At 41.4% G+C, this 142320-nt stretch overlaps 8 protein-coding genes, 1 long non-coding RNA gene and 1 pseudogene across 24 annotated transcripts; 7 read left to right on the top strand and 3 right to left on the bottom strand.

The window, feature by feature from the left end:
- The first annotated feature begins 30812 nt into the window (after positions 1-30812).
- Positions 30813-38952, top strand: setd7 (SET domain containing 7, histone lysine methyltransferase). Its single transcript, XM_029513130.1, has 8 exons — positions 30813-30916; positions 31525-31654; positions 35645-35846; positions 36054-36240; positions 36747-36828; positions 36909-37026; positions 37251-37408; positions 37939-38952. The coding sequence occupies exons 1-8, from the start codon at positions 30877-30879 to the stop codon at positions 38129-38131; spliced, it is 1110 nt and encodes a 369-aa protein (XP_029368990.1). The 5' UTR covers positions 30813-30876; the 3' UTR covers positions 38132-38952.
- A 2518-nt stretch (positions 38953-41470) lies between these two features.
- On the top strand, positions 41471-49031 carry LOC115050089 (uncharacterized). Of its 2 annotated transcripts, none has more exons than XM_029512823.1 (6): positions 41471-41851; positions 42045-42104; positions 42330-42461; positions 43163-43309; positions 47799-47856; positions 47963-49031. In XM_029512823.1, the coding sequence occupies exons 1-6, from the start codon at positions 41687-41689 to the stop codon at positions 48070-48072; spliced, it is 672 nt and encodes a 223-aa protein (XP_029368683.1). In that variant the 5' UTR covers positions 41471-41686; the 3' UTR covers positions 48073-49031. The 2 variants fall into 2 exon arrangements, with proteins under 2 accessions (XP_029368683.1, XP_029368682.1); XM_029512822.1 differs by having other exon boundaries at positions 47960-49031.
- Positions 48655-52789, bottom strand: rab33ba (RAB33B, member RAS oncogene family a). 2 transcript variants are annotated; one of them, XR_003841168.1, is made up of 3 exons: positions 52382-52789; positions 50679-51289; positions 48655-50594 (listed from the first exon to the last, which is right to left on the bottom strand). XR_003841168.1 is itself a non-coding variant. In XM_029512820.1 (2 exons), exons 1-2 carry the CDS (start codon positions 52607-52609, stop codon positions 50789-50791), a joined length of 729 nt encoding a protein of 242 aa, XP_029368680.1. In that variant the 5' UTR covers positions 52610-52789; the 3' UTR covers positions 48655-50788. The 2 variants fall into 2 exon arrangements, 1 of the variants encoding a protein (XP_029368680.1); XM_029512820.1 differs by having other exon boundaries at positions 48655-51289.
- Positions 52790-62274: 9485 nt separating this feature from the next.
- LOC115049624 (putative nuclease HARBI1) lies at positions 62275-65199 on the bottom strand (annotated as a pseudogene).
- A 2183-nt stretch (positions 65200-67382) lies between these two features.
- Positions 67383-73516, top strand: slbp (stem-loop histone mRNA binding protein). Of its 4 annotated transcripts, none has more exons than XM_029512456.1 (8): positions 67383-67561; positions 68902-69033; positions 69272-69385; positions 70211-70276; positions 70550-70672; positions 70758-70913; positions 72342-72444; positions 72976-73516. In XM_029512456.1, the coding sequence occupies exons 1-8, from the start codon at positions 67503-67505 to the stop codon at positions 73036-73038; spliced, it is 816 nt and encodes a 271-aa protein (XP_029368316.1). In that variant the 5' UTR covers positions 67383-67502; the 3' UTR covers positions 73039-73516. The 4 variants fall into 4 exon arrangements, with proteins under 4 accessions (XP_029368316.1, XP_029368315.1, XP_029368314.1 ...); XM_029512455.1 differs by having other exon boundaries at positions 70547-70672; XM_029512454.1 differs by having other exon boundaries at positions 70205-70276.
- Positions 73517-74048: 532 nt separating this feature from the next.
- Positions 74049-76806, top strand: LOC115050181 (uncharacterized). The gene is made up of 4 exons (XR_003841171.1): positions 74049-74120; positions 74728-74988; positions 75704-75802; positions 76223-76806. It is a non-coding gene; the product is annotated as an uncharacterized LOC115050181 (long non-coding RNA).
- Positions 76807-79581: 2775 nt separating this feature from the next.
- immt (inner membrane protein, mitochondrial (mitofilin)) lies at positions 79582-93232 on the top strand. 2 transcript variants are annotated; one of them, XM_029512955.1, is made up of 14 exons: positions 79582-79715; positions 80995-81062; positions 81163-81352; positions 81803-81938; positions 86173-86265; positions 87190-87336; positions 87470-87603; positions 88466-88569; positions 88693-88828; positions 89760-89889; positions 90752-90975; positions 91599-91730; positions 91948-92077; positions 92196-93232. In XM_029512955.1, exons 1-14 carry the CDS (start codon positions 79674-79676, stop codon positions 92801-92803), a joined length of 2274 nt encoding a protein of 757 aa, XP_029368815.1. In that variant the 5' UTR covers positions 79582-79673; the 3' UTR covers positions 92804-93232. The 2 variants fall into 2 exon arrangements, with proteins under 2 accessions (XP_029368815.1, XP_029368814.1); XM_029512954.1 differs by having other exon boundaries at positions 87187-87336.
- Positions 93233-94289: 1057 nt separating this feature from the next.
- LOC115049623 (fibroblast growth factor 4-like) lies at positions 94290-96886 on the bottom strand. The gene is made up of 3 exons (XM_029511993.1): positions 96595-96886; positions 95381-95484; positions 94290-94466 (listed from the first exon to the last, which is right to left on the bottom strand). Exons 1-3 carry the CDS (start codon positions 96884-96886, stop codon positions 94290-94292), a joined length of 573 nt encoding a protein of 190 aa, XP_029367853.1.
- Positions 96887-112188: 15302 nt separating this feature from the next.
- On the top strand, positions 112189-131153 carry ccdc142 (coiled-coil domain containing 142). 8 transcript variants are annotated; one of them, XM_029511911.1, is made up of 18 exons: positions 112189-112346; positions 112521-112607; positions 112828-112865; positions 113318-113351; positions 113624-113862; positions 113965-114183; positions 114602-115815; positions 118821-119113; positions 119231-119317; positions 119404-119568; positions 122001-122152; positions 122328-122504; positions 127774-127888; positions 128130-128307; positions 128387-128497; positions 128839-128939; positions 130100-130265; positions 130354-131153. In XM_029511911.1, the coding sequence occupies exons 2-18, from the start codon at positions 112535-112537 to the stop codon at positions 130460-130462; spliced, it is 3471 nt and encodes a 1156-aa protein (XP_029367771.1). In that variant the 5' UTR covers positions 112189-112346; positions 112521-112534; the 3' UTR covers positions 130463-131153. The 8 variants fall into 8 exon arrangements, with proteins under 8 accessions (XP_029367771.1, XP_029367776.1, XP_029367775.1 ...); XM_029511916.1 differs by having other exon boundaries at positions 112189-112607; positions 118821-118927; positions 119030-119113; XM_029511915.1 differs by having other exon boundaries at positions 112189-112607; positions 118821-118927; positions 119027-119113.
- A 3720-nt stretch (positions 131154-134873) lies between these two features.
- Positions 134874-138406, top strand: tmem129 (transmembrane protein 129, E3 ubiquitin protein ligase). 3 transcript variants are annotated; one of them, XM_029511919.1, is made up of 7 exons: positions 134874-135114; positions 135258-135316; positions 136106-136363; positions 136762-136922; positions 137006-137165; positions 137237-137309; positions 137505-138406. In XM_029511919.1, exons 1-7 carry the CDS (start codon positions 134910-134912, stop codon positions 137687-137689), a joined length of 1101 nt encoding a protein of 366 aa, XP_029367779.1. In that variant the 5' UTR covers positions 134874-134909; the 3' UTR covers positions 137690-138406. The 3 variants fall into 3 exon arrangements, with proteins under 3 accessions (XP_029367779.1, XP_029367781.1, XP_029367780.1); XM_029511921.1 differs by having other exon boundaries at positions 135258-135330; positions 136111-136363; positions 137523-138406; XM_029511920.1 differs by lacking the exon at positions 137237-137309.
- The last annotated feature ends 3914 nt before the right edge of the window (positions 138407-142320 follow it).

Here is a 142320-nt window from a genome sequence, read left to right as displayed (position 1 = left end):
CCCTTTCAGTAGAATAAACTGCAGAGGAACAGAGTGAAAACACCTGTGATACTAATTAAGTTTTAAAATCAGTTTAAAATGTGACTATGTTGGAATTCTCTATAATATATATCCATGTATCTTTTTTAGGGGTTCCAACAAATCTGTCCAGGACATTTTAAAACATATTTGCAAAACAACCAATAAATCCTTTCTTTTCATACTTTTATTGGTTTGCTCTTTCACATACTAAAGTCATACATGTATACATGAGAATCATTTCTTTTAGTCCAACCACTTTTCAGGAGGAATAAAGCAATGTTTCATTAAATTGTAAGGGTACCGGTAAATTTGTCCATTTCTACTGTGTATTGTTGCTGGCTATGGGGACATCACACCTGACTGTAGGCTTCAGAGAGAATTTTCTCTATCTCTAGATAGAGAAAATGTAAAGTGAAAATGAAAATGTAAGTTGTAAAAATACAACTGATGTGATGCCAATACAGTGATATGGCCCCCTGAAGGGTTTTCATATTTTACACTTCATAGCCTTTTATTGCACTTTATGTGGGTCTAAGGATACATACATATAATGCGAATTTACTTAAGTCTGATTTATTCTGTGTTTGATTACATGTATATGAGGGATCCCTTCCTTCATAATTGCACAGTGTTTCCTTAGTTACACAGTAACCACTTGGATAATTTTATCTTGCTGAGGTGTTACCTAGTCCATGGTTTGTGGGTGGAATCCTATAATCTACTGAAAACTCAGCTTCAGACAATCATCAGTCAACCTGAAAATTGAGAAATTTCCCATCCTTGAAGGCTGACTAATTTGAAGGTGTAGAGGGATTCATGTGGCCTGCAGTAATATGATAGCTGAGATAGGGAGGGAAAACAGTTGGCTGGTCTTATCTCTCTGGTCTGACAAACAGGTCTGAACACTGCAGCTCATGGTTTTCCACCTGACTGTTGCTGAAAGGGAAAATTCACAATGTTCCTCTGAACTCAGTTGTTCTCTGAGTGAGACTGAGGTGTTTCTGTTATCAATGAATAGTTTCAAGAGCTGAAAAATAAAATCTCAGTGTGTCCCAAAAAGAGCTTTTTTAGTGCTGAGGTACATCATGTTCCATATTTCAACTGATTAATATTTTTCCTAGATGTTATCTGACAGTGCTGAAGCTGTGATGTGTGTGAAGGAATGCAGCTTATCTCATGGCTCGTCCTGCTATGAGCGTAATGGGGTAACCACAGCGACCTCTCTGCTGCACTTGCAGTAAATCACGTAGATGAAGTAGAATTTGAGGATTCCCCTTTCAGTACTTCAGTAATCCAGGTGGGGGAGTCCCAGTGACCGAAGTCATACCAAGTACTGACCAAAAGACCAATATTGTTGAAAGCCACAAAGTATGTTCAGTGCAGTAAATAATTATGCTGGCTTTCATACATGCTGTGGTGATGTCACATCAAGTCACTTTGAGATAAAGATCTTCAGAAAACAAAATAGAATGAAATAACAAATAAAACAATAATCGATCGAACAAAGACACACATACACAAAGGTAGTCTGCATCTGTTCTGGCTGGTACTGACTCCAGTCCCCTTTGTCGTCATACTCACTTGTTCTACTCCCAGGCTCATATTTCAAATACATTCAGCTCAATTATCTCAGATTATGTCAGATGCCACTCTAATGCGCATGGCTCTATTCGATACCCAGATTACATGTAATTCAAAATTATTTGTATCTCTGCATTTTGTGTGTTTTGATAGTTCGCTAAAGAACTATCAAAACGACCACCTACAGTCCCAAAAGACTGTTGGTGGTTGTTTTGCATCTCTTTGTAGTGGCTTTATGTCTCTTTGTAGATGATTTATGTTTTGTGTCTGTTTTTGGTGGTGAGTGACTTACCAGCAAAACCCATTAGCAACATGCAGATGCACACCCAACTGGCTTCAGTAAAGAAGCATCAGGGTCTGACTCCTGAATGAGTCAGACCAAACTCATTAACATGGAAACCCCACACAGAAAGCCCTGAGCTAACTGAAGGCTTCCAATCCTGAGCCAGAACTGCTGGCCACAAGTGGCAGCCTGGGTCGACTGTAGTTAGCACTGTGGCTTCCTGACAGCAAGGTTCTGATCAATTTCTTCAAGTAAAAATACTGAGCTTTGGTTGAAATTGAAATCCACGTTATCCTAAACTCTGGAAATCAGGAAAAAAAAAAAAAAAAAAAAAAAAACACAGAAACATCATTCAATGAAAATATCAAAATTATTATAAATGATAGTTGAATCTGGGTAATTTTTTACACAGATGCAGTACAATGAGTGATTACCACGCTGTCCTTTGTTTGAAGTGAAAAATATCACTATTGCTTCATGTTAAAGAAATTGTATAGAACAACATACAGATCACATATTCAAGCAAATAGTCACAGTTAGAAGCTGAGAGGAGTGGATTGGGAGTGATTTCCAATCTTGAACTTGTGGTGGGGACAGGAAACAGGATGGTGATGATCACTGATGGTGATGCACGCTTGATGGGGTGTCTTGTGGGTTCAGGAACTTAGCTGGCATGGATCCAGGGGCTGCTTTTATAGAGACAGGCTTCAACTCTGGCTCATTTATAATACATAGTCAAACTTTTAAATTAATTTGTTTCACAGAGTAGTTTAGTCCATATTGTTTAAGTCCTCAACTATATAAAATAGGACTCAGACCCCACCAAGGTTAGTTGACCTCAGCAGAAAATGTATGTCTTTAATAGGAATCCTTTGGTAAAACAGTTAAAAGGTACGATCACGTTGGACGTTTATCAAAGATTATAACTATGCAGGAAATGTGATTTTGAAAAAAAAAAAAAAATGCAACAGCACTGAAAAATCAGAAGAAGCATAACAGATGTTCAAAAATAATTTAAAAAAATTATGCAAGACACAAAGAACAGTTCAGTAGAAAAAATACCAGAAACAGGACAAGGACCACAAGAAAAGCTTAAAAACACAACTGATATGGCTTTTTTGCTTTGGCCAGAAAGCACCGGATGGGAAATCAGGTTATCAAATCAAATCAAATCAGATTTATTTGTATAGCGCCAAATCATAACAAAGTTACATCAAGGCCCTTTACATAGAGAGCAGGTCTAGACCAAACTCTTTACAAAATTATTTAAAGAGACCCAACAGGTCCCCCGATGAGCAAGCACTTGGCGACAGTGACAAGGAAAAACTTCCTTTAAGAGGCAGAAACCTCGGGCAGAACCAGGCTTAGGGGGGGCAGCCATCTGCCTCGAACCGGTTGGGTTGAGAGTGGGAGAGAGACAGAGACTTTGGCAGAACATGGTTAGTAAATGCAGTATAAATGCTTAGAACTGGGTGAAACAGTGTTTTTTAAGAAGGATGGTTCTTATCAGCGCATGCAAGGGGGGAGGAGGGTGGGAGAGAGGGTGACAGGGAGAGACAGGGAGAGACAGAGAGAGAGAGAGAGAGAGAGAGAGAGAGAGAAGCTCAGTCCTTCCCCCAGCAGCCTAGGCCTACAGCAGCATAGCTAAAGAGTAGAGGACTTTAACTTTTTAACTATCAGCTCTGTCATACAAACAAGTTTTAAGTCTGGTTATGTGGGGACAGCTGCACTGCAACTGCACCCCATGCCAGAAAATGCTTTTGACTCTCTCTGCTGTCTCCATAATGATGTTAGCAAACCACGAATTGTGTGCCATGTTTTTGTCTTTTTTGTTTTTGAGTCAGCATGTGTTACTCATAGGTTGATGGTCCCAATTGTTTCCATGGTAACATGAACCATAAGCCTGAGTTATCCTGGGGATAAAGATTTTTGGATTTCTTTTAGTCAGCTTTTATTTTTGTGAGGCATACTAAAATTGCTATACACTAGTATAAGAGCAAATTTAGACTGAGCTAATACTACAGTTTCATAATCTTTGTGAAACCAGCCACATGTTGCCTTTTCTTCTATCCTAAAAACCCAAGAAATCACAGTGGAAAGGGAGGGAGAGACAGAAGGAGAGCAGGAGGGAAGACAGTACAATTGAAAAGGGGATTAATGACTAATACTACTAAAAGTACATCAGTAAAAATCAGCAGTAAGTTCAGATTACAGGGGATGCAATAACAGCGTTAATAATCACAAATTGAAATGCTACAAATATGAAAGTAGATATTTTCCTCATACAGGAAACCTATTTACTAGATTCAGAAGAAAATGTCTTATTCTGTTATGATAGTAGACAAAGAAGAGTCTTGATTTGGGTCCCTAGTAGATTATTCTTTAATAGTAGGGTAACAGACCCAGAAGGCCAATACATCATTAGACAGGCATCAATTTTTTAAGAATTATATACCATAGTGAATCTTTATGCTCCTAACAATGATGATCCACACAGTTTTCTTGCAATTATCTGACATATCAGCTACCCCAACATTGATCATTGGAGAGGACTTGGACTGTCCTGAAACATTCTATAAATTGTTCTCATTATTCAATGGAAAGCAAATAAATCGCAATCAGCTAAACTCTACAGGAACATAGAGATTACTTTGGACTTGGCAATGGCTGGAGACTCAAATATTCTACAAAGAGGGAATATATCTTCTTCTCCCCAGTGCATCGCTTTTTTTTCAAGAATTTACCTTATCCAATTCCATAGCACAGAAAAATCAAAACCAGCAAACACACACTCATTCAATAGTCATTGATCATACACCAGTGTCCCTAAAATAGAGTCCACCTTTAAACCGTTCCCCACTTGGTGCTTCAACAGCTCATTACTAAGGGATCCAGAATATGACAGGTTAATGAAGAAGGAATGGGCAAACTCTTTTGTAGAACAAAAATACTCACCAAATTGATCTCCATGTCTGAGAAGCTAGGAATGATGTAATCATAGGCAAATTTATATCTTAATCCTCCTACAAGAAAAAAGAGGAATGGCTAGGTGAGAAAAACATTGAGGATAAAATTAAAGAACAAACAGAACAATATGAAACAAATCTGAATTAACAATTATGGAGCCAACAGCGCAATGCAAAATTACAGCTCAAAAATATTATATAATTAAAAAAAAGTAACATAACATTATATGCTATAAAAACTCAGATACCAAAATTTTGACCACAACATCAAATCAGGCAAATTTCTTGCAAATCAATTTCACCACAACAAGGAAAAATCTCTCATCACTGCAATTGAAGACTCAAATGGCAAAAATGAACAATCACCCCAGTAGGTCAGCTATATCTTTTATAGCTTTCACCAAAACCTATATTTGACGACAAACAACCCAAACCTAGAATGCATTCAGGCCTTCCTCAAAAATCTAAATCTACTTCAACTAACTGAAGAACAAAGAAACATCTTATTGACCATTAATGAACGATTAACTGCATTAGAAAGTATGGTCACCTGCCTATATTTATGAAACCTTTCCGTCAGTTTTGGTGCCTCTATTCTTTAGGACAGTGAAAATGATAAAAATCACAAATGAATACAGGTGCAATTAAATTACCTCTAAAACCAGATAAAGATCTAACACTCCCTTCTAGCTACCACCCTTTGTCACTAATTAATACTGATATCAAAATCAGCTCTAAGGCGTTTTCTTCTAGATTAAAGACAATAATCTCATCAATAATTCACAATGTGAATCTGTGACCTCCCCTTCATTACCATGACTGTAATGGATCAGTCCACCTGTACATCCCTCCTACACTGTGAAGTGATCACAGTGTAGGAGGGATGTACAGGTGGTTAGGAAGAAGACCCAGGGGGCCTGGTTTATTTTTTTTTTTTTAAATCAGGGTCAGGCCAGGCAGGCAGTCCAAATCAGGCAGAGGTACAAACATGCTAGGCTAAAAGCAGACAACAAGGGATGAAAAGTGGATCAAAAACTCAGGAACTCACATGAAGAAATGCTAAATTTCTGACACAAGAGACTAGAGCTGATCAGTTTCATTTGGCTTAATTGACAAGTATAGCTGCGTATCATCAAATCAGATTTATTTGTATAGCGCCAAATCATAACAATGTTACATCAAGACACTTTACATATAGAGCAGGTCTAGACCAAACTCTTTATAAATTTATTTAAAGAGATCCAACAGATCCCCCGATGATCAAGCACTTGGTGACAGTGGCAAGGAAAAACTTCCTTTAAGAGGCAGAAACCTCGAGCAGAACAAGGCTCAGGGGGGGGCGGCCATCTGCCTCGACCAGTTGGGTTGAGAGAGGGGAGAGGGAGAGTGAGAGAGAGAGAGAGGGTGAGAGAGGCATGGGGGGGTGTTCTTCGAGATGATGCTGTAGTACTGAATTCATGGGGATAAGGGACCAGCAGGCGTTGCAGGAACATGGGATAGCGATGAGTCACCACCTGTAAGATGAGGACAGAGAGAGAGAGGAGAGGAGGTGGGAGTGACAGAGACTTCAGGAGAACATGGTTAGTAAATGCAGTACAAATGCTTAGAACTGGGAGAAACAGTGATTTTTAGCAAATGCAGGGGGGAGAGAGGGGGAGAGAGGGAGAGCGAGAGAGAGAGGGAGGGGGAGAGAGAGATACTCAGTCCTTCCCCCAGTAGCCTAGAGTAGGGGACTTTAACTTTTTAACTATAAGCTCTGTATCATCTGTATAACATTGATGCTGTGCTTTGGATAATTTTGTGTAAGGGAAACAGTTATGATAACCACTATGGCGGTGTAATTGTTAGTACTGTCAACATACAATAAGAAGGTCGCGGGTTCAGTTCTTGGCCTGGATCCTTTCTGTGCAGAGTTTGCATCTTCTCCTCATGTCTGCGTGGGTTTCTCCAGTTTACTCCCACTGTTCAAAGACATGCATGGTTGGGTCAATTTGGGTTAATTGGTGACTCTAAATTGTGCGTGAGTGGTTGTTTTTCTCTGTCTGTCTGTGTGTATCTGTGTGTTGGCCCTGTGATGGAACAATGACCTGTTCAGGGTGTAACCCCTCTTGCCTGGAACATTGGCTGGGATTGGCTCCAACACCCCCTGCGACCTGGAAATGGAAAAGTGGTAGAAGATGGATGGATGGAAACAGATACAGCGTGAAAATTATTGGTCCAAGTACAGAACCCTGTGACACTCCATGATTAACTAAAGTGTGCGAGGAAGAGCCATTGTTAACATGAACAAGTGATATCTTTCTGATAAATGTGATTTAAACCAGTATGGTTTGGCTCCTTTGATCCCAATTTGATGTTTCAGCTTTTGTAATAGAATATTATGGTCAATAGTGTCAAGAGCAGCACTAAGATCTAACAGGACAAGTACAGAGGCCAATATGTTGTCTGAAGCCATCAGAATGTAATTTCTAATGAGAGTTTTAATGACTTCACTTTTGAAAGGATGTCATACATGACCTAGAGATACATTCACATTAATCAGATCCAAAATGTTAGTGTTAATTAGTGGGAAAAAATATTTAAACAGCCTGGTAGATATTGGGTCTAAGAGACAAGTTGATGGTTTAGATCAGGGGTCTCAAACTCAACTTACCTGGGGGCTGCTGGAGGTAGAGTCTGTGTGAGGCTGGGCTACATCAAGTATTCAAGATTCAACATTCAAAGTGTTTATTGTCATGTACAGTAAACACAAAATACATTTCCCTGTACAATGAAATTCTTTTTTTGCTGTTCACAGTGAAGCCAAACATACATAGAAAATAGATCAATAGAACAAAAATATGACAATCTCAAAACAGCAGTAAAAATATAATCCAATATAGAGCACAATAGAAATAGATAAAACAAAACAAGCTGACATATATCAACTTTGTCTGCTTTTCTACTCACCTCCCTGAACTTGGCTTTGAGTGCAGAGCATTAGTTCAAGGTCAATGAGTTCCATTTGAAGCAGAGGAGGGGCATCCTAACCCTAACCCAATCCTGCAGATCGAAGGAGGTCAGCAAAAATTGGGCAACACTTTATAATAACTATCCATTATAACTAGTTAACGAGTTATAAATGACTTGTTAACTGTATGTTAATCATTTATAACTATACCTTATAAATTAGTAATGGCTCATGAACAAGCTATTAATAAATTACTTACTAGTTAATAGTTTATATACGTTAATGGGACGTTATTTTAAAATTTGGAATTATTCCTCATTTACTATCTGTTAGTAAATGAGGAATAGTTCCAATTTAAGAATAGCATCCCAATAACATATATAAGGTAATAATATAAGCGAATAACTAATATATTATCTCACAGTTTACAGACCACACTTTTCAGTTGTTAATCATCTATTAATACCAGTGAAACGTTGTAGAACAGCAAATGGATGGAACAAGTTCAAGGTATAAAAATTTATGTGATATAAAATATCAAATTTTTGTACCTCAACCTTGTTCCACCCATAGTCTTTTCTGTGTGCTGTATTATATCAAAGAAACGCCAGAGATGAAATGTTGAACATTGTGTTTAATGTAGAGAAACACACAAATACTAAGTCATCCCATGGCAGAACAGCAGTATACAGTGTACAGTATACAACAGCAACCCTCTCTATATGCTCTATATGCTGAGTATGTGCACCTGTTTGGGCAATGATATATGACACACTGTGATTGACAGTGAAATGAGTGTAACCAAGCTGAGGTAAAGCATTTTAATAAGCCCACCACTCATCACTTATTATTGTAAATCTCACTTTAACATGGTGAGTTATGTGGCACCAGATCTCTCCTTCTTCTACTCTCAACTAAGTGAAGAACAGGGTTTGTATGTGTTCTCCTTCTCTGGTTCACACCTAGCATCCCAAACACCCACGTTTTGTGGGATTTTCTACAGAGGTCTGTCGATACATTTGGCACTAATAATGCTGTAGGATATTTGTAAAATCCTATTTCTAATATTAATTGCCAGAGCCTATAGATCAAGAGAGCCAATTGCCATTGAGCTTCAAGAGGCATGGTCAGACCTTCATGTTGCTCCACCAGGTCTAATGCTGACCAACACAGCATCTCAAAAGTAACAGCAATTAAACATATTTTCATAATCAAACCATTAAGAATTCAAGCTGTAAATTACACCTTTTAGCAAAATAAATCACAAAAGTGAAATAACCCTAAGCACTTGTTATCATCATGAGTCTAGAGACGCTCCAGAACATAATAATCACAAGCTTTACTACATAGTCGCCAGTTATTGTTTATGACAGCATAGTTATATATTGTGTTTCTATTGAAAGAAACACTATTCATCATAGATACACAGACTTATCATATACCTATGCCATAGCTTACCTGTACACACAGTGCATCCAGTTGAAGAGGGAGACCTTTGACTTGCTGAATATAGATTTCTAATTGACCTCTTCCTCCCTCTATGGTTGTGGGGTTTGCAAACCCTGAAGGTACATACAAATAAAAATAAGAATGATACGGGCTGAGTGAGCAGTAGAGCAGTGATTCTCAAACATTTTCATGTCAAGGCCCCCCAAATTAATGTGTATTTGGCTATGGACCCCATCTGAAAATATTTTGTGCCAGGAACCCCCACAAAATGTGTGTTAAAAATGTTTTCAATATTTTTCTGAAAATAGCAGATCTATAAGCTCACAATGTTTCAATGATCTTGCAGATTAGTATTTCGTAGTGTAGTGTATTTCTAGAAATTAATGTTAACATGATTTAAGATATATTGGGCATGCTTTATAATTAAAAAGATTTCAATTTCACTTGAATTCTGCAGCAAAATACCCATTTATGTTGTCATTTCATGCAGTAGAAATAAACTCGCCATGCATAGTTATCCACACAAACTGATTCCTTGAGTTTCAACTTGTGTTTGCATTTTTGGCATCTCATCCGTCTCCTCAGGAGCCTTTTCTTCTGCATGCATTTGATCAATTCTTTGTGTCTTCTTTTAGATTTAGTTCTGTCTTCAGTAAAGCTCTCTCACATGACACAAGCTTCCTGTGTTTCTGTGACTGGCTCCCGCCAGATTACATGTTTGAATTGTATTATGGGTTGGGGGTGACGAGGGTGAAACAAGCCAGTCATAATTGTATTGACAGGCTGGACGAGGAGCCACCAGCTTTCCGAAAATAGAAGATTTGTCTGAGTTGTAAGACTTGTTGTAGGCCTACAGTTAGTAACCAGGACAACTAATATGCTATATAACAATATCAATATATCAATATAATGCATCCTGTGTTGCTCTCCAAAAACAAAATAAAAAAAACTTTATTTTATTATTAGTAAAGTGATGTTATTTTCTGAATTTACCAGACTGGTATAGCTGGTAAAACTTAGTCAAGAATAACTGAATTGGCTGCAAAATAATCAAACAAGAATCATCATACTGGTGTGATTGCATGCATCAAAACTTTAATTCAAGGCTGAGGCAAAATCTCAAGATATGTACTGTGACATAACCTAAAAATGTTGAGATGTTTCAAAAAGGCCATATCACCCAGCCCTATGTGTATATATGTATATAATGATAGTCTCTGTTGCGATAAGTGACTACAGGTTGCCTTAGTCGCAGAAAAGTGACGTCATGAGGTGATGCATGGGTGCACATCAGATGTATGTGAAGTATTATGCTGTTAGCAGTAGTAACTGAACGCTAGTAATAAATCAGCGCCTTTCTCAAAAAAAAAAGAAAAAAAAGATTCAGTTCATCTTTCTTCTACATCGACACATGACAGTCTCTACATATCCATTCATATATTGAGGGGTGATGGATGACAGTTATACAATTATGTTGACCCATTCAGAGATTCAGTGTAGATATCTAGAGCCAGCTGCTCATTATTTTGTTTTAACTTCACTTGGCTTTTATGATCAGAGTTTTTTTAATTCTCTATCCTATCATTCCAGATACTGAGGCAACTGTAGTTCCAACAACATCTTTATATATATAAGAACCAGCTTAAGCTCCATGAAGCCAAAAAGAAGCAGCACACAGTCACAGAAACAATCAGTGACCTGACCAAGGAGAGAGACTCCATCCGCCAACAAGTTGGTCAAAGTAAGTAGGCCTAACACTTTCTTGGGAAAACATGTTTGCACACCTGACAATGATGCTTGGGTGCTTTGTAAAATATATATTCAATTGAGTGGAGGGAAGACCAACATTTCCCAGTGAAAAGACTTTCATCAGAGCATGAGTGTGTTATTATCTAAACAATACCCATGTACAGTTAATACCTGGAAGATAATATCTGTAGCATCGATGGACAGCAGACACATCTATCCAACTGATGAGATCAAGATTTGATCAATCAGTGAAACTGAGTTGACTTGTATCATCATAGTTAGTAATGCATTTGGTATTGTATTTCCTATTATGTTGTGGATACAAATGACGGTGGCACAATTGACACATCTTCCTTGTCCAACTCGTCTCTGTCACACCATGGTGAGGCCGTCTTGTCCTGGTTTTGTTTTGTCCCGTCATTTTCTGTTTTATTTAGAAAGTTCTAACTCTCCTCTCGTTTCAGAACACTTGCCCCTCCTCATGTGTCACCTGTGTGTCTTCCCTGATTACCGATTGTCTCCACCTGTTCCCTATTTCCCTCCATGTGGTTAAATAGTCTGTGTTCTGCTTGTCTTGTGCCAGGTTGTCTTTGTCCGATGACCAGCAGCCAAGCCCCTTATCCATGCTAACTAACAGCTACAGAGAAATATCATGCCATGTAAAACTGTTGTACCTTGAGAAGAGTGATTTTTTTTTTTTTTTTGTGTGTGTTTATAATTTATGTACCTCAGTTTACATCTTTTTTCAGCTAAAGTGCATAGCCATTAGTTTTCCTCTTTGAGTGATTTTGATTTTGAGCAGCAAGTTTCATAGGTTACCTCAGATCCTCTGCCTTTATTTTTAGTTATTTTTTTATTAGGTCAGAATTTAGGTCAGTGTTTTGTGTTAGCCCTTTGATTATAGCCTTTTTACTCCTCCTGGAGTGATTTTATTTATTTGTTTCCTCTTTTAACTTCAAAATATAGAGCCTTCCTCTGTGAGTCAGGAAAGGACTAGTAATTTTATAGACATTGTTTTTGTCAATCTGTTTTGAGGTCACCGGTGTTACTAATAAAGTCTGTTATTTACAAGATCTCTGCATCTGAGTCCTTGACTGACAGTCTCCTGGTGCACCCTCTCTTCATCCTCCAGTTCATCTAACTCCTTCATCCAGCTCCTCATCCTCAAGTGATTCTTCTGATTCAGACAAGAAATCAAAGAAAAAGAACCACCACCGCCAGAGTCACAAGAGGAAGGAGAAGAGGGAAAAAAAAAAAGGGGGCAACATGGCAAACGGAGAGGTAAATGTAAAGAGAGGAGGGCAATTAGGCTGCTCCTTGTGTGTCAGGCATGTAAAGACCGTCATCTGTCTCATGTATATACATATATTATCTTGGAGCCCCCCCAATTGCTCTGTGCCCGTGTAATCTTCATTACTTTTTTTCCCCAACCACTTTGCATCAGTGTGTGTTTCCCTGTGTTTGTCGGTTTCGATGGCATCTTCAACTCTAAACACACAACTTGCAGCTCTTCTGATCGTGTGACTTGGATGGACCAGTTCAATGTGCTGCGGGCAGGGGGGGGGTTTGGCACAAAACACTGGAGTAAGTTACCTAAAAAATATTTGGCATATGCACTTTTATTTTGCATTTATTAATTACTAGTTGATATCAAAACGGGCGACATGCGGGATTTGATATATCAATACCATTGCATCAATCTGCCCATCACTACTCTCCATCAAGGGTAATTTCCTTGAGGTAACAAGTTTTGCACAGTTAGGTGTATGGAAAGAAAAAAAAAAAAAAAAAAGAAATGTACCATGAAGTAAAAGGACAGGAAACTGTGTCCTTTCTGTGACCCTGATTACAAAGTTTTAACTCCTCCTGAGCATTATTTTTGAAAAACCATGATATTCGCATACACACGGTTGGTAGAGACCATAAGTAAATCATACATCATACATCATTCTCTGCCAATATACACCGCTATGTCACTGGTCTTTCAACAATGATTTTTGTTCACACCAGCCCTGTCAGGGAAAGCTTGGATTTCCTCCCAATTAACCAAGAGTTCCAGGGGGCAGTGCAATCCACAATCAAAACAATGACTCCCTTCCCAGATTGTGTCTAATTTCAACCCACTTCCGTCTTTCCTGTAGTGTGACAAGGTACTCTTTTGCCCATCTTTTCCAAAACAAGTCTGAGATACACTGTGCTTGCTTCCATCTTCTCCTTGCATATTGGTCCTTGTAGTGAAGCAGCCCAGGAGGAAAAGCTGGTTTCCTTTTCTGAACGAAAATGAGATACTGGTCCTCTACAATATATGAAGCTACTGTCATAATGATTAGGATCTGGACCCAAGATGCAGAACAAAGGCTCAGGTTGATGGTAGCAAAAGACTATATTTATTATGGAAACAGAGATCAAGCAAAGGTGAATCCAGTGCAGGGAAGCCAGGAGAAGGGGGGGTCTAAGGGAGTCCAAACCAGAGTGTAGAGTAGGAGTTCAAAGAGTCCAAGGGGTAGTTGAGAGCAACAGAGGGGCGCTTAGGAGCTGGGACGGTGTGGAGTTTGCTGAGTGCCAGGACTGGAGCAGGATGGTAGCTGGAGACTGGGATTCTGTGTGCACAGAAAGGCAGGTGAGCAAAAACACAAAAACTTTCTTTGTAATCCACATAAGCCACAGGCCTATACTGCATGGGTAAACTGACAATCTGGCAAAGAGTGGAGTGCAAAACCAGTCCTAAATACTATGAGTGCAGGCTTGAAGATTGCTGGCAGGTGTGCAGCTGGCTGATTGGTAACAGGTGTGTGGACTGCTCAGAAGACACTCAGACTCCGCCTGGCTTGAGGCCCACCTCCAATGGGAACTAGAAAAACTTAAAAGATCTGCACCCCCAAAAGGGACATTGGACAATGAGGGAAAGCAAAAAAAGGAAAAGCAGGGACCCTGGCATCTACATATGGCACGAAAACAAGAGTCAGCATCCAATGAATGGGCTACTTCCAAATGGACTGCTCGACTAGCCACACATGCAAAAATGTCCCTGTTTGACTTCAAAGGGGCCAAAATAATCTACTTCTGAATGGAGGTCAATCTGGTGTTGTTCTTTCTTTGGGAAGATCTGCATTTTGTGCTCACACAATTTTGCTCTGTGACGTTTGCTAAACACCCAACTTGATATAATTTTCCTTGCAGCTGCATTAGCATGAGTGATCCAATACCTTTCACTGAGCTTGGAGAGGATATAATTTCTCCCACCATGTCCCGTTTGCTCATGGATGTGTCTGAAAATTAACAGATACATGTTGATCTTTTGACAGGATAGCTGGGCGCTTGCTTTGTTCTGGCATTGTTGTCCTGGGCAGCCTTCCACCCACTCTTAACACTCAATTTTTTTGAGTAGGGTTCAGATTGTATGTAGGACTATTCCTTTTCACAGGAATCCCAGCCATTAATGTCGAAATTGCCATATGCACCAGCTCACCTGAAAAGTTGAAAGCTCCTTCAGATCAGTTAACCACCTGATCCACTGTTGGTTTAGGATCCCAGGAATTTCCTCATCCCAGCCACAGTTTCTTCAGCACAAGTCCTGTAAAATTTGCTTTGCCGGAAGAGTTACTGCTGCAGGGTGATAGTAGGCTGACTTTGTTATTACCTTAATGTGTCTTTACAAATTTAGGTCCAATTTAGTCCATCACTACACCCAAATTTCTGGCCTGGTTGGTGGTTTTAAGGTGTATAGATAGAAGCTCTGTGGTGACCTGTCATTGTTACAATTACCTCAGTTTTGTTTTTGTTTAGCTGGAGAAAGTTGAGGAACATTCAGTTATTAATCTCCTCAATGCATTTACCAAGAGTCTGCACAGGGCCTCGGTCTCCTGGTGAAATTGTAATATATATCTGCGTGTCATCTGCATAGCTATGGTAGTTTATAATTAGTTTATGTTCTTTATGTGTGCCAGTGGGATCATGTAAATGTTAATCAGAAGAGGTCCCAGGATGGAATATTGGTGAACTCCACATGTGTTTCTTGTCTGCTCAGATGTAAAGTTACCTATTGACACAAAGTACTTCCTGTTCTCTAAGTATGTTTTGAATCAGTTTAGTACAGTTCTGGAAAGACCCACCCAGTTCTCCAGTCGTTTGAGTAATATATTGTGGTCAATTGTATTAAATGCAACACTGAGATCCAGTAAAACTAAGACTGACATTTTCCCACCTTCTGAAAAACTGCTTAAAAATGGGAGATTCGAGATGGGCCTGTAGTTGTTCATTTGTGTCTTATCAAGATTGTCCTTTTTCAGGTTTAATTGCGGCTGTTTTTAGTGGCTATGGAAACACACCTGACATTAAGGACAATCTGTAACAGATCTGACTCCAAAATCTTTGAGACCTTTTTGAAAAAACCTCTTGGTAGGATGTAAAAACAGCAAGAGGAGGAGTTCAGCTGACGCAAGATGTCCTCCGGGTGTGAAAGGAGGGTTTGTTAGCCTGTCTACTGTAGCCCAAGGCCCAAGCACTATGACTTTAGCATTAGGACTTTTCTACTGCATTCCTCAGTTGTAAATTATAAGAGTGAAGCTTCTCTTTATAGATGTCATAATGAGACCAGTTTTTTTCCATCTGTGCTCAGCTTTCAGACACTCTTTTCCATTTTTCACTAGTGTGGAATTTCGCCATGGAGACTTCTTGCTTCCAAAGATAACCTTCACCTTAGTGGGAGCAATAGTGTCCATAACATTTAAAATTTTAGCATTGAAGCTACTTATGAGCTCATTGGTTGAACCCCCGGACGGGGCAGGTGTTAAAGAGAAGACCTGGTTAAAAATCTCACTGCTGTTTTCAGTTACACTGTTTTGAGATCACTGCTGTTGAGAAATTTGTGTGCACTGTAATTGTACTCTCAAAGAAAACACAGGAATGATCAGACAGGCACACATCAGACACAGTAACCTTTGAGATGCTCAGATCTTTAGAGATAAGTAAGTCAAGTGAGTGTCCTCTATGTGTGGCCTCTGTTACATGCTGAGTCAGCCCAAAGTTGCCCAGAGTGTTACTCAGGTCTTTAGTCCTTTTTGTCCTGAGACTGGTCCACATGGATGTTAAAATCAACAACAATAATTATATGGTCCATATCAACACAGATCATAGACAGCAGTTCACTGATACTTGATCCGACAAGAGTTTGACCTGATGTTCCACAAAGCAAACAACATCATTGAAACATGGTCTGCGAAGTTGATTCTCACAGATGAGACACACATTGCATATGTGTCTAAATCTTTCTTTTAATTTCAAGGGACGTTTTGACAGAATGAGTTTGAGATTGGCAGACATGTCCAGTTCCCTCATGTCCTGTAGGTCAGCCATGGCACTATTGCATCCACAGAGGAACAAGGCATAATCCTGAAGTGCAGAAACATTTTTGGCTTTGACAACAGGCCAGTTGTGAACTTTGTCCATGTAGGCTGCTGTGATCTTTGTTTCATTCCCAAAATGTCCCTTTAAAAGATCTTTAGCTGTTTCAAACCCTCTTTCTGCAGTCATGTGTAAACAACTTTGCACAAGGTCTCTTGGACACCCTCTGGTGTACCTTCCCACATAGTGCATACAATCTCCTTTTGATGCAGTTTTATCCTCCACACAGTGTTTGAATGCATGCATGAAAAGACTACATTTCAAAGACAGGTATTTCTCTCGGTGGAAGTTGACTTGTTTTTTGTTGTATCAACAGTTTAGATATTTAATTTAGTTTAATTCAGAATCTGAAAAGTGGGATTATCATTAATTGCATGTAGAACTGTTTCAGTCCCTTGTCGCCTTGTGACAGATATGGTTTCAATTTGTCTTTGTGTGTTGGTACCATTAGGTTGTGCATCTGACTTTTGCTTCCTTACAGCAGGTAAGTGGTCAGGTTCCACAGAAATGACAGATGATTGCCTTACACCAGGAAGTTCAGTCCCTTCCTTTGTCCTTTCAAAATAAGATACTATACTGACCTGTTCTGCAAACGCTTGCAACACTGCTATTTCAAGACCTGAAGCCTCAATGTCTGTTTCAATTTGTATTTTCTCCAACCTTTGTGTAGTGTCTCCGCCTCTTTTTCCATGGCATGTTTCCTTTCCATTGCTGATACGCGTGCCAGAAGGGCAGCTCTCTTGGCTTCAGCTTTAGCTTGCACAGTCGTAATGGATTATTTGCTTGATCTTGAGCTGCTGTGGCTTTTTTTGTGGCTCGCAGCCAAGGCGTCTGTATACCACATGCTTGGAACGCGGGTGAAAAACAGCTGGGAGGCTGCTTTGTAGAGGGTTACACAGAGGTCGGAGGTGTGAGGTATGTATGGGAGTATTTGGGTTGTTTTTGTGCACGGTCGTCCTTTGTGTTTTCAGCCTCACGGGTGCGCTCTTGGCTCTTGCCCTGATGGGCAGAACTTTTGAAGAGTTCCACTCTAGCACAGTGAGGAGATTAAAGAGGTTACAGTCTGTGCACGGCGTAAAAGTTATTGTCATGAGGGAGCACAGGTGGGCGGAGATGAAAAAACCCACAAGGGGGAGAAGGATTTCCTCAGATGCTACAACGCCCCTTGACCTCTGTCACCCCGTAGAGTTGAGATACACTGACGAAACTGTCAGCTACATGGATGTGACTTCCCTGTATCCCTATGTGAACTGCAGTTACCCTTACCCTTTGGGTCACCCTAAATATCCTCAAAGATTTTGAACATCTTAGTGGCTACTTTGGGTGAATCAGAGCCGTAGTGTATCTCCCCAGAGGTTTATTTTTCCCTGTTTTAACTTATAGAATTCTCTCCAGTAAGCTGGTGTTCATGCTGCACAGAGATGTTTACGCTGCAACTGCACAGAGATGAATTTCCAACGGGGGTCGTGTACTGACGACGACGAGGCCAGAGCTTTAAAGGGGGTTTGGGTCACGCCTGAGTTTGACAAGGCTTTGGAGATGGGTTATCTATGTTGTATGTCTATACTATATTATTGGCTGAGATCACAGAAGTGTGGCATTTTGATCGCTGGGACAATTCTGTTTTTCTAAAGTACAGTGTTGCAAAAAAGTATTTGCCCCCTTCCTGATTTCTTACTTTTTTTGCATGTGTGTCACACTTAACTATTTGAGATCATCAAAGAAATTTAAATATTATACAAAGATAACCCAAGTAAACATAAAATGCTGTTTTTCTGTGATGATTTTATTTGTCATGAGAAAAATACTATCCAACCTATATGATCCTGTGTGAAAAAGTAATTGTCCCCCTTGTTAAATGATGAGGTAACTGTGATTAATCATCATATTGTGGAAAGCTGAGTTCAATTTCATAGCCATGTCCAGGCCTGATTGCTGCCAGACCTTTCAAATCAAGAGATCACTTAAATAGAACCTGTCTGACAAGTTGAAGTAGGCTATATTGAACCCAAAACATCATGCTGCGATCCAAAGAAATTCAGGAGCAGATAAGAAAAGTAATTGACATGTCTCAGTCTGGAAAAGGTTAAAAAGTCATTTCTAAATCTTTGGGACTCCAGCGAACTACGGTGGGAGTCATTATCCAGATATGGAGAAAACATGGTACAATGATGAACCTTCCCAGGAGTGGCCGGCCAACAAAAATTAACCCAAGAGGACAGTGACGACTGATCCAAGAGGTCCCAAAGGAACCCAGAACAACATCTAAACAACTGCAGGCCTCGCTTGCCTCAGTAAAGAACATAAAGGCTCGTCCCCCCAAAGCTTTTGGGAAAATATTCTGTGGACTGATGAAACAAAAGTTGAACTTTCTGGAAGGAGTGCATCCCATTACATCTGGCGTAAAATGAACTAAGCATTGGTTAAAAAGAACAGTGAAACATGGTGGTGGTAGTGTCATGGTTTGGGGCTGCTTTGCTGCTTCAGGACCTGGATGACTTACTGTGTTTGAAAGAACCATGAACTCTGCTCTCTACCAACAAATCCTGAAGAAGAATGTCCAGCCATCAGTTCGTGACTTCAAGCTGAAGTGCACTTGGGTTCTGCAGCAGGACAATGATCCAAAGCACACCAGCAAGTCCACTTCTGAATGGCTTTAGTTAATTGCCTAGCTTTCCAGTGTTTCTTGTACACGCCTGCCTGTCCGTCTGTGTCCTAAACCCTGCCTGTTTACCTGTCTCAGAGATTCTGCCCAGCCCCTTTGGATTATTCTGCTTGGTCTGCCTGCCCGCCCAGTTACCCGACCCCTGCCTGTCTCCCTGGTTTGACACTCCTGCTTAGCTCTCTGGATTTGTCTGCCTGTCATTTAGCCTAATTAAAGCCTGTTGGACTCAGCTCTTGTCTCTGCATTTGTGCTTTTGGGTTCCTCCGTTCTGAGTCCTGATATCATTTGTTAGCAGGCCCTACTAACACTAAACTTTGTCAAGTAGGGGTCACAAAATATCATCGGGCTGTGACCCCTGGTTTAGATGATTGACATTATAGAAACTCAATTGATTCAGAAGCTTCTTCATTTGATTGTAGACTACTGTCAAATGTAGGTAAGAAATAGTGAATTTTGGCTCCGATTGTTACAATTTTAGTAGTAGAAAAGCCCATAAAATTTCTGTGAAGTCTGCTTTAAGGCATGAATCAAATCAGATTTATTTAAACACCAAATCATCAGTTACATCAAGACACTACATATAGAGCAGGTCTAGACCAAACTTTTTATTGAAGTATTTAGAGACCCAACAGATTCTCTGATGAGCAAGAACCTGGCGAGAGTGGCAAGGAAAAACTTCCTTTTTAAGAGGCAGAAACTTTGGGCAGAACCAGGGGGGCGGCCATCTGCCTCGACCGGTGAGAGAGAGAGAGAGAGAGAGAGAGAGAGAGAGAGAGAGAGAGAGAGAGAGAGAGAGAGAGAGAGAGATTTTTTTTTATATATATTTATATTTTGTGGTCAAACAATTACAAAGAAATAGCTGTTACATTATAACAGTTACTAAGTAAGAATACCATACAATATGTGCTTGTTCAGTATCTGCCCAGTATTTTTTTCTTTATAAACAAATAAAAGTCTGCAGTCCAGCAACAACCTACAAATCAAGCCACACAGCCAGCACAGAACATAAATCCACAAAACAAACACAACACCCTAGGAAGTCTACATACATACAGTATACACATCTGGTACCTGAACCAAATAAATACAATTATGCTGAGGTAGGTAGTGTCAATCTTTCATATCCAGCAACTGAGCTAGGAAAGAGCCCCATGCTTCATTAAATAGTTTCCCTCCCAGCCACCTTATAGGTGACCTGCTCACAGCTTGCCGTTGAGCTTAGTACCTCAATCCATTACTTAAAACACAATGGACACGGTGGGAGATTTCCAGTGGCGTAAAGAATGTGAATACCAGACCAAATCCATTTATCCCAAAAGAAACTCTTCTTATGTATTAACAATTTCTTGTTATACCATATGGAGGATCTGCTTGATAAATATGGATAGGCTTTAGTTATTTGATGTACTATTCTCCAAGACTCTCTGGAAAAAGCCAGTACTGGGTCTTGGAAGGGAACCGGCCTGTCTCTTTGTGAGAGGAAGGCCCCCACAGAAAAAGGATATACTAGTTGCTCTTCTATCTTGACCCACAGAGGGACCCTTGTAGGGGGCAAGTGAATTTTAGATAGCTGAGATAAAGAAAATGGCAAATGATAAGTCTACTTGTGATAGTGCTAAATCCCCCTTGTCTTTCGCAGCATATAGTATGGTCTGATTAAACATGTTTTTTTTTTTTTTTTTACTGGCCAAATAAACTTATCTATCATCCTGTTATATTTTTTAAGTAGTGTGGGAGGAAGATTTAGCAGTAACATGCAAGTGATATAATTGATCTTGGGAGTTACAATCATTTTTACTAAGCCGGGTCTACCAATCAAGGAAATATACAATACAATACAATATACAAACGTCTTTGATAACGGTATGGCTTCTGATTTTGACCAGTTAACAGCATATCCAGATACCTCTGAAAACATTTATAACATTATCCACATACAAGAGAAGCTGGTGTTCTTCCTGTCCTGCCTACACACCCTGTATGTTGTAATTAGTTCGAAGGGCTATAGCCAAGGGTTCAAAAAATAAGGCAAAGATTAAAGGTGACAGAGGCGATCCTTCTCGTATGCCACAATTTAGCCTGACTTGAGATGACATAATCACATGGGTTAATGCTGTGGCTGTTGGATCAGTATGTATTAGTTCCACTCCTTTCCTAAATAATAGTCCGAATCCAAATTTTTCTAACATGTAAAACAAAAAGGGGTAATCCACTTTTCAGCGTCAAATGAAAACAGTTGGTGTGTCATAATTTCCTGTCCTCCAGATACCCTAACCCAGTCTTCACAGGTTGTCTGCAGAGCTCCTGTCCCGCATAAGCCCCACCTGATCCTGATGGATGAGTAATGGGCCCACATCTTCCAATCTGGTTGCTAAGATTTTTGCGAGAATTATTTAATCCACATTAATTAAAGATATAGGGTTAGGGTTAGCACAGTGCTGTGTATCTCCCCTTTTTATGCAGTAGCAAAATAACTGCTATCCTCATGACAGAAATCTACTGAAAACCCATCGTTCCCAGGGGCCTTTCCTTTCTTGAGGCCTCAGATTGCTTTTTTGATTTCTTCTAAGGATATACCGTCCTCTCCCATCCTGCATTAAAGTTGTGATTTCAATGGAGGAAAAAAAAACTTTCTAATTTGTTTCTATCCCACCCTGAGATGTATATAATTCTTGATAAAATGTCCTAAATGTGGTATTTATGTCTCTTTTGTTCATGATAAGATTATTGTCTTCATCAAAAATTGATGGAATAATGTTTTGGGATTGCATTTGTTTTACTCTGTGAACTTTTCCAGCTCTCTCTACCCGCTCGTAATATTTCTGCCTAGTACAGAACAAGGCAAATTCAGTTTTTCAGTACGTCATTTAATTTGCATTCAAGCTAGTTCAGTTTACCCCATGTATCTCAAATCAAATCAAATCAAATCAGATTTATTTGTATAGCGCCAAATCATAACAAAGTTACATCAAGACACTTTACATATAGAGCAGGTCTAGACCAAACTCTTTATAAAATTATTTAAAGAGACCCAACAGATCCCCCTATGAGTAAGCACTTGGCAACAGTGGCAAGGAAAAACTTCCTTTAAGAGGCAGAAACCTCGAGCAGAACCAGGCTCAGGGGGGGGCGGCCATCTGCCTCGACTGGTTGGGTTGAGAGTGGGAGAGAGAGAGAGAGAGAGAGAGAGAGAGAGACAGGCATTGGAGGGGGGGGGGGGGGGTGTAGGCAGGAACATGTTGTTGCATGAAGTTCATGGAGTTGAGTTGAATTCATGCTATATAGGACCAGCATGTGTTGCAGGAACATGGGATGGCAATGAGTCACCACCTGCAGGATGAGGACAGGGAGAGAGAGGAGAGGAACTGGGAGAGACAGAGACTTTGGCAGAACATGATTAGTAAATGCAGTATAAATGCTTAGAAGTGGGTGAAACTGTTGTTTTGTTTTGTTTTTTTTTAAGAAGGATGGTTTTTATCAGCGCATGCAAGGAGGGAGTTAGAGAGAAGGAGAGAGAGGGGGAGAGAGGGTGACAGGGAGAGACAGAGAGAGAGAGAGAGAGAGAGAGAGAGAGAGAGAGAGAGAAGCTCAGTCCTTCCCCCAGCAGCCTAGGCCAAAAGCAGCATACCTAAAGAGTAGAGGACTTTTTAACTGTACGGTCTTGAAAGTTACTAAAGAGTCCGCCCCCCGGACCGATGCCGGAAGTTGGTTCCATAGAAGAAGAGCCTGATAACTGAACGATCTGCCTCCAGATTTACTCTTGGAGACTCTAGGAACCACAAGTAAATCTCCATCTAGAGAGCAGAGTGGCCTACTTGGACAATAAGGAACTATGAGCTCTCTGAGATACGATGGAGCTTGGCCATTAAGAGCTTTATACGTTAAAAGAAGGATTTTGAATTCTACTCTATATTTTACTGGCAGCCAATGAAGAGCAGCTAACACAGGAGAGATATGATCTCTTTTCCTAGTTCCTGTTAATATTCATGCAGCAGCGTTCTGAATTAAGAGATGAATTACGAGATTTGTTTGGACATCCAGATAGTAATGAGTTACAGTAGTCCAGCCTAGAAGTTACAAATGCATGGACTAGTTTTTCTGCATCATCCTGAGAAAGGATGTTTCTGATTTTCCTAATGTTTCTCAGGTGGAAGAAAGCTGCCCGACTAACTTGTTTTATGTGAGGGACAAAGGACATGTCCTGGTCAAAAATTACTCCAAGGTTTCTTACAGTGGAGCTGGAAGCCAAAGTAATGCCGTCCAGACTGACAAGATGATTAGATAGTATTTTTCTGAGGTGCTTAGGACCGAGTACAATAACTGTTTTGTCAGAGTTGAGAAGTAAAAAATTTCCAGTCATCCAGACTTTTATGTCTTAAAGACATGCCTGCAGTCTGACTATCTGAGTGACTTCATTTGGCTTCATTGATAGGTACAGCTGAGTATCGTCTGCGTAGCAGTGGAAGTTGATGCTGTGTTTCCTGATAATGTTGCCTAGAGGAAGCAGATAAAGCATAAAGAGGATTGGTCCAAGTACCGAACCCTGCGGGACTCCATGACTGACTACAGTACATGAGGAGGAGCTGTTGTTTACATGAACAAACTGATGTCTATCTGATAAGTAGGATTTGAACCACTTTAGTGCAGTTCCTTTAATTCCAATTTCATGTTCCAGTTTCAGTAGTAAAATATTATGATCTATGGTGTCGAATGCAGCACTAAGATCTAGAAGGACAAGTATGGAGGCTGATCCATCGTCTGAGGCCATTAGAATGTCATTGGAGACTTTAACCAGCGCTGTTTCTGTGCTATGATGGGCTCTAAATCCTGACTGAAACTCTTCAATCAAACTGTTCCCATCCAGATGCTCGTGTAGTTGTTTTGCTACAGCTTTCTCAATGATTTTGTATCTGATTCTTGTTGCTTCATGTGTTGCTTTTCAAGCCTTTTGATATTGTGATCTAATTTAAGTATCTTTGACCCACTGTTTTTTAAGTGAGCTCCTTTCAATAATACACCCCCTCAGCAATGATTTAAAAGCATCCCACATTACCTTTTGGTCCTCTATAGAGCTTTCGTTATGCTCCCAGAATTCCTGCATTTCTGATTTAATAAAGGTGCAAATTTCTTCCTTGTTAAGCATACAGTTGTTAAAACACCATCTCAAACTTTTTTCTGTTTAATCTAGAGGATAGAGGACCACTGGTGCAAGGTCTGACAGTATTGTTTCCAATAGTAGAATTCAGCTGATAACCCTAAGCTTGAATGTGAATGTGAAAAGAAAGTAAAGTGTTTCTCCTATGGATGCATTCATTGCAATAATACGGGCAGTTTTAGCCAATATTAAATCCCTGACTAGATTAAAATCCACCCCTAAAATTTTATTATTGTTTCCCATAATTCTAATTAGATTACAGATTTTGTGAAAAGATTCTGGACGAACAAAATTAGGTAGATAATTATTGGCAATAGTCATTCTTTGACTCTCTAAAGTGACATCCAAAACAAACCACCTACCTACCTTTTGTGAGACATATTTATGTACCTGACAGTCTATATTTTTCCTTATCAGAATTCTCACTCCCCCTTTTCTCTAGGAAAATGTACTATGATTTTCCTGTGCAACCCATTCTCTTTTGAGTTTAGCAGCTTCCATATCATTAAGGTGGGTTTCTTGAATGAGGGCTATATCAGCCTTTTTTGTTTCTGATATATGAAGATTTTTTTCCTTTTGACCACATTATTGCACCCTGATGTATTCCAAGTTAGAATTTTAAACAGCTCCATACTGCTCTGCTAAGATATTATTCTACTACCATAACAATAAGTCGTGGTTGACCCTACTCTGATATTAGAATTTTTCAGAAACACAGGATTACGAATATTAATGCTAAATCTACATGAGAAACCTAGTGTTACACACCAAACAAATGAATAAAAAAATAGAAACACACTGCAACAGCAGCCTACAAACATATTACTTTCCAACATCAAACCTTCCGTAGCATACATGGTTCCCTCAGCTGCGCCTTCTAGACCAGCCCACTGTAATAAGTGATTTTGGAGAGTGGTAAATATAATCTATGCAAACGATATAAAATTTACTAGATTATTGTAGTCAGCCAAGAAATTACAAAGAAATGGGTAAATTATACATCTGCTACCTATCCGTTAACTCTCTCTCTCTCTCTAACTCTCTATCTCTCTTCAGGAGCTCAACCATACCATCCGTTGCTTTCCTTACAAATGGAGTGACAAAACAAACTGTCCACAACCTTTTGCCCCAAATTTCAAGTCACGAAAAGGAGGTAACGCACATAAAAACTGGTGTTTGTTGAGAATGATACCACTCATGATTGGTGACAAAGTCCCAGAACATGAGCCTGCTTGGGAGGTTTTGATGACCCTAAAAGATATTGTTGAGCTTGTCATGGCTCCTCTCCACACAGATGACACAATAGGGTACATGCAAAGTAAGATCTCAGAACACCGTTACAGATATTGTGAAGTATTCCCAGAGGAGAAAGTGAGACCAAAACATCACTTTCTCGAGCATTACCCTTTGCTTACAACTGTTTACGGGCCACTTGTACATTTCTGGACTATGCGGTTTGAAGCCAAACATCGATTCTTTAAAAGGATTGTGAGGCAGACAGGGTGTTTTAGAAACATACAACAAACTGACAATGGCAAGAAAACACCAGTCGATGATTGCGTATCATACCCACAGTTGCAACAACCAAAGGCCAGCACTGTCAGTGTCCCAGAAGACTCAAGTGGCAGTCGATGTACTAAAGGACAGCATTAAGGAGTCCTTTGCAAGGAAGTTCCCAGGGGAAGAGTTTGTGAACATGACAAATAAAGCAACCATTTTAGCTATAATATTGGCATGATGCTGCCATTTGGCTCAACAGGAGACCTACCTGACTTTGGAGAAATCCAGCAAATAATCATTGTTCACGAAACTCCTGTCTTTGTTCTGAAGTTGCTCAGTGGCTGGTACTATGAACACCTGAGGAGTTTCAAAGTAGAGCCAAGAGGAGAGACAGAAATCCTTAAACATTCTGAATTGAAAGAAACATACCCCTTAGCTGCTTACAATACAGCAGATGGCCGTATGGTTACCCTGAAACACTTCATTTGCACATCAGAGTAAGTGTAATGGGTTGATTATTTCTGTTATCATATCAAATGTGTGTGCACTTATATTTATGTTTATTATCAAAGATTATTAATTCAAATTTCCACTGAACTAAATCTCCAACTATTTATTTGGCAGAAAAATATTGAAACAAACCTATGAAAGTAAGCTCATCAACTATTAACAACATGTCTCAATTTATTTTCTTTGTCTCTCTCTCTCTCTACAGCTGAGGAAACACACAACAAACAACAATGGAGGTCCAGTTAAGAGTCATTTTAGAAGAACACAGCATTCAAAAGTTGACACTTCCAACAGGAATTCCCAATACGGTGGAAGAGCTTGTTTCCATAGTTACTTTCCAGTTGCATGGGGAAGTTGGACTACTCTACCAAGACAAAGACTTTGACAATCAGTTTTTTAGTCTCACCTCAACCGCTGACTTGTACAACAAGGCCACTGTTAAAGTGATCCTAAAAGAGCCGATCATCACCCTTGACCTACACCCAGTATATGAATCATCTACATTGAGCTCTCCGAGTTCATTGAGCACCTATCCTGCAAGTACTACTGAAACGGACATCTGCCCTGCAGATGACGATGCATCCTCACAGGTGTCCGACTGTGCATCATCAAGTTCCAGGGACACCATTATTCTCCCTGATTCATGTCGCACTGCTACATGGCCAGTGCCATTTCAAGTACCGGAGTTTTCCCAAGACATCGAACTAATCCTTGCAGAGGCAAACAACTCGTACCAAGCCACTGGAAGACACTTCATGGATGCCAGTGTTAAATCTGCAATAATGCAAGACCTTGCTAAAGTAATTTTTTCTTACACTGCATACCAAACCAGTCAGCAGGTCCTATCAGTGGCTGAAGCCTTAGTTTCCAAGTTTCCGTGTCTTAAGGAGCCGGGATCATTTGCGGGTTTATATGGCTGGCAGCAGCGAATAAAAAACAAGATGCACAATCACCGTGCCAAGCTACGATCTCGAAAATATTCATACCCAGAAATTGAAATCAACACCTTAAAAAGGAAGCATCCAGCTGACACAGTGCCATCAAAAAATGTAAAAAAGCCCAAAAAAGCAGAAGTCAATTTCCTCCCTCCGCACCCTGCTGGCCAAAGCCAAGAGGCCCTGGAAAAAGAGAGGCTTGAATTATTGAGTGAAATAACAAAGAAAAACAATGCCAAGATAATTGCAGATAAAATGAATAAAACCTTCTCAAGCAGAAGAGCTGAAGTGGTCAGCCTCAGTCCCTCTGTGGGAATGCTTACAGAAAGATGGCCTGCATTATTCACTGAGGCTCAGATGACAATATCTGATAATTTCTCCTTCCCACCGGGAAACATTCATGTGATTACTTTTAGATGTAGTCTGATCTAAAATTTCATTTTTTGTCCTTTTACTGACTAGATCAAGGAAGAGTTCAGACGTATCACAACAGTCTCCTTGGAGGAGACATTCATGCTGAAGCTTGACGAGTATACACCACGTCTTTTACATCTTATGCGGGCCAGAGGGTTAGGGTTGGCTCTAAAATACGCCCTCTGCTGGACACTGTAAATGACGTATGTTATTTTACTTTTTTCAAAAATATGTAATTATTGATATAAGTTAATTTAAAGTGAAATAATTTGTAAACAATTGCTTTGCACAAAGTTAAGCTCCTCGTCAACTTAACAAACTACAGTTTAACATCAATCTGTGAAATGTTAAAAAAATTTTATGTTTTTAAAGAATTTGATCTTAGTGTATGTAAATCACTCACCACTCCACTAAAAAAAATTTTTTTCACTAAATTGTATCTCCCTACAGACACAGAGCATTGAGAAAAAAAGGGATGCAGTTGTCTGCTGCCTCATTGACTACCTCGGTGAAAAAAAGGAAGATCTTTTCCAAGACTGCCAGGTATGTCATATTGATAAGAGATGATTGATTAACTCAAGGGATCCGCATGTCTTCCTCTCCTCACCTCTCCTCGCCTCTCCTCTCCTCTCTCTCCTCTCTTCTCCTCTCTCCCCTCTCTACTCTCTTCTCTTTTTCTCCTCTCTTCTCTGCTATCTCCTCTGTCCTCTCATCTCCTCTCCTCTCTCCCGTCTCTTCTCTTCTCCTCTCCTATCCCCTCTTCTCCCCTTCTCCTTTCATCTTCTGTCAACTTCCCTCTGCTCTCCTTTAATCTGCAAGATAAACTGAAATGTTTTGAAACAGAATCTTAAATAAAATAAAAAACGTGTATGCTCTTTGTTTTTGTTTTTTTATCATGTAGGAATGTGAGGACTACACTAACAAAACAATGAAGGTGATCGTCTCGCACAACATCATGGCTGAGGAGGACCCATCAGAAGTATCCATTGTAATTGACGGACACCAAGTGATAAAAGGATGTGGAAGCCAGACAAAGGCATGTGTACTGCTGATGGGACTGATATATGCCCTCAACCTGGAATATCCAAAGCAGCTGAAGTACCCATTTGAAGCTTTTCAAAAACTTTTTCTGGAACTGGACGGGGCAAAACTGCAAAAGAAGGTCCACAGCCTCAAAAATAAGCTCATCCAATACACCTAGATCTCTCCTTTTATCTTCCCCTCTCTTCTCCAGGTGCACACACACACACACTCATTTTAAGCATCCCTTATGCTTTCCTATTGTTTACCATAGATGTGTCTTACGGAGCTGTGTGTTATATTTTTAGATTTTATCTCCATACAAGCATTTCTAAAGTGCAGATTCCAGCTTCCAGCTTCTCCTCTCTGCTCTGCTCTTCGCTCTTCTCTCTTCTCTCTTCTCCTCTCTTCTCTTCTCTCCTCACTTCTCCTCACTTTTCCTCTCTGTTCTACTCTTCTCTCTTCTCCTCACTTCTCCTCTCTTCTCTTCTCTCCTCACTTATCCTCTATTCTCCTCTCTGCTGGATGTCCTAAAACATTGATATGTTTTAATAAAGAGTTCTAAAAAAGGTTCACTTTTAATTACTAAAATGTTGTTGCACTTTGCACTTTTTTGTTGATTTTATGCATGAAAAACGCTGAAATGACAAACCATCTGAAAGTCTTTTTTTGGGGGGTACATCTTACTTTCTCTGAATAAGTAATGGTTACTAACTGATATTAATTAACTTTGATTAGTAATTATCAGGTATTACATACTAGCAAGCAAGAGATAATTTTACCCAATTTCAATGAGTAAGTGACTGTTGAATAGATCCATAAATGTGAGGTAAATTTCACCCAATTTTAATGAGTAAGTGACTGTTGAATAGATACATAAATGTGAGGTAAATTTCACCCAATTTCATTGAGTAAGTGACTGTTGAATAGATACGTAAATGTGAGGTACATTTTACCCAATTTATTTAAGCATTTCATAGCTTTTTATTTAAGTTATTTTATACTCAATGTATGGAATTGAATCTACCCCAGCAAAGTCGATGCAAATTGTTACCTCCGATATATTGGGTAAATTCTATAGATTGCTTTTTACAGTGAACTCTCCCTTCCCCCGGGGTCTTTACGTATCACTTATATCCATTAACTGAACCATTACATAAAAATCCACAATAAATTTGCAACAATAACGTGAGTTAGCTTGAATTTGCATATTATTCAGTGACAGCTGTATGAGACAGATAACAAAGTAAAGAAATAAAAGGGTTCGCCCACGACTATATGTGCGCAGACCCTTGCATTGAGAAGAAGACCCAAATTATATATTTCACCAGAGACTCTGACACTGTGTCATATAGGTCTAATGATGATGCTTTTAAATTGTTCAATGATCTTCAATATTGCTAGTCATCCGTCCGTAAATAATATCTCCATTCCCATTAACAGCTTAAAGATCAGAGTACTGTCCTCAGTCCAGAAAATAAAAACTCTTCTCACGTTAACAGCCCGAAAGTCAGTATAAATCCAGAAAATAAAGTCTCTGTCCACGTTGACAAGTGCTCCTTGTTCCATCCAGTGCTTTTATTTATACCAGTATCCATGAGGTTAATTTAATCCCTTAAAACACACAATTTCTCTGTCCACATCCATATGACTGCTCACGTTCAGTTCAATCCTTTTAAGCATTTTTTCAGCATTATCCTAGTAGTCCTGTTTCATAATATATTTTCATTAGTGGCGCAGTCTTCTCCTCTGCCAGCCCTCGATCTCCCCACACCTCCAAGACGGAGGTTTAGGGTTAGGGTTAGGGTGAGAAAGGCTTTGATTTGGTTCTATACAAATAAATCTCACTTGATTTGGACTTCAAACATAGACATGTTTTTCTTAAAATTTGCCCAAGATATACATAAAAAAATTGCTTCAGAAACAAATGAAATGACATCTAATAGTAAGAATGTTAGTCGTGATCCACAAGTTCTGATGCACTTTTTACCAAAAAGCATATCTAATAATTATTTTTCAAGCAAAACCTCAAACAGACATTGAAATTATATGACGAAATAATTTAGTCGTTGTCTCATATGTAAAATTTGGTAGTAGTTGATTTTACGTATTTTTTAAATGTATATTTGTCTATATAAGTTTAAAACATGTATACATTGGTAGTGAATGTGAGCGGAGAAGTTGTCCCTGTGCCACAGCAACTCGTCGGCGGTCACATGCCATCAGTTACGCCCTGTGACTGTAGCGTGTAGCAGTGGCCTCCTCCTCCGGCGCCATGGATAGCGATGATGAAAGCACAGAGGAGGTCGTGGAAGGTTAGCAACATTTTATTTAAGTGTATGACTGTATAGACGATGTGAAACTTCAGAGTTAAGCTGTAGTGTCGCGTGCCGACGAGCCTGAGTCAGGCCCACTGTGCGCCAGCTCGCTAACTTGGAGCTCCACGGACTTTCTTTCAGCATGCAAACCGCTCGACAAGCGGTGGAGCGCGGCCCGGTCGGTGCAGTGCCCCGCTGCTGGCGTTGTTAAGTCCATAGCTTTTACAGCTGCCACATGTATACTCGATGCTTGTAGACCGAACACACGGACACATGAAACGGTGAGATAAGCTTGTACTCTGTGTTGTGAGCATAGGAACGTACTGTTGAGAGAGGAGCTGGGTCGGTGGAAAGTGCTGAGTAAGATCCTGAGAGCCTGTGCTTGGTCTGCTCAGATCCAGCCTCCAAGTGCCCCCCGTTCACAGCGCCTGTTGGTTTCTTTCTACAGAAACGATTCACAGTCAGGTCAAAGAAATGATGTCTGTTTTAATGTCTATCAATCCACAGTAAACGGAAGGCCACTGAGACTGATTCCCTTGACTCAAATCTGTTCTCGGTCTCTTTCTCTTGCTCTCTCTTTTTCTCACTCTGTTGTGTCTGCTCAGGTTCATTGGATGAAGACAATCAGCCACATGGTTTCTGCGTTGTAACCTACTCATCCTGTGACCGTTTTGAAGGACACTTTGCCCATGGAGAGAAGAATGGCAAGGGCAAGTTCTTCTTCTTTGATGGGAGGTACTGTAATTGTGCTCTAACCATATCAAAGAAGAACATTTATTGTGTGTACATTTATTGTTTGACTATGTGTACATTCATAAAGCATCTAAACATATTATGGTCTTAGCTTTCACATGTTAAACCACAACCTGAAAGCATCATAAATCCTGAATGTTAATGTTTAGGATGTTTTGTTGACTGAAATTATCTATTAGCTTTCACGAACATGATTCTTACGCCAGAAAGTGGCGGCAATGCACAAAACACAAAACAACAACTCTGAAGAATGAGGACTAGTTACACGGGTCCACCTTATGACTTGTATACAATAAGAATATAATCCATTTTCAAAAGATTTATCTATTTCAGGCAAATTGTAGTGAATTTATATCAATGGACCCAACCTGCCTTATGTCAGTGGTTCAGACTGGTGATAGATGAGTAATGATGTTTTCTTGGCTATAAATGGGCATTAATATGAGGGGTGTGTTTTTTGTTTTTTGTTTTTTTTTAAACAAAGAACAGTTTGAATTTAAAATTGCTTTTGTTTTAAAAATGGCAGTACATTGGTACACAGACCTCGGGATCTGCCTGAATATGGCATGAACTACCCGATAGACTCATTAAAAGTTATGAATCTGTTTCAAGTTGTTGTTGCACTGCTGACTCTTCCATATGTTCATTATCTGACCTCTCTCAGACACATGCCCATAAAATTCTTATGAGACTTGTCCTAGGAATGTCACAAAATATTCTGTTTGCAGGGCAAAGACAAAAATTTTCAACACAAGTCACAATGCAAAGTTAAGTTTGTTTTCATTATTAGAGAGGCTTTGTGAAGTTCTTATAATACAAATGTTACTAATAAATGTTTCTGAATTTATGTGTAAAAAGTAACAAAATACTTGGCCCCTGGTCTTTAAGAGAAGTCTATTTGAAAGTAAGAAATGCCACATTTATAGTGTTGACTTCTGTTAACTGATTATAAAATAATTGTCTACTTGAAACTGCTAATTATATTAGATTTATCATATTCCATCAAATTCTACTGAATCAAGTCAATCTTCCAATTTTAAAAATGTCTTGTCCCAGAAAAATCTCTTACCCCATGTCTCTCATCTTTTGTGGAGAGATGCACACCCCTAATACCAATTAGTGTTGGTCTAAATGCCTAAGTTTGATTATTGATGCTGACTATGATCATCTCTTCTTGGCCACAGTTCACCCTACTCTAGGAGCTAGAGCAGCTCAGAGAGTTACCCCCCCCCCCCCAAGCAGTTCCCGAACAGCCAGGATGTAGTTAGGGTGGGTGGGTGAGTGACTGTCCGAAACAAGAGGCATAGCTGTAGGCAGCAGCCCAAGGTTCACCACCGACCAGTTCACATTTGTAACAGGTTATACCCACTCAGCACCACACCCGCTGAGATCAGCAGCAATGATTTTATGGGCTTTTTAAAAATGGCAGTAATCTACTATCAAATGCAGCAGTTTCTGAATCAACTGTAATGTCTACTTTATATTTGGGCTCTATCTCAACTTTATCTCAACGATATCTCTGATAAAATCTCACCAGCTTGCATTTTAGACCTAGTGGTTAGCCTTGTTTCCTTACAACAAGAATGTGATGGGTTCGGATCCCAGGCCTGGGGCCTTTCTGTGCAATGTGTGCAACAGAACGGTTGGAAGAATCTAGTTTCTTCCCACCGTCCAAAGACATGCATGACATGCAAACAGTCCAGGGTGTACCCCGGCCTTGCTCAACGTGGGATTGACTCCAGCAACCCATAATTGGCTCCCCAACAATCTCTTGGTTATTCACCACCTCAAGATTATCAAGATTGCAGTTACTAAACCTCTCCTCACAAAACCTAATCTTGATTCAGATCTTTTGGCTAATTATAGAACCTTTCGTCTCTAAACTTTTTGAAAAAGCAGTTGTAAACCAATAATGTGCACATCTGCATAGGAATGGCTTGTGTAAAGAGTAAATCATAAATATCATAAGAAATCATAATCATAGCATGGAAACAGCACTGGTAAAAGTTACTAATGTCATTCTAATGGCTTCAGACAATGGATTGGCCTTCATACTTGTCTTGTTAGATCTTAGTGCTGCATTTGACACCATTGATCATAATATTCTATTACAAAGACTGAAACATGAAATTGGGATGAAAGGAATTGCACTCAGGTGGTTTAAATGATATTTGTCTGATAGATATCACTTGTATTCATGTGAACAATGGCTCTTCTTCACACACTTAAGTTAATCATAGAGTTCCACAAGGCTCTGTACTTGGACTAATCCGTGTTATCCTATATATGCTTCCCTTAGGTAATATTAACCAGAAACACAGCATCAATTTTCACTGTTAAGCAGATAATATTCAGTAATACAGACTTCAGGCATGTCTTATGGGCATAAAGGCCTGGATGACCTGGAACTTTTTACTTCAGAACTCAGTTGTACTTGGCCTTCAGAACATTAGTGAAGCATTATCTAATCATTTAACTATGGCATTACACCGGCCTTCAGCTCCACTGTTAAGAATCTTGGAGTAATTTTTGATCAGGACTTGTCCTTTGTACCTCATATAAAACGAGTCTAGAGGACAGCCTTCTTTCACCTACGCAATATTGCAAAGATCAGAAACATTCTGGCCCTACACACCTTCAAGAAGCATTATTTAATCGTGTAACCACCCTTGACGGGTGGACCTTGGCCCTTATCTCCACTGTTGGGAATCTTGGAGTCATTTTCCACCAGGAAATGGCAATTGTCCCTCATCTCCAACAAGTGTCTTCTTTTCATTGGCTCCCACTAATATTCAGTATATAATCCTTATCCTAATATACAAAGCTCTAAATGACGTAGCTCCGTTGTAACTCCTTCCTTATGTTCCCAGTGGGTCCCGGGGGTGGGGCAGGTCTCTGTCGCAGCTTTCAAGATCAGGTTGAAAACCTTCCTTTATGAAAAAGCCTACAGTTAAAAGGTTAAAGTATAATTACTGTTTCTCGAGTTATGTTGCTTTAGGCCTTGAATGCTGGGGAATGAACTGACCACCTCTTTCTCTCTGTCACTCCCCACGTGCACATATGTTACAACATCACGAGCCAGCCCCAATACACCCCCTACCCCTACTTTTTAGCCCTACCCTTAAATTTTGCACATTCCCATTAGGGTAGTCATGCTCCAATTCCTTTTTTCATGTAGGGGTAGTGGGCATAATGAGGGATAGGGGCTATGAATCTAGCCCTTCAGATTGGGGGTTTTCAGATGCTGACTTCCTGAGGAAGGGCCAGTGAAAATTTCTCAGAATGCTTCACATCAACATTTGCATATTGAATCAAACAACAATGGCGACCCCCAGAGAGCGAGAGGATGTGGAGAAGACGGAGGAGAAAAAAAAAAAAAAAAAACAACACAAAAATTTCACAAGAGACAACAGGCGAAGCATGATGAATGCTAAATAAAAAAAAAAAAAAAAAAAAAAAACGATCCCAACCATAGCCTCCATGTTGCTGCTGGGACTACACAGTCACTTGCGGGAAGATTACAAAGCCCTACCCCTTTTGGCTTCATTTCAAGGGTGAAGGGGTAGTGGGTGAGGGCTAGGGTTAGTGAGTAGGGGAACATTGGGATTGGCCCTTATATGTCACAAACTTTGTTTCTTTCTGTAGTTCTGTAGCGTGTTTTATCCCGCCTGTTCTCTGTCTTCCTGTCACCATCCTATAGGTGCTGAATCATCTGTGCTCTATGTTCCTGCTCAATACCTGCTGCGTTAGTTACCATTAATTATCATTACTCACTACTGCTCATTTCCCAATTGTTACTTCTTCTAAAACCCTACTAGTGCACATTTAGTGCTACCAGGCATCAATCACTATTTACATCTGTATGGTTTTATGGCATCTTCTCTCCTCATGTTCTTTTTCTCTCTCCATCCCTCTACACTCCCCTTGCAATGAAAATGCAACTGTTATTTTTTTTCTTCCCTCTGCCAACAGCACCCTGGAGGGTTTCTATGTAGATGATGCTCTGCAAGGCCAGGGGCTGTACACTTATGAAGACGGTGGAGTCCTCTATGGGACGTATGTGGATGGCGAGCTTAATGGACATGCCCAGGAATTTGATAGAGAGGGACGCCTGGTGTTCAAGGGCCAGTACAAAGACAATAACCGCTGTGGAGAGTGCTGGGTGTACTATCCTGTGAGTCACTGCAAATCACTGCCATAGTCGCACATGGAGACTTACCTCATATGAGTTCAAGCACTGTAGTTATCCCTCCTTGAGTAGGTCTGTCCTTCAGCCCCTTTTAAGGCAAGAATCAAGCAGCTTCACAGGTCGTAAAGTAAGTGAATGATCCCTGTTAACAGTGAGTGTTTTGCATGTTGGTGTGTTCTGTGGTGCATCTAGGATGGGGGCTGTGTGTTTGGGGAAGTGAATGAGGACGGGGAGCTGACTGGTGACTATGTAGCGTACATCTACCCTGATGGACGCACAGCTCTCTGTGGAACCTTTGTGGACGGGGAGCTGATCAAGGCTCGTCTTGCAACCCTGACCTCTGAGAGTGGACGGCCATGTTTCAAAGTCACACATAACAGTAAGCCTGCACAATGTCATCAGGGGTCAGTGCAAGTTTCCAGTGTCTGGTTTTGGTTCCAACTCAGAACTTAAGCTACTACAAACTGAGACCATAAGATCATTACAAAAATGTTTACTGAGCTAATAATTCAAGTGAGAAACAGGGCATTTCCATATAGTCTTCATTCACAATTTGATTTCTTTTACAACCAGTGGAGTTGCTCCCTGATAGTCATTGGATAGAATGCAAGTTTAGCACCGGCAACACTCTTCAGACCCAGAAATGACCTAACAGTAGATAAGGCATTCATGAATTTCTGTTTTCTTCCTCTTAAAAAGGGAATCACCAAACTGTTCAATTTGATGGACTGCTAGTCTCTGTAAATAATGTCATTAACAGAAGGTCTAAACCTGTGCTATATGTAGAGGTGCCTCAATGAATCTGTTGTGATTTGGTGCTGTTGAAGTAAAGGCTAACTTCACTTGAAACACCTGGACATTAACACGGCACACTCTGTCTTTAAGGTCCTGTTTACTTGTACGATAAGTCCACGTCCACATGTATTGCCACCCAGGCCCTGCTTCCTGACCCATATGAGAACCAAAGGTGAGCCAGCATTAAATATGTTCTCCTGGACCCCCTTCAGGATTGCTCATTATAGTGTCCTCTTACTCTCTGTTGGTCAGGGTGTTTGTTGCCGATTCTGCGATTAAAGGAGCAGGTCAGGGTTTGTTTGCCAAAGTAGATGCTGAAGCAGACACTGTGATGGCTTTTTATAACGGAGTGCGCCTCACTCACTCTGAGGTATGACACACACAAAGTGCAGAAATAGATCACTTTATGATTTAGATACCCCCAGAGGGTAGTCCTGCAGTTATGTGGAAAAACTCTATTGCCTAAATTAGAAAAAGGAAATATGTATATATCTGAAAATCTGAACATAATAAACCAGTGAATTAGAAAATCCAAACAATGGGCTCAAGTATAATGTATAATTAAATCCTGTGTCTGTCACATGGACTCCTCAGGTTGACAGCAGAGAATGGGCTCTGAATGGAAACACAATCTCACTGGACGAGGATACTGTGATTGATGTCCCTCAACCCTTTGACATCACAGACAGATACTGCGCTTCTCTGGCTCACAAGGCAAACCACTCCTTCACCCCAAACTGCAAATATGACCCGTGAGTACAGATAAACCGTATTCTAAATTTTCAAGTATGTTTCAAGGGTTTGAAATTGAACGTAATCCCTTGATCAGCTTTTCTGAGGCTTTTGTTGACACTGTCATCAGCAGATGATGTCATATCTGTATGGTTTCTTCCAACTTCCCCTGTTGAGGCTGAGAAAATGAGGACGCACGAAGCAGAATTTTAGCCAGCATGAGCTTCCATCAGCTTTCCATAGTTAATGGATACAGTACAGGCCAAAAGTTTGGACACACTTACCTATTCATTTGAATGATAAGGTGTGTCCAAAATTTGGCCTGTACTGTTTATTCCATGGCGTTTGCAAATATTCTATATATTCCATATCCAATACCTTTCTCTCAGCTAAGATATTAATTTAAGCTCATGTTGTTGACCCTCCCAAATACAGAGAACTCAATGGTCAGAGCACCACTGTGGTGATGAGGCGATGCAGCTAGTGTGTCTCCTGTCACAAGATCAGGAGTCTGCAATTATCCCAGTCTTAATGTCTTGTGTTTATACAGGTATGTCCATCCACGTTTTGGGCAAATCAAATGCATCCGAACACTGAGAGCCGTGCAGAAAGATGAGGAGCTAACAGTAGCCTATGGCTATGATCATGGGCTGACAGGAAAAAATGGCCCAGAAGCTCCTGACTGGTACAGGCAGGAACTGGAGGTGTTCCAGGAGAAACAGGAGGATCCCACTAGCCAATGAGAAAAGAGCTAAATACCTATGGACAATAAAATAACGTTTTACTTGCGCTAACATAGCGCAAGGCTCCCATAGCATCGTGGCAAGTAATATTCCCTGCAGCTGCAACCCACACTGTAGATATGTCAGAATTTGAAAAGACTCTTTCATTTGGAGTTCAAGTAGAGCAGTGACTGAAAAGTTCAGTGTGATTGGAGGCCTTGGAGGCCCATGCTGAAAGCAACACAACAACTATGCAAGAAAAAAGTCAAGGACACATGTCAGTAGAAGGATGAGCTTTCTGTCCAGTTTGACGATGGTTCTCCTCATCACGTTACTCATGGGAACTATTTACATGCTTATACATTTAGGCGTGGTTGACAAGTGACTTTCATATGCAATTTTCTTCATCAACTTTTCTGTCATTAGATTGGTGCTGCAGTTTGCTGGACTCCTCTGAAGGTGCTCAGTTTAACAGTGCTATTAAGTATTTACTCTAACTGTTTAACACTTCGTTTGGATTTACTCAACCTCCCCATTCTCTGCTGATTTCAGGTTTTGGTGTTGTCAAATGGATTAGACGAAACATTGATTTGAATCAGGTCTTTACTGCACCATGTGTGAATTTCATATAGAACAAAGTTCACATCTTTTAACAAGTGCCTGAAACCTTTGCACATAAGTGTCTATCCACAACTGTTAATCTAAAATATAATAGTGACTGATCACAATATAATACTGGAAATTATTATAATACAGTATTGGATGCTCTGTTACTGTTATAAACAATTACCTGTTTGACTTTTCTAACCCAATTACCTGATCACAATAAAAGCCTCTGATGAGAAAAATATATGCACTTGTGTCTTTTATTGTATCATGGAAATGGCCTCAAACTTTATGTAACAGATAGGTGTTATGCATCAGCACTATGTCATCTCATCTAGAAGGAGACCCCGGGGCAGTCCCAGGATCCCCTGGAGGGATTAAATCTCACTCACCAATTATTAACCACCAAATGCCTGATAGAGAATGTGCTGGACAAAATTGTTGGTACCCTTCTGTTAGAGAACAAAAAACCCACAATTGTCACTGAAACGACTTAAAACTGAAAAGAAGTAATGATAATGTATTGAAAATGTACTCATGAAAATGAGACATTGCTTTTGAATTGAGGTTCAAAAGAACTACTTGGTAAATGGCCTGGCCAAAAATGATTGTACCCCTAAAAAAAAAAAAAAAAAAAAAAAAAAATTGGCCATAAGGACAATTTAGTCAATTCAATTTAGGGGAAAATAACCATAGAGGACTTTTGAAAGCAAATCATTAAAAAGCAAGAAGAATTTGCCAAAATGCATTTTGACAAGCAGCATAGCTTCTGGGAGAATGTCCTTTGTACAATTGAGACCAAACCAGAGGTTTTTGACATTTCAAATCAGCTCCATGGTCACAGAAAAGATGAAGCATACAAAGAAAAGAACACTAACTTCTGTGAAACACGGAGGAGACTCAGTTATGCCCTGGGGCTGCATTGCTGCATCTGGCAATGGGTGTCTTGAATCTGTGCAGGATACAATGAAATCTCAAGCCTATCAAGGCATTCTCGAGCGAACTATGCTGCCCATTGTCAGAAAGCTTTGTCTCAGTCACAGGTCATAGGTCCTGCAACAGGACAATGATATACAGCTAAAAATACACAAGAACAGCTAAGGACAAAACACTAAACAAGCTTTCTATGACCCCTGATCTAAATCCTGTGGACATCTGTGGAAAGAGCTAAAACATGCAGTCTAGGGAAGGCACCCTTCAAACCTGGGACAGCTGGAGCAGTTTGTTCACAATGAGTGGGCCAATATACCTGTTGACAGGTGCAGAAGTCTCATTGAGAGTTAGAGAGATCCCTTGATTGCAGTGATTGCCTCAAAAGGTTGTACAACAAAATATTAAGTTAATGGTACCATAATTTTTGTCCAGGCCAGTTTCACTTGGAATTTTTTTTTTTCGTGTGATTGTTTATTTGTTTTTAATAACCCTGTTTTACCACAATACAAAAGCAATGTCTGATTTTCACTACTTAATTTGAATTTTTTTTTTTTAATTGTTTATTACTTTTGTCGGTTTTAAGTTTCAGTTCATTTCAGTGACCTTCGTGGGTGTTTTTTTTTTTCACGAGTGTATACATTACACAGACATGTATGGTATAAACGTACTTTTATGAAGCGACGTTTTGACATTAGTGTCAGGTCAGGCCTGTAAGCATAGGCGTTTCTAGCCCGTTTTGGGGGGTGCATCACCACTGGAATTGAAGAATTATTTATTTATTTATTTATTTTTTTTCACTTTATGTACATGTTTAATAAGCTGAAGAAATTTCAAAACCGTATACAGCATATGGTTTAAACGTCATATTTTAACAACAAAAATACAGCACACCCCCCTCATGTTTCGAAAATGGTTTGATCCACCCCATCCCTCCCACCTTTCCCTATCGCCGGCTCTGAGCGCTTTATCTGCAGAAAGAGTTAACAATCCCCTACGAGAGTGTGATGTGTTTTACCTGGCCTAAACCAGGATATGTGACACATTTCTTTACTTCTACCACTCAATACCAACACATTATTATCATCACCAGTCCTTATGTCTGCTGCATTGAGTCGTAGATCACTATTTAGGTCGTAAGGTAGGAGTTAGCTGATGTTTTTTCAAGCGCTTTTCTTTTTTTGAGATGTTGATTTTTATGTGTGTGTAATATAATACAGAGGAAGGTAAAAGGCAGAGGCAAACATTGAAAAAGTCCATTTCTGTTAATGTGTTTTACATGTTGTGCATTGCATTTCAAATAAAAGTCCAAAAACAAGACTAAGGTCCATTTTTGGTATTTTTGGTACCCACTATAGGGGGCTGTTTTACTTCAGAAACATACATATATACTGTTTATGTGTATGTGTATGTGTATATGTTGAGGAGCTGCTCTTTATCAAAATGAGTTGTCTTCTTCCAGAACTTAGTAAAGTCCATACATAGGTTCAGGGATATAGTGTCTCCTCTACCAAAAATGTGTTCTGCTTTTCATTCGCAAATGTAGGAATGATGGTCCAAAATTGCGTTAAAATGTACAAAACTGTAAATTTTATCTCGCCTAGCCGGTGCTCAGCACCCCTAAAGCTCTGATCCTAGAAACGCCCCTGCCTATAAGAACCTAATATATATAATTTAACCCTAATTCTGAAAGGGGTTGGTCACAAATCAAAATGCAAATTCTGTGAAAGCAAACTCCGCCCTCCTTTGCACTTGCTGCTGGTCATGTAGGTTAATGGATAAACTTGCTACCTGCTAATCTGAACTGGATCCCGGAACAGACTCAAATTGTGTTGTCCTGGAGGCGCCGTTCTCTGAGATGAAAAGCTAGTTTTCAGACACTTTGACCGCCGCTGTCGGCACGGAAACAGGCACTGATACATAAAAACCCAGAAAAGGCACCGACAGTGAGGCGACGCTGAAGTACTGGTCCCTGAAGTTGAAGAGAGACAGTAGAGCAAGGTGTTAACACCGGATCCTGAGGCCCGTTTAAACCTGGTCATGGACCGACACCGGTACTTTATCTTTAACCAGAGGAGCGTACTGATCCTCGGGATCCTCCAAATCGCCTGTGCTGGTGTTTGTGTGGTCTGTGGCTTCATGGACGCTGTTTTCCGGAAGGACACCCCGCTGAGCACCTCTAGGATGCCGGTGTGGGGGGGACTGGTGAGACATGGGTTCTTATTATAAACTGTTGTTGCCCTTACCGTTACTGATGCTATCTGGAGCAATCACGTCCGAAACTGACCTAAATTAGTTCCACCTCAGCGTGTCCAGCAGCATGTGGTCAATGGTTTACATGTTGAACATGGCTATTCTTCCCGCTTGCTGGTGTCACTTAACTGTCCATCTCTTGCAGATCATGGCGTTCCCGGCTATGTTGGCTCTGTTCGCCTCCCAGAGGAGAAACTCAGTGCTGGTAAGTTTTGAAGGAGAGTTGATCTTTCTCTGAGTTATTAAGACCAGAGACCAGGTTACCCTGACCCTCAGGCTGGGGTTAGGAGTTAACCCTAACTCTAACCCCAGCAAGCTGCAGAGCCATGAATGTGAAGTAATCAGTCACCCACTCCAGGTCAGTGTGATGCTGGAAGCAGCTGTCTGCTGCCCTCCCTGCCCATCTTACTGTCTCCTCCCCCCCACACAGGTGAGTTTGATGGTGGCAGCAGCTGTCCTCTCCTGTGTGACCGCTCTCATGGTATCTGGCTATGCTAGTTTGACACTTACATATGGGGAAGAGGATGAAGATATCTTCCACCACCATGCCAGGCCACAAGTGGTAACACTGCACTCAGATTTGTGTAGTCCTCCAAACCACATCTTTATCACAGATCACTGTTAGTTGTCTGTTACTCACATGAATGGAATATTAATGTCATAATAATATGCTCATCTTTTTATTGTAAAAATGCACCTTGATAAGCTTAATTGAGTTTCATTTATCAGTTTGGATTTGCGGCAGGGACAACGTGGAACCTCCATGTCCAGTACATCCCACAGCTGCGGCATTGCACAGAGATCCAGGGAACTTTGAGCCAACTCACACCCTGAACTGGTGGTTGCTCCTCAAGCAGTTGAACCACTGTTGCAGTGTAGCAGGGAGCATTGTCCGACTGAAAGAAACCACAGGCATTAGGATAGAATACCAGAGCAAGGATGCCACACTGTCACAATGGTTCATAAATGGTTTGAGAATCAATATCCAGCTCACTGCGTTAACTTGTATCAGAACTCTCCAGATCTAACCCAATACAGCACCTGTGGGACGAAGTCTGATCCATGGAGACAACACCTCACTATTTCAAAAACTTAAAGGATTTGTTGATAATGTCTTGGTCCAGATACCATAGCTCACTTTTCAAGTCTACAGTTTTAGGACTTTTTTTCTGTCCCAGAAAGCGACCTATACAATATTAGGCATGTGGTCGTAATAATATGGCTGATGAATGCTGCAGCGACTCACTGTGTGTGTCTGCTCAGACGTTTGTGCTTCATCGAATGGTGAAGGGGGCGAATGCCACCATCCTGCTGACCTGCACCATCAGCATTGGTCTCTCCTCTCTCATCACCTACATGGGCTGCCGCAGTCTGCCTCGCTGTGGCTGCTATGATACCAGAACTGGACTGGTAGGTCACCAAATTAAATGGCCTAAAATCGTACAATGTTGGGATGTCACAATACATTAAACTCATGATTCCTTAGAATTTCCCATACTAGGTTAGCAATATGATTTTATTTTATTTTATCCCCCCCCCCCACAATGAAATTGCAAAAAATAATGACTGAAAATTTTCATGTTTTTTTTTTTTTTTCCAAAACAAAAACAACATTAGTAAAGGATGGGTGCAACTGCGAAACACAAACTATGCAATGGATGCGTATTTAAATAAAATGCATTTAATTAGATTCATAAATATTTGGAAATTGACATAATATTCAGCATTTTGGCTCTCTACAGCACCATAGTGGATTTGAAAGGAAGCAATCCAGATGTGCTATCAGTATAGACTTTCATCTTTAATTTCAGGATATCTACATCCAAATCAGGTGAATGGTGCCGGAGTTCAAACACATTTTTAGATTTGCCCTCCACCTTTTCAAGGGACCAATTGGACAAACAAACATAATCTTAAATTATATTGTTACTTTTAATACTTGGTTGCAAATGCTTTGTAGTCAATGACTGCCTGTTGTATTGAGCCCTTAGATAAGACGCTGGGTTTCGTCCATGCTAATGCTCTGCCAGGCCGTGCAGCTGTCTTCAGTTCCCGCTTGTTCTTGGGGCACTTTCCCTTCAATTTTGTTTTCAGCAAGTGACTGCCCATTTGGATTCAGGTCATGTGATTGACTTTGCCATTGCAGAAATTTCCACTTCGGCATCTTAAAAAACTCTTTGTGTTGCTTTCACACTATGCTTTGGATCATTACCCATCTGCACTATGAAGTGTCGTCCACTGAGTTGTGAAGCATTTGGCTGAATATGCAAATGATGCATATTCCCCAAAACACTAGAATTCAACCTGCTTTCGTCAGCAGTTACATCTTCAATGAATATAAGAGGACCAGTTCAGTTGGCAGTCATTCATGCCCATGCCATTACATTACCACCATCATGCTTCACTGATGAGGTAGTATGCTCTGGATCTTCAGTAGTTCCTTCCCTTCTACATGCTGTCCTCTTCCCATCATTCTGGAACAAGTTCATCTTTGTCCATAGGATGTTGTTTTAGATGTTTCTTGGCAAACTAAAATCACGCATGCCTGTTTTTGAGGCTCACCAATTGTTTACACTTTGTGGCGAACCCTCTGTATTCATTTTAGTGAAGTCTTTTCTTCACTGTTGACTGGCACAGATTCATCTTCCTTCTGGAGAGTGTCATTGATTCCACCAACCTTTGCAAAAGGATTTTTTTTTTTTTTTTTACCAGGGAAAGGATTCTTCTGTCGTCAACCACACTTGTTTGCCATGGTTTTCTTGGATCTTTTGGCATTATCGAGCTCACCAGGACCAATCAGTTGATTTGGCTACATCTAATGTTTTTGCTATCTCTCTGATGGGTTTGGTTTGATTTTTCAGCCTAATGAAGACTTGCTTCACTGATAAGTACAGCTCTCTGGACTTCATATTGAGAGTTGACCTCTCCAGATTCCAAATGCAAATGCCACACTTGAAATTAACTATGACCTTCAACCTACTCCTTGTAAATGAAATAATGAGGAAATAACCCATACTTGGCCATGGAACAGCTGAGCAGCCAATTTTTAAAACTGAAAGTCTGCACTAAAAGCACATCTCGGTTGTTTCATTTCAAATCCTCTCTGGTGGTGTACACAGCCTAAATGCTGAAAATTGTGTCCTTTTTTTATTCATCTAAGGTAGGGTAGGATGTGTCCTCATCTTCAAAATGCAACTGAAATACTATTTTATCCTAGATAACAAAAATAAAGAAGAAATTGGATCGTTAAAACAGATCTCACATCAAAATAACTAAATGAATAATATATAATGGCCCTTGGCCCTTGCACTGGCTTTGATAAGTAGGGTTGCAAATCCACTTGTTTCCTCTATGGTGTCAGTGCATGCTGTGTCATGTTGGTTGTGCCATTTGTGTCAGTCACTACCCTCTTGAAATATTTGCATCCTGTATTTGTTTCCTTTGTGATCTTCTCACCCTTTTCATTTTTGAACACAGGGAAGCCAACATGCACTGTGCATCCTTAACTTCAAAATACCTAGCAACCACCACCATGACTCTCGTTCCACCTTAACCAATAAGTGACCATGACATACAACATCAGCATGTTGTAAAACAAATGTACTCAAAAAAGAGATTAGGCCCTTCTGGTGTGTAACGTGGACATGGCAATTATTTTTTTTATTGCTGCTGGTTATCACACTTTTCTATTGATTTTCAGTTGTCTGACATTTTTGCTTCCCTAGAAAGTATTTTCACTTTACCTATATTGTATTGAGTCTTCACATAACCATAGTCAGTGTTCCTAAATCTGTCTAGCTTTCTGTTATGCAGCCTCAGAGATAATGGCAGACTGAAACAGTTGACTTCAGCCTGAGGAGCCCCTTAGCAGTTTCAGTCCAGTCTTAACTGCAGCTCAGAGCATCCCTAGGGTCCTACTGAAATTATGAATCTGGAGTGGTGCTTTTAGCTGGGACCTGACACCACATTCTGATGTATTTTTACAGATGCATGAACTGCCTGGACTGTTGTGTCAGTGTTGCATCAATTCTTTGACACAATATGTTTTAAGCTTTCATGATGATTATCTGAGAGCACAGTGACTGATCATTGTGTATGTGTCATATCTGTCAGCTGTCTCACTGCTGTCACACTTAATGAGAACAACTCTGTTAATTCCACCAGGTTATTATTAAGACCAAGATTTGGTTCTGGGTCTACAGATCTATCTCACAATGATTAGAAATTCCTGGATCTACCCTTTAAACAAGATCATCACCATCATCCCTCAGCCATAACTGTGTTTGTACAGGACTTTGTGTGTAATCGTGCTAATACCACCTTGGCAGAAGTAATAAAAACCAGGACTGAGGCACTGAATCAAATCAAATCAAATCAATTTATATAGCGCCAAATCATAACAAAATTATATCAAGGCACTTACTAAGGCATCAAGACACATAGAGCAGGTCTCGACCAAACTCTTTATGGAGTTGGGAAATATATCCCTCCAAGAGCAAGCACTTAGTGACAGTGGCAAGGAATATCTTCATTTAAGAGACAGAAATCTCTGGCAGAACTACACTCAGGGAGGGCAGCCATCTGCCTCGACTGGTAGAGAAAGATGCAGTGAGAGTGAGCGTGAAGGATAGGAAGGGGGGTGGGCGGGGTTCGGTAGAGGAATGGAAAAAGAACAACAGCAGGAAGATAGCAGCATAACTTAAAAAAAAAAAAGGCAATTCAAACTTAAAGAACCCCTAAACCAAAAATTGAGTTTTTCAAATTATTAACATGTCTATATAGTGTTTGGGTTCTGCTACAAGACATTTCAGCTGCAACGTCTCTAGTGTGTGCCATAAATGAGCATTTTGGATTTTAAAATGCAGTTTCAAAACAAGATCTGAAAAAGTAGGATTCAGTTTTTCAGCTCCGCAGTTGGATTTCATACGTCACAAATCCTAGCAACCAATCCCGTGGATTTTCTTTCCCAGTTCGTTTACATAATATATTCAAAGACTGGAATGCGGGAGCAACGTAAAACAGACAGCGATGGCGAACGCTTGCTCTGTGTTTGGGTGTGGAGAGGCTAATCGTGATACCAGCCTTCATCTTTTTCCAAAGGATCATACCATGCTGGAGAAATGGTTGCAATTTATTTGGAATGATTATGTTTTATATGGGGGGCAAAGGATCAAGGATTAATCAAGGATAAAAAAATGACAACAAAATTAATGCATTCATATCTTTCTGAACTGGCTTAGTTTGGCTCATTTGATCCCAATTTCATGTTTCAGTCTTTGTGATAGAATATTATGGTCAATCTCAAATGCAGCACTAAGATCTAACAGGACAAGAATGACAGGACAAAAAAGATTCCAATCACAAAGCAGGCTTTAAGGTTCATTCAGAAGCAACTGCAGCAATATTACTAATAAATATGATACTAAAATAACAAATATAAAAATCATTGTAGCTGCAATTGTTGAGCAGAAAGATGTTGTAGAGATTATTTACATGTAGGACAGAGACAGGAGGAACAAACACAGACTACAGGAAAGGGAAGACACAAAATTAATGACATGTAGTAGTGTTCTATAAATGTGATGTATAAGCAAAGAATAGTGTGACGTGTTGAGGGCATGGTTCAGCAAGCTCCAGCTCATGGAGTTCTTGGCTATTAGGCCCTACCTTCTCAAAGTGATGTTTGATCAATATTGGGCCTAATGTGTCCCCCCTGATGGACAGATGAGACAGCATTTGGGGTCAGTCAGAATATAGACTGGATTCCCACAGATGCCCTATTCATACTGTGGGAGGAACCCCATTTTATTTTAATCTTTCCTCTCTAATATCAATGAATAATCCAAGATTTTCTGCAACTGACCTGACCATTGTGTGTGTGTATGTGTGTACACTACAGGAGACATTGGTCCCTCAGTGTGACCCTGGGGACACTGAGTTGGTGTGTACTTGGCAAGGTAAAACTTCTCTTGCTGTAGTGTCTGATCAGAAATGATCAGTGGCCCTTCAGGGCTTCTGTAAGGCTGCAATGAGTGACACACATAATTCTCCTGTGTCCAGCAGGTGTTGATGACAGTAGGCTCTTTAATGCTCCAGCTCAGCTGACTGACCAGGGCCCCCCTGAGGAGGAGGAGGGGCCCTCCAACCTGCTTCCCTACAGCAGACTGAAGTGACACAGGCAGGAGGAGGATGGAGACAGTGCATAGCTAAGAACTGGGGTTTGATCACGTCTTCTTGCTGATGGAGTGAGGAGCTATAGAAGAATTATGGATGGGAGCAGTTCTTTGACCAAAAAATTTTATTAGAGCTGAATACGTGTGGGCTGCATCAGAATGGCTCTCATCTAATTTCTTGACTAATTGACCTTTAGATCTTTCATGTGCTTAATAAATAAAATCTGGCTGATTTCTGAAGAGGCCACCAATGTAGCTTTCTTAGGGCTTTTTATTGCAACACAGCAAAAGGCCTTCAGCCATCTCCTCTGTCCCTGAAATTCACTTTGCACTGAGAGGTATAGTTCGGTCAGTCATGCTGTGGTGGATGGTGGCTGGAACAGCCCACTACCTGCTGACATGACAGACTCCAATTCACTCTTTCACTGCAACTGGTTCAGGGCCATTTAATTCAATGAAAATAGTTAAGTATTTGGCAGAGTAGGGACTGTTTCAAAACCTAGTACAATCTGAAGCAACAAGACATACCCACTATTCAGCTCAGCAACTCTACTAAGACCATGACTGAATAGTCAAAGCAGCTTCTGACAAGGAAACAAGTTTAACATTTGCAACAAAATAACTTTAACGTTTAATTTTAAACATTTAATAGTCTATATTACAGGTGTTTCATAATAAATGTATTTTATATTCAAGAGCTACATTTTATCTTCTCGAGGGTTGAAAGCGCTTACAGTTTAGTAGTCTAATTCAGACTACAATGGTCACTGGTTTCTAATATTTCAATCTTTGGGAAGGCTGTGAGATGTCTTCTTGATGACCTATGATTATGATTCTTTTTCTAATATATCTACCTTTTTAAAAGATTAATAAACTTTGGCTTTAGACTGTACAGTTGTTTGCCAGTGTTGTGTAACATGCTTAAGCAATACATCAGGTTCTTTGCGTCGGCCCGAAGAAAGCCCCTCAGCTGTGGTATGAGTGTATACCACGGCCTGGTATTGCTTTTATAAAACAGTTACCAATAATGGAAATATGAAAGAGGAAAAGACAATCTATTTTATGTAATTTTTAATTAATCATACATATTATCCAATGAAAAATAGTCCCACTTTTCTTGATGTTAGCTCTATATGTCGTCTTTTCCTCAGCTTTTTTTTTTTAAGGAGAAAGTCACTGTTCAATCCACTCCACCATTGTCAACCCTACCTGGGGGTGAAAATTACCCATTAACATATGAATTCAACTAATTTAGTCTATTTGTTACCTACCTACTGTAACGGTTGGTTGTTGTCATGGAAACATAGTTGCTTCTCTGACAATAATGACAATGCTGAAGAGGAATACACAACCAATGTAGTTTTACTAATAATAATAATAATAATAATAATAGTAGGGACTATTTTTTTACTATCAGGCCTCACTTTTCTCCGTCTCCGGATGTCAGCTCCGCGTCGGCTTTTTTAATTTTTTTAAATTTTTTTTTGGGGGAGGACGGGGGAGAGGCACTCCTCAAACCATCCATCGTTAGCCCTCTCCACAGATCAAACAGATAATGATAATGGTTGGTGTCATGGATACATTGTTGCTTCCCTGACGCGGAATGATATGCTGTTATAAGGCTTTAGAATAGTAACCAATCAGATTGCAGGATTTCACCTTTCCGTTTTATAAAATATATGTCAATATATCAGGAATATACATTACCAGATTCAAGGGAAACTGCTAACTAGAAAACTAAATGTTACAAATTAGGTTTCAAAAGTGCTTACAACCTGCTGTCATAATGTTTTCAAAGAAGAAGCTGTATTCAGTCTTTTAATTAATGGAAACACACTGTGCTTGTCCTTTGGGATAACAGGGATCCTTTACTGAGACATTACAATTAAAACCAAACTGACTCCAACCAGCCACTGATGATCATAAACAATAGTGACAATACAAATAAAGACCACCACGAACCCTTTCCATATGATTCAGTAGCACATCTTGTCCCGAAACAGTCAAAGACTGTGTTGTTGGCTGCATGAAGGGTGTATGCTGATGCTGCAGTAAAGCAATTGTGTATCTGACAAACTACTTCTCACAGGTGATGAGACATTCCTACTTGTGTCTGAGCTCCTCTTGGATAGCAACATGGCACTGAAAACTGTTTGGGTCAAAATTCACATTTTACATTTCCACTGATGTTACTACTACCACCCCCTTCAAAAAAAAAAAAAAATACATTCATTCATTCTTCTTCTATCGCTTATCTGTTTTGGGCTCGCATGGGGAGGAGGTGGAGCTGATCCCAGCTCACACAGGGGCCATCACATAGAAACAGACAGAGAGAAACAACCACTCACGCTCATACCTACAGGCAATATAGAATCACCAGTTAACCTAAACATGCATGTCTCTGACATGTCAGTGGGAGGAAACCCACACCCAGCCCCCAACTGATAGAACCAAATCAAATGTTTGTTGTGATCCCCAAATTCAGGAAATGATCCTGAAAATTTTGCCAATCCCACCATGTTCTGAAAAAAAAAAAGAAAAATATATGTATTATTTTAAAATATTTAGTGCTTTTCCAATTGCGATGCCATTTATGCTAAATATACCCATTTCTTTCTTGACCTCCATTCTTTCCTCAGGCCCCTCAGCTTCAATATAATTTGCCCTGTGCAGCCTGCAGCTGAAGTTGTCACCATCTTTTACACCATTTCCTCCCTTAGCAGCTGCTACAGCCCCAGCTCCCAGTCTCATCACCTTCATCATGCATCCCCTTGCTCAGGTTGATGGTGCCTCCTGATCCCCCAGACAGCTGGCCTAGAACCAGAGGTTTCTGAGATTTCAATTTGTGGGCCACTGTCATAAAAATTGCTTCAACATGGTCACTGTTTCCACCACCACATCCTCCATCTCCTTGGCTGTTTGGGTTTTTAGCTGATGTCTCAAACAGGGGCATGGAATGAGCATCTGCATACTGCTGCGCCACATCTGTGCCCACTTGGATGGAGTCTTGAAGGTCGCACTTGTTTCCAACCAGGATTCTGGGTACCTCTGTGCCCAAAGCATGCTGCTTGCACTCCTCAATCCAGGCAGGGAGGCTGCGAAAGCTCGTAGCATTGGTGATATCATACACAAAGACAACAGCATGTACATTGCGGTAGTAGTGCTGCACCATGGACTTCCTAAAGCGCTCCTGGCCTGCAGTGTCCCACAGCTGGATCTGTGGAGGACAGACATGAAATGGAACAAATCCCAGTAGAGCAGTGGGGTGGATTTGAGAGGTGTAGTATGTGGAAAATAGCAAAGAAACATAGGGGAACAAACTGTAAGAGATTTTCCATGAGGTCAGAGCTTTTACAGTAGCCAAGATTAACCCAAATGAGCATCCCTACCCACCTGATCAATGAAAGCACACAGTGGAGGGTCAGGGGCTACCACAGCATTCCACAGGCCTCCACTGTTCAATACACATTGATCAGCCATATCACAGTCAGATTTAGATTCTTGATTACATTTATTTTAACATTTGCTCAATGTAGAATGAGTATGTACCCCAACAGTCTGCATTCAAAAATATGGACATTTAAATAAAGGTTCACATTTGTCAGTTTGTAGTCTGTGGCACAACCTCAAAATAAAAGCAGCATTTTCCACACTGGCCTTTGTGAGCTTCATAGTGGTGAGGTGCTGTATGTTGAACTAAAATGATTGCAGCACAGAAAAGAAAGACGTAAAAAGGGATGCTTGCACAAGCATTGACCTGACAAGATTTTCTGTGCTACTCCAGCCCAGACACAACAACAAGCCTGTGACAGGATAAGTACCTGGGACTCTAAGTCAAAGCAGAAGTACAAATTAAACTGTTACAGAATCTGGGGTTTTGCAGTCAAATTCAAAACGCAAACAAGCTGAAACTTTGGAAATGTAGGATCCTGGTGCTTGGTCCAGACTTTGGACTGATATCTGGATATCTAAAACTTTTAACTGATTTCATCTTCGTGATTCTTCTGAAGGGGAAAATAAATTTCTGGAGGAGCCCTGTTAGGCTGTGACATATGTTGGTATTTGCACTTACTAGCATCATAATGGTTTTAGGATGATACTAGTAACTGGTTTTCACTTAGAGCCTCTGGTTATTGAGCCAGAAAAAGCATGTTGCCATCTGAGCGAATACGCGGAAGTTACCACAAACCCTTGAGCAAATCACTAGCCCTCCGTTGGGCCGCTCAGATACCCAGAGAGGACCATAGCACCAGCTCCCAACTCTACTGGATCTGTAGAGTGTCCAGTGGTCTATGACATCACTGCACACCTTTATTTTCTCGCCGTCAATCTCAACCAGCCTCTCCCTGAAGTCCACCCCGATTGTTGCCTCGGTCTTCTCGGGGAATTTGCCGGCGCAGAAGCGGTAGGTAAGGCACGTTTTTCCTACTCCCGAATCCCCAATCACGATAATCTTGAAGATGCGGGTCCTTGGCGGCGGAAGAGTGGAGCTCGTCAGAGACCTGGAGAGTTCAACCGACGACCCCCCCTCCGCCATATCAAACCTACGAGGTGGACTATCAACGGGCTGAGCTCTTCTCTGCAGCGGCTCCTGCTCCTGGAACGGTCACCACTTTGAGAATAAGTCCAGAAACGTATGCGATATTCCGGGTGTCTATTCGAAGCAGCGTTGCTCCCCGGGCGTCTTTCCCCACCTACTAGTGTTTCCAACAAACACTCCCAGCCCACAGCTGTCAAGCCACGTATGTTGTTGTCAAGGAAAGTCTCTTCTCGCGAGATACATCTTGCAGAGCGTTCAAGGACCGTATGAAATTAAGAAAAGTGGAGTTTCATTCAAAAGTCCGTTTAACTCGAAGCTGATGAATCCAGTTTCTCTTCAGTTTCAGATGATGAGCCACTGACAGAATCTTTTTGACCTCAGCTGGTGTTTTCACTAAAACAATGTTGTTTCGCGGTGGTGTACTGTAGTTGTGGGGAGTATTTTTATTTGAATTATTTTATTTTATGGCGACTTTCACTTTTACTTCGCTACATTTCCAAAATAAAATGCATACATTTACTAGACTATCTTCGTTATTCGTGACAATTATTTACTTTAAGACATTTTAAACCTGGCCCCGCTGTGGCTAGATGCTGGTGCTCTCCCCCTATCATAATTGACTCGACGGCATGGTCCCATAATTTGCGCATTGCTTCTTTGTTTTCAGCCAGCGCCAACCACCTCCTAAACGCATCCTATTCCATCCATTTGTCGTTAAATTTGCACGTCTCCATCTTTGCATGTTGAACCGCTCACTTCAGTGCGGCTATTAATCGTGGAGTCTCTCGTTTACTACACGGTCTTTGTACTAAGTTAATCAGACAAATAGCACACTACGTTTTACGGTCAACCACAGTGCTTTCCCATCGGCATTTAACGCACCACCTGAAAATGTAATCCCAATATAAATAAATTTATGCTGCTGAATTTAAGGCCTTCATTATTTTAATTTAAGACTTTTTAAGGACCCGCGGCGGTGACTGTCTAGTCGATGGCCAGTTGCATGTTATATGTTAATCGCTTTATGTCAAACATGCTTTCACAGGCCCACTGCTATTACTATTAAAAGATTAGAAAAAAAAAAAAAACAAAGCAGACATCTCGTCCATGTACTTTTGCAATCCGATACCCGCACCGTAAACATTAACGATACGTTAATACAGAGGTAAGGTGATGTGGCATCCTCCCCAAAACACTCTGAAATTGGCAAATGACAGTTTGCAGACTCCCTGTTAGTGATGAATGAGTTTAAATAATGTCTGAGGGCTTACGCTGAGAACAAAGTTTACTGTACTGTATAAAAAGAACATTAGCGGAGCCTTGATGGGCATCAGTGCTGTCAAGCCCCATGTGTACGATCTGTAACTGAGGAACATGTCTTGAGTTTACCTTAGTATTTACATTGCTTTGCATTTGGTTTCTCGATCATCTCATGGTTGCATGACCACGAGTTTTAAACCAAGTAACCGAGGTGAAGTTAGTTTTAAGTTGGATATTTGACAGACATTCACTCCGGATAAACCCTCCAAGGTAGTCACTGCAACATTTCAAACGCACCCATATAGTAGACTTTACATTAAACACAAGGAGACAAGACGGCAACAGCGTGTTCCAACTTTCTTTTTTCAAAATAAAAAATTGTAATTTAGAGAAAACACAAAACACTTGTGTGACCAAAAATGGACCAGACTCAGTGATTACCTTCCTAGTAACAAACTTTCGCCCTGCTCTACAGATAATATCCAACTAGGCCAGTGAGCAGTGATAGCTATCATGTCTTTGGGGTCATCAGGTGGGAACCTCCTTTCATCGGTGTTTCGTCTAGTTAGGCCCACAACACCTCCAGGAGGGTAAACAGTGATCACTGGCATCCCAGAGTCACCCCCCTAATGCCAGCCATCACCACTCCTCACACAAAGACACTATCTCAAACAGCACCACTGACAACTATTCTGACCTCTCACCAACTGAACCAGTGAAAGCGGGGTGGGGATACAGACCCTGGTTCAGGTGGGGGGCATGAAAGTATAGAGGGTGCAGGAGGTGGAGGACAAGCTACACTAGCAAGTTCAGCAACCAAACTCACCTGAACAGACCTATACTCAAACAAAATCAACACACCAACACAGGCCAACTTACCTGGGCTAACTGCATGGTGTCAAAGAGGCACAAACACAAAGACAACTATCTCAAGCAGCACCACTGTCAACTACTCTAACCTCTCACCAATTGCACCATATATACTACTGTGTTTAAAGGCAGAAAAAGCAGACAGTGTCAAAAAGAATCAATATGTTTCAACACAGGTTTTGTGTTGGAACATATTTCATGATATAGAAGCTATTGAGCTAAAATGCTAAAATGTAGATAAATAAAAATCATAAAAAATATTTACAGATCTAAAATGGAAAATCAAGAGGCTTATTTCATGCAGCCATTGGAGTGCTATCAGGAGTACTATCATCCCACACTGATTTTGAGTGAAATTATCATATGACCAGGAAGCTATTGAGCTAAAATACTAATGTTTACAGTAAAAAAATCATACAAAATATTTACAAATCTAAAATGGAAAACCAAGAGTCATATCTCATGCAGCCAGTGGAGTGCTATCATACCACACTGATTTCAAGTCATTTGATCACATGACCTGGACACTATCTAGCTAAAATGCTAATATTTACAGTAAAAAAAAAAAAAATCCTAAAAAAATATTTGGACCCAGGTCTATCTCATTCATGTTTTTTCAGTCATTTGGTCACATGCCTTGGGCAGTGTGTAATTGGAAATTGTCCCCAAATTTGTAGGACTGGTAATTTTTGTCCAGAGGATAAGATAAGATAGGGGGAGCTTATCAAGAGAGTCCATCACAAAGCCATCCTTCTTAACAAGTTTATCCAGCCTCCTTGCCTGCTTTCTTCCAACACTTCCTCCCCAGCAGACTGCAGCATAAAATAGAACTGTCACAGTTCTGCTCTGCTTAGCCAGACCCCTCATCAGCTAACTGCTTCCACCTGCTGCTGTCACCTTCTCACCATCTCTAATCAAGTCAGTATATATGCAGCTTCACTCCACTTACTCCTTGCCAGATTGTTCCTGGTCTCATGCCAGACTCTCCAGCATTTATTCCAGGACTGCTTACCTGGTATCCAACCTGCCTCCGACCTTTGCTTCACGTCTCTGTCCTGGTAAATCCACTAGCTTTCTGTCCCTGACTACGAGTATTGCCTGCCTGTTTTCTACGACTCGTCTGCCTGTGGCTGGGTGGCATTCAGCCTGTTTGTGCTCAGTCAAGCCTGTCCTGTGGTCCTACACTAACCTGCTTACCTGGCACCTGGGATACCTGGGTTTGAGTCCTGCTATAATTACCTGCTCTGCTTCTTCTGGTTGCTGTTTTCCAGCTAAGACTGAATTCCAAAGACCTGGTTCATTTGTGCTACAATTGGGTCCACTCTACACCCTTGACAAGAACACTTGCTGCCACAGACTGATAACACAACTGAAGCATCTTACTACAGATGATCAGAGATTTGACCTTCCTCTGGAAGAAAGGGCATCTGGGTTAAGGGACCATGCCAACTTGTTATCCACGTGTACTTCTAGCTCTTTGGAACCACCTCAGTGTCCCTCCACAAGAGTTCACAAAATAATTTTTTGTACTTGGAAAAAAAAAAATAGGAGTTTCAATGTGAGTCTATCAGTCTCACCCATCAGTAACCAGTTAGTTACGTGTATAGCTTTTCCCTGTGAACTGCGCACATTTCTTTTCACCTTATGCATTTTGGCTGTCAACACAGACTTCTATAGAATAACTTTTATTCTGAAATTGAGAAGCTCAGGTAGCCTTTCTGGACAGCACCAGAGGGCGGGGCTGTGATTAGAAGCAGGAGACTAGAGGCTGAGATTTGAGGCCACTGGTTATAGTAATACATTCTTCAGTAACAATTTGTTAACTGTGGGCTTGCTTATCGGGCGCTTCAAAAAAGGGCAGAGACAGAGGGCCGTAAACATATTGGGGTGGGGGGGAGGAGATAAATTTCACATCAGACATTTGGACATCAGTCACACTTATTGTGTTTAAAACCACCAAAAAAGAGTACACTAACTGGCTGTAAATCATCTGGAGTCCAGACAGCAGTGCTTAGTACAGGTAATAGCCTAGAACTTCAATTTGTTATTTTTGTTTATGTATTTATTGGGAGTTGGCAAGCTGTCGCAATCATGTTGTTTCCATATTTACATTTTACATGAGAAGCTGCAATGCCCCCCCCCCCCCCCCAAAAAAAAAAAATAAAAAAAAGAAAAATACAAAAACAAAACAACGTAAGGCCTGGGACACACAACCTGCATGCACCTGAAGAGTGCGTGTGCGTTGCGTGACAAACACATTGTCTTTTCCTCTGACAAGAAGTCATTTATTCATTCATTCAGTAAATAGTGATTATACGATCGTATAAGCTCGTTGTACTTTCCGACCACCACAATAAGTTTTGTGTCATCCATCTTTGAGTCCGAAAAGTGAAGCATTGAAGGAGAAAGCTGTCACGTGATTTTTTTTTTTTTATATTATTATTTTTTTATTGGCCTTCGTTCAACGATGGGGGGACAGAGAAAGAGACAGAGCACATCTGAAAAAGGCTGCCTTTACCCGTGCATTGTTACGTTATGTATTGCTATTTTTTTTTTACGAAAGCCAGCAGAATAAAGTAGGTTTCCACCATAGAGTAGTTTCAAGGCGCAATACACGCCCGTGTCAATATTTCATAAGTTATAAAATAAATTATTTTCTAATACGTGCCATTGAAACACACCTTATGGCATTTGACTACGACATCGACATATATTATTGATGACATAGTTTCTCTATGAGTTTGAACAGGTCGACTTCTACATGATTGCAGATCCCGGTGGGGATGGGGGGGGGTGTCTCCTCAGTCCCCCAATAAAAATACCGTAAAGTACTCAAAATTGGACAAATCACGTTTGCGTCCCTCTCAATCCTGACATTCGATCTGGATCTTTAAATGTGTTTTCAGCGTTTTCCCTAACCCTAACCCGGCTCGCGGGCGAGAGCCCGAATCTACAAATGATGCGTCTGCTCTGATTCGTTAACGTGAGCGCCGAAATGAAAAACAGCAGCAAGCGCAGGCAGTGTGTCCCAGGCCTAAGACAGCAGCAGGTAGCAGTGAAGATGGACGTAATTGTTTCTCTCTCCTCTTAGCCATGGCTGCTGCGCTCAAGGGAAATTACAATCTCTGGAGACTTTACATAATATTTTATAGGTTATTGGCTAATAATTCATATATAATATTATTATATTCTTATATTTAAGCAACAGCCAGTCAGGTCGTGATATAGGCTCACAGGGGTGACTGGGATAATTATTCGGGGTCATCAATTTTTATTTTACCAGTTAACACAAAGTACAAACAAGCCAACCTGTTTTATCATAAGCAAACGTTTATTTTCATTGTAGATGAGACACAAAAAGGAAGGAGAAGGAGGATGAAGAGGAGGAAAGTTACACTGGAGACACAGAAGAGATAGCAGCTGTAGGACGATGTGACAGTCCAGTGGATGATGAACGTACACAGGATGAAGAGACTGACTACCGACATTGCAAACCAGGACAAGAAAAATTCAAAATTTTTGACACCTTATATCATGAGTTTCTGGAAGAGAATCAATGTTGTACACTTGTGTCTAAGTACCAGCATGTCAAAAAAAGGAATAGCCACAAAAAGGGTTGTCACTATTTCAGTGCTAATGCAAAATACACTTTTGATGAGTGTTCTCTAAGAGAAACAAGCCAAAATCAACAGGTACAAAATTGGGTATTCAAGTGATTCGCGTAGGTGCGGTTACACATGCAAAAAACATAAAGATTTCAACCAGTGAAGTACCCGTGCAGAGGGAAAATAGCAAAACCAATTAATAAAGGTGTCGGCAATTTCCACTATGCCATGCTCAAAGTTACACCAGTTAACAAAATAACAGCAGGCAACATAACACACAACCTGACAAAGGATGTTTTAAAGAAAATATCCTATAAAGTAAATAAAAGTACAAGGCTTCACAGTGATGTCATCCTGGAACTAACACTCACACAAAAAATCCAGGAGAGCAGCAGTCATGCTTCATTTAAAGGTTATCTTCAGCATCTCCAAATTGATTCATTTGCACTGCACTTGTACACAGAGGGTGGGCTTAACATTCTGACTGAGCATCTAAGAAAACCATCACCTGTCACTCCCTACCTTGATGCATTTTCAAGACCAGGCTTAAAACTTTCCTGTATGACAGAGTTTATAGTTAAAAAGTTAAAGTCCTCTACTCTTTAGCTATGCTGCTGTAGGCCTAGGCTGCTGGGGGAAGGACTGAGCTTCTGTCTTACTCTCTCTCTCTCTCTCTCTCTCTCTCTGTCTCTCCCTGTCTCTCTCTCTCTCTCTCCCCCTCTCCCTCTTTCTCTCCCCCTCCGTCTCACTCGCTCTCCTTTCCTCCCCCCTTGCATGCGCTGATAAGAACCATCCTTAAAAAACACAGTTTCACCCAGTTCTAAGCATTTATACTGCATTTACTAACTATGTTCTGCCAAAGTCTCTGTCTCTCCCAGTTCCTCTCCTCTCTCTCCCTGTCCTCATCCTGCAGGTGGTGACTCATTGCCATCCCATGTTCCTGCAACACGTGCTGGTCCTATATAGCATGAATTCAACTCAACTCCATGAACTTCATGCAACAACATGTTCCTGCCTACACCCCCCCCCCCCCCCCCCCCCCCAATGCCTGTCTCTCTCTCTCTCTCTCTCCCACTCTCAACCCAACCAGTCGAGGCAGATGGCCGCCTCCCCCGAACCTGGTTCTGCTCGAGGTTTCTGCCTCTTAAAGGAAGTTTTTCCTTGCCACTGTTGCCAAGTGCTTGCTCATCGGGGAATCTGTTGGGTCTCTTTAAATAAATTTATAAAGAGTTTGGTCTAGACCTGCCCTGTATGTAAAGTGTCTTGATGTAACTTTGTTATGAATTGGCGCTATACAAATAAATCTGATTTGATTTGCCAGAAGTAGCAGTAATCGAGTGCAAAGGACATGACAGCAACTTGCCCACAGCCAAGGGAAATTGAGCTGCCGACCAGGCAGCAAAGGAAGCCACAGGGTATCAGGTAAAACTGGTAATAGTGTGTTCTGAGAAAGAGATGGAACTTGAACCGGAGTTACAGCAATTGATCAGGCTCCAAAACGGGGTCTCACCACAAGAGAAATCACTGTGGAAGGCCAGAGGTGCCACAGAGGTGGAAGGACTGTGGAGGGGACCAGATGGCGACCCATACTCCCACCAGAAATCAGGAAAACAGCGCTCCAGGAAGCACATGGGGTAGGACGTGTGGGGGCAGCACAGATGATGAAGAACCTGGAGAATTGGTGGTACCCATTCCTAAAAGACATGGTAAAACACTGGATGAGGAACTGTGAACTCTCCACAAAATATAATGCCAGACCAACCATCAAACCAGAACCAAGTAAGTATCCTCTAGAAACAAAACCAGGAAAAGAGACTACACAGATATGGTGATCACAGTAAGGGGGTACAGGTACATGCTGATGTGTGTGGATGCATACACAGGGTGGCCGGAGGCATGGCCAACAAAAGGGAAGATGGTAAGTCTGCAATAAAATTCTTGATCAACCAGTATATCCCCAGTGATGGATTCCCGGAAAAGGTTTGTTCAGACAATGGAACCCATTTAAAAAATCAGGATCAGAGCTGGGACATGGGTCAGGTTCTGGTTCTGCAGGTTTAGTTTTCAGCCATAATAACACGTTAGGAGTCATTATCTAACATCACAGTTAGTCTGCAGCTGTTTAATGAAGGTATAAATGAACCATAAGGCAAATATCCTGCGTGGTTCCTCTGTAATCTCTGTTCCTATGTGCTCCTCTGATCAGAGTGATGTCCCTAGAAACAGTGTGTTGTACTTGACAACGGTCTTCCAGAACCATTTTACTCTGCCAATTACATTGACTGTCCTGTATTCACTTTGTAAATATATGCTAGAGCCTGATCATGATGAATGTGTAACTGTGACATGCAAATATTCCTTGTATTACCAATTACAGTCCACTTTTTTATCATCACCCCCGTGATGTCAAGCCTCAGCGTGGGAAAAGTCTGCCTTTCCACACATCCCGACATCACTGCCCCTGATCTGCTTGATCAGGCAGTGAAGAAAATGAAGGACTTTAATAGACATTAGTAAAGAATCTGGTGTTTGTTCCATTGGTCCATACATTTATCCAGGTCATGCTGCAGAACATTACTGAAGCTAAATTTCAGTAAGCCCTGGTGTTAATGGCTGCCTACTGAAAAGTCCAGAGTCTCTCAGGTCTCCAAAAACTTGCACGCCTCACCCCACGTGGTGGGAAATTGTTCTGTTATCTAAGTAACCCTACTTCTTTAAAACGGGTCTTCAGCGCTCGAATACTCATCTTAATGTTGTGAATAGGCGACAGCGTGTCAACTATCACATCATATTTATTTCCGGCATCAAAATATTGTTTGATAATAGCGAGTAGGTAGTGCCGCTCATGTTTTGAGATCATGTCCTTCAAAGGACGGACCAATTCCTTCGTCCAATCAGCAATGATTTGTTGTGGTGGAAAGAGGTGGAAAGAGGTAATCAGGTTGTCCGGACACAGGTGTCAGATGGGGAATCTGTTTATTCACATCAGCCCTACTAACAACGTAGTCAGAGACAGGACCAACCAGAAAAACATGTGACATGCTTCTTATACCTAGGGCAGGTTACATGTGTGTGTTGTGTGGATAGCCTTCACCCTTATCTTGAACTTCAACCATAATGATTGTGCAGCACTATGTGTGTGTGGTGTAGTTCTCTGTCCTGGCACCCAGATGTCTTCTACTTATCGTTTTGACTTGGTAGGCACCAGAGCAGGTCCTGATGACCTGACTCTCATATTGACGCGTGAACAGAGACAAGGCCTCTGAACCTTGTCTTTCTCCAACAGATTCATGTCGTCTGTCGTCATGTCGTTTTTTGATTTGTTGTTTGATTTGCACTTCCAGGGGGGTATTCCAGGTAGAAACTCTGAGTTTCTCCCTGAACTCTGAGTATCCGGTTCCAGAACAGCTGATAGGAGTTGGTTCAATCAACTCTGAGTATGTTCACCTTGAGTTGCGTGTTTGCACAACCTCTATAAAAAGCCATCATCAAAGTTGGAGGTCCTAAAGCAGGTGTATGGAGAATATGAGCATGTGTTACGCCGTAACAACTTCTACAGTACAGCTTGACTCAATGAGGTTTTTGGTCAATACCACGTTAAATCTGTATGTTGAACTGTAGGATTTCAATGTCCTCCATATGTTTCCTAGTTACCTGTGAAGGATTTGTACAGAGTCCACCTTATGAAGACGATACAGAAAAAGAAATGGTTTATCTGGATCACCAGATTAGAAAAACAGACCTCGAAATTGTATTACTTGAATGTCAGCTGAGGTGGGTGCACTTCACAGGTGAAATATGTTAATGGCTGTATTATATATTACAAATCCTAACTTCTGCTTTTGTACTTCTAGGGAATAAAGAAACAATAATGTGAATTTGTCTTAGAATGTTTTATTCAAAAGTAATTTCTCCAGATTACATCCCTTACAGCCCTTCCATCTTGGACATCTGCAGGGTGGACAGGATGGTCATCCTCAGGGACATTTATTTGTACGGCAGGGTGTTGCTCTCCCCTAATAGTTGCAATATTATGGAGAACAGCACATGCCACAATGATGCCACATGCCCTCTCTGGGGTGACCCTGAGTTTACGCAGACACTGGAACTGGGTTTTGAGTATGCCTATGGTCATCTCAACCCAGGCTCTAGTCCTGCAGAGGGCTGCATTAAAATGTTGCTGAGGCCCTGGCTCAGGGTCAGGGTAAGGGGTCAACAGAGAAGGCTGGCATAGATAGCCTTGATCCCCAAGTAGGTAGCCATCAAACTCTCCTGTAGTTATAGAGGACACATTTGAGTCCATTAAAAATGGACACACAGAACATTCGTACAAAGTTTTAGCTTCCTTACCACATGCAAATCTGTTTCTCAGACTACACTCCCGGTAGATCCAGGAATCATGTACAGAGCCAGGCCACTAGGCTTCTACATTTGTAATGATGTAGACTGCATCACATATGATCTTCACTGTGCAGAGAATGACATGAGTTACAGTTTATTGTAATGTATAAATTTCCATTTAGGCTACATAATTTTTAAGATGGTAGGTCATATACCTGGACGTTGATGCTGTGAAAGGATTTTCTGTTTACATAGTCCCCTTCATTGTCTGCAGGTGCAGTAATAGGAATTTGTGTCCCATCCAAGCATCCAATCGCATTTCAAATAATAAATGATTTCTAAATCAGTCACCTGCAATCCTGTAGAATTCCTCTTTGATGGTTCTTGCAGGTTTCTTCATTGTCTTCATTGGTAAAAGCCGTTTCAGTGCAATAGTTACTTTTCTCACAGCTCTAGACACTGTTGCCTTTTAATAGTGCTCTGCATCTCTGACGCTGTACAGAAAACTAGAGAATATTATTTAGATAAATGATGGCTGAAAAACAGTAGCGTTCGTACAGATACTCCTCTGGAAACACCAGGACATCTAATCTCAGTCGAAAGATTATCTCGCCATGTAAAGCATTGCGAATAACTTGGGCTTTTAGATCAATCGGAAAGAATGGGAATAACTGAGAGTTTCCCTCATCTCAGGGTTAACATACTCAGAGTTTTCACATAACCCGCTTTCTGGAATACCCCTCAGGTCACCGTAGGTCCTGTTCAAATTGTGAATGTGAGTCACTTCAACCGCAACCAGCAGTGTGGCTGCCGGAGCCAATCCCAGATAATCCCAGCTCACATCGGGGTAGAACGTCCATCGCAGGGCCAATACAAATACAAACAGACGAATAACCACTCACGGTCAATTTAGAATGACCAGTTAACCTACAGTGGGAGGATGGTGGGAGGAAACCGCAGTGCCTGGAGCGCTTAACCACTATGCCGCCATACAATGAGTCTACAGGCTTAAATGGAAATGTATATGTATACATATAATTTTGTGCTTGTATGGCTTCAAAATGCAAGTAAATGTTCCTCCAAGGAGACTTTTCTGTAAATGTGAATTTAACAATAAAAAATAAAATAAAGAAAAAGCTGTGTGGCCGACATCCTGGACCGGTCAACCATTCCACTCAGTGTAATCTGTTTGCCTGGTGCAATGAACTGTCAGTGCCTTTAATCAATCATAACTCGCTGAATACTTAACAGATTTTCAAAAAACTGTTTTGTTTTTTTTTTGCTGCAAACAATATATGAGCACATATCTATATACAACACAACATCAGAAAGAAGTTATATAGCAGAAAAAATGAAAAAAATAGAAATCATATATAGAATATCAATATAATTTATATCTATATATTTATATCAGGTCTGAGAGAGAGACTGTTCTATAAAAGGGTTCTGTTTCTGAAAGGAAGTTCAAATGGCCTACCCCTGAACTCTTGAGTTCGGGGTTCTTTTCCCTGAAATCCCTCAAAAGACTTTTCACTATGGTCTTTGCCCTCTTGCCCGATGGCATTCCTCTATCGCTCCAGACTTGCCACTCTTGCTAAGGCTTCATTAAGTCTGGTCTTAAGAGCAGTAGGAGAAGCAGGTAAGGCATAGCCATGATCCTTAGAAAGAGGGATGAACATGGTTTGAGTGATGTTTCACTTCACACACATCACTTTGACACCACTCGTGTATGGCCCATATTCTTTCTTATGGTCATCACCTGTCAAAGCCACTACCAGCATGTTTTGTGTGTGTGGGTGTGCGCGTGTGCGTGCCTGCCAAGAATGCTGGTTCAACATGTCTTTAAATGTGTGTGTATGGTTTTATTTGTGAATGTGTTTAATATATGATAACATATAATATATGAGTGGTGTTGAGTTCCCAAAGTTAGCTCGCGCATTCGTTTGATGAAGGATGCAGGAGACGTCCAAATCAATTTCATATATTTTATTTTTATTTACACGAACAGTAAAAAAATAGTAAAAAAATAGATGGTTTACAGCGCTCTGGACCAGACTATGTTTCCCTGACCAGCAGAAAACTCCAGCATCAGTTCACAAAGTCTGATGCTCTATCTTTCTCTGGTTCAGCTTATGCAGTGATTATACAAAGGAAATGAGGTATGTGGGTGTGACTTCTTCGGGTTGCACACTTCCTCCTCATATTATCTGGCTCCATTCCTGCGATCAGCCCCTTGTGACTGTTGTAGGTCCCTGTTTTCTGTGGATGAGAAAGAGAACAGACACGAAACACAAAGTCCACAACCCCAGTGTATCTCCTTCATTCAATAATAAAAAGACCATGATTATATAAACAAGTGAGATTTTAATATGTCCAGGACCATTATGATATGATGTTTAAAGTAGAAATACTCACCTCATTAGGCTGAGATTGTGGGTATGAGGTTGCTGTTTCTGGGGCATTCTGAGAGGCCACAGACAAGTTCTCCTCAGCTCTTCTGAAGGTGGACATAGTCCTGCCCTTTTCCAGCTAAAAATTAAGAAGCCTGCATATATATTCTCTTCAATGACTTGAAAGGAATATATGTGCAGGGATAAGTATCTTGCCTGCCATGTGATTGATAATAGAATATTTACATTTATGAATTTTAATAGTCTTATTATGATACACCTACTTTTTGGAGGAGAACGAGGAAGATGAAAATGGATGGAATAACACCATCTCTGAGCCAAATGAACCAAAGCTCCTGAAATTGTGAATAAGCTTGTTAGCAAACTATTCTACAGTCAGATGTTCTGTTGTCTGTATTTTTAAGTGGGGTGGGTATGAGACATAAGACTTTTGTTAGGGTGCATTACACTTGAATAATACAGTCCGTTGTAATCGAAGTAAGTGTTATTGAAATGACTTATAAAGTCTCAGTTAATAGCTGGGTGAACACCGATACTAAACATTGCCTAGCTAGCTGCCTACAATTTTGCTGGTGGACATAATTAAAGTACAATAATATTCTACTCACAAAATATAACCAATAGTTGTGTTCAATCCTACTTGTGAAAAATAATCCCCTGAGCCCTGTTTTCGATGCGCCACCAATTTAAACAGGAGAATGCTCCACAGTGCACTGGCATCTTTGTTTATTCTGCTGCTAGGCATCTAGTAGGATGACCGGTCCAAGATGGTGGTCTCATTTCTTGCACCCCAGCAGCCAATGCAGCATCTACTCTTTAAATATATACATAGACCCTGCGCTGAGCTGTATGTCAATGTTGCCGCCATATTGGATGAGGCAAGCATCGGAGCAGAGAAGATGCTCATTCCTGTGCTGCGTGGAACTGTTGCAACCGTTTTACACCCTAAACCAAATCTGAGGGAATTACCTTTGATAGTATTAGGCCCATAGACTGCATTATTTGGCCATTTTAACGTAGTTTTGAGAGCCTAATTTGCCGATGCTGTGGAAAACACTATGCATTCCTGCGCATTCATTTATTTATTTTTATTTATCCTGTTCATGGTCATGTACATTTTCATCAAAATTGTCATCAAAATTTCATTATTGTTTTGCCCCAAACATTTTAGTAAGATTATTGTAAATTGCGTGGCTAACTTTTGTCATACTACATAGGTTTCCCAAAGATAGCAACAGGAGGAAACAGTGGGAGGGATGGGTTCAATGCAAGTTTGTCCTCCATGCTCTACAGTGAGCATTTCAAGCCGGAGGACTTGGACAGAACAGATCAGACATTCAGGTTGAGAGATGGAGTGATCCCTTCTGTCTTCAGATTCCCAGCTCACTTCCAAAGGGTATGTATATCGCTGTAGGCAGTAAGTGTTAGATAAATGAATGCCATAATATGTTGTTTTTTTATTTTCTGAGAGTGAATGAATTAATTTTGCGTGTGTGTGTGTATAGTGTACATAGCTTGTGTATTGTGTGTGAAAAATGATGATTTCTTAACTGAAAAATGGCTAAAATAGCCATGTTATTTGGTTACCTGAAAAACTGTAACTTTTTTTAATTTGTTTTCTGAAAAAAGTATTAAAATATGTGATTCTCTTGCCTTGAAAAATTGGTAAAATATGTGATTCTGTCACCTGGATTCCTATTCCAATATATAGCCTCTGTGTGTGTGTGTGTGTGTGTGTGTGTGTGTGTGTGTGTGTGTGTGATCAATAAAGTTTTTAGTCATCTGAGAAGATTAAATACGTTATTTTTTTCCCCTAACTGTTTGTCAAGTATAGTAGTGCGTGCGTGGATGAATAAAGGAGAGGCATTAACGGAAATTTCTTTGAAGAAAGGCGCTTTATGGAATTAGGTCAATTTACTCGCATTAGGTTGCAGTGCAGCCTTGCTCATCCAATATGGCGGCGACGCTGACGTATCGCAGCAGCGACCAAACCCGCTCTACGCGGCGTCTACGTCTACGTCTGTATATCTATGGTTGTTACTCTCTGTCTCTGTTTGTTGGTCTTGTAATGGACTGGCTACCTGTCTCGCACTCGCCCAATGTGAGCTGATATTGGCTGCAGGATCCCCGCCCTTGAAACGTATAAGCGGTAGAAGACGAATGAACGAATTTAAACAATATTTCTGATCCGAAGTCCCTGCCGGTTGGACTTCTGAGCCACACCCACTCTGAAACATTGCCCGCCTCCAACTAGCGGGGTAGATCTGCATGTTTGGTCGCCTCTTCCGGTCATCTGATCCGCTGTGTCGTTTAGTGTTGGTGGTGTGTTTGTAGCCAGTGTTCCGTGGTTGAATACCCCAGCAGAGAAGTCCACTGATCCAAGTACGCGGTTTTGTACATAAAATGTCTGTGTGGACCAGAGACAGACGACGTGACGTACACAGCGATCATCACGATGACAGGTACGCTTGGACGTCGTAACCCGTTGTTAGCAGCTTCACGATAAGCTTATGTTGTGTCTTTGTTGCAAGACCTGATGCTTTGGTAAATTAGCCTTTGTTTCCTAATAGTATTTTTGCGTGGTTTATATTATCTGATAACGTATGAGCCTATTTGTACCTTTGTTTTACGAAGTTGGCTGTGTGCTGCGTTAGCATCTGTTTGCCTACGGAGTAGCCCGGCAGGACTTTATTTGCAGTGTCGGGTAGTGGTCAGAACAGGCCGTAAATTCTATCAACAGTCAAATTGGTAAGTGGTCGATTGGTCTGCCTTATGTTTTTTCACTATGTGTGCAGAAAGGTGGGGGATTGTTTACCGGGGTTATATATAACAGACAGTGGGTAAAAACTCCACTTTGTTAACAAGTGTCTCAACAGAGTTCAGGCCTCTGTAGGCACAGGGAACATAGAACAGGCGGGGAATAGAGTGGCAGCACCCGCCACAACAATAGGAAGTAGTTTGCATGTGGCGGGAAAATAACGATGAATATTTCTCGTCTCTGAAGCTGGTTTAACCGTGGCTGTGTGTGTGTGAGTAAAACACAAGAAAAGGCCCTAACCATAAGATCACTGACCGTGGGGAAAGCTACGTAGTGGCTAGCAGCCGCCGTCAGAAAGCGATAAACTAAAAAATGTCTAACGCAGCACAGGGCAAGGCCGAAGGGCTTTCACAGAGAATCGGATTGCCATCCATTGAATGGAAGTTTAAGGCAAGTGACACAAAACAAGAACAGGTCATATGCAGTTTTATTTATTTTTGTTTATTATTTAAGGAGAAGCACCAAATTCTGATGAATAAGAAGACTTATTTTATTTTTGATGTACATATTTGCACATTTGCAGGAATGTAGCACCATATGGATGTGAAAATAGTTATAATGATCCTACTTTATGTGATAAAATTTGTTTTGGTTACAATTTAACAAATAATTGTGATCGCAATTTTGTTGAAAATAATAATGATTATCATTTTGGCCATAATCGTGCAGACCTAGTCAGATCGGTCCAATTACACTTGCGGAGTGTAAACCTGCACTTGGGCATTCGCTTTATACTTTCCTTTTCACTATTTCCTACGAGGAAAATCAACCTCCACTTGGCTGAACACAGAGAATTAGGGTTTGGATCATGTCACACAGTTGACACAATTTTTAGGCTTTTTCAGAACTAAAGGCTACACACAGTGTCCAAACTTAAAAAACACCAGGTGCTCTTAGTTGGTTTCTTGGTGTGCTTGTAATGAAGAGCTATTAAAATATAACTGTGCTTGTGTGTTTGAATCCCAATTTCTCCTGTCCTTTTAGGAGCTCTGACCAGAATCGGTGGTCCCACCGCAGAAAGCGAGGGGTGGATGGAAGCCTGCGGACCAATAAAGAGGCAGAGGCTAGCGACTGGGAGAAGGGCAGCTACAGACACTCTGACAACAGACATGCCAGGTAAGATAATCTACTTCTTGCAGAACTCTGTCCACAATTATATGTGGGGGTCAAAGTCATTTACATGTGGATGTATGCACTTTCCAAAAAGCTATGGTGTCAAAATCCATGCCTTTAGATATTGGGCATCAATGGGTCATCAGGTTCTTGACCATAGTTAACTGCATCTGCTGGTATTGTGACAGTGGACCTGTCCCCTTACAGTGTTTACAAGTGCATGTTCCCTTGTTTTCCCCAGTTTCACCACTCCAGAGAGTGCAGGCCCAGTGTCTCGCTGCAGTCATCAGGCCGATTGGGGAAGCCAGGTGGAGGATGATGAGATGAGGAGAGATATGCACATTGACATTCAACGGTAACAAGCTGCGTCTGTTAATGTTATCCCTGACTGATGTAAAGCTCACTCACATCCTCAGCAGAGGTGGATGATGGCTCAAAACTGATATCACAGTATTTCTTGGAATTTTCACCATTTATTTCTCTCTCTTTTTATCTAATTCTAACAACATACTAGTTGAACAGGAAATTGTGAACAGTTCGTTTTGAATTGAACTATTCCTTTCAGTGTTTTCATATACGGTAGATTGAATTTTCAGTTTAAATATCAACACTGAGTGATATAAAATGAAGTGCCTTTGAATGAAGGAAAACAAAAATGCTATTTTGAGGCATTGACCCTTTAACACCGAAGATTCCTATTGTTCTTTGCTTATTTTAACCATAAAAGTGCAAGAAAGGGTCCTGTGAGTAAGTGCTTTTGCCCATTTTTCCAGATCACTTCGAACCATCAGTATCTGGCAGTTAACTGTATGTCGAAAGAGTGTTTTAAAGGTTAACAGTAAACAACAATTAAAGATTAACATAGCAGATTCGCTGACTTCCAGCAACAGCATGAGTGGGATTTTCGTAGCGATCCTATATTGGCTTTGATGTGCAACTTCTCAGCTCTCAGAAACTGCTAGAATCATTCCAATAGACCCAACATTTGCTACCCTACGGTAAGTGTGGTCATGCTCAGTGTAAAAAGGCTAATCACTTTGGAAAACCTGACACACATACATTTTGCTAATACCACTATCAGAACAGGTGGGAATTAAAATTATAATTATTGTCATACATGATATGTTATTGCACACTCCTACTCCTCAAATTTCACTGAGTGCATTTTGTTCAGTTACAGGAGGAGGATACTTGGTACAGATGTGACCCAGCGAGAGCGGAAGACCTCCTCTGGCTCTTCTGGGAGGTATGTGTCCTCATTGTCTCTCTCATTGACTGATCAGCTATAGTAAACTGATTGTGAACCCATGGCCTCATTTACACTCTTCATCCATACTGTAGTGCAGCAGAGTGGGTTAGTTCTTGAGCTTGCACCCATGGAACGTCTCACAGAGCTCAAACAAATAAGAGAATGGGAACCAGTGAACCGGCTGTTTGAAAGTTCCACCCAGAGCAATCTGTAGTACCTATTTAGGACACTATGTGTGTGAATGTGGCTAAAGATGCCTCTCTGCAGCAGCTGTGACTCCAGGGAGGGAGACAATATGGAGACTGATGAGGCTGTTCTGCTACGGCGTCAAAAACAGATCAACTATGGCAAGAACACACTGGCCTATGACCGATATATTAAGGAGGTCCCGAAGTAGGTTTACACATACACTCAATAATCCCATGACCCAAGTGTTCAATAAGTGAAACTCCAATGCCGGTGTTACTCTTTTCTGTAGACACATGCGTCAGCCGGGTATTCACCCAAAGACTCCAAATAAATTCAGGAAGTACAGCCGCCGCTCATGGGATCAGCAGATCAAACTGTGGAAGGTCAAACTGCATGCCTGGGACCCCCCAACAGAGGAAGACCAAGACAAAGTCCTTGATAACATGTAAGAGAATTAGACCAGGACCAATTTCATTGTTGAAGCATCACACCTCTGATATTCACTGACAGACAGGAGTGAAGAAGTGAATCCTGCAGTGTTAATTTTGCCAGTAATTTTTCATAATTTAAAAAGAAAAAATCTTTTGAAGAAAATACTATATTTCATTCATTCTTCTTCTACTGCTTATCAGTTTCCGGTTTGTGGCGGATGCAGGAGCCAATCCAAGCTCACATTGGGCAGGAGTGGGCAGTTCATCATAGAGCCAATACATAGAGACAAATAAACACTCAGACACAGACCTATGGGAAATTTAGTCACCAATTAACCAACACATGCGTGTCTTTGGACTGTGGCAGGAAACTGTAGTACCATAAGGAAACGCACACAAACATGGGGAGAACATGCAAACTCCACACAGAAAGGTGCCAGGCCCAGTAACTAAACCTGCAACCTTCTTGTTGTGGGGCAAAAACACTAACCACTATGCTTTGCTGCCATAGTCTTAACCCCTTAGCACCCATTTTTCAATGGACATGAAAAAATACTATTAAAAACATGAGTTGGCAATTTTTTTTTTATTTTTTTTATTTTTACTTTTTTTTTGGGGGGGGGGTGCTGGTTTTAACACTTTGTTTTTATATTGGAAAGGAGTCAGAATAAATTTAAAAAAAAGGCGAATCTAAAGGGGTTAATCATATAAAATTCTTTAGTTTTTGTTTATTTTAAATCGATGAAATGCCGTAAAGGTTTAGTCTGGCGAACTACTTGATAGATTTAGTCAACTAAAATCTAAAACGTGTAGGCTAAGTGCACTCCCATTATCTTAAAATGTTTGTATTGGATCTCCACTCATTGGGATAATCTATTAATCAGTTAAAATTGAATGGTATTTTAAGGTTGAAACATGATATACACACATGGGTGGGGGAAATTACATGTGGCAAATGACACAAACAAGAAATGAACCGGCATTGCCAATGAGGACCATGTGGGCTCCTTTTTATGGGTTGCACGCTCCTGTAAAATAACTGTAAAATAAAAATGAGACCTCTGTGGCCTCTAGTGGGTTTAGCCTTGTTAAATACTCTTGCCACCATGTTGTTTGTATATCAGGTGCGTCACTCTGGCGCCTGCGCAGACAGTGCGCAGCCGTAAGAAACTTGGATGTGGCGTATACATGCTCCAGTGTCCTGGCTTCTATCGGAGTACTCCAAGTGGGGAAGCTGGGAAAAGAGCATCACCCGGTTTTTGAATTGGGGATACAGTGTTCACATGCACAAACAAAAAAAACGGGATGCCTCAAAAACCCAATAAAAAAAAAAACGTGATATTAAAGATGTAAAGATGCAGACACGGTAAATGTGTACATTCCACAAGATAAAGATCAAGTGGTTGCTTAGTTAATCTACTGCTTGTCCTGTTTTCTTCCAGCGAGGTGCTGGATCTTGATGATGTAATGGACATTGAGCTGGACTTCCCAACCCTCTCAGAATTCCAGAATGCCCCAGTCAGTACAGGCAGCCTTTCACGGGAGGTGAGTGCAATAAAATTGCATGGGTTAAGTTCAAAGTTGTGGACACACTTAAAGCTCAAATACACAGTTGTGACTGCAAGTTCAAACCTTTGAGATGGGTTGGTACACTGAGCCACACAGGCTCCAATTTAAAAAGTGGCAAAAGATGCGATGAACATGTCTGTCATGGAATAACTTCAGCCACTCAGAATTTGTCCCTTCCATACATCTAACTGGGCTCCCTTCGTACTGAAAATATGCCCTATCAATCAGTAGCACCTCCCTCAGAAGTTTGTCATTTGTTGAGCCCAGGAAAGTCACAAATCCACATTTTCATACAGTACCAGAAGCGAGATGTTGAAGTAAAGCTGTGTTTGAAGCAGTTTGGTCCCATTTGCAAGTAACATGCATATTTCAGCAGATGAGTGCTTCATGTGTCACATGTGAAGCATAATAACTTCCTGTTGTGAAACTGTTGATGAGCAGCCTTCTCATCTTTATCCTTCTGACTATATATTGAACATGATAAGATGTTTGTTCTCTCATGCTCAGGGTGAGGAGTGTCTGGGAACTCCAGTTAAAATACAGAAGACAGAAGAGCCTGACACAGCATAGCTCCTCCAACATCCAACACATTCACACACTTCTCAGCTGTCTACTCACAGAGCCCATCTTTTTACCATGCCTGCGTTCCAAGTAGCAGCAACTGGAACATGGCATCAGTGCTGTGTATGTCTCAGCTGGTTAGTTTGGTTTGTTTTCTTGCTCCACTCATTCCCATGCTTTTTGGCTCACCTGTGGGGACCTTTTCAACATGAATCTGCTCAGGGAGTCCTCCTCTGCAACATACCTGCGTTTCAAGTTTGGCCTGACTGTTGGTGTACACAGAAATAGACTGGACTACATGTCCAGTTCACAGGAGCCTTTGGATTTTCATTATTCATATAAAGAGTTAGTTTTTATGTGGAGTTTTATCACTGGAAGGCAACATCTCTGTGACATGCTCTATTTTAACAAGGCTCTTTTGTTTGTTTTGTGTGTTTATTTTTTTTGCGGTGATGCTGTTTTCTGTTTTGTTTTGTTTTTTTGTTTTTTTTTATGTTTTTTTTTTTTTTATATTTTATTTTTATAAAAGTGTAACTTTTTCTTATTGCTGTTTGCGTTATGGTGACTACTTCTAAATAATAATAATAAAAAAAAGCTAAACCTTTTTTTGACTCTGTCTTGATCATTACTCGAAGCTCAACCCATAATTTTATGCATGAACATTTTGTTCATAACTTAATATAACTTTAATTGCTTTTTTTTTTTTTTTTTTTTTTTTTGTAATTAACATTTCTGCAAAATTTTACTCATCTGCTAAGACTATGTACTTTATCATTTAAAAGTATCATTTGTTATCACTTAGATGGTACTGATTTCAGCATTTTATTTTAATTCCTACAGGTGCGTTGCATGGTAATTTTTTTTTTTTTTTACTGAGTTGCAATATTGAACTTTGGCTATCTCTCAGTTCTGCAATAAAAGTTCTATTATACCAATGCAATAAGAATGCTTTTCTATTTAATGTAATTTTTCTTTTGTTCCACAAGGTGTATCCATGTGATGACGGGAGCAGCCAGTTTGAATTCGATGGAGTGGAAAGGATAACAACGGATAGCGATCGAGTGATGTTTTGCCTGGTTTGTGGACAACATGTAAGCAGCGTAACAAGGTTTTGCTTTTCGTGTGGTCATTCTTTAAGTTATTAATTGGCACAGACCAGAAAGGTGGGTACATTTTAGTATGTAGCCATTGTGGTAGAGTCATTTGGAACAATTGGCACAATGTGTTGCATTTTAAATGAGAGGTCCTTTCGAGAGGTAATCAACCAATAAGAATCTGGCTGTATTCATTTATATTCTTAGATGACTATTGTAGGCCTGAGGAACAGTAATAATAATAATAATAATTATATGTGTGTGTGTGTGTGTATATATATATATATATGTATATGTGTATATATGTATATATGTGTATATATGTATATATGTATATGTATGTATGTATGTATGTATATATGTATATATATATGTATATATGTATATGTTTCAAGATGTACCAGGACATTCAGCACAATTCAGCCTGAACAGGTAAAAGGTTTCTTAGTGTTGTTTCAGACATTTTAAGTTGTTTTTCAGATAGAAATATCAGCTGCTGACAATATAGAGCCACTTGAAACAAATTACTTTCAATTTAATTCATGGGGAGGATCCATTAATTGACACAAACAAGAATTAATTAAATCTCTTTTTGTTGTTACAGGGAGGAGATGAACATTACGCTACATGACGTTGCAGCAAACCTAATGTCTGGGATGGAGCAGTCAGAGGTTTCAAGCATACACCATATTCTGAAACCTGTGACATTCTACTCAGATTTACTGTTGATGCTGGTGTTTTTGAGGAGGGAATTGACACAGGTGGTCCAAGTAGGAATTTTTAACTCTGCTAATGAAACACCTGAAAGACCAGCCCAATTTTGATGGACCGGAAGGACATTGGTTCTTCGTCTACAATGCAAATGGTATGCATAGGGATAGATGTGTATTATACTAATGGTCCATTAATGATCATTAAACATACAATATGAAGTAAGAATGCCTTTAAAAATAGAAGTTTTAATAGTTTATTTATTATTAATTCACAAATTGCAAAGTGAATATAAATCTAAATCAAATGAATACTTGATTTCAATATATTATTCTATTTTTGAAAGTATTATTACTTTACAGTATTGTTTCAAACATGCCTAAAACCTTTGCACAGCACTGTATACCCAGCATATACTTTTTCCTTTAATATCTAAAAATATGTAAAGTATGTTTTCATTTTGGAATATGAATTCATTCACATCTTTTAGGGAGGATGAATACTTCCTGGCAGGAAAGATTATCGCAGTGTCAGTTGTACATTAAGGTTCAGGACACCATTTCCTGTCAGAAGATCTTGTACATCTATCTTGCCAGCCAGCCCTCATTCAAATCAACAGTTAATTTGTTAATATTAATAATAGATGAAGAAATAGGGAAAGCTTTGCAAGAGGTGAGAAAAAAAAAAGCTACAGTGTGGTAGGACATAGTTTTACATAGTTCCTGCATTGTTTTAAGACGTTTATTTCCTGTATTGTATACACAATTGGCAGAATTTGTTAGAGTTTGATAAGGTATGGTTACAGCATGCAATGTATGTCACTGAATAAATATAGGCAAGGATATATAGTATCTTTGGGTGCTCTGCAGGAATGTATCATGAGACACAGCACAACATTACAAACAGCAGGCTGGCAGAGACTACCTTCGATGGTATATTATTGACTACAATTCATCTGTAATTGACAGGTAAGATGATACTTTTAGTGATGTGATTTTCTTCTTTTTAATGTATTTATATATGTAATTTTAATTTGAAATGCCTCATTGCGTATATATCCATTACCAGTTAGTGACTGCGACAAAATATTTGCCTTAGTGTCTTACAACTGATAGCCTATGTAATGTCTATCTCTTCATTCCCTGCCTTGTGCCAATCTACAAGTACTTATGTCACCCTGCCCTCTGTGTCATTCGTCCATGTGATTATGTTTCTGTGTGTAATTCTTGCAGTTTGTAACACCCAGCCATGTGCAAATCAAAATAATGTGTTTTTTAAATAACACAACCATTTTCCCCAAATATACATTTGTTTAGGTGGATTGTAATTGTTGGGAAGAGCAGTTGGCAATAAACAACAGTGAAACAGTGTTTGTGTTCATTTTGTAGATTCAAAGATGGCCTTTCAGCTCTTCAGTTTCTGAGTGCACTACAACGCCCTACTTTTCTGACCCCTGACCTGTGCCGCTCTGAAAAGCGCCTCAATGGTTTTGAACTTGAAAGACTCTTCAAACCTGACCTCAACCCTTCGGAGAGTAACAGGAGACTAAAAGAAAGTCAAATCTTTGCCTACTGGGCAGACTATCTCCTTGATTGTGGAGGTCTGTAGAGTTTTTTTGTAACTGCACATTACTATGGTGTATATGAACATTTCTTTCTTTACAGAAGGATATTGTGATGTTTGCAACTGGGCTGGCGTCACTTCCCCCATCTGGCTTGGAACCATTGCCACAAATAGAGTTCCTGGATGATTCTCTATTCACCAATGGCAAATACATGTTCAAACACGTTGAAACTAGATTCATACAGTGAGTTTAAGTCATGGACTTTGGAGTTCAAAATAGTCCAGGATTTGGCTGTTTATAAGCCATATGACTGGATAACCCCTAGAGCTCGAACTGTAAAAATGTTTCTTTGTTGCTGTTATAGGAGCATGTAAAGATGCAATTGCTTTTGTTAAAGAGGTTTTTATAATGTACGGTTATTTGAGCATGTTTTTTTTTTTTTTTTTTTTTTCAACAATTGTTTTAGATCCGTAATTCTGAAATTGTGGTCTGTTGATGAATCAATGTTTTGGATTTTGACTGAAAAAACAAAACAAGTATTTCAAGTGATCTTGTTTTGAGTGTTTTGAGCATTAGGGCCACATTAAGAAAAAAAGTAAAATACTGGGAGAATAAAATAATATTTTACAAGATTAAAGTCATCATTATTGTGAGAAAAAAGTCATGGCATTTTAACCTGTTGTTTCAGAGGGAAAATCGTTTAAATGAGGCTGTGGAGCATTTTGTTAAATTGCACTTTAGTATAAGATTCACAAATAAGAAGATACTTAATCTTTTGACAGTTCAGCACCACAAGCCAGACGGACTCGGAGGAAATCACTTCTCGTAATACTTTAATCTCATAAAATTATATCTGACTTTTTCTTGTAATAATGACTTCATTTTCTAAGTATTTTCTTTTTTCCCCTTAATGTAGCCCTAATGCTCTGTTTTATATCATGAAAACATGTAATAAGTACTCTTATTTTCTTTATTTATTTTTTTTTTTCAACCTGCATTAAAATGCATTTGTTTTATTTCAGATAAAATATCTAGCTACAGATGACTTGCGTTTACGATACCTTTATTTGTAATTTTCCATAATCATATACAAAAATCATATTTTCTGTTTTACACATAGCATAGTAGAGAAAAGAGAAAGAAACAAAAAAACCCCAATGGTAATAAAAGTAGTGATATTAAAAGAAGAAAAGAAATAGGCACAGAAAATTTATTACATAACTGAACACGTAATGTAAAAACTAAATGGAAAACCAAAGACCAAACTTAATATGAAGTCGTGTGTGTGCATGTGAATTCAGAGTGGGCCTTGCAAACATGGGCATCACATTTGCAGCATCTCAGGCTTGTTTTGTTGTCTCTAGGGGCACAGAGCTCACAGTGCTTCCTTTTCTGCCCATGTCCTTGGGGGAGAGCAGCCAGGGCAGTGGCTGGGGCTGGGGCTGGGGCTTGCACACTCCTAACCAGACTGGCAGAGGCTGGTGTGCGGGGAATGTGCTGGCGCCTTTGAATAAGAGGAGTCACCAAAGCTTTCCCCAGCTCTGCTAGGAAAAGTCTCCTTTTGAAACTTTTCCCCTGATTCCAGGTTGGGTCGATGGCTGTCCACACCACATATGCGTTGAAAGCAGACAAATCAAGGATGTTGTGGAACAGTGCCACAGGCCAGCGGGCGGTCATTTGCTTGCAGGTGTATGTACCAGTAAGCTGCAATAAAAGGAACAATAAATAAGAGATTGGGAACAATATTGAATCTGTTGTACACAAAATCCTATGATTCACATAATTAAAAATAAAATAAAATGCATGATATATAAAAAGGTTTACTTGTGGTTCCTAGAGTCTCCAAGAGTAAATCTGGAGGCAGATCGTTCAGTTATCAGGCTCCTCTTCTATGGAACCAACTCCCAGCATCGGTCCGGGTGGCGGACTCTTTAGTAACTTTCAAGACCAGGCTTAAAACTTTCCTGTATGACAGAGCGTACAGTTAAAAAGGCCTCTACTCTTTAGGTATGCTGCTATAGGCCTAGGCTGCTGGGGGAAGGACTGAGCTTCTCTCTCTCTCTCTGTCTCTCTCTGTCTCTCCCTGTCACCCTCTCTCCCCCTCTCCCCCTCTCCCTCTTTCTCTCTAACTCACTCCTTGCATGCGCTAATAAAAACCATCCTTCTTAAAAAAAAAAAAAAAAAAAACAACAGTTTCACCCAGTTCTAAGCATTTATACTGCATTTACTAACCATGTTCTGCCAAAGTCTCTGTCTCTCCCAGTTCCTCTCCTCTCTCTCCCTGTCCTCATCCTGCAGGTGGTGACTCATCTCCATCCCATGTTCCTGCAACACCTGCTGGTCCCATATAGCATGAATTCTGTATTACAGCTCAACTCCATGAACTTCATGCAACAACATGTTCCTGCCTAATAGTTTGGTCTAGACCTGCTCTATATGTAAAGTGCCTTGATGTAACTTTGTTATGATTTGGCGCTATACAAATAAATCTGATTTGATTTGATAAAAATCAATCGGCAAAGATATATATTGGCAGCGTCGTAAGCGCTACGCGCAAGCAAACACGCTGTGTCGGAAGTTTAACATGAGAGCTGTGCCTGTAAAGATTTCTCTCTTCAGAACGTATTGTACACCCTTGTGCATTGCCCACCTGTGGTGTTGCTATAAGCAGGGCAGTATGAGAAAGCTCATAGTGGCTTACAATGACAGTATGAGGCTACTGCTGAGAGCCTCAAGAAGCTCCAGTATGAGTGAGATATTTGTCAGTATAAGGGCACCTACCTGTTCTGCTGTCCTACGCAATCTGGTGTATAAATTTATGTGTAGGGTGTCTAAATCAGAAAATTATCTAATTGCTGTCCTGATCAACCCTTTGCGCAGTTCTGCCAGATTTACATCCAGACTGTGGAATCATTTCAGAACATGTCAGTATGAACACTGAATTGGGGAAGGCTCTGTGCTTTGTATTTTGTATTTTACTCTTCTCCTTTTTTATATTACAGTGCTGTGTACTTTTCTCTCGTATTTCTTGTACTTCTTTTTTGTTGTGCTGTCTATTGTGATATGGATCCATCTGGGTCTGAAATAAACGATGAATTGAATTGAGCACTGCCCCTCTCGGCCACAGGCGCTGGGGGGGGGCAGTGTGGTTCAAACTACCGAAGATACCACGAAGAAGAAGAACAGCGGTCAGGAAGAGGAAAGCGAGGAAAAAGGAGTCATTGCTCTGTGCAGGTTAAAGTAATCCATACTTGGAAACCAGGCGACCGAGGACCATGCTGAGGGCTTGTCTGAGAAGAGCTAACGCTACAGCCTGGGTAAGAGTCGCAGCCAACCTCCCCTCCTTACTGCCAAATGCCAAGTTAGATTTTTGCCTGTTGTCATTTAGTGACCCGCGGCCAGGCTCGATGTGTTGACCTTAAGCACGAACTAACGTAACACTGTAGGGCTTACATTAACCAGTGGTCAAGCTACAATCGGGAAAATTTGAGCAGGACCGCACACAATGTCAAAGCTTGCTATAGATAGCTAGCTGCTAGCTTCTAGTGACAGATGTTTTAAGAAGGACGCTAGCGAGAGCGAGATCAGCTAACAGTTGGTCAGCCCCAGGAAGTCCGACTTTTCGCTCCCACGGATCTGCCGCAACATGACGGCTTCCAACGAGACTCAGATACGTTGTGGCGTTTCGTAGAAGTCATCTGGGCGATCGACCGGGACCAGGACTGTAGTGCGGCCCCCAGGCCCCCCTTACTATTGGTGCTAGCTCCATCTAGTGTTAAACGCCGACAATGTCATTACTGTGTACGATGATAAAGCAAACACAAAGTGCAGCCACTACGATGGCTATGTTAAATAATGGTTCTATGTACCATAACATTTAGTTCTGTTGCTCACATTGGGTTTGTAATGTTTTTATAATGTTCCATGTACCAATGTTTTGTTTTGTTTTTTTAACTTTGAAATACCAGCACCAGGAGTGCAATGTAGCACAAGTATGTCTTTTTTTTTTTTTACACCTGACCCCTGCATAAATTCCTTTTACATGATCTGTGTGACTTGCATCTGTACACAAACCTGTGTTTACAGATCATCTAAGATTCAGCTGACAACAAATCAGGTGCCTGTGGTTACCTATCTTTGTGTGTAAATTTTATGGTGATGTGGGGATTCATTACTTCAAAGCTCAGATTGGGTCAGTTTGTGATTAAAAAAAAAAAAAAAAAACACCAAAAAACTACAAAGCAGCTGGTTAGTCAAAAAAGGAAGTTATAGCTCATATCACATAAAGGGGTCTGGTGGGTTTAACCAGCTGATGTGTTCAATGTCACTGTAGGTTGAAAGGGCCATTCAGTCTGACGGTAGAACTTAAACGTCCTTACAGTCTAAAAGTAGATGTTAAAGGTCAATATGGGTTTAAGGTAGCTCTCTATAGTCTATTTATAGAACAAATCTAAGTTTGACATTAATGCTATAGAAGTATCAAAGGTTTCATTCCTCAGAGAAGTGTTCATAGCCTTTGGAAGATGACATTTCATAAAACAGTAATAGCCAGTATTAGTGTACTCTCCTACTTACTCTCTCCCATTCTTTATTTAGAAGCACTGTGGGAAAACTCCTCTAATCAGTCTGCAGCACTCCCGGCACTACACCACAGGAGAGACTGGGTAAGACACAAACATATTGCCCCCCCCCCCCCCCTCATTGACTTTGTGACAGTAAGCATGTCAACATGCTCTGATTGTTTTCTGTCCTCCTCCACCACAGTGGTGCTGCTAAAGTGGTTGCTGCTGGCTTGGTGTCAGTAGGTGGCGGTATTGGCGGAGCAATACTCTACGCTAAATGGGACCACAAGTTCAGAGTAGCTGTGGAGAGCAATGTTCCCTACTCACACTGGCTGTTTGATCTGGCTTTAGGACCAGCTTCTCAAGATGCTAGTTTCCCAGTCAAGAAACAGGTGAGCATTTTAATGTGATGTGCTGCAGTGTCTTCACGGGATGAAAAGGGTAGGTATTCAGTGTTGCCTAGTTACCCTAGCAATGTGAGAAAGAGGTGTCTCTAGCCATCCCTTATCAGATATAACCGTGTCTCAGCACCAGCAACTAGTCAGCACTCAGCAATATAGAGTGAAGGTTATTAGATGAAGATGGGTTTCAGGAAAACAAGAGGGACCTAGAGAGAGGGGTCTCCCATGGACTAGGACTATCAAACTAATGGTCCTGGTACACAGTGAACTTCCTAACACCCTGCCACTCTAACTCATTTCAGAAGTCAATGTACTCTAAGAGGGAGAAGGTCTTTTCCACTGTCTCTGCCAGCCATGACATTCTTTGTGCTTTGTTTGATAGGACTTTGCATAGAACTGAATATCATTTACGTCTGAAAAAACTCTTATTTGGTGTTTAAGGCCCAGCTTCCTTCCATGATGGAAAAACAGATGAAAGCTCCAAAAGGCAAGTCAGAGAAAAAGGTGATGGAGGAAGCAGAGAGTCTAGCCAGAGAGACAGAGCCTGTCCCAATACAGTCTGCACAGAGCTTGGAGGGTAAGTCACTTTCCACTGTAATAGCTGCTGCCTCACTCTGCTGCTGTGATGTCATCAACTCAGACTGGAAATATTTTACCATTACCCGATTCTTTCCTGTAATGTAGTCATGTTACCATGGTGATTGATGGCCACTGCTAGAGGTTGTAGCACCTTCACAGAATTAGTCTGGCGGCTCTTTCTTCACACATAATGAAAACTCTGGAGCAGCTGTTTTTTCCCCTCAGATACACACTTGACATGCATATACTTGACATAGAATTATTTTCTTAAATTTTTTTATTTTTTTAATTTTTTAAGTGCATTCAACACCAGCGCAGTTCGCGCATGTATACCAACAATATCACCAGTGACCTCTGGGTGACCCGGAGGAGAGCATATCTTCCAGTGTCACCTGAGGATCGTTTCCTTTTTATTTCTAGCGTGCAGGTTGTTTTTGGAAGCACTGAGCTGCATTCGGCCTGCTTCACTACAGCTACCCTATTCTGTCGCTAGTAGTTCTGTGACCGTCGTCGGTCGGAGCAGCGACCGCTCGCCCTCCAGGAGCTGCGATGGCGATATCTCTCTTTTCAATTAGTTGTGTTAGGTTCGTGGGGACACCGCAACGCTCTCTCGTCCCCTCACTTCCCTCTCGGGACAAGGTGAGTATATTCTTAGTTCTTTGCAGTTTACTTTGTTCTGCTTATTAACTTCCTGTCGGTGGCGATGGCATTCGCGCATCCTTCTCCCAGCATATAATTTAGTTGCTCGAGCTGACGCTAGTTTGTGGGTTGTGTGAGCGCTTCCCGGTGCCCAACGTGGATTCTCTATTAGCGGTAGCTTATAGCGTCATCCATGGATGAGTGTGGTTTGTCAACCTCTGTTGGTACAGGCTGCATGGTCGCTGCCTCCCCCCAGCACATGGTTTGCTTTTTGTTAATTGTAGCGTCAGTGCTCCAATTAGTTAAGTTAATCTGTTAAATAAACTTGAGAATCCTGATTGGGTAAGGGCTACAGTGCAGTGGCTTCTTTTCTTTTGTATCAGCTTGTGTTGCTGATTAATTTTTGTGTTTGGGCTTCTGCTGGCATAGGAAGCATACGCGCTTCCTCCCTTCAGCATTCGGTTTCCCACACTTGGCCTGCCCATAGCGTTCACGCTCAGATTGTCCAAGTGGTCGCTGATCTTTACTGAGTCCATTGCCAGGTACAGGCGGCGTACGTGCCCCCTTCCTCCAGTAAAAGGCCCCTATAGGACAGCAAGCAAGAGCATCTAAGCAGTCTTGGAGCCACCACAATGGATGACTCCCATTTCTGCAAATCTTGTGAGGGCCCCTGTACAACCGGAGGACGGCCAAGACCTCTGCCCCACAAGCCCTGGCCCTGAGCACCTGCGGGATGCACTTTCCGACAATCCCTGCATGAACTGCAGCTACTTACCATGGGCTGTGACGACTGCAAGACTGGCAGAGGTGGAACATCCAGAAGATGGGTGTGACCTCCCCCCATTGGGCCAGCCGCCTCCGGATTCTCTGAGACGCTCCCAAGCGTTGAGCAGTGGCGGCAGCAGCCACACACCCCAGGAAGAAGGCGAAGTCTGATCATAGCAGGCTTTCTTCTAAGGTGGAGCAGCTGTCTCCTGAGTTGACCCAGTTGAGGTCCATGCTCGCGGCTCACCAGCCTGATGCCAGCAGGCCAAGGGGCCCTTTGGCTGCCTCTCACACCCGCTTAATTCATCCAACCCAATCCAATGGCCGCCGTAATGTCCAGCGTCCTGCACAGAGACCGGCCAGGGAATTTCGAGGCTCCACCCACCTGCCCTCCAGACAACTTTGTGTCCCAGACCCTGCTCGTCCCCCCACTAGGGATCCTAGGGGCCGGGGGGCCAGACACTGAGGCCTTAGGGCTGGCGGTCGGGTATTTCTTGCATCAGCAGCTTCAGCAGTGGGCCGCTCAGGCTTCAGACCCGTGGGTAGTTGCCACCTTGACCGATGGGTGCAAACTTCAATTCCCCCACAGGCCCCCCACATCCGGCCGGGTCAGAATGACTTCCGTCAGCGACCCGGCGAAGGCTCTTGCACTGAACCAGGAGTTATTCGCTCTCCTGGCCAAAGGCGCCATTGAGGTTGTGGATCCTCTGTCACATCCCAGAGGGTTCTACCTATTTCCTTGTGACAAAAAAGACTGGTGGCTTTTGCCTGATCTTAGACCTCAGAGGGCTAAACAGATTTATGAAGGTCATACCCTTCCACATGCTGATGATAGTAGATGTCCTAACTGCTTGTTGTCACTGCACCCCCTGCAGAGATGGCTGAACAGTTTTCACCTGGATGCCAAGCGGCACAGGTGCAGGAAGCTCAGATTATTACGGCAGGCTGTCCTCGCCTACATGCTCAGGGGTGTCCCTATGGGCTGCGTTCTGTCTCGCAGGGAGACTCAAACTACAGATGCCTGCCCCTCAGGATGGGGTGTAGTGTGGCAGGGAAGCCCATGGGTGGTGGTCCATGGGAGACTGAGGACCTCGTTCCCTCTGCTGCACGGACTCTGTCGTGGTCCGCAGTGGCGCCTTCCCAACAGGAGAGATCTCCTGTCCCAACTGGCAGGGCGAATCTGGCACCCCGATCCACGACGTCTCCAACTACATGTCTGGTGGCTGGAGGGCCCGAGCCGCTGTTGAGCTTCTGTGCGAACCCTGTCAGACACACCATAATGAACGCAAGAGTGCCGTCCACTCGTCTACAGTATGAGAATAGATAGATACTGTTTTCAGACTGGTGTACGAGTCGTGATGAAAACCCTGTGTGCTGCTCTGTGCCAACTGTCCTTGACTTCTTCCAGTTCCTCCTGGATGAGGGTCGGTCTCCTTCAACGCTAAAAGTGTACATGCCAGCAATATCCTGTCGACACGTAAGGGTTGACAATTGTACAGTAGGGAGCCACAGTCTGGTGTCCCTCTTCTTGAAGGGCGCTCAGAAATTGCATCCTCCGAGGGTCAAGAGAACGCCACCATGGGATCTTCGACTAGTCCTGGCTGCACTACGCCGGCCAACAATTGAGCCCTTGGCAATAGCAGAGCTGAAGTGGATTACCTGTAAGACTGCGTTCCTCCTGGCCATTAACCCTGCAAAGCGTGTCAGTGAGCTGCACGCCCTGTCAGTCAGTGACTCGTGCTTAAGGTGGAATTCAGATAGCTCAGGGGTCACTCTGTGGCTGAACACAGCGTTCCTCCCTAAGTTGCTGTCCCACACTCACCTCAACCAGCCTATTCGGCTTGCGCAGTACAACCCTCCTCCAGGAGATGGAGGGGACAAACCTGAACTATTGTGCCTACCAGGAGTGTTGCTACATCATGGGCTGCCCTGAGAGGAATATCCCTGGAGGACATTTGTGCCGCGGCTTCGTGGGCATCTCCGGACACTTTCTCCAGATTCTACAGGGTGAATGTAGCCACTGACCATCCACTGGCTGTGGTCCTGCGGCCGGAGTACTCTGGATTCTTTGTGACTCTGCTCGTATGAGTCATTCAGTGCTTAAAGCACTGCCTCTGGCGGTCAGCAGGGATGAAATAGAATGAAAGTCACGAATGTAACTACGGTTCTATGAATCCCAAATGACGGCCAGAGCTCTCTGTCACTCAGGATCCTTGTGTGCTCGCGAGAAGATTATGAAGGAAACGATCCTCAGGTGAAACCGGAAGATATAGTCTCCTCCAGGTCACCCAGAGGTCACAGGTGATATTGTTGGTATACATGCTCGAACTGCGCATGCACGAAGGGGAATATTCAGTGCTTAAAGCTCTGACTCTGGCGGTCATTCCGGATTCATAGAACCTTGGTTAATGGAACTCAGTCAGTGACAGATGCTGTAAATAATTTACATAAAAATATTGCATACATGTTAAAAACAGTATCGTTGTTATTAAAGCAATTTTTATTGCATTATATGTTGATAAATTATCATTTGCCCCTAATAAACAATAGTAAATATCTTTCCTTATCACACTGATCCACTGTTTCAGTTGGATTAGATAATTTTGACAATTGTGACAAAGCACAAACGTAAGACAGATCTACTGAGTAAGAAATAATTATTCTTTAATGCCTGCTCTGTTTTGTGCATCCAAAGAGGCATCACAGGGTAAGTTATCTCTGTCTTGCTGTAGCATCCTGTAGATTAGTGCAGGCACGTGAATCTCTGTGGGAACTACTGTAGCTGGAGCTGAAACCATGTGCTGTGTCGACTTGTGTGTTCCCTCTAGAGGCTTCAGTGGAGGCAACTCATATCATCTCAGCCATCAGTGAGGTCCCATCAGTCCCTGCTCCCTGTGATACAGAGGCAGCAGCAGCCAAAGGTATCATGTGTCCAATGTAGGATGCTCAAATGTCTCAACCTGAATTTAATTCAATTAGTGGAAGCGTTTGGGTTGTTTGAGTTGAAGAGGATGACAACCAACTCTGATTACCTGACAGTCTGTGCTCCACATTTGAGTGTTCTCCACACCTGAGCTGTTGTGTGACATGACTCAGCTTAAAGCCAGAATCACAAAATACAAACTCTCAATTAGTATCTAAGCTGAGTGTAATTTATTAACATTACATAATAACAATAGAGTTTGCAATAATTTGCAGCACACCATTTGGGAATAAATTGAGCTGTAGCAAATGTTTATCTGAAAGTGCTGTGACCAAATTTAAGGAGAATATTCAGTCTCTAGGTAGGCAGATCGATCTAAATATTGATACTGTATAGCTGTGTCATGGAAATTGTAAAATAGCTGCAGCAGATCCAGTAATATAGCATTCTACTTAGCCTGGAAAGAAAGCTCAAAATATAAGAAAAGCTCTGTTTTATGGTTTGTTTGTTTGTTTTTTTTTTAGTCAAAATAATCAGAGCCAAATTCACCAGCTCTTATCTCCAATTGGCAGTAATCTACTATCAATTGAATCAAAAGCAGATTCTCAAACTCAAACTTTGTATTTGGATTCTTTTTCACCTTTAAGTCTCTCTAAGCTAGTTTCTGTAGTCTCATCCTCTAAATCATCAGCATATCTTTTCGACCCGGTACCTTCCAGGCTATCTTGCTTGCTCTTGGAAGGATATGTTCCTTCCAGACACAGAGACTGTCACATGTTGCTAATGCTTTGCTACAGTTGATGTTTTCCTAATCCCAGAAGTCAGTTTTTCCTCAGTACCCTGAGACATTAGCCACCAATCCACCTATAAAATTTGTTTGTAATTTTTGTGTATGCGTGTGTGTCTGTGTTATTTCCAGAAGAGTGCAAAGAGTGTCATGACACATCAGTGACAGCAGCAGGCCATCTTGATTCACCTGCAGCAGCTGAACCAATCAGAGAGCGTCCAGTGGAGGAGGTGACAGCTAGACTGGCACAACAAGACCAGGAAGAGCTGAACTTGGTTGCAGGTGGGCTGCATCAATACACACAAATGGGGACAGATAATGACTCTTCCTTCCTGAATCTCATGTAAAACTTAATTGACTGATTATTTTCAAGGCTCTGTTAATGATGTGTATCTGTCTTCCCCCCTCCACCCAGCTGTATCAGCCAGTCTTGAGGGTTCTCTGTCAGGCTCAGCTTCGGCAACACTTCAGGCCATAGGAGCCCACGAGGCAGCTCTGCAGGCCATCACCCAGCACACACACAAACTGAGGGAGGCCATGGAGGCAGAGGTAAACAGTCCTGCTCCAGGTCTGACGTCTGCCAGATCCAGGTCCATTGTGATACAGGGATTGTGGCATCAATAGATGGTCTCCACTTTCTGGTTGGCTGATAATTATGACCTGGCTTCAGGAGGATCTGTTTGGATTTGGAGACAGCTGTTCAAAGACGAGCCTCTGAAAGAAGGCTTGCTCGTTGAGGTGGTGGATTATGGACGATGATTTCAGTTAGTCAAGGCACTTGGAGAGGGGGAGATCAAATCTATCTTCTTTAATAAAGCTTGTTGAACTTCAACAATATTGTACAATATGTATGTGTGGTCTGGAAAATAAGAAAGCAACCAAAGACCAAATTACAAATTAATGCTCTGCATATTTCGTAAAATATCAATTAGCATTCCCAAAGAAACTGCCATATGCAACAATGTAGGAGCCTTATATTGGATGTAAATCACAGTAAAAAATTAAATAGTTAACCAAAAACATGGTTACAATTACAAAAAGAGCTAAGTTAAATGCATTAGTATCACACACTGGAATGAAAATAATTATCCACAAACAAAGGGTAAAAGGCACATAGCCACACTGACCAGCGGCAGAGCAGGTAGTGAGCAGATCATGTGACCAGGTATGCCCAGACTCGCCCAAAACAGCACCCCTCCCCCCCACCAACAGATGGTGCCACAGAGACTCGACCTGTAGGGCTTTCTCACACAAACTATACAGTCGTCAGCCCATGATCACAACATTTTAGTTTTGTGATCACAAACCATCAGTCAGTGGTGAAGCTGTTTGGAGACAGACCTTAGGGACAGTGAAGAAGACATAGAATGGTTGAGACCTGTGAAAATCATGCAGGTCTCATTAAATGCAGGTTCCTCCCAAGGAGAAGTCAGACCAGTGGAAGGATCTGGAAGCTGCTCTTCATGATAGAACCTGTGCACTGAACGATGCTGGGTCAGCCCTGTTGAAGGCCAAGTAAGACACAAAAATGCACACACACACAAGTTCATCATGTCATGACATGGTCACCATTCTCAGAGCAGACTGAGATTTCCCATCACCTCTGTGTCCCCTCTCTCCCCCCATCTCCCCTTGCAGAGAGGCCTTGGACAGATTGAGGTCAGTGATCGACCATTCTAAAGATCTGAAGGTGTCTTCTGTTCGCCCCCTGGTGTTAGCAGCAGAAGACAACCTCCACAGGATGACAGTGGACTTGGATAAAGTCGTCTCTAAGGTTAGGATGGTGTTTTCATACTATCCACGGCCTACTTACTGGTTATGTGTGTCTCCTGGTAAGAATCAGCTGCTTTGTTTTATGTAGGGGGGAGAATACTTCTTTGGAAAATCCAAGTCAAAACCTCATCCTGAAGTTAGTGAATATTACATCTGAATAATCCCATTCAGCTTCATGATATCACCAAACACCATCTTTTTTGATAGTATTTTGTGAGATAGCCCTCAAGGCAGAATTTACAAGTAACTGTTGACCTTATCCAAGGTGATGGAAATACTGGTGGCTGGGATGTTCCACTATTTCAGATTTAGATTAAATATATATGTAAAAATTAAATGTGGATTAAATTTTATGTATTTTTGGGAGCTTTTTATGCCTTTATGTCAGACAGAAATTGTCAGAAAGGCCAACAGGAAATGGAAAGAGAGAGTGGAATGACCCAAAGCATAGGCCCCTTGACGAGCTTTGAACCTGGGGATACAGTGACTGCAATGCAAATTGGAAAGGAAATGGTGTTCCAGCAACGTAGAAAAGTTTCACCAAGACTGAAATGAAAGCTTAATAACATAATTAATAGCAGTTCACAAGACCAGGTGTCTTTTCGCTACCATAGCCTGATAAAATCACAAATGCATCGAACTATAGATACCTTCAAGTCTCAATAGCAATGGCATTAGAGTTTTAAAAAATATTCATCACCTCCTTCCCACAACTGGTAATTATCTACTTTCCAATACAGTAATTTCTTAATGATCTGCTAAACCTGATTTATATTTGGGCTCCTCACATTTAAGCGAATGGCAGCATAGCACTACTAAACCTCTATACCTGCGCGTGTGTGTGTGTGTGTGTGTGTGTCTCTGTGTGTGTGTGTGTGTGTGTGTGTGTGTGTGTGTGTCCCACGTACATCCCATGTGCTGTATGCATGCAGGTGCAGTCTGCAGAGTCAGAAGCCAAGATCGTCTCCCAGTATAGTGAACTAGTTAATGAAGCCAAAAAACAGTTTCAGAGGGAAGTGAGCAGCCTAACTCCAGAGATCCAGGCCAATTGGAAAGGACTGAGTACGAGCGCACGCACGCACACACACACACACACACACACACACACACACACACACACACACACACACACACACACACACACACACACACACACACGTCTGGTGTATGGTCCTGCGTTAAATCAACGCCGTATCTATGCCGTTGCCATGACGCTGTTGTGAACCCTTCGACCTTCTCTGTCACTCCATTTTGTCGTGGTGCAATTCACCACCAGAGCAGTAGGAGGCTGCGCTCCTTTCCGGAATGATTATCGTTGGCTCTAATTGATTATTTCTTTAGCTTCTGACGTTTCCAGTGAGAGAGAGTGAGAGAGAGAGAGAGAGAGAGAGAGAGAGTGAGAGAGAGAGAGAGAGTGAGAGAGAGTGAGAGAGAGAGAGAGAGAGAGAGAGAGAGAGAGAGAGAGAGAGAGAGAGAGAGAGAGAGAGAGAGGAGAGAGAGAGAGAGAGAGAGAGAGAGAGGAGAGAGAGAGAGAGAGAGAGAGAGAGAGAGGAGAGAGAGAGAGAGAGAGAGAGAGAGAGAGAGAGAGAGAATCTTGCTAGAGTTGGAGTTGTTGGATATTGAAGAAAGTATCCTTATAACATCTACATCGCAACAGAAGAAGAAGCGGAACCGGAAATGTGTTGCTACCAAGCAAACCAATCACAGCCCTCTTGCTCTGCACTGGATCTGCGTCACCTTGACGCTTAGTTACATTTTTTGGGAGGTGCACATCAGGCTACGCCGGGGGCTACAGCAAGCCTCCCTACCCTATGACATAGGTACACAGTTGATTTAACACAGGACCATAAACCAGGCTTAACGCACACATCCCATGTGCTCATAACTGACTGTCAATGTGCATGTTTGTATGTCTGTCTGTCAGCTGGGAAACTGTCAACGGATGACCTCAATGCCCTCATTGCCCATGCTCACCGTCGCATTGACCAGCTGAATCGAGAACTGGCTGAGCAGAGAGTCAGGGCACAAATCCACATTAACACAGCTCTGGAGCAACAAAGGCTGGAGGACCAGAAGGCACAGGAGACAGCTGTCAGCACCGCCCTACAGCACGTCAAGGAGGAAGCCCGGCTTGAACAGGAGAGGAAGGTAAAGAGGGGACATCCCTGAGGCTCATCAGTAATTCATATTATGGATATATTAGGGATGTTATGAATGGAAATTAGCAATTTTATGTTTAGACTGACCAGAATAATGAAAGCTGCATCTGGCATTGGCCAGTAGAGTGACACTGTTGTTATGGTGGGACATGTTTACAGCAGGGAAAGATCCTTCAAACGAAGTAGAGTTTTTGCTTCCATAATAATGCAGCTTTACTCCACAAATGTCTGTTTTAAAACAGTCAATGTTAGAATTTTGTTCACAAATAAACTGAATGTGTTCACAAATATTAAAATTTTACATTTGTTTTTAATATTTGAATGTTATGTATGTTTTTTAGCCAGGTTTTTCAACAGAAACTAACAATTTGCCACACCCTTCAATGAGAACTCATACATTTACTATGACTCCTATTAAAAACATACAGTCAATGGCATTTGTACAATCCAAGCCTGATATAGAGCGAGTTGATTTTCATTTAAAGGATCAAGTTCTCAAGTTCCTGGACTAAACTTCATGCAGGTGTTTTCTGAATGTCTTTAGGTTCTATTTGAGCAAAGAAAGTTTTCTTATGGCAACAATAATGGTGGCTAACATCAGTGTGCTTATAGCTGGCAGAGTTACGGGAAGTGATGGAGGCAGAGATGAGGACTCAGCTCCGGCGTCAGGCAGCAGCTCACACAGACCATGTTCAAGATGTCCTGAAAGTCCAGGAACAGGAGCTGAGAGCTGAGGCTGAGCAGGTACCACACTTGCATGCAGTAAAGCTACAATTTACTGCCTCACCTCTATACGACGCATCACCATACGGATATCATGTGCCACTGTTCAGTGTACTGGCTCTAAGTCATCTGGGCAGGTGGGGTTGATCTGGGCTAGAGTTAGGTTATGGTGTGGAGCCTCCACTTCTTTCTACCTGCTGTTAGCAGCCCATTAAATCAGATCTCTGGTTGTGTCAAGGTCCTGAGAAAGAAGATGCTGGAGCAGGAGACTCGTTACCGACAGCTGAGCCAGGAACAGCTGGACAACTTCACTCTGGACATTAACACTGCCTATGCTAGACTGAAGGGGATGGAGGAGGCAATCCACAGTAAGACATATACACACACTCTTTCGCGTTCCCTTTTTACTGTGTCGAGGTCTGGACTAAATAATTGGCACATCTTCAAAACCCATCATGGAACTTCCCCTCTATTTTTGGATGGCAGGTCATGTGGTGGCAGAGGAAGAGGCTCGTAAAGCTCACCAGCTCTGGCTCTCTGTGGAGGCTCTCAACTACACCCTGAAGACTGCAAATGCTGACTCGCCCACTGTTCCACTCGATGGCGTTGCTCAGGTTGTGCAAGACAGCTGCCATGAAAGTGACTTTGCGTTGGCTCTGGTGTCAGCGCTTCCACAAGAATCACTTCGGCGGGGTGTATACAGCGAGGCCTCTCTCCGTGCACGCTTCAATTCGTTGCGTACACTGGCTCGCCGGGTTGCCCTCATTGATGAATCTCATAACTCCTTATACCAATACTTCCTGTCTTACCTTCAAGCAGCACTTCTGTTTGAGGCTCAACAGGAAGCCCCACCCACCCAGCTGATTAGTGAGGACTTAGATCCGTTCAAGCTTCTTTCATATGCTAGTTACTGCTTAGAGCATGGAGATTTGGAGCTAGCAGCTAAGCTTGTGAACCAGCTGAGAGGAGAGACTAGGAGGGTGGTAGAGGATTGGTTGACTGAAGCCAGACTCACACTAGAGACCAGGCAGGTGGTCAGTCTGCTTTCTGCTTATGCAAATGCTGTGGGGCTTGGAACCACCCAGGTTTCGTAATCTGCTGTTCTTATTTAACCTGGTAGTCCTTCAAGGAGCAGTCCACTGAAAATCTTCCTGTCAGTGTTATGTAAGCCCTGTGTAGCCAGGACTGGACAGCAGATGCAGTCATCTTGAGTTCAGGGGGGCAGTCTCAGACACTCAGTTTCACAGCTGTGGTCCTTTAAGGTGACTGAATTTCAGGGACACTGCAGAGGTTTATTTGATGTAAAGCACTTGGTCACTCTGAATGATTATCTGTACAATACAACTGATGCATCATCTTGGTCCAGATTTGTCAATTGTGTGTTTGGTAAAGGTATTTATTTCTGGGTAACTTCCTATTTGAATTTCTATTTGTTATGAAAAATTTGACCCAACCCTGATTGAAGAATGGTTCATGCTGCATATTCTTTTTGTCAGTACTGCACACATTAAATAAATCATGAACAATTATTCTGTGTCATTTCTTCAGGCTGCAATTTGTCAGGAAGACCAACTTAAAGCAGCTATGTTGGCTGCTGGGTAGCATGCTACCCCCACAGAAAGAAAGAAGGTAAAACCAAAGGTTTCCCTTCACCTCTGGATAAAGAAATTGGTGAGTTTAGGATGAGGTTTGATCCTTAATTTTGCCAAACACTTTTTCTAGACGGGTGTGAAAACTAATGATATTAATGATCAAACACCTTTCAGGGCTGTGGTTTGAAGATTTATTTTAATTCAGATGAGATAATTGACTATAACTCAACCACATTTGTCAAACTGTTGTTTTCAAACCCAAGACTGTAGGCATGACCCTCAGGGTGTGATCAACTGACATGACTCCTTTGCTTGATACATTCAATAAAAATCAAATAAGTTATTTCATCCATGGATCTAAATCTAAAACAATGGCAGTGCTGTCCCCCTGCTACAGCACAATGTTTATCAGGTGAGGATCATCCGTAATAGAGTTGTACAACACAAAGCACTAACATTTGTGCCTTATTCAGACTGTCTTCCAGCCTTGTTCAGAGCTGGTATTAAAGGCTGCCTCAGATGCTCAGACTAGGAGTAAACATTAGGAGTCAAAGCTGCAACCTCCACTTACAACACTGCTTTTTCGTCAGTTTCATGGGCACAAAAAAGAGACAACTAGATCAAAATAGTCATAGGTCCATACAAATGCGTGATTGCCTGCTGATTATAGAAAAGGTTTCAGGAGGAGTCATTGGCGGTGCTGGATTTATATATGTGTAGACTTTATTAAACCAAACTGGAGGCTGTTGGTCTAGCACTGGTAGGTTTAAGCCATGAGCTGTTAATGCTCTGTACTTTTTGCTCCTGGTGAGGAGCCTGATTTTACTGCTCTATATTCTATAATGGAATCTTGGTTCACACCTTCTAGTGCTCACTGCTTGAGTCTCATAACAGAGCCGGGTTTATGTTTGGGCAAAAACAACAGAGTTGTCATTCTGCTCTGAGGAGGGTTGGGGGAAAAAAATTGTCACCACATAGATTTTGAAGGTCACATCCTAGGTAGGAAGTGGGCCATGGTCATGGTGGGTATAACCCGGTTGCCTCTCTTGGTTTTGCCAGTCTTGCTGAGGCCGATGTACATGCCAGGGTAGGCAGCTGATTCGTAAGTGTTATAGTTGTTGGCAAGAAGCTTCTCTTTAAATTTGCATTCATCATTGAAGTTGCCCTTTTTGGATAAAGAGAAAGAAGAGAGAACAATGAACAAGTAACTCCGCATGCAGTAGCCTCCCCCTCTCCTTTTCTATCTGCCACTCATATGTGTTACTAACTCTTTTTCTCTCTCTGGTTCTGTTCTTTCTTCCTCTGCTCCCTGCACCTGTATAATCTGGATGTGACTGCAGACCAGCTCTTGCCCTATAGCAGCTACTGTTCTTATTAATCTAGCACAGTGGTTCTTTTTACACAAAGTGCCACCATAATGACCAACACTAAAATATATTAGAGTACTTAGTAAATATTGATAAAATATCGTGTTCGTTAATTCTCCTCGCTAGTTTAGGTCGTTGGTTGTTGATAGCAGTTGTTCTGGGGGGCTTTACTGGCGCTGTTAGCACCTGCACACCGCCCACACTCGTCCTCTTCAGTACTCGCTCTCTCTTGGTCCACACTTCCCTTCGCAGACTGTTGCCACACAATAAGAAGGTCGCGGGTTCTGTTCCCGGCCTGGGTCCTTTCTGTGCGGAATTTGCATGTTCTCCCCGTGTTTGCGTGGGTTACCTACGGGTACAGGGGTTCGCGGGGTCCGTCGGTCTGAGTGTGAGTGTGAGAGGATAAACATATGGCCCTGTGATGGACTGGCAACCAGTCATTTTCTTTCCATTGTTTGATGATAAATGTTCTTCCGTTCGAATATATTTGATAGTATTTCATGTTTTAGATTTATTGTATTATATATTATATTATATTTTATTTATATTTAGTTGTGATTCCTTTTCGTACCACTAGAGGGTCACTGATCAAGCAGGTTGCAGAACAATGCCATGATGTGAAGTTCTCTATGGCCAACCTTTGTTAACCTAAGAACAAGGAGTACCAGATAGCAAACTCATCTTAGATCAGCAGGCCCTGATCAAGTCTTACCGAGCCATAGAGCTTCCCTTTGTTGTTCATGGCAACGAAGAGGCCACTTCTCACCCCAAAGAGAGTTACCACTCCCCTCTCGACCGGAGAAATTTCTAGAAGGGCTGAGATGAGAGAGAAGATGGTGAACATGAAGGTACCCTTGCTCTTTACTACACTCAGCTTCTGTCTGAAATAAGTTACAGACACACAGAGACAATCACCCTTGTCTTATCAGGAAGTAGAGAGAGCTTCATGTTTTTCCACAGAGGAGGATTCGTTCTGGGACCTGACTTGTTCTTCTCATGGTCTTCCACTGCTTACATACTACTGAGACACAGGGTTGGCATCGAGCCATTCCACAGTGGCGTCAGTGGAGAACAGGTCGTTACAGCTCCATGTTCATGAGCAGTCAGGTAGTCTACCTGTACTGTTATAGTCTGTAAACAGTGCTGACATCAATGGCTCTGAGGGAACACAAAAAGTCTGCTGCAAATTGATTAAGCAATACATCACAGCAGGCCGTGGTATACGCTCATTATACCACAGCTGAGGGGCGTTCTTCAGCCCCCACACAAATCGGAGCATAAAAGCATAAAACTGAAGTTTTCCCTGATGTGGAATGATATGCTGTGGCAAGGCTTTAGAATAGTAGCTGTGGTATACACTCATTATATCACATTATATCACATTATATCACAACCAATCAGATTGCAGGATTTCACATTTCCGTTTTATAAATAGAGATAAAAGTGCTGCTTTCCCATCATTCAGATTGCAAAAATCTAGAACCCCTTATAGTGAGAGCCCAGATGCCCCCCTCAACACCTTCCTCCACACTGCTGTCTTAGTGTCAGTAGATGGAGACTCCCCACTGATCAAAAGTACAGACGTCAGAGTAATCAAGCAAAGACCACACCCTCTGTTACACCTGAGATTGGATTTTTTATTTTGAAGGAGCCTGAGTCCTGACTCACCTCTGATGTTTCCACTGTGAAATAACTCACTATTTGTCTGAGCTTTAGATCAGGAAACATGCAGATCTTTGCCACCATGTCCAGGTCTGGTCTTGCAGGAAATTTGCAGCTGCCTTGAGCTCATGTGGAAATCACTGCTGATGTCAGCATGACATGACATCACAGCAGGTCAATATCAAACTGCCTTGCCAAAATAGATCAATAAGTAAAGTAATGCAAAGAGAAGAAATAACTGATTACTGATAACTAATTACTCACTGTATCTGTTTTCATTGTGCACACCTGTGATCTTCCCGTTGGGTAGGACTTGAATGTGGAAACCAATGCCCACATTACAATAAAGTCGTCTCAGTCTCTTTATCCCCAGCAGGTATTCTCCACTGCTTGCTGACACGTCCCTCTTGCCCCAGGAGCTGGCAGCAGCCTGGATCAGCAACGCAGCACTCTGCAGAGTTTGTCCTTTACTACTGATGACTATGAGCGGCGCACAAGAGCTGTATAGGAGGATCCCATACAGGAGCAGTGGTAACTTGGACCTCAGGGATGACATCCTTGGCTCATCAATCCCAAGGTAGAGAATTACTGTGTTTAAAGCCCAGTCAAATGATCACTCAATTTCAATGGTCAAAAATGCATGTAATGAAAGAAACAAAAGATCTGTGCTCTGTTGCACCCAGAGTGGAGCTTCAGTCTGCATATTGAGACATCTTGAAACAATAAATCCATGAGGGTCTAGTTCACCAGGGATTCAGTTTTCTGCTCAGGTAGATACTACAGACAGATAGCACACTTATATGTGGCCCAGATGACATCACATACCACCTGCTGTCTTGGTATTTGTGAGTCACAAATGCTAGAGAAGCACACAAACTTAGAAACAGTCAAAACACAAAGTGACAGAAAACAAAGAGGAACACGCAAGAAAAAAAAAATAACAAGGGGAACATGTGAATGGCCCTTCAGTCATTTCCTTTATACCACTATGTTAGACATCACATCAAGATGGCTACCCCACTCTTGGTTTCTTTTGCTGATGCAACCTCATTGTCTTTAAACTTCAAGGAAATTTAAAGTAATGACATGTGAACTGTGCTTTTCTGTGAAAACAACATGAATCTGGATAAGGGTGTTGGGTTTGAAAAGGGTGTGTTTGGTTATCAGTTACAATTCCTAATTATCAGTGAAAATTAGGAATTATGAAAGCCAAAATTATTAAATTCAATTAATAATGTGGGGCACCACTCCAAAACCAGGATCAATAACCAAACTGTAAACATTGCCTCAACAACCTGAACAATTGTTCAATTAGAGGAGCCAATATCTAAAATATCAGCACCACTAGGTGAACGGTGAAGGTGAGAAGTCCAAGCTCTGACTCTCTCAATCAGCCAACTATCACAATAATATATGCACAATAATAGGTAGGTAGGTAGGAACATTTTGCTACGGCGATGGTGATGAGCTGTAGCACAGAATTAATGAAGATATGGGACCAGTAGGTGTTGCAGGAATATGGGACAGGCATTACATGTTGAAGCTGGCATATCTGAGCAACATCTTTGCAAATCTGCAGCTCAAAGGGAAAGACAAATATATACCCCACCTGCCGTACTTCAGGTGTGGGGCAGTTGGCTTGACAGAGGAAGTGTTGAGTAATCTGAGAACATAAGTGAAATGGCTGAGGAGACCGATAGGATCACTCATGTTATCCCTCTCATGCACAAGCACATAACATCACTGCTTGAAATGTTTGTAAAATACTTTCCATCTAGCAGCTCTCGGTATGGACCCTTTCAATACAGCAGGTTGGTTTTAAGATATATCTTTATAAATTATGTCTAAAAAATGTCCTTGTTTAGTTCTATTTACTGTGCTCTCCTGTCCTTTCTGTTTAATAAAATGAGCATGTTGCATTCTGTCTGCAATGGCTGGTGACTTAAGTTCTGTTGAAGAAGACCAATTCATTGGTCTTAGAGATTTCATTGGTCTTAGAGATGACCTCTAACACCACTTTGAGGCTGAGGTTTACAACTCAATCAGTGGATGAATTCTGGCTTGGAGTGGAAAGGGAACATGCTGCCATTGGCAAGAGAGCTGTTGGCATGCTTCTTCTATTTGCTACATCTTATCTCTGTGAAATTGGCTTATCAGCTGTCGCAGAACTAAAAACAAAATACAGACTTTTGAAGACTTTTTTTGAGAGTGGCAGTTTCAAACCTGCAACCTTGCTTTGAGAAACTGTGCGGTGCAAGACAGGCCCACTGCAGCCACTAATGCAGGGATGTGTGAATTCTTATTATGTTCACTTGGACTGTTATGTACTTATGTTCCATTGCACCCTACACTACACCCCCCCATGCCTCTCGCTCTCTCTCTCTCTCTTTTTCTCTCTCTCTCTCTCACTCTCTCAACCCAACCAGTTGAGGCAGGTGGCCGCCCCCCCTGAGCCTGTTTCTGCTCGAGGTTTCTGCCTGTTAAAGGAAGTTTTTCTTTGCCACTGTCACCAAGTGCTTGCTCATCGTGGGATCTGTTGGGTCTCTTTAAATAATTTTAGAAAGAGTTTGGTCTAGACCTGCTCTTCATGTAAAGTGCCTTGACTTTGACAAAAAAAATTACAAAAAAAAGTTTGAAAACCCCTGCATTAGGTCAAGGTGGCTCAATGTAGAGGTCTGTTTCAACCTGCAAGGGAAATGCATTTCCACACCATCACTGATTGCCAAACCAGTCATGTTTGTCTCATGTTACAAGACAGCATAGCATTCATCATTAAGTCTTTCACACCTGTCACATGTGCTCAGAGTGAACTTGTTGTCATCTATGAAAAGAACAGGGTGACAATGATGGGCCCACTGATTCTGGTTTCCTCTGACAAATACCAATTGTGCTGCACAGTCCCAAGCACAGCACACCCTGTGCTTGGTCAGAAACTTGCACTTGCACACATTTTTAGCACTATGGCAGTGCTCTTCCTTGCACAAAGGAGCAAGTACTGGTCCTACTTGATTTGTACAGACTCCTCAGTATAGTTTTTTAGTATTACACCGGAGATGAAAGGTCTTAAATATACTCTGTTTATCTTCCAAAAAAATCCAGAATTACCTGGATAACATTATGACCAATATTCTGTAGGTCCCTTTTGGCACCAGAACAGCCATGACGATAGAGGCCTGGATTCTGCTAGACCTCTGAAGCTGGGCTGGGATATCTGGACCATAGCAGTTTGCTGCAGATGTTAGCAGGAGAAAATACTTTAAGTCTCAGTATTTGTGACATGGGCTGCCTGTGGATCAGACTTTGTTTGTCCAAAACATTTCACAGATGCTGGACTGGACTGTGATGTAGGGAACTCAGAGCCAAGTCAGCACCTGGAAATAGTTGTTTTCCTCAAACCATTCATGAACCATTATTGCAGTGTGGGAGGCAGCATTATCCTGATGAAAGAGACCACTTATAACAATGCTTAAAGATACTTCATAGGAACAAATTAAAAACAATAAAAATATACAGAACAACTTTCCACATAAATGGCAGGACCTAAAGTTTCACCAGGTAAGAAACCTACACACCTGACCATCCACATGTTCTGAAAGAAAGCCTTATCCAACAGACCAGACACATCTTCTAGTTTTGTTCCATGGTCTCGTGCTCATGCTCATGTGTGCACTTTCATAGCTTTCAGTGGACAGGGCTCAGTGTGGACACCCTAATTGGTCTGAAGCTACACAGCCCAATACACAACACAGTGCTCTGTTTGTTCTGACACCTTTCTAACAGAACCAACATGAACTTCTTCAGTAGGTTGAGCTACAGTAGCTCTTCTGTTATGTCAGATCACATAGTCCAGCTTTCACTCCCCACAACCATGGCCTTGGCAACCCATTACCACGTGGTTTATTGGTTTTCCTTGCTAGGACCACTAATTTGACAGTTTTTTCCATGCCTGATCAATCATGGCAACCACATAATCAGTGGACCGTATATACCTGTGTATGGTATGTGAGGGATGGAAAAATAAGTTGTTCTTTGACAAAAAGCATTGTGAATATGGCTGTGTATGTGTTGTTATCACACATCACAGGAAAGACAGACTGCCATGTTACATCTCATAACTGTCACTCATGAAACTCATGGGGTAACTTGTTACCTTTCCGACATTGTGCTGATATTCTCCTGACAGGATGCATTTTGTGTGAAAATGACACAATGAGATAAAAGCTGAAATTTCCTGATGTCTTATATATACAGTACAGGCCAAAAGTTTGGACACACCTTCTCATTCAAATGAATAGGAAAGTGTGTCCAAACTTTTGGTCTGCAATGTATATATATCACAGGAAATTTAGATTTTCACTGCTTATTCTGGTCATCATACAAATAACTCAAGCATGAAGATTCAGTGCAAACAACAAAGTGATTCATACCAACAAATGTTGGCCTTCCCAGTCTGAACATAATGTGCATCATCTGAGGGCTGATATCATGTGACATGTGGTGCGTCAGTGCACTGCTCACGGAGGGTTCAGAGCAAGGAAGGGAGACCTGGGCAATGAGAGATCATGTGTACATACATGTGAAGGACTAGTCAGCTCACCAGGAAAAAAAACCCCCACAGTAGTTGTGACGTGGGTAACCATTTTCCAACATTTGCTCTTACATCAACCCTTGTCAGGAGAATTTCCCTTAAGCTGTGTGGGGACACAGTGACACTGACAGAGCTGTGCTCATGGAGAAGAAGAGAAGAAGTTGAGGAATGGATTCTCGTATTCACTTCTCCTGTGAAGAAGACTGCATATCAGTGACATGATCACATCTGTCAGCTGGATGTCTGCTGATTACTTGAGCACTGCAGCCCACATATCTAGAATAAATGACATGAAATTCCATCCACTTCATAGACTTTTTTCTAATAACCCATTAAAGTATTTTTCTTGTCACTGTTGCCAAGTGCTTGCTCTTAGAACGATATGTTTGGTCTCTTTAACCTGTCTAGACCTGCTCTATGTGTAAAGTGCCTTGATCTAAATTTGTTATGATTTGGCACAACATAAATAAATTTCATTTGATTTGATTTAACAACAGCAGTATTCAGACACAAAGTAAACAAGTTAATTGAAAAATAAAAATGAAATGTGGTTTAAATCTATGTCAGGATTGTTCAAATTTTGGAAGGAAATAATATTTTAAAAAGCTGGAGTGATTAAAAAATCAAACAGATACAAACATCGTACAAGATTAAAATGGTGTTACATATGAGCTCTCCCAGAGGTGGGAATTGAAGACCCCTCTGATAGAGGGTCCAGCCAGGTGTTCCAAACAGATATTCACAGTACATTTGGGTCTGTGAAGTCTGTCAAGCGTCCTCCTCCAACAGCAGAAGTCGATAGTTGACCACACACCTAGAGTGTCCTGGTGCCACGTGCACTGATGGACACCCTTATACTTGAACATTGTGTTTGTTATGGACAAACTGTTTCTAGCACATAAGTCCAATAAAAACACTCTCAGGCTCATATCGGGGGAGTGAGGGCGATCCTCCCAATCACACTCCTCCAGTTGTCACTGTTGCTGCCCACATGGGCATTGAAGTCTCAACAGTAGAACTATGGTGTCCCCAGTTGAAGCACTTTTCAGCACCCTTCCCAGGGCCACCAAGAAGGCATGGTACGCTGCGCTGCCATTCAGCTTGTAAGCCAAAACAACAGTGATGAACCTGTCCCCGAACCTGATGGTGCATTGAAACAACCTTCTTGTTCAACTTCAACTTGATTTATTACGTCCCCCAGGGGAGAAATTAGTTTTGTAGTCGACAAGAACATAAAAAAGACACAAACCCTTTAACAGACATGTACAACAGCACAGACCACTGTATCTTCAACACAGGAATCATGATCCACCGTGCACAACCACAATAGAAATCTTGCCACTCTTCTTAACAATTTTAGTGAGCGCATTTTTTGACTTGACGTTGAGGTTCCCAAACCAGCACATTGACAAAATATATCTAAATTAATAAATTAAAGTACAGATGCATAACAGGGACGAATGATGTATTCTCATCCACTTTGTCCCACAGTATCAAAGGTACCTTGTCTAATGCAGATTATATTTTACTTTACCTACAAGAACTAAAAATCATTACAGGAGGCATTTAACCTCATAACAAATTTTCCTAATGTTGTGATTACTCCATCAACTAGCCTAAGTCAACAATACTTCCAGTAATGCATGAGATTCTGCAGACTGACCCCCCCCCCCAAAAAAAAAAAAAATAAAAATAAAAATAAAATGTATATATATATATATATATATACAAAGGGCAATATATATACAAAAGGGCAACAATAAATACTTCTCCTGGATAACATGTCTGATGTCCTGGTGTCAGGGGCTGGGTTTTAGTTTGTGTTTTTTTTTATTTTCCCTTTCCCCCTTCCCCTTGTGTTGTGTTCAGTTTTTTTCTACAGGAGGCGTGGCTGACCTGCTCTCGCTAACCCTAACCCTAACCCCAACCCTCACCTGTGAAGCACTTCTGCTCAATGGTCACACAGAAATTCTCATCCATCTTGGACTACAGAATCCCACTAACTCCTACCCATTTCCTAATTGTTAATCCAATGATATCAACCTCCCAACCCATCTATCCCAATCTATACATGTAGTTGTAGCCATCTGCAAGAAAGTAATCCTAGTTAAATGGAAAAATAAGCAGTCCTTCAACATTGCCCACCGTTTGATCCTCCTTGCAGAACATATATCATTGGACAAAATATCTACTGCCTGAAAAAAACAAATACCCACTTTAATTCTGGACCCAGTGATGGTTCATGCATATTTAGTGTCTACCCACTGTGCAATGTGATGTTGTAGTGAGGTCTTTTCTGTCTCATTTTTGGACATCCAGTTTCGGTCCACTGAAGGGGTTGCTTAGCAATGCCAGGCGATGTCTTCCGAACGTCTAATGTTGATGTCTGTGGGACCTCCATGTAAGGGAAATTTATAGTCCAAATGTAGTCATTCATGGGTGCCTTTTCAACATCGAATTTAGACTAAATTAGACGTTATCTTTATACTACTATGATTGTTTCAAGAGGGTGGAGAACATATTTTCTGTACCAATTCATTTTCTTTAGCTTACAGGAATTACACCTTTGTATGCATCTCCAATATTCACAAAGAGTCTTTGTAAAATGATCTGGAACAGTAGGCTACCTTCTGAAATGGCACTTGGATCATTTCCCAAAAACTCCATTTGATTCCCTCAGCAGCAGATTGAAGACTCATACAAAGGTATCATACATAGATCAAACTTGCATCTGAGCCAAACTAAGCTACAGGAAAGTTAACTGGCACAGAAAACATGTCCTCCACCCTCTGGAAGCATGAAACTACAGTTATCCACATACAAATACATCACAATTCAATATTCCCATTTTCATCTTTATTGAATGGCAGACATATCAAGGACAATGAAATTACATTCTAGTTGAACTCAGGCCTCATTCTCAATTTTCATTCAAACAGAGGTAAAACACAAACAAAAACAAATCAAAAGGACTTGATCTCACAAAGAGAAACAGGAGTATGGAGAGGAGGAGGCAGTGGGAGGCATGGCAGTTTTGGTCTCAAATGAAGGTCCAGCAAGCTCAAGTCCGTTCATAGGTGGGGCATTACTATGGAGGCGTGAATGGGCTGAAGTAATGAATCTTCGACCTCCACATGTTTGTGGTGCTCAGACACCATCTCAGCAACTTTCAACTTTTCTGTCTTTTGTATCTTTGTTAATGTTATAAACATAACACCTTCAGTCCCTCTTGTGGATGAATAAAGTCTATCGAGATAGAAAATTAGCATTGCTTTTTATTCAATCAGGAGGGAAGGAAATGTTATTATTTATAGACTGGTCAACATACCTTAACTTGTATTGCTCTATAAACCCTTGTTCCCACCAAAGGCCTTTTCCCCATTTTACCCCTTTCCCTTCAAATTAAAGAAAAGAAAAACGCCTTGTCAAGCACCTGTTAGAATAACAGATCCATTACTAAGTTGACTGACTCACCCCAGAGGAATGTGCAAATGCATTGTATTATTTATTGGCCAGGTCGCTTTGGATAAAATAAAAAAACAACAACAATTACTTCTAGTCTTGTAAAACCTATTAGGGTATCAAAGGTTGTGCATCAGAGAAGTGTTGCTCCTGTAACTCAAAGTCCTCCATAGTGTCAATCCTGTCCATACGGACAGCTGAAGAGGCATGCTGCGTTTCCTTCAAGCAATTGTGGATGTCGACCACTAGGCGCAGGACCTTTTTCTGGAACACTGTAATCAACAAATGTGTTTATTTCAATACTCCATTTAGAATAGCAAGTTTAGCTAGTTCACAATTGTTTTTGTGTTTGTGTTTGTTATTAGTACAGCAGTGTTGGAGAAAGAAACAAAAGTCCAAAAAAAATATCATTTGACATAACTATAATTTAAAAGCAGTTTCTGTGGACAGAGAGAACAGTGCAGGAAGAGAGAAGGTGGTACTATTAGTGTCTTCTCCACTCTCTCAAAATTGATTCGTAAATTGATTCGTAGCAACTGGATTTGTATTTGTCTATGGCCTCTTATCCAAGGGGCTTCATCAGCACATGCTTGTTGGTCTACAAGTCCACACTAGTTTGACCAAAACAGTGGGTGTGTTCACCATAAGTACCTGTGAAAGTGCTTTCACAAGTACTTTTGCTGAACACACCCATAGATGTTAAATACCTGGGTCTTTCTTCATTGTCTTGGTCAGAGAGAGAGCAATGACATGAAGAATGAGAATATTCATAGATGTCTTCTCCACTGCCAATAGATCAGTAATTACCATCCCATTAGAGTGCCTTTTTAAAACTTGCTGAACTGCAAAGCACTTTGATGAAAATTGTGGCCTTTAGGCTGCATTGTCACTGCAATTAGGAATTGCATCCCATCATGATGTGTGAGCAGTGTGAACAAAGTAATCCTATTTCCTCGTGATGGGAATCAATTCCTAGATAAGGACTTCATAGGTTTTTAGTTTATGGTTTCCATTGCCCCCCTATCCACCCTCAGATAATTAACTGGCATGAATTAGCCAATCAGGAATTTAGTCACACTAGTTCAACCGAATGAAATCATTGCAGGTTCAGTGTATAGGGCCTGATGAGGATATTGGAATTCACCCAATGTGTGAACCACCTGGTGCAATAACGTATTCACAATTACCTGATTTCTTTTTCAAAGCAATGTGCACTGTGTAATGTGAACAGGCAGCCAGGGTGAGCCAATTTGCATGAACGTATTCAACAAATCCCTATGCCTATCATGGGAGCGCTGCTGAGATAACTGTGCTGTGATCGGTCATCATGTCTGGACCTGGCCGAGGGACTGTGGGCATCACTGTGGGATTGGACCTGACTGTATAAGATACAAAATCGATTGATTGGGTTGCGTACAGTTATACAAATAGAATATAAATTTGTATCAACCAATTTTATACATTTCAAATGTATAAAGTATATCAGAATAAGAAACACCATTTCCAACAAAATCCTCTGGAATTCCTCTCTTAGTGCACTTCCTCTTGAAGCTTATGACATCGTCTTCCTCATCCTCCTCTGCCTGGCTGTTCAGGTTGTAGGCCTCACATCCACGACACTTATCTAGAAGTGAAACAATTCACCTTGAAACAAACAAACAAACAAACAAACAAAAAATCAACAATATTTTGACTTGGAAATGTATTTAATTTCCTCTTCACCTCAACAAAACTTTCCTGAAGTAATTTTTATTTTGAATAAAGGGTATGTCATCCAGTCATCCTGGGGGTCAATTTTGTCCTTTATAGCTTTTTCTGTTTGTGTAATGCTCATTTTACGTGACAATCTGACAGTTTTCAATCATCTGTGGATCCAACTGTCTGGTACTACACCCTCCTCCTCTCGGGTACCCTCCCCTCAAACAGCCCTCATTTACATGAAGGAAAGCATATGCATGTCACTTTAAGTTTCTTACACTTTCTTACATTTCGTTCAAAAAGTTGAGGGCTTGGACATGCACGGAAGAACAATGAGTGTTATATTTGGAGTAGGATAATATGGCAAGAGGACAGAGAGAGGCCCCGGGAGGTTTATGGATGCAGTCAGAGGACATGCAGGAGTCACCAAGAAGATAATGAAAACAAAAACAGGTGATCAGCTATGGTGATCCCTGATGGAATAGCTGAAAGAAAGAAAATCACCCTTAATATGTGTGTTCCAGACCATGGCAAAAGCATATGAGGACAAAACCACCAGCTTCTTGTGGGTGGCAGGCCACCTTCTAGAGCAGGTTCCTTTCTTGCAGTTGTGCATTTTTCATCCTCATATGACCATTTCCTATGCACACTATGTCCAGAAGTCCAGCGGTACAGGGTTGGTGAAAGCATGGTGAAGTGTGACGCTGGCACAGAATTTCAAGCTCAAGCCCCATCTGCATTTTCTGTCAGACATTGTTAATGGGATAAAATTTGTTAGTTTCGGATCATTATATGGCATATTTGTCAAATGGCCTCTCTATTGTTGTTATTTAATGTTACTATATGTATTCATACCATTTGAAATTAGTAAATCTTAATATCCTAATAAAACATGTTTTTTTACCTGCATTGATTTCCATTAAATTACTTTTCATGCTCTTGATGCATGGCGTCTGTAACAGCCCTTGCCGTCAAAGAGACTGCATTGAGTTCAACTGGTACAAAATTTTATTCCATCGTTGCACACCATGAAACTAAAAACATGTAGCAAAATATCAATATTTGCACATTAAAAAATCTCAAGTTTACACTTTTTACCTCAATATAGTTTTCCTTAAAACCCAAACTTTATTACACAGTCAATCCAAAAACTCCAGTGTTGCACATAATATATCAAACAAAACACATGCCACAAACCTTGCTTTGCCTACCAAGGGTGCAAACTTTCCTCATATAGTTGTGAATAGCAAGTGCACCAACCAAACTGCACTTGAAAAGAAAAACCAAAAAAAAAAAAAAAAACCCAAATACTTTACATGAATATCACGCTTTATGTGAATTAACCAAAACACCATGGCAACAAATTAAAATTTACTTGAGCTTCTCTGCTCAACCTGACCTGGGGTCCGTTTCACAAAGCAGGTTCAACAAACTCTGAGTTGATCTACTCTGAGTTGTTGGTTCCAAAACAGCAGATTTGAGTTAGTTTGATCGACTCAGAGTTTAGAGTAAACACAAGAAACTTGTGCAACAAAAAAATAGACCAAACTACCAGAGTAGTTTCACCGGGACTTAAACGCATGCACCACAACTCTAAAAAGACAGCATCAATGGATCCCCTATTCGATAAGACCTCGGCATAATCTCATGGGGAACCTTATTTTGATCGTGTTTCTGCCTGCCTGGTGGAGTCCCCTCACACCACATCAAACCATGTTACTGTAAGTAGGCAATACTCCAAAGATTTTATATATTGTAAACATATCACTCATCGAGGATGAAGAGCTTGAAGGAAACTGTGTCTGCTGCTTTTACAGAGGGGGGTCCAGAAAGACTTTAGAGGTAACATCTTGATACGTTACTGATACTTTTAGCCATTTAGCCTACACTGAAGAATTAACACATTCTCATCCTTTTTAACAGGACATGGATGTTCAGCAAACACCAGAGGGTCATTCTGTGCAACTATATCATTTAATGTCCTCCTTATGCATTGCCAATTACCAGTAAACTTCACCTGGTGAAAAAAAAAATCCCAAAAAACCAACAAAGAAATGCAAAACTTGGATGGCCAGATTAGGAAGGCAGATCTAGAACATGGGTACACGGTCACCGGTGAATTATGTTAATTTTGCTAACTGTTGGAACATTAACTAAACTAGCTCTTCTATTTGTAGGAAATAAAGAAGACCAAATGAAATGTGTATTATATCTTTATTTGACTGCTGTGCACTGTTAAAAGGGATTTGGGCTTTTAGTCAGAAGAGCTGTTCATTGCCCATTACACGAAGAAGAAGCGTTAGAACAACTTCAACTTGAAAAAAGCGCGGAAACTCATTTCAAACCTGTAAGGGAACAGCTTCGGCGATGATATGCTGGTTGTGTACAACTGGCCTAATCTTTTGGTCAGACAAGACGCAGCAACTTCTCTCCTTTAGATATTATTTATTGACATATCCAAATGAGCAGGACAGGTGAAATTATACACCACTGTATGTGTGGTTTGTGATGTCTGTAAACAGAACAACAATAATAAAGTTATGTTAATAATAATTAACCTGCAATACAGTGACAGAAAAAAATAAAATATATCATTAACTGAGCGTCCATTTCATGGGGTTAAGTTAAAAACATGCTAAATGGTAAGCTAACTATAGCAAAATAAGCAGATTATTCTGGTAATATTAATGGCTCACATCACATAGGAAACATAAACAATATCCACTCATCAAGTAACTTACATCATCACCGATGCACACTGTTGTACAAAGGAATAAAGAACACTGACGATTGGCGGAAAATTAACCCAACTAGTTAACTACACGAAATGTTTCATTTAACACACTGCGCATGCACAAACAGTCCATCAGTCTCTGTGTGAAGCAGCTTGCTGTGACATGCTGTGAATGTGTAGAAGTAGTACAAGTCCCTGCTGTTGTTAAGGGACTCTGGCATCCACGTCATCATCAGGCATCTTGGGGAGCGGCTCCAGAACCAGTCTGCCAGGACCTGACTATGCCTCCAATGGCAGCAGCCTAGAAGTTCACTGAAACCATATGTGGCTTGAGGAAGCGATGTGTTATGCCCAATCAGCAGCAAGTTAGCCGTTACAGGATTGGGGTTGGCCAGGTCAGAAGAGGAGTATCCTAGGGGCATTGAGTTAAATATACCCTCTACTTCCACAAGGACAGTTCACAAAACCTTCTGTGATACAACTTGGTCCCGCTGCACGACTTGGAGGGAGACTTTAATCACCCTTACTTCCCTCTCCCACGCACCACAGAAATGGGGTGAAAGAGGTGGATTGAATCTGAATGCAATGCTTTGATCGCCCAGCTGTTGCTTCAATGATGGATCAAGATCTTTCAGCAATTCTTTGAGCTCTCGCTCTGCCCCCCAGAAGTTGGTGCCTCTGTCGCATAAAATCTTGTATGGCTTGCCTCATCTTGAGATAAATCGACGCAATGCCAGTAAGAACGAGTCTGTGTCCATGTGTTGCAACAGATCAAGGTGGACGCATCTTGAGGTAAGACATTTAAATACAATGCCCCACCGTTTTTTATGCCTCCTGCCGATTTTCACTGTATATGACCCGAAGCAGTCGACCCCGGTGGACCAGAACGGGGGTTTGTTGATCCGGAGTCATTCAGCCACTAAGTCGGCCATCACTGGTGCAACTGAGGTTCTCTGCCATAAGCAGCATTCCGCATACTGTTTCTAGTGTTTCTTAATTATTTGTCAACCGATCCAGTAATTTCTCTGGATCTCTGCAAAGATTCTCTCAGGACCAGTGTCGTGTAGATGATTGTCGCAATCCTTCCCTAAGACCTGTGTGACAGGATGATCGGATGATACACTGTTGAACAAAGGAATAAAGAACACTGACGACTGGCAGAACTCTGAAAATCCAAGCCGACCGCCAACTTTTTCCCTGGGGCCGAGTCATCCATCCAGCACATTTAGAAATTTTTTATCTTAGTTAGTTAATCTGTTGGTAATGTGCATTGACTCTCCATCTCAAATAATCCATCAACATATTAAACCTGTGATGAATATTTCATGTTCATTCGTTTTCTGAAATATGTTAGCATGTACTGCTAGCTGGCTAGTGCTGCTGGAGTGAAACAGCAAGTAATGTAGGATTGAGCCTCATATTTGACTGTAACAAGTATTTGGCATGGATAATATACTTGCATACGAGTGAAACAGTGCAAGACCTGTCCTCATTATAAATGAAAAATGTGTGAACAGTGGGAACATTACTAGAGAGTCTGGCTGCAGACCTCGCGACTCCTACGAGAAGTTTTGCTTACACTCAAACAACCTGTTACAGCATTGACAAGACACGATTGACAAGATGAGATAACTGTGGGGAAGAGGAGTGGAAAAAACACTGACCACTGCCGTTGTGTATGGACAATTTTTTATAGATGCTGTATAAACACGTAGTGACGTGATTGTTGACCGGCCAACGATCGGTATATGGCACCATGTCTAAATACAAAACACAGTGTGCTGTACAGGTATTCCAATTCAAACGAGACCTAGGTCTATCCCTATCGAGTAAAAATGGCCATAGTTTATCATCAACATCAACATACAGTTTATCACGATCCCGTTTCGAGATTGCCTGCTGTATAGATTGAACCTTCACTATCTGAAAGACTTGAAATATACTTCTGAGGTGATTCAGCACCTGTTCATGGGAATAGGATTCGAGATGTGCACTCCCAGGGTACACTCTAAAGAACAAACTGCTCAGTTAAAGGGATGGCCCTTTGGAAGAATTCTAATTTTTTATGCCATTTGTCCATTGCACTATGTAGTAAGAGAAAACGAAATGTAAAGCCCCTCTGTGGGTCACAAAAGTTCTTTTGTTGTCATGTTCGAACAAATCTCTATTGCTCTCTGTGGAGGAAATATCTCTTGCCCACAGTAAATTGTATTTTACGTTATAGAGCAAACGAACAGAGTGGAGATTTCAGTAATGTTTGAATGTTTGAGTAATGTGTTAATTTTCTGGCTGACAGTTGAGCAACTTTCTCAGAGAGATACAATTTTGTATGTAAATCTTGCTGCATATTACTGCAACAATGCTGAACACTCACTTTGAATGGATCAAGATGTAGATGTTGATCAAGTCACTTAGAGAGTTATATTTTTCCCCCTCAAAGGGATGATCTTTTCTTGTTCTTTTTTTTTTTCTTACAAGCAGGACAGTGTAATTTCAGTTTTTGACCAGCTCTGAAAGAGTTGGAAGAGCATGGACGTTTTAAGGGGGTGTGAAAGCATTTTTGTCTGCATGGGTTTTTTACACAAGTTAGTAAGAGGAGAAGAAATATATTGAACTTTTGTGGGTCAGACCACCTTGTTTTTATTTTCTGACTGATTTCTATTGGTCTGTTTGGAGGAACACTAATGCGTGTGATGTTACAGAGAAATTGTCAAGAGAGTGGACATATATATATATATATATATATATATATATATATATATATATATATATATATATATATATATATAAGCCCATTAGAAAACAGGTTCATTTCTGTCGGCGAGCCTCTCACTCTGGGGCAATTTGTGACAAAATGGTAACAGCTATCAGAAAACCGAGCAGATGCTGAGCGTCACAACAAGCATGTGAAGCTATGTGTGTATTTTTGTGTTTCTAGGATGTAAAATGTGGACAGGGGAGCGATTTAAAAACATATGAAAATATGAACTCCTCTCCCTCCAGCCAGAGAAAAATACATGGGGAGTAATAGGAGAGACGAGGGGTGAGCATGTCCTTTAGAGGGGCACAGTTCAAATTTGGTTTGTCTGACAGTTAAAGTAAAGACATTTTTCAAGAGAGGACAAGATTCTTTATTACTTTGGAGAAAATGATGCGCGTACCTTAAACAATGTGCCCATGAGGGGCACAATGTGCCCTGGAAACGCCAGGACATCTGAACGCGGTTGTTCGTAATGGGACCTTGGCTGGAACAGCGGAAATGGAAACAGCTGAGGGCTCATTATTCACACAAGGCTCCGCCCCACTTCGTAACAACCGGGGGATGCTGTCTCCAGATTGGCTGCAGCTACTTGCAGTGTTTCTGTGTTGGCAACGGAGGATACGATTTTAAACCTGACTTCGTTGTTGCACAGAGGACTAACACAGCCGTTTTAGGAAAGGCCTAAACCAACGATAAGGTTCATTTTGATAAACATGAGCAGCTCCGTGGGTCTGCACTCACCGACTCTGACCGTCTTGATTCAACAACACAGGGTAGGAACAGATCGATGGACCGGGGATCGGCGACCAGACCCCACTTCGCTATGAATAACGCTGTTACTAAAGCAATGCGGAGGAAGAGTCAATAACGAAGTAGGCTTGAACACTTGCTTAAGATTGTTCACAGAAACTAAATAGTGCTGTCCATTCTGCCTGTTCACCGCACAGCTACCTCCTCTAGCATGGAACACAACATCACAAAGTCACAGAGAGATCCTTGTGGAGATCCTCGTCTGACAGCAGGTGACACACACGGTGTGTATTCATTGAGCAGCTTTGCCCCCAAAATGCTCCACGCGTCCACCAAATCAGTTCAACTGATAGTCACTGAAGTGGGGGGAAATCGGTTGTGAAGAGAAGCCTAAGGGGTTTGATTTGAATTTGGTTCATGGACTTCGTTGTTTAGTGGAATACTTGGATAACTGTAGTGATTGTGTTGTCTGATGATAGAGGAGTTTGTACATGTCTCTTTCAGACTGGGACAACTCTGACTCGTGTCCAGACAAGGATCAGGTCAGTGGTTTCATTTAGGAGTACAAATTTCTGTTACATTAACCCAGTGTGCTTCTCAATTTTCTGTTACGCCCCCCCAGGAAGAAAAAAATATTTCGCCCCCCGCTCTAGTATAATTTGTCTTTGAATAATTTATCATGTATGTTATTCGGTCTGTAACGGTGCATAAAAACCCTACTAATAATCCCTGCGTACACTCTGACAATGAGAGGGCCACTGCCATCTACTGTAGTGGAGTTGCAATTACACTTTATTCTAGTACGGCAAAAAAGTATGTTCCGCGGGGTCACACACTTTGGTGTTTGGTATTTGAGAAGCACTGCATTAACCTGACATTTGCTTGGTGTTAGGTTAAAGTCTCACCGATCCTCTTGAAAGCACAGACTCAGACCTCATTGCAGTGAAAAGGTAAATAACTGAACAGAACCTGTTTTGTTCCTCTTGTGTTTTAGAGATGTCTGGTGGCAGACCGTGTGACCACTCGCGGTAAGAACATGGAACAACAGCTATCAGGCATTGTTTGTCAATACTGATGAGCACTGTCAAAAACAAAACAACCAAAAAACTACACTCTCTCTCTACATGGCACATGCTAAACTTTCATCAACACAGTAAACTACCAGGAAATGTTGGACATCTAGCCAAAAAAACTTGTCTCCTAACAGATTGACAGACTAAAAGACTGATGGAGTTACAGTCTGACTGATTGACTGAGTAACTAATAGACAGGTTGACTCTTATGCTGTGGATCCCTGCAGGTTCAGGGTCTCAGGGCTGCATCTTCCGCTCTCTGCAGCAAGCTGAGACGTTAATCAGCACCACTTTCAACCCCAGTTTAAGGTGGCTGTTCCACAACCGTGGTCAGGACCAGGAAGCAGAGGAAGAACACTTTGTGGTGGTGCACGACCTAGTGTCCCAGTCCTCTGCCCGCCTGCTACGTCTGCAGCAAGCTCTCATGACTGTGGCGCCACATTGGCAGCTGGTGGGCAGAGCACAGGTAAGACCTCTCTAGGTGAGAGTGTGGTAGTCCAGGGAGTTGTGTGTGTTTGAGGGAGGACACAGATGTGTCAGTAACCTCTGTGTCTCTACACAACAACAGGTCTATGTTCCAGGCATTCGAGCAGAGGTTGGGGTTCTCCTCTTACCCTCCTCCCCACCCCTGCAGGGGCACTACAGGACTCTGTGGAGACTCCTTGAGCAGCGGTCCCTGCTCCTCTTCATACACGAGTACACTAGGAGGGCTCGTCTTGCCACCGTATTTGTAGGAAGAGTAAGCCAGTTGCTAGAGGAGCTGCTGAACAGATCATATCTCCATCAGGTGAGGGTGACCTGCAGGACTGTTTGACTGTCTGTGGATTCAGTTAGGGGTCATCAACTCTGCTCCTGGAGGGCTACTGCCCTGTATGCAGATCTTTTGCTGCTTCAACACACCTGTCAAATGAGTGGTTTTGTGGTCTACCGTGACAACAGGCTTGATTTTTTTTTTTTTTTTTTTTTTTTAATAGGTCACATTGACTAAATCCAGGTCTGATTTTTTAAAAAAGAAAAAACAAAAGATAAAAATTATATATAATGTGTGTAATTCCAGCCTGACCTATTAAAAACCTAAAGTCTGGTTTGTTAGCATATCTTTTTATATGACATGTCATTAAGTAGAATCTCCCTCTGGTTTCAGCCTTGACTATTTCAGTCACGCCTCAGACTCACAAACACTAGCATTCTCGTCTCCTTTCCAGACCCTATCCAGCTGGTCTTCATTCACCGTCAGTTTTGGCTCCCTGAGCCATGAGCTCTGGGACCATCTCAACCACTGGTCTTGTCTGTTCTCCAAAGTCCAATCCGACTACTACCTGCGACCTCTTCTAGTCCGGCAGACTGGGCTGCTGATCAAAATGAAACACTCTCTGGACTCTCTTAGTCTTCAGGCGCTGGTTTTGATGGAACACTATGTTAGGGTCATCCTGTCTGCTGTGGCCCAGACTGAACTAGACTCTGTACCACTAGAAGTCCTGAAGGATATGTTGGCTGGCACTGAGGTATATAACCAGGCAGTGGAGGAGCAGAGGGCACTACACAACACCACCCAGCTAAGGACTTCAGTACTCCAACAAGCACATCATTCCACTCTGGGTCCTGGTCTTCCACACAGCAGTGACCACCACCCTGCTGCCTTGACAATCAAAGAAGTGACTTTGATTTTAGCAGTGCATCATGCAGAAGCTGCAGCTCAGCAGATGCTGTGCTGGTCCTCTCCTCAGAGCTGTCAAGTCTGTCTGGTCCACCACAACCATGAGGACTATAACAGTTTTGTTCCTCCCATTATAAGATGTGGGACCTGCAAGCAGAGATCTGATTGGTCCTGGGAACAGTTGAGGTACACTTTTTTAATGTCTTCTGTCCTCTCTATGGACCAGCAGCCCACCCTGCATCTTCATTTTGACAAGACTACCTTGGAAAACCACCATCCTTTAGCCAAGCTCACCTCTGTTCAACTTAGACCAGATAACTCCAAAAACAATCAAAACAGCCACTGCCAAACTCATATGTGCCAGTACATTTTTGAGGCTGTGGACTCAGCCCAACCAAATGTAAATAGACAGAGCACTTTAGAAAATACCACTTCAGACATCTCCAACCATCTCTTGGTTTGCAAACAGCTCTGCTCTTCAGCAAAGTTGCTCTTTCAGCTGCTGGTCTCCTCCAATGACTTGTTGGTCCCACCGATTCTACATATGTATGCACCACAGGGACAGACTGAACAACTGCAGCCAAACACAACAGACAGACAGCATGTAGACAGTGACCCACTGTCCACTCCAGTCTCTAATCCAGCTGACTTGTTGGAACTGGGCAGAATAAGTACAAGGCTCAGCCAGGAACACCATATTCAAGTATATCAGCTGGACTGGGCTGGACTGGAAATTCCAACCAGGCTGGAAATAACTGGCAGGTAAAGTCTGCTTACTGAACCACCTTGAATTGCCTGAGGAATTAGACTAAATATCAAACTTCTGTTGTAATTGGTCAGACATGCATGTTTGACCTTCTGTCTTTTTCTGTCTTTTTTTTTTGTAAACCTGTGTGAAGGTGTGTCTCTGTTCACACAGGCTTCACTTTTCCACAGGGTCTACACTGGAGCTGTTTCAGACACATTGGTCATGATACTAATATATTGGTTGGTTGGTGGGTCCTGGTGGGCAGGTTTTCTGAGGCTTCTTTTTGACTCAGATACTTGCAGATGTCCTTTGATCTTTGATACTCTCACTGTATTAAGGTGAAGTTGAGAGAGAGGGAGGGAGAGGGAGAGAGAGAGAGGGAGAGGGAGAGGGAGAGAGAGAGAGAGAGAGAGAGAGAGAGAGAGAGAGAGAGAGAGAGAGAGATATATGGAGGGAGGGAGAGATGGAGGGGGAGAGAGGGTAACAGGGAGAGACATTGAGAGAGAGAGAGAGAGAGAGTCTCAGTCCTTCCCCCAGCAGTCTAGGCCTATAGCAGCATAGCTAAAGAGTAGAGGACTTTAACTTTTTAACTATAAGCTCTGTCATACAGGAAAGTTTTAAGCCTGGTCTTGAAAGTTACTAAAGAGTCCGCCCCCCGGACTGATGCTGGAAGTTGGTTCCATAGAAGAGGAGCCTGATAACTGAACGATCTGCCTCCACATTTACTCTTGCAGACTCTAGGAACCACAAGTAAACCTCCATCTAGAGAGTGGAGTGGCCTGCTAGGACAGTAAGGAACTATGAGCTCTCTGAGATATGATGGAGCTTGAGAGGATGCTTCTGATTTTCCTAATGTTTCTCAGGTGGAAGAAAGCTGCCCTACTGACTTGTTTTATGTGAGGGACAAAGGACTTGTCCTCGTCATAGGTTACTCCAAGGTTTCTTACAGTGGAGCTGGAAGCCAAACTAACGCTATCCAGACTGATTAGTTTCTCTGAGGTTAGGGTTAGTACAATAGCTTCAGTTTTGTCAGAGTTGAGAAGTAAAATATTTTTGGTCATCCAGACTTTTATGTGTTACAAGACATGTCTGCAGTCTGACATTTCATTTGGCTTCATTGATAGGTACAGCTGAGTATCGTCTGCATAGCAGTGGAAGTTGATGCTGTGTTTCCGAATAATGTTGCCTAGAGAAAGCAGATAAAGCGTAAAGAGGATTGGTCCAAGTACCGAACCCTGTGGGACTCCATAACTGACTACAGTACATGAGGAGGAGCTGTTGTTAACATGAACAAACTGATGTCTATCTGATAAGTAGGATTTGAACCACCTTAGTGAAGTTCCTTTAATTCCAATTTCATGTTCCAGTCTCTGTAGTAAAATATTATGATCTATGGTGTCGAATGCAGGACTAAGATCTAGAAGAAGTATGGAGGCTGATCCATTGTATGAAGCCATTAGCCATGTCATTGGAGACTTTAACCAGCACTGTTTCTGTGCCATGATGGGCTATGATGAGTTTGTTTGAAATCCTTCAAACAAACCATTCCCACCCAGGTGGTTGTGTAGTTGTTTTGCTACAGCTTTCTCAATGATTTTAGAGATAAATGGAAGGTTTGATATGGGTCTATAGTTTGCCAAAACGTCTGGATCAAGATTCAGCTTTTTAAGCCAAGGTTGGATGACTGCGGTCTTAAGAGTCTGAGGTACAAAACCCAGAGATAAGGCCAAATTAATCAGATCAAGAAATCAACGGCTTAATTCAGTTAAAAATCTCTTTAAAGAGGCTAGTTGGTACTGGGTCTAATAGACAGGTTGATGGTCTGGATGATGAAACTATAGAAACTAGCTCTGAGAGATTCAGAGGTGAGAATCATTCCAGATGTAAAAGAGGCGTTGCAGTTGATTCAGGAGTTGCTGTATTCAGTAGAAGATTATTGTGTAATGTAGGTAAGAGCTGATAAATTCTTTCTCTGATTGTGAGGATTTTATCTGTAAAAAAGCCCATAAAATCATCACTGCTTAGAACTAAGGGGATCACTGGTTCAACTGAGCTATGGCTCTCTGTCAGCCTGGCTACAGCGCTGAAGACAAACCTGGGGTTGTTCTCGTTTTCTTCTATTAGTGCTGAGTAATATGAACTTCTAGCACTGCGGAGAGCTTTTTTTTATATGTTTTTAGGCTATCTTTCCAGGCTCCGTGAGACTCTTCCGAGTTACTGGAATTTTCTTTCTAATTTCCTTGATGTCTGCTTTAAGGCACTGATTTGGTAATTATACCAGGGAGCCAGCCTCCTCTGTTTGATTACTTTCTTTTTGAGAAGGGCGGCATCGTCAAGATTCGAACACAGTGTGGCCATCGCGCAAATCACAAAGTCATCAACCTGTGTATGAGAAAAATCCTCATTTGAATTTAGAAATGGCATTGTTGGAGATGATGACTGAATGTTCTCTTTAAATGTAGCCACAGCAGCTTCAGATAAACATCTTCTATAGCTGAGTTTATTCCTCAATGCTATGCAGTCCATTGACAGACAGATAGACAGATTGGAAGACCAGACTATCTTTTGATTTACTTTTTCCTGTGAACGCTTTATTGACCTGCTTTTAGGTTTTTCATATATTATATCCTGGGTCATAATGCATTTGTGGTTCTGCTGTCCTTTTGTTCCTATGCTACCACCCTTAGTGTTTCTCTCTGCAGATGCTGGCTGCTAATTGGTGAATGGAGATTGGTGGGACTTGTATAAAATGGCCGCTGCATGAGTCGTTCTTCCTCTTCTCTTAGCCCTACTCCCAACTGCACCAGGCTTTGTTCTCATGTGTTATATTTGTGTTGTGTTGTCCGGTGGTCCAGGTAGCCAAAGGGGTGGGTGCATCTATTCATGTTATATACGGTTCCCCTAGGCCAATCGTAACAGATGTCTGGTCTGAGGACGACTATACTTGACAGCTGCCTCTGGCCCCTGGCCCCTGGCCCCAAGAACCTCTGTGATAATGCTGGCTTTTTGTGTCCCTCAGCTTAGGTACTCAGAAGGACCCAGAGAGAGAATATGCTGTGGGACCAAAGAGGACAGTGATTGAGCCAGACTGTGTTCAACCTTGTTCAGTCCAGTGGCTGGATCATGGTCAGTCTCTGCTCTCTGCTGACCTTTTTGGAGAATACCACAACCTGCTGTGGACTCTCTACAGCAAAGCCCTGTTGCTGCAGCTGTTTTTACCTCCAGCAGGAGAAACAACTGAGAGCATCAATCTCCAAGCTAATCACAGAGGGTTCCAGATCCTACACAAGATCAGCCCATCTTCAAAGAAAGGTCAGGAGATTGTGTCCAGTTATGCTGCAGTGAGTTTCCTTTCACTGTCTCAATCTCGCAGTGGTTAGCACTGTTACCTCAAAGGCAAAAAAGTTTTGTGTTTGACTGTTTGTGTAGATCTGCTTCCCTTGGAATGCAGAGCCATGCTGGAGGATTTCACTTTGAATCTCTTTGGAAGTACTGCACATGCTCAATGGGACCATGGTCAGCAAAAACCCACCAATTTTTTTTTCCTTTTCCTTTTCTTCATCTGCCAGTTCTTTACTGTCTCACTTTCCATCTATCCCCAGTGCTTTGTAGGGGTTTGGGCTCAGCCTTGAAGGATAAGTCCCTTACAGACCTTGGTCCCTCTGTCATGTCATCATCTAGAATGTTGTCAGCAACTATGAAGCATTTCCTACTACTGTCCCCTCCTCTCCTGTTGTGTCTGTGTTGTAAGCCAGCAAAAAGTTCAGGTAAGGTTCACACTGCGGATGGGCATCGGGTTGGGTACAGTGTGGAGAGAAAAAAAAAAACCTTCATTCTGACAACATGAACTTTCCCCAAGATTTTTTTGCAGCATCCTGTGTGTTCCCATCGGTAGTACTAAGGTAAAAATTAAGTTTCTTAGCAAATTTTAGGGCCACTTTGTGTAAAAAAATAAATAAAATAAATAAAAATAAATAAATAAATATATATATATATATACAGAACATAGTTGTCTGGATTTTATTAGACATGCAGTCAAGTCTTGCATATAATTTTTCCTGATACTGGTGATAAATAGGTGCAGTCAAAAGTATTGGCGAAACCTATACTGGAGTGCAATTCTGATATCTCCCCTAGAAAATAAACCACGAAAATCATAACATTATTCTCACAATATTGGAACCTTTTTATCTAGAAAACTATGATTTTTTTTTTCTCTTGTGCTATTATGATTTTGTTCTCATAAAATTGCACTTGCTACGTCACCACGTAGTTCGGGCACGCAAGCGACTATGTAGTCCCAGCAGCAACATGGAGTTGACATTGAGTTGAAATCCGTTTTTTAGCATTCATCATGCTTTGGTTGATGAGTAAACCAAGAGGTACATAGAGAAGAATACACCATCGACGTCTGTTGTTGATTGTGAATTTTTTTTATTTATTTTTTTTCCTCTCTCTGTCTTCTCCACATCCTCTAGCTCTCTGGGGGTCGCCATTGTTGTTTGATTGAATATGCCAATGTTGATGTGAACCATTCTAGAAAATTTTCACTGGCTCTTCCTCGGGAAGTCAGCATGCATACCCCTACATGAAAAAAGGAATTGGAGCACCACTACCCTCACTGGAATAAGGCAGGGCTAAAAAGTAGGGGTAGGAGGTGCATTGGGCCTGGGCCTTAATGTGCTCAGTGGCCATGTTTACTCCTTTACTATGTAGATTCTTGAAGGCCAGGAAAGAACTTAAATGTTCTTCCATATTCTAATTTCCTCTTGATATTCAGGTAATCTCTTTCTCTTTTATATATAGTGAGACGTATAATTTACTGGGATCGCAGCATGGTTGGTTCCGTTGTGTTCTCCTCACAACGGAAACACATACAAGAAGCCTAACAGTGATAGGAACCAGGGACCTGTATCACAAAGCTTAATTTTCCACCACATCCTGGAGATTAATGTATAGTCCCCATAAATTTATGTTTCTATTTATGTTATTTGACATTATTTCCGTTACAACCCCAGTGGAGCAAAAAGGACTTGGGAGAAAATCAAAAACAAATATAAGAACATTGTTCAAAGTGATCAGTAGTTCTCTAATATCCTTTAGGCTGTCTTTATATCCATGTTGCGGGCTATAACCAACATGTATAAAGCTGTACTTTCTTTTTACTCAGGATTACACTCTTGCAGAGCAGCTTGTCTTTTTAAATAATGAAGGTCCCTCTTGAAAGAGGCTGTAGAGGGGGTCACATCAGACCCTGGTGGAGGTGGCAGCTCACAAAGCACCCCGCCTGTACATGGTATATTTCAGTGAGTCAGTGTTTACACACTGGGCTGCAAAACCACAATTATCCCATTACTGCTGATCATACATTGGGGGGGGGGGGAGGGACAGTCACAAGATGTAAATAACTATTTTATAAGGCTAGTCAGTGGGACATTGCCATTATTTTAAAGTGAACCATACAAAAACAACTAAGTACTTATAATGTTAAAGCCACTGTATTATGTATTTAAATTGTTTCAGGTGGGTGCTTATGGAGGCTCAAAGGGGACAGAATGAAATGTGTCATTAATTAGAGAGAGAGAGACAACAATTCGTACCCAGGGTAATTCAAAGTGCTTTACAGATACAGAAAAGAAAAATTACAAGAAGGCAGATAAAATCATTAATAATCATTGAATGAATTAAAAGCTACATTTTAAAAAAGCCACAGATAAAATGCTTTCAGATGCCATATGCACACCTAAATAGAACTGTTTTCAACCTGGATTTAAACATTGTCAGAGTTGAGGCCTGCCTCACATCTGACTTTAGCAGCAAAAGTGGAACTGGAATGCAGCCTCACCATCTTTAGTTCTGACTCTGGGTACCACCAGGAGACCACTCCCCGAGGTTCTCAGACCCCAAGGCAATTCATATGACTCTAGCATGTCAGAGATGTACTTTGGTGCTAGATGAATGTTCTTCAGTACCTTAGATGTAGATTCTACTGGTTTGTTCTTTGTCTACTCTTGTGCTTCTGTGGTCACTATTCTTAACTGTAATTCTTTACTGATGAGGTGTTTCTCTTCTAAAGTTGCATTTGTCTTCTCTTTATTGAGGCATATAAGTGTAAAATTGGGTTCTATTTAAAAGAGAACAAATAATATAGGAGCTCTTCCAAAACACATCACTCTTCATGAATTCTTTCTTTCTCTAGTCTCAGCTGGCCTGTCTATCCACAGACACACTGTCAGCCTGCTGTTGGCTACAGTGCAGCTGTCTACAGTTTGGGTCTTTTCAAAGGCCTACCACTTCCTCTCCTCGTGGAGCCTCAACAGATTCCTGCTTATCACACAGGGGGACCTCAAGGTAGGTCTTGTTTTCAGAAACCTGCTCCTGAGCCACACAGACAGGGCTCTGCTCAACAGTAAGATTGATCATAACTAATGATGCTAACTAACTGAAAGTGTGTGTGTGTCTGTGTGTGTGTGTGTGTGCGTGTGCGTGCGTGCGTGTGCGTGCGTGTGCGTGCGTGCGTCTACAGGAGCTAAGAGAGTCATTCCAGACAATAGTGGATCAGATCAAGTCCCTGGTGGATCTAGACAGTGGCCATCACTCAGCTTTTCATGACCACAGCCAGCTGTTGCTGCGGCACCGTGTCCAGGAGCTGGAGAGGGCAGGGACTCAGCTGCAGGTGACCTGTCTAACTTCTGAGTCTGTGGTCAGTTACTTACCTAGAAGCATTTTATTTCAAACATAAAAAATAATCATCAAAATAATATAGTAGTCGACAGACATAAAACACAAAAGGAAACCAAAAAATTGAAAGCATATGTTTGATGTTATTTACGTATCTGCAAAGGAGAGGGGACATGAACTTTATCCCAACCCTAGTCCATGAATTAATAATAGTCAATTAAACCTTTAACACCAAAGATTCATACTGTCCACTTGGACTGGCACTTAACCGTAAACGTACCAGAACGTGTTCTGTGAGTAAATGCTTTTGCCCAGTTTCCCAGAACACTTAAAAAGCTTCAATATCTGGCAGTCTACCATGTGTTCAAAGTGTTTTAATGGCAAACAACGAAGGAGCGGATTTGCAGACTTGTGGAAACTTTGTGACTGGAATAACCGTAATGACCCTATATTCGCTGTGAAGTGCAGCTTCTCAGCTTGCAGCGGTATGCTGGTTTTTCTCAGATAGAGTGAATATTTGCAAATTGACAATAATACAAAGTGCTTCTGAGTGAATCTGTTGCCGGCCGCACATTCAGTTGAAAAGGGATAATTAGACTCCCAGCATAAATCATACTATAACTAATTCTTCTAAACTTATATCCTTAATCAAATTGTGACAGATGTACACATACACATTTATAAACACAAACATACAGATATACATTAATATATGTATATGCATATATACATACATATACAAAAACAAATGAAGGTAACACAAATAAAACAAAAATACAAAAAAACAAATATATTTTAGATTATTTAACAAAAATTATTAAATAGTAATATACTTATTTTTTATAGTAGTTTACGTTTGGACATTTCTTGAGTTCCATATTGAAACTGTTCCACAGTTTCACGACAAGAATAGAATTGCAAAGCTTACAAAGCTTTTCTTGCCATATGCACAGAAATATTCTTCAAATTAAAGTTTCTCCTTAACATGTAACCCCCTTTACAATTGATCATTTGGAATATTTCTTGGTAATAAACAGGTTTTTGCTTTAAATATTATTTTTGCTAATTCCACAGTAATTTTATATTTTACGAATTTTGACAGCAAAAAGTGAGTTTGTCTATATCCTACACCCATGAAAGACCAACATTGCTTTTTTGCAGAATAAGCAGTGCAGGCTTGAATATATGTAGTTATTGCCCCAAACTAAATATGGAAGAACTAGTGAACAGAATAGAATGATGTCATTTATTATCGAGAACCTGCTTACTTTATTGAATATAGTGATTTTTTTTGACACTTTGGTGTGTACATGCTTAATATGTGATTTCAAGCAGATTTGGTCATACATTGTCATCCAAGAGATTTGATTTCATTGATTCCACCTCAACTCTTTGCGCATTAATTCTGCAGTTCCCAAAAAGTATTATTGTTTTCGGAAAGCTTAATGACAATTTATTTCTCTGAAGCCATACTTAATACACACTTAATTAACTTAATTATGTTTTGATCACTTGCATAAAAAATTTCGGTTGACATGAACTGCCAAGAATGTCTTTGCCTGCAACCTTCTGGAAAATAACTTTGCCCAAGTTCATCAAAACTTGGGCAAAGTTAGGGTTGATGGGCTCTAAATCCTGACTGAAACTCTTCAAACAAACTGTTCCCATCCAGATGCCCGTGTAGTTGTTTTGCTACAGCTTTCTCAATGATTTCAGAAATAAATGGAAGGGACGATATGGGTCTATAGTTTGCCAAAACATCTGGATCAAGATTAGGCTTTTTAAGCTGGGGTTTGATGACCGCAGTCTTAAGTGCCTGAGGTACATAACCCAGAAATAAAGTCAGATTAACCAAATCTAGAATGAACGGCTCAATTACATAAAAGATCTCTTTAAAGAGGCTAGTTGGTACTGGGTCTAATAGACAGGTTGATGGTCTGGATGATGAAACTATAGAAGCTAGCTCTGAGAGATTCAGAGGTGAGAATGATTCCAGATGTAAAAGAGGCGCCACAGCTGATTCAGCAGTTGCCGTCTTCAGAAGGGGATTTTTATCTAACGTAGGCAAGAGCTGATAAATTCTTTCTCTGATCATGAGAATTTTGTCTGAAAAAAAACTAATAAAATCATTACTGCTTAGAGCTAAGAGGATCACTGGTTCACTGAGCTATGGCTCTCTGTCAGCCTGGCTACAGTGCTGAAGAGAAACCTGGGGTTGTTCTTGTTTTCTTCTGAGTGCTGAGTAATATGAACTTCTAGCACTGTGGAGAGCTTTTTTATATGTTTTTAGGCTGTCTTTCCAGGCTCTGTGAGACTCTTCTGACTTACTGGAACGCCAGTTTCTTTCTAATTTCCTTGATGTCTGCTTCAAGGCACGGATTTGGTAACTATACCAGGGAGCCATCCTCCTCAGATTGAATACTTTCTTTTTGAGAGGGGCGGCATTATCAAGATTCGAACGCAGTGTGGCCATAGTGCTAGTCACAAGGTCATCAACCTGCGTATGGGAGAAATCCTCATTTGAATTTAGATATGGCATTGTTGGGAATGATGACCAAATGTTCTCTTTAAATTTAGCCACAGCAGCTTCAGATAAACATCTTCTATAGCTGAATTTATTCCTCAATGCTGTGGAGCCCATTAAAGTAAACTCAAATGTAGTAAGGTAATGGTCAGTCATGAGAGAGTTTTGAGGAAAAATTGTTAACTTGTCAATTTCAATGTTAGAACAAGATCAAGGATATGATTGTAAAAGTGAGTGGGTTCATTCACATTTTTATGCACTGAGCATGCATGCACACACACAATTTTATTGACAAATGGTACTATTTATAGTCGAGGCAGAGAGTGGGGGTGGAGGTGTACCAGAAAATAATTGAGAAGCACTGGTTTAGTCACAGTGACTCGTCTACCCAAAATGGGTTATGCTTTTCTTTCACAAATGTGGGAATGATGGTCCAAAATTGCGTTAAAATGTACAAAACGCTGCTCTGATTTCTAGAATCGCCCCTGTTATCTAGGCTATCACACTGGATGCTGGCTACCTTCGAGGCCACTTTTACAATTTTCCCAAAAGATTTCTTATCGTTGATACAAGGTTACCATATCAACAGATGACAGACAGAGTCTAGTCCACTTGGAACTTAGCCAGTTTACTCAAGCAGTAAAGGCGTTGTGACCCTTCTTGCACAACTTTTCAGGTCAGATTTTTGGGGTCAAATTTCAATCGGTTATCAGTTATTACAATGTCAATTGTCTGACCATTAACAACGCTGTTTTGGGTAGTTTAGGGGGGGTACGCCTAAAATCAATGCATATCTATTTTTTTTTTTTTTTGAGCCTTTAAGTTGTAAGAAGGCTTCATTACACAAGTTATAGATAACTGGACCATGCGTGTCCTCGTCACCATAAAGCAGGCTGACAATGACCGAGTTGTCAGCATACTTAATGATGAAACTACTTTTATGACGGCTACAACAGTTGTTGCTGTAAAGAATGCACAAGAAAGTAGATAAGACACAGCCCTGAGGCCAGCCAGTAGAAGATAAATGCTGGACAGTATCTCATTAACTCTAACTCGTTGAGATCTGTTTGTTAGAAAATAAAGAATTCTGCCCACCAAACATGGATCCAGACCATGCATATCAACTAGTTTTTCTACCAGGACATGCGGCTGGATGGTATTAAATGCTGATGAAAAACGGCCTGGCATAGTTTTTACTACCTTCTAAATGCCTCTGTAGGAGGTTGAGCAGAGTGGCATTTGCATCTTGAATGCTCCTTCCAGCCCTATATGCAAACTGCAAAGGGTCTAACAGGCTCCTAAAATTTGACCACAAGCTCGGTCTTAATTGGTTTTTCAAGCTGCTTCATAATCAATGAAGCGATTTTGGATTTTTGCTCTTGGCAACAGGCAGAACAGTAGACTGCTTCCAGAGAGATGGCACCTTAAGAGATCAGTTATGTAATTTAAAAATGGGGACTGACTACTAATGTTGTATGGACAACGGTTTACTCTCTTTAAAACACTTGATGATGGATCAGAACCCTGTTTCAGATCTTAGTATTTATCACGAAAATCATGAACATCAAATCTACTGTAAAAAGTATCAAGGCAGTCAGATGGTGATCTGAATTATAATTGGGCAACATTACCTTTTTCCTGCTTCCCTCATTCAGTCTGATTGCTTTCATGGCCTTCCAGGGTGAGCCCAGATTTTTTTCTCTGAGTTGAGCCTCCATTTTGTTCTTGGACCTAATTTTTCCAGCCCTGACTTCTAACTTTATTTTTTTTTTGCAGATCACGCAATTCCAAATTGTTCTCCTCCCTACAACCTTTATTCTTCTTATGAAGAAGTGTTATTAGTGACTTCAATACCCGAGGTTTAGAGTCAGAATATACTTTGACATTTTTATCAGGGATGACAATGCTTTCACAGAATGAAGTCCAAATTGTAACATCTGCCAGTTCATCAATGTCATCAGAGGGTTCAATAAACATGTCCCAGTCTGTAGAATCAAGGGGGCCCTGGAGAGCCTGCGAGGCATTATTGTCATTTCAGTTCTTACTGTGGATGTTCTGCACTTTGCCTCTTTTTAGTGCAGTGTAATACACAGGTATGAGATGCATGCAGTTATGATTTGCTGCACCTAGGGGCAGGAGGGGTAATGACCTATATGCATCTTTGACATTACCATAGGTCTAAGATTTTATTTCTCCTAGTAGGGCATGTGACATACTGGTAAAATTCTCTGTGTTTTGTTCAATGAAAATTGGTTCATGTTGCCAAGGATGCGGTACAGTACATCTGGAGAGATTAGATGGACTTTCTGTGTAACTCTGTGTAACTGCTCACAAGCGCTAGTTTCATTAGCCCTAGGTTGACTACATACCAGAGTAAAAATATCTGGGGAAACTCCCTGGGCAAGTGTGGTGTTTTCTGATGTTGTGACTGAAACGTGCCAGTACATGTAGTTCCTCATATTTATTTCGGAGGGACTGTGCATTGGAGAGGATGATGGATGGTGGCAGAGTAGAAGAAAGGGATTGTTTTTTTCCTCAAGCGGCCACCTCTTCTCCCTCACTTCATCTTACGCTGTTGTTCTCCAGGAGGTTTCCGATTGCCAGGTCTCAGTAGATCAACCGGTTTAGGCAGAATAAGATCACCTGCTGGATCCTGTACATTCCACCGGCTGTGGCTCCCCACCCACAGCCAGTTCTCTGTCATGTAAGATTTGAAAAACAGAGTGCAGACCATCTGATGACTGTGACTCTGCTTTGTGTCCCTCAGACCTTGTCTTCTTTGGTGCTGAAGACCTTCGCCAATGACTGCAAGAAGATATCAAGGGAAATCTTTGAGCAGAAGATGCCTTCTTCTGTGCACTGGAGACACAGCTACAGAACAGGTACTGGAACAATGTCGGTACTGGATGGCTGGGGGAAAAGAAAATCATAAAAAAAAAAAAAAAAAAAAAAGAAATCTGTCATTTAAAGGGGGTATGATGATGTAGTCTGTAGCTAACATCTATACAGCATAGGTGCATTAGATGGGGGTGGGGGTTTCTTTAAGGTGCTTCAGGTTAGTAATAGGTCACACAACATCTCCGACATGATAATTTTACTGTGTGTGTCTGTGCTGGTGCTCAGGTTTTCCCAGCAGTCCCAGTGAGTATGTATCTCTGGCAGCTCAGACTGTGATTGGGCAGGTTTTAGAGGGCGTGGCACCACTGTCTGACCATGCCCATGTCCAAGCTCTGAGTATAACAATGACAGCTTTCCTGGAGGCCTGGATGGAGCACATCCTAAAGCATAAGATCAGATTCAGGTCTGTGCTGGGGGGTGACATACCATTAGCCATGTGCTGTTCTGGGACCTGGCCCTAATCTGCTGCCCTTCCTCTTCAGTGTGCAAGGAGCTCTGCAGCTGAAGCAGGACTTTGACTACATCAAAGACCTGATCCAGTCGGACAGATATGGTCTGTCAGCTGAACTCCACCAGCACCTGCTCAGCCTACAGTATGTCACCTCCACCGCCAATTTCCTTAGCATTGTGGTATGAATGTCAACAAGCAGAAGACAGGTACCCACTTGTCTTCTGCTTCTGAGGCAGTTTAAAAACATGCTGGAATGATTGTAGTGTGAGCTGAACTAATATTATACATTACTCATAAATATAACACTTACTCAAGATATTTTGTGCATGTGTGTGTATACATCATTATTATTGGTAATCAAGTTGAAATGGCTGGAGCTGCAGTGGGAGTTGGCTCCATGTACCAAGTTGTCAAAGCTGCGTCATCTGCCTGTTTACCTGATAACAGTGAATTAACCTTCTGTGTCTTCCTCCTCTGCATCAGGGTTTTTCAGCAGGTGGACTCAGCAGTTTTTTGTCTGCTGCAGCAGCCTGAGGCCAAACCGTACCTGAAAACCAGAACCTGGAAGCATTTCACACACTGCTGTGAGTACCACTGGTGTCAGACCCAGATGCCTGGGGTTCAGAGCTGTACTTAAACCTGGAAAAACATCTTAAGTGCCTTTGATGGTCCAGTTAGGCTAATTAGGATCATCAACCAATTATTAGAGTGGCATCAATCAGTCATTAAACTGAAATCAACCAGTTATTAATCAAGCATCATTAATTTATTAACTGATTTATTAACTTTATTAACTGTAATCAGTAATCTGTAATTAAAATTGATTATCAATAATGAGTCGCTTTCAATCAGTACATAATTTAACCATTAATCAGTAATAAGAATAGGAATTTAACTGAAGAAATTATCTGAAGAAAAGAACATTATTTTGTTGTGCATACAGTATGTACGACAAATATAATGTCTTTCACCTGCATGACTTCATTATTATTACACTTGCTATATCCAAATCATACTCTTGGTTTTAAGAAGTCTCATTCATACCAAATCCCAAATCAATATGCTGGAAGTCTGCATTGTTCACCATAACAACACCTGATCGCATTTTATTAGTCAAAGACAACCAACAGAAACATTTGTCATAGCTATAGTGACACAGCACTTTTTCATTGGTCAATAAGAAGCTCATTCCAGACAGACAGAGTTAGCAGCAGCAGTCAGAGCCGCAAAATTTCATTGTAATAAAAATTGCGCAGCATGGATTTTTTAAAATACAGAACAGTGAATCTCTTAACAGTTCAATAAGGAATGCATCTTTTCGTTTCCAAATACGGGACGATTCTGTATTTTAAGGGACAGTTGGCGACCTTAGTTGGGGTGGTGCTGCTTCTTAGCATTGAGAGGAGCCAGTGAAGGTGGGTGGCACATCTGGCCAGGATGCCTTGTGGATGCCTCCCTTCTGAGCATGAAAGGAGACCCCAGGGCAGAGCCAGGACATACTGGAAGCATTATTCTTTGCTGGAGTGGGAATGCCTCAGGATCCTCCCAGAGCAGCTGGTTGAGGTGGCTGTGGAGATAAGTTTTCTGGGCTTCCCAACTAAGGCTACCGTGCCAACAAGTTAGAACTGCACAGGATGAAAACAAGAAGAGAATTTTAAACTGGTTTGAAGAAGATGAATTTGCTCTTGATTGGTTTGAATAAGAGAAAGGGGTTTTCCACAATATTAAGTGTGTATCTTTAAAGGTCCAACCAACAACAGGGACAGCACAGATGAAGCAGTGGGGAGCAGTATCACCAACCTGGGCTATGTTGAAGGTGAAGACTTGACTCCGGCTGACCCTGCTGTTTTCGTGTCTAACTTCCCCTCAGTGGACCCCTCCATCCCTGGGGAGCCCTACCTTGCGCCAAGGTACAGTATGTCTTGGGGCTTTCCATGTGAAACATTACAGGGCCTCTTGTTTGTGTTTGCGGTAACACTTCTCTCTTTGTGTTCTTAGTCTGGCTCTGGATGCTGCTCAGCAGGAATGGTTAAACCTGAGGATTCATTGCAGTGCTCGACGCTGGAAGCTGCCACGATTGCAGTGCCTCTCCAAGTCTGAAACCTGAGCACACTGATTGACCTCTATCTCTACTTGTTAGGACTTCATATTCCCTAAACAAAATCAAGTGTTTGGTCTGTCTGTGTGGTCCTTTTTTGTGCTCGAATAGAGGTCTAATGGAAACAGACTGTGCTGAATTTAATGATAGATTGTTTCTGCATGGAAATAGAATAACGTCAGGTTATGATGTTTAACAGTAAAAGCTAATGTGACGGTTTGGTTTCAGGATGAAACGGCAACACAGTTTGGTTCTTTTCAGAGGGCACAGCTCAACCTGTGCTCAGTTTTAAATTTTTTTTCACTTACTCTTTTCAGTGAGCAGCAGTTTTAGCCATTAGTGAGCATCTTCATGTGCCCTGCTCATTCTCAGCCCCTGGTCCATCTCTCCTCAGCCTCAAACACGTGCAGGCTGGATATTCAGCTCTCTCTTATGTCTGTTAAATTAACTTGCTGATTGGACCCATTCATGGCTCTGTCTATCTGTATCCATTTCAGAAACTGTGAGACTCGTTATACATCTGTCTGAACTTGGCAGATTTAATAATATGAACCGAAGCAGGGTCTGCATCTCCACCCCGCTTTCACTGGTGCAGTTGGTGAGAGGTCAGAGTAGTTGACAGTGGTGCTGTTTGAGATAGTGTCTTTGTGTGAGGAGTGGTGATGGCTGGCATTAGGGGGCTGACTCTGGGACACCAGTGATCACTGTTTACCCCCCTGGAGGTGTCGTGGGACTAACTAAACGAAACACCGGTGAAAGGAGGTTCCCACCTGATGACCCCAAAGACATGTTAGCTATCACTGCTCACTGGCCTAGTTAGACATTATCTTCAGGTCGCATAGGACAGGGCCAAAGTTTGTTAGTAGGGAGTTAGTCACTGAGTCTGTTCCATTTTTTTTGTAGGACGTTTCTTGTGTTTACTCTGAAATGAAAGTGTCACGAGCCAGCATTATTATAGAAGCTATAAAGCTATAAACTTTAAGGCAAATGCATTTTTGCATAAAAATACATTTGCATCTATAAACCTTAAGCTGTTTGAAAAGTAATTAATTAAACAAATGTGTGAATAAAATGAGTTGAAAAGTCATGGCAATTGTGATGATGTCATCTCGCAACTTTTAGGGCAGCCAATAGCGACCTTCCTGACTGAAACATTGGCAACAGTGCTGCGCGAACCGTGTTACATTATTTCCAATCACGGGTGGTTCTGTTTACTAATGTTTGACACAACTTATTTGCTTGCTGATCCAATATGAATTCAAATTAAGCTGACATCAAATCAAATCAGAGCTATTTATATAGGACCAAATCATTACATCAAGTCACTTTACATATAGAGCAGGTCTAGACCAAACTCTCTATAAAATTAGATGAGCAAGCACTTGGCAACAGTGGCAAGGAAAAACTTCCTTTAAGAGGCAGAAAATTCAGGCAGAACCAGGCTCAGGGGGGGTGGCCATCTGCCAAATATAATGATCTATGGTGTCAAATGCAGCACTGAGATCTAAGAGAAGTATGGTGGTTGATCCATTGCCTGAAGCCATTAGAATATCATTGGAGACTTTTAGCAGCGTTGTTGCTGTGCTGTGGTGAGCTCTAAATCCCGACTGAAATTCTTTGAACAAGTACGTTTTTTTTCTTTCCAGGTTTTCCGAGTTGCTGGAACACCATTTTCTTTCTAATTTTGTGACATCTACTTTAAAGTAGGAATGTGAGAATTATCCCATGGAGCCTCCATTGTTTTATTACTTTCTTTGATGAGGGGCAGCATCATCAAGATTTGAACACAGTGTGGCCATAGTGCTAATCACAAGGTCATCAACCAGTGTATGGGAGAAATCCTCATTTGAATTTAGATATGGCATTGTTGGAAATGATGACCGAATGCTCTCTTTAAATTTGGCCACAGTGTCTTCAGATAAAGATAGGCAATACAAATCTGGTACCGATGCTTTAGACAAAAAATACAAAAATAAAAAATAATATATATTAATATGTTGAGAAAAGGTTGTTCGGGTTCGATTCCCAGACCCTTTCTGTGCATAGTTTGCATGTTCTCCCCGTGCTTGCATAGGTTTCCTCTGGGTACTCAGATTTCCCGCCACCATCCATATGGTATATTTAGGTTAATTGGTGACTCTAAATTGCCTGTAGGTGTGAGTGTGAGTGATTGTCTGTCTGTTTCTGTATGTTGGTCCTGCGATGGACTGGCGACATGTCTAGAGTGTACCCCCTTCTACCACAACTGATGACCATACTATCAGACGCAAGCACCAAGCGAGCGTGGCAGTCCGCTGTGCTGCAATGCATTTATGTGGCTGCATTACTGTGTGGTGGAAGAACAAGCAGGCCCTAACAACTAGGTTTAATTCAGATGAGATCATGATTGTATAGTAACTTTCCACTGTGTTCTTCTTATTGATAAACTAGACTTTTATGCCCAAATTAATAAATGATCGAAAATATTGATATTTTAATGGGAATCGATTTTAGAACATAATCATCTAGTACTGGAAGTATTGATACTTCAGCATTGATCCACACACTGCTAGTGCTGTTTGACTTCACGTTGTTTATATATATATAAATATATATATATATATATATATATATATATATATATATATATATATATATATACAGTATATACACACACTCACATCCTTCTTCTCTTTGATCAATACCCAATAACATTTGAGTGAACAATAACTGACTACACAGAATCTGGGAATGAATTCAGCTATAGCAGATTCTGTAGTATGCAAACAGAATATTCAGTCATCACACAATGGCAGAAGCTCTTACTATTCAGCAGTAATAGAAGAAAATAAGAACAATACCTGTTTTTCTTTTCGTACTGTAGCCAGGCTGGTTCAACTTAGTCATAGCTCATTGATTCCTTTAGCCTTCAGCAGTGATAATTTGCTTTGACGGTTTTTTGGGGGTTTTTTTTAGAAATAAACTTGCAACAACCAGAGACAAAACTCAACACCTCTTACCTAGCATTGGTAGTTATCGTATCATCAAATGCAGTAATTTCTGAATCAACTGTAAAATCTGGTTTGTATTTGGAATCTTTTTTGCCTTTAAATCTCTGAGTTTCTATAGTCTCAACATCTAAACCATCAACTTTATTTTAAGATGTTTTTCAACCAATTAACACGTATATTCTGGATCTGCTCAATGTGAGTTTCTCTTTAGGTTATGTACCCCAGCCTTTCAAGAAATTAAACCTCTCCTCAAAAAAACAAAACCTAATCTTAAATTCAGATTTTCACTGTTATACTTGTCAATGAAGCCAAATCTAACTAATCAGCTAGTCAGACTTCAGGCACTTTTTACAGAGAAAGAGGCCTGGATGCCCTGAAACTTTTTACCCAAGTTATTGTACTTGGCCCTAAGAACCTTCGAGAAGCATTATTTAAATATTTATCCACCCTGGACCAGATTACTTTGGCCTCCAGGTACACTGTTTGGAATCATTATTGACAAGGACATGTCCTTTGGTCCTCATATAAAACAAATCTCTATGACTGCCTTCTTTCACTTATGATTGATTGTGATCTTCACAATATTTCATGACTCAAGAGAATGAAGAAAAACTAGTCCATGCATTTGTTACCTCTAGACTGGATTACTGTAATTCATTACTATCTGGATGTCCCTATAATTCTCTGAAAAGTCTTCAGTTGATTCACAATGCTGCTTCAAGAATATTAACAGGACAAATGTAATCTCTTTTTCTAGTTCCTGTGTTAGCTTCTCTTCATCGGCTACCAGTAAAATTCCGAAAATATTTCAAAATCCTTCTCCCAGCATGCAAAGCTCTTAATGACCAAGCTCCATCATATCTCAGAGAGCTCATAGTTCTTCATCATCCCAGGAGGTCACATAACTCTCTAGATGGAGGTTTACTTGTGGTTAATAGAGTCTCCAAGAGTAAATCTGGAGGCAGATCTTTCAGCTATCAGGCTCCTTTTTTATGGAACCAACTTCCAGTATCAATTAGGGTGGTAGGCTTGCAGTTTTTACAATCAGGCTTAAAACCTTTCCTGATGCCAAAGCCCACAGTTAAAAAGTGTGGGGTTTTTTTTTTTTGGTTATGTTGTTAATGGCCTAGACTGCTGGGAGGTGAATTGAGCACGCACCCGCTCTCATGCAGGTACTAACTTTGCTTCGTTCCGTAGTCTGTTCCTCTTCCTCCCTAATTGCCAATTTGTATACTTGTGTCTTCAATGTGGTTGATAGAAATAAAGATAGATTGATTTTATTTATTTATTTATTTTAAATCTACTAAACAGCTGAGTTCTGTCGCAGAAGGAGTGCAGCCTTTGGATGGCAGCGTGACGCGCCTCAGCTGACGCGCTTCCGGAATTTACCAGTAGAATAAGAAGGATGGGGCGTATAAGGAAGAACAGCAGCATAAACATGGTAGCGAACTGAAAGCGACTTGAGGATGGAGAGTCCAGAGCTCAGTTTCACTCTGGTCTACGTCGTCTTTTGTCTGTGTTTCGTTTTCACGCCCACCGAGTTCCACTCAGCCGGTCTCACCATTCAGAACCTCTTCTCGTCCTGGCTAGGCAGCGAAGACTTGGGCTTCGTTCAGTACCATGTCCGGAGGACCACAGTCACCTTGCTGGTCCACTCCGCGCTGCCTATAGGTTAGACACACCGGAAGCTGACCGGAGCTGCCCCTTATGTATTGTAGTGTGTGTCTGTGTGCCTGATGGTGCAAATGTCTGATTTCCTGTAAGCAGAACGACCAACTTCCGTGCCACATCTGTGAGCTGTGTTCTCTCCACAGGTTACTATATGGGGATGTGTGTAGCTGCTCCAGATAGGAACCTGGGCTATGTTTTTCAGGTCAGCCCCGCCCCGTCTGTTGACACATACACGTTGTAAAAACTGGTTACACACAAAACACAAAGCATAACGGAATATACACATTTTATAAACTGGATTAACATCAAAATATAGCAACACAACCAAGGTGAGGTTTCAACTTTTCCCCCTGGTGTTTAAGTGAAGGCCTGCGCAGACTATTCCCCGTGTTGTCTTAGTGAATGTGAGGATCTGGCCTACACCGTGTGGTGTCTGAGTGAAGGCCAGGAGTGGCCTCTGCCACATGGGGTCTGACTGAAGGCCTGTGCAGCATCTGCCCTGTGTTGTCTGAGGGAATGTGAGGATCAGCTTCCACAGTGTGGTGTTTCAATGAAAGTGAGGATCTGGCCTCTGCCATGTGGTGTCTTAGTGAAAGTGAAGATCTGGCTGTATCTGGCATCTGAGTGAATGTGAGGATCTGGCCTCTGCTGTGTGGTTTCTGAGTAAAAGCTAGGATCCAGCCCCTGCTGCGTAACCAAAGGCTTGTGCAGTCTCTGCTGCATGGTGTCTAAGTCAAGGTGAGGATTCAGACACTGCTGTGTCATGTTTGAGTGAAAGTGTGGATCCACCATCTGCCATGTGGTGCGTGAGCGGTGGTGAGGATCCGACCTTGCTGGTGTTCGAGTGAAGGTGAGGATCTGACCTGTGCCACGTGGTGTCTGAATGAAGGCCTGTGCAGCTTCTCTCATGTCCTGCACTCTTGTCTGTGACTACTGGTCCTCGGACAGTGCATTCATGTCGGATTTGTGATGTCATGTTGTATTTCTCCAGGTGAGTGATGGCTGGAGAGCGTTTCTCCTCCTCTCACTCTGCGTCCAGGTAACCAGCTGGATGTTCATCATCTACTGGTCCCGCCATCACTGGCACAATCACCCAATCAGCCGAGCCTTGGAGGCCCACATGCACCCCTCTCACTCTGACTGGTGCTCTGTGGCAGCCAGCATTAACACAGAGTTCAGACGGATCGATAAATTTGCAACAGGCGCCCCGGGGGCCAGAGTTATTGTTACTGACAGCTGGGTGTTAAAGGTGAGTGAAAGACACTACACACTGGCACCAATCTGGCCTGGAGTCCATGCCAAAATGTGAACATGAGAGGTCACAACCACGTATTGATGACGTCATCTGGGGGACATTCTGTTCTTATGGTCTGATCCTGACAATAGAGCTGTGTTCCAGATGTTCAGTCTGGCTTCTGACCAAAGTATAAAGAGAATATCAGCCAGAGTAAAAAATTTTAATCTGATCAATACCAGTCACTGGAGAATCTCCAGCCTGGCCTGATATTCCAGGAAGAAGGGTGTCCAATCAGAGCTCAGGTCAGGTGCCTCTGAACCAGATCTCTGGACCAGGAGCTGAACTGGAGTTATGAGGTGCTACTGTAGTCATGCTGCACAAACACACTGACCCCAACCCCCTCTCTCCAGGTGACCACCTATCATGTCTACGTGGCCTTACAGAGTGAATGTCATGTGACTGTGACAGAATCCAGGCAGCACCAGCTGAGTCCAGACTCTGCCTCGCCTGCTCAGATCCTGACCCTGAGAGTAGACAGCATCAATCCAGCAGTCAAACCATTTGATATCAGGTGTGTTCTCAGAAGGTCCAGACCAAATCGGGTCCTGGTATTTTAAGATGAAACAGCCTGTGATCCCCTCTCCACTGATCCAGGCTGCAGTCCACAGAGTATGGCGATCTCCGGGAGAAGCTCCACGCCCCCATCAGAAATGCTGCCAATGTGGTGATCCATCAGACCATCAGTGAACTCTTCCTGGAGACCTTTAGAGCACAGGTGGAACTCAACCAGCCATATCCTCTGCCCACTGGACAGGTAATCATGCACATGAACCACACACTCCCTCTATTCTCACAGGAAACCTAACTTAGAGTTTCTAACTACAGGAAGTGGAGTCCTGTATCGGCTGCATGCAAGTCCTAGCATGTACCAAGCTGGTGAAGCTCTGCCATACGGATGGTGAGGGAGAGAGACAGAAACAGTATCTGTGTGTGTGTGAGAAAATGTATGTCTTTTTTTATTTATTTAGAATTATTTAAAGAGACCCAACATGGTATGAGTGTGTTTCTCCCTGTATCACTGTTTATGTTTTACTGTACATCTGTTAGACGATGTGTATCTCTCTGTTTGACAGGTTCTGTGTTTGTGTTTTAGGGTCTGAAAGTGACTCAGACTGCCAGCAGTGTTTCTGCAGACCCATGTGGTGTCTATCCTGTTTGGGTCGATGGTTTGCCAGCCGCCAAGACCAGCAGAGACCTGAGACCTGGTTGTCCAGCACGGTCCCCTGTCCCACCTGTAGAGCCAGATTCTGTATCCTGGATGTGTGTGCGGTTCGCTGAGATCATACACCAATGTCATGTAAAATGAAAAGACTTTTGGGGATGTGTGTTTGGTGACCAGTGTGTTTTCATGGGAATAATCCTCAGGGATTTTCTGCTTTTCTTTGTATCAGCTCCTCAGTGTTCTTGTTAGAGCAGACCAGTGTCTCTTAGGAGGAGCTGCAGCATTAAGCCTCAAACCTGGTTTATGGTCATCTGTTAAATTAATGCTGTACCTATGTCGTAGGGTAGGGAGACTTGCCGTAACCTGATGTCCACCTCCCAAAAAATGTAACTACGCGCCAAGGCGACGCAGACCCAGCACAGATTGAGAGGGCTGTAATTGGTTTGCGTGGCAGCAGCGCATTTCCAGATTATTCTTATTCTGTTGTGATGTAGGTATTAGGTAAGGATACTTTCTTCAACATCCAACAACTCCAACTCCAGCAAGATTCTCTCTCTCTCGGTCACTATTGGTCACTGTGGACAGGAAAGTCGGAAGCTAAAGAAATAATCAGTTAGAGACGATGATAACCATTCAGGAAAGGAGAGCAGCCTCCTACTGCTCTGGCGGTGAATTGCACCAAGATGAACTGGAGTGGCGGAAAAAATTTGAGGGGTTCATGATGGCGTTGTGGCAAAGGCGTAGGTACAGTATTGATTTAACACAGGACCATACACCAAACTTCAGTTTGGTGAATAATGCTTATTAAAATGTTGACTTCTTGTCTCAAGTGGTGTGATGTTTTAGCCTCTGTATATTTGAGTCCCTTCAGGTCCCCTTCAGGTTCAGGATCCTTTGTCGCCCAGCTGACACCTGAACCAAAGCCTCAGGAGAGCTGTTAGTTATCCAGGCTGGGCCCTGGATCTGTGAACCCTGGATCACCTATCCAGGTACAAGGAGACAGTCCATCAAACGTAAGATGATAAATTTATGTGTGAGGAAAACGTCCTTTTCTGGTCATACATATCGATCAGTCTTGGTTTTTGACCCGATCATAGTCAGCTGATTGGTACCAAGGAGCTTGTTCTTCGATTTAAAAAATTGGAGACGTGATTAAAGACCTTATTATACACTTGGAAAAGAATAGAAGGAGCGATGCAAGAAAAGCTCTCTACTTTAGCAGGGTCAAATGAAGTCTTTCTGAGCAGAGGATGCTTGAGCCAGTTTTCAACTTTGTGGGAAAGGGGCTTCAGCATATAAAGTCTTTATATTCATACAGAGAACTAAGTGTACAAGAAGTTGACAGTTGATCTGTAAAACAAAATAAAGATGAGTGCTTTTGCGGGTTTCCCAAGGACCTGTTTGTAGGTAACACACTTCCTGTTGTGCTTGAGTAAACATCCTTGCACTGGCATGTCCTCCACCTCATCTCTGCTAACATTAAGTCTAATGGTTAACATAACATGGTGCCAGAAGTCAAAAGTTAAAGTGAAGGATGTGAAACCGGAGCAGAAACCTCAGGCCGAACCAGGCTCTGGGGTCGGGGGCGGCTATCTGGTTAGAATTATGTAGAGTAGGGAGAGAATGAGCAGGAGGAAGGGATATTCAATACAGGTGCAGCAAGGAACATATGATGCTGTATGAAGTTCATAGAGATATGGGACCAGCAGGTGTTGCAGGAACATGGGATGGTGATGAGTCACCACCTGCAGGATGAGGACAGGGAGAGAGAGGAGAGGAGCTGGGAGAGACAGAGACTTCAGGAAACATGGTTATTGGCACGTAGAGTCAGCCTCCCGGACCGATACCAGAAGTTGGTTCCATAGAAGAGGAGCCTGATAAGTGAAAGATCTGCCTCCAGATTTGCTCTTGAAGACTCTAGGAACCACAAGTAAACCTCCATCTAGAGAGCGGAGTGGCCTGCTGGGACAGTAAGGAACTATGAGCTCTCTGAGGTATGGTGGTCATTAAGAGCTTGAGCCAAGAAAGCCTTTGTGACCTCCACAATGGCCACTAAGTCATTATTAAGTGCAAAGCAAGGGCACACCAATCCGTCTGGTGGACAGGACTGTGTCCAGATCAGTCAGCTGGTACAAGAGAGACCCTGGCAAAGAGTTGGCCCCAACTTGTTCTTCTGGGAGAAAAAGACTTCTCTTCTCATACTGGACTATTTTTCACGCCACATTGAGGTAGCCCATCTCAGCATAGCGTCTTCCAGCACTGTTACTGTGGCTTTGAAAAATATATTCAGCCGCCACAGAATACCTGAGATAGTCATGTCGGATAGCAGCCTGCAATACAGCTGTGAACTCTTCAAAGACTTTGCCACAGAGTACGGGTTCACACATTACCAGCAGCCCAAGATACCTCCAGGCGAACGGAGAGGCAGAGCGGGCGGTGGCTACGGTAAAAGGACTGTGGAAAGGAGAAGGTGAGAAACTAAAGGCTATGATGATATATCGAGCCACACCACTAGAAAGTGGTTTCTCCCCTGCACAACTCCTCATGGAGAGACAGCTGTGAACAACCATACTGCAGCTCCTGACACCTCTACTCCCCCAGTGGCTGAACATTATAAGATTCAGGAAGTCAGAAAAGAGGGCTAAAGAGAACCAACAACATAAATACAACCTGAGGCACTGCGCTCACCCCTTACCACCTCTGCAATTGGGTCAAAAAGTGGCTTCCAAGTGGGAAGAAACAAGGGACTGTAATTCAACAGGCCACAACACCTAGATCCTATATTATACACACTGATGGACAATTAAGCTCACACCAGCCACAACGTCAGACAACTCCAGAGATATCTGTAGCACCCCCAGAGCCAGGTAACGCTGAAACACACACTCATATCACCAGAGACAAATACCCCAGAAAACACTTGACACAACCAGCATGCCATATGTAATAACTTCAGACAGAGTGCCACACCCTCCACAGCATCTGAAATTGTAAAAAGAGACTTTTCTGAGAAAAAAGAAAACTAAACTGCTCTATGAAGAAAAAATGCATATTATACATGTTCTATGTTCTATTCAGTAATATGGTAAAGGTCAATCTAAGTAACCTCTGAGAGGGTTCGATAAAATATGATTTGAATTATTTGAGGGGGTTTCACTTAAAAGGGGGGGTGGTGTGTAAATGAAATAAAGCTGAGTGCTATTGTGGGTTTCCCCTAGACCTGTCTGTAGGTAACACATCCTTGCGACGTACTGGTATGTCCTTCAACTCAGCTTTGTTAACGTTAAGTCTGTGGCATGCACCCAAAACTGAGCACAAGTAGGGAAGTAGCAACTTTGCCATTATTCCCACTGTTGAAGTTGTATTTTCTGAGGGGGTAACAAAGAATTGCAAATCCTGGAAGTAATCTCTGACCAGATATGCTATGTTTTTTTTTGTTGGTTTGTTTGTTTGCTTTTTTGCACATTAAAGAAGGCAAAGGCTGCCCTAATGAGGGAATGTGGGATTGATTGAAAGAATAGAATAGAAAAGAATAGCTATATTGTCATTGTACATGCATAGTGTACAATGATATTTAAAGTGCAAACCTTGCCAAGTGTTCCACAAGACAAAATCAGGACACAAAACACAATAGACACATTAAATTATGTTAAATTGAAAGGGTTGGATATTCTTTTATTGCTGTGTGCCAGCTCCTCATCTATAATTGAACTCCAGGTGAGAGAGAGAATAAGATGCAGAGGGTATGATTCCACTCAACTTTACTGAGGTTCAGTGTCCGGCAAAGTGAGGAACAGATTTTACAGCTTCCTATTCACATTGGAATGTATGCATGTATGCATGGATGCTATCTGTAAATAATAAACCAACAAAAGAAACAATAGTGGAGGTTTACTTGTGGTTCCTAGAGTCTCCAAGAGTAAATCCCCCCCCCCCCGCATGTGCTGACAATAGCGATACTTCTTAAAAATCACTGTTTCTCCCAGTTCTAAGCTTCAAATCAAATCAAATTTATTTGTATAATACATTTATTGTAATGGGCAGAACCAGGCCCAGGGGGGGTGGCCATCTGCCTCGAGAGTGGGAAAGAGAAGCATGGGGGGGTGTAGGCAGGAACATGTTGCTGCATGAAGTTCGTGGAGTTGAGCTGTAGTACAGAATTCATGAAATATGGGACCAGCAGGAGAGAGAGAGGAACTGTCCAATACACCACCTACTGTCACAACACTACACTATAACAGACACCTATACATGAACACACAAAATGCTTCTAACAGCTTGTTTATCCAACATTATCTAGAATAAAACCACTGTAAATTATAAAAATAATAATTTTTGTGAAAACCATACAGCTGTTGTAGACACCAACACCAGCGCTGCAAACCCAGCATTTTGCATTGTTGAATGTCTCAATAAAATACATGAAATGTAATGCATTGTGTGGCCATTGACAACTAAGAATTTAATTGAAAAATTTCTTATCCCAATGAAAAACTGGGATTTCAAGTGCACTTAACTTAAAATATTAAGTTTTGACTATACTACTTTTAAGTAGACTCCACAATTCTTTTTGATTGTTAAATTAATTTTCTCTACTGTCAATTACTGAAACCGTTTAAGGCAATGACTTGATGAAAACGGTTTAAGTACAATCAACTTATCTGGGTTTACAGTGAAGGCTGTTGATCAAGTCCAGATTGATGCATTTGGTTTTAAGCACTTGAAGATTAGCCCCCAATGCTTCTCA

This window comes from Echeneis naucrates, chromosome 10 (genome assembly GCF_900963305.1).
Source record: "Echeneis naucrates chromosome 10, fEcheNa1.1, whole genome shotgun sequence".
Classification (NCBI taxonomy): Eukaryota; Metazoa; Chordata; class Actinopteri; order Carangiformes; family Echeneidae; genus Echeneis; species Echeneis naucrates.
Note: the sequence above shows the minus strand (reverse complement) of the source record. Positions and strands in the feature narration are given on the sequence as shown.

Excerpts from the sequence above, each read along its gene's own strand:
- setd7 (XM_029513130.1), top strand. The coding sequence starts at position 30,877 with ATGGATAGCGATGATGAAAGCACAGAGGAGGTCGTGGAAG. Across the intron at positions 31,655-35,644 it reads TTCTTCTTCTTTGATGGGAG|CACCCTGGAGGGTTTCTATG; the intron begins GTACTGTAATTG and ends CTCTGCCAACAG. Across the intron at positions 36,241-36,746 it reads TTTCAAAGTCACACATAACA|GTCCTGTTTACTTGTACGAT; the intron begins GTAAGCCTGCAC and ends TCTGTCTTTAAG.
- LOC115050089 (XM_029512822.1), top strand. The coding sequence starts at position 41,687 with ATGGACCGACACCGGTACTTTATCTTTAACCAGAGGAGCGTACTGATC. Across the intron at positions 42,105-42,329 it reads AGAGGAGAAACTCAGTGCTG|GTGAGTTTGATGGTGGCAGC; the intron begins GTAAGTTTTGAA and ends CCCCCCACACAG. Across the intron at positions 42,462-43,162 it reads ACCATGCCAGGCCACAAGTG|ACGTTTGTGCTTCATCGAAT; the intron begins GTAACACTGCAC and ends GTGTCTGCTCAG.
- rab33ba (XM_029512820.1), bottom strand. The coding sequence starts at position 52,609 with ATGGCGGAGGGGGGGTCGTCGGTTGAACTCTCCAGGTCTCTGACGAGC. Across the intron at positions 51,290-52,381 it reads TTGACGGCGAGAAAATAAAG|ATCCAGCTGTGGGACACTGC; the intron begins GTGTGCAGTGAT and ends TGTCCTCCACAG.
- slbp (XM_029512453.1), top strand. The coding sequence starts at position 67,503 with ATGTCTGTGTGGACCAGAGACAGACGACGTGACGTACACAGCGATCAT. Across the intron at positions 69,386-70,204 it reads ATGCACATTGACATTCAACG|TTACAGGAGGAGGATACTTG; the intron begins GTAACAAGCTGC and ends CATTTTGTTCAG. Across the intron at positions 72,445-72,975 it reads CAGGCAGCCTTTCACGGGAG|GGTGAGGAGTGTCTGGGAAC; the intron begins GTGAGTGCAATA and ends TCTCATGCTCAG.
- immt (XM_029512954.1), top strand. The coding sequence starts at position 79,674 with ATGCTGAGGGCTTGTCTGAGAAGAGCTAACGCTACAGCCTGG. Across the intron at positions 86,266-87,186 it reads AGAGGCAGCAGCAGCCAAAG|AAGAGTGCAAAGAGTGTCAT; the intron begins GTATCATGTGTC and ends TGTTATTTCCAG. Across the intron at positions 90,976-91,598 it reads GGCTTGAACAGGAGAGGAAG|CTGGCAGAGTTACGGGAAGT; the intron begins GTAAAGAGGGGA and ends GTGTGCTTATAG.
- LOC115049623 (XM_029511993.1), bottom strand. The coding sequence starts at position 96,886 with ATGTCATCCCTGAGGTCCAAGTTACCACTGCTCCTGTATGGGATCCTC. Across the intron at positions 95,485-96,594 it reads GCACAATGAAAACAGATACA|CCCTTCTAGAAATTTCTCCG; the intron begins GTGAGTAATTAG and ends CTCTCATCTCAG. Across the intron at positions 94,467-95,380 it reads AAGGGAAGCTCTATGGCTCG|GGCAACTTCAATGATGAATG; the intron begins GTAAGACTTGAT and ends TTATCCAAAAAG.
- ccdc142 (XM_029511911.1), top strand. The coding sequence starts at position 112,535 with ATGGAACACAACATCACAAAGTCACAGAGAGATCCTTGTGGAGATCCT. Across the intron at positions 127,889-128,129 it reads GAGACACAGCTACAGAACAG|GTTTTCCCAGCAGTCCCAGT; the intron begins GTACTGGAACAA and ends GCTGGTGCTCAG. Across the intron at positions 130,266-130,353 it reads GAGCCCTACCTTGCGCCAAG|TCTGGCTCTGGATGCTGCTC; the intron begins GTACAGTATGTC and ends TTGTGTTCTTAG.
- tmem129 (XM_029511919.1), top strand. The coding sequence starts at position 134,910 with ATGGAGAGTCCAGAGCTCAGTTTCACTCTGGTCTACGTCGTCTTTTGT. Across the intron at positions 136,923-137,005 it reads GTCAAACCATTTGATATCAG|GCTGCAGTCCACAGAGTATG; the intron begins GTGTGTTCTCAG and ends CCACTGATCCAG. Across the intron at positions 137,166-137,236 it reads ATCCTCTGCCCACTGGACAG|GAAGTGGAGTCCTGTATCGG; the intron begins GTAATCATGCAC and ends TTCTAACTACAG.